The 144,179-nt window shown below is 34.4% G+C and overlaps 2 protein-coding genes, 1 long non-coding RNA gene and 2 pseudogenes across 3 annotated transcripts; 2 read left to right on the plus strand and 3 right to left on the minus strand.

The window, feature by feature from the left end:
• The first annotated feature begins 266 nt into the window (after positions 1-266).
• LOC136416445 (uncharacterized) lies at positions 267-63,545 on the plus strand. Its single transcript, XR_010752705.1, has 3 exons — positions 267-567; positions 32,754-32,956; positions 63,296-63,545. It is a non-coding gene; the product is annotated as an uncharacterized lncRNA (long non-coding RNA).
• Positions 63,546-75,437: 11,892 nt separating this feature from the next.
• On the minus strand, positions 75,438-76,472 carry LOC136416509 (histone-lysine N-methyltransferase SETMAR-like). Its single transcript, XM_066401701.1, has one exon. It carries the CDS (start codon positions 76,470-76,472, stop codon positions 75,438-75,440), a length of 1,035 nt encoding a protein of 344 aa, XP_066257798.1.
• Positions 76,473-93,938: 17,466 nt separating this feature from the next.
• On the minus strand, positions 93,939-114,349 carry LOC136416510 (piggyBac transposable element-derived protein 4-like; annotated as a pseudogene).
• Positions 112,044-113,514, minus strand: LOC136416374 (tigger transposable element-derived protein 6-like; annotated as a pseudogene).
• A 7,433-nt stretch (positions 114,350-121,782) lies between the features above and the next one.
• On the plus strand, positions 121,783-123,615 carry LOC136416511 (piggyBac transposable element-derived protein 4-like). The gene is made up of 2 exons (XM_066401703.1): positions 121,783-122,824; positions 122,894-123,615. The coding sequence occupies exons 1-2, from the start codon at positions 121,783-121,785 to the stop codon at positions 123,613-123,615; spliced, it is 1,764 nt and encodes a 587-aa protein (XP_066257800.1).
• The last annotated feature ends 20,564 nt before the right edge of the window (positions 123,616-144,179 follow it).

Consider the following 144,179-nt stretch of genomic DNA (forward strand, 5'->3'; position numbering starts at 1 on the left):
ACCAAAATTTCTTACACGCCAGTTTTGTATATCGGAGCTCCAGCCTTTCCTTATCTATTATTAGCTTTACACCAGAGTATAAGCCCATCATTAGGACATTGATACAATAGTTCCTTTGAAATTCTCTTGTTAATGAATCTTGTAAAATAAAAATATGTTTTATCAAAGGCCCCATCTCTTTTTTTTTTATTAGCTAAATATAAAGAACCTCCATTTTGCTAGTTTTCTTTAGAGATACTAATGACATTTTTTTTTTTAGATTTAAGACTAAGACATATCTCAGAGTGGAGGCTTCTAATTACTACTCACTTAAGCAGAAATGCAAGATCCTGTGGTAAACAGAAGTGTATCTTGCCTCACAGCACCCCTTATTGTTGTTGCTGACAATGGCTTGTTTAAGATCAAGAGTCTGGTATATATAGCAGATGAAAACTGTTGGGTTTTGTATTTGGAACTTCAAATACAGAGAATGATTCAAGCACTATGGGACTCTCAAAAATAAACCACAGCCAGAATATTATCTACTGGTGTTTGAAGATGTGACGAATGGAAATGTTGTTAAAACAGGTATTAAACCAGGGGGATATTAATTTAAGGGATGTGATAAATAGACATATTGCCAAATCCTTGATTTCAAAATCTGAATTGTTTGTTTTCATTTTAAAAAATTGAAAAAATGGTTTTAAAATTAGTAAGTTTTTCAGTTATTGATAAAATTTACAAATATTGACAGTTTTTAAAAAATAATTAAATGTTCAAAATTTTTGGAAACTACCAAAAATTAATAAGTTTTGAGAATTAAAAAAAAATTCCAAATAACAACATATTTATGAAATTTCAAAAATCAAGCAAACTTCAAAAATTGACATGATGTAAAAAATTAACTCAATATTTAAGAATTAACAAAATTTTCATAAATTTACATAATTTCAAAAGTTGGTATGTTAATTGTAATTCTAAAAACAAGGGAGGAAGAATAAGCATTGCCCCAAACCTATGAGCAATCCATGAAGAAACCATTAGCACCCTATCTGTTACTGTAAGTAAATAGAATGTTATTGTATATACAGGGTGTTAATGAAATAATTTTCGTAAATTTAACCAGTGATTAAGAACATCATTTTGAACAAAAAAGTTTCTTACAATAGGGGTCGAAAACCTAATATAGTAATAGTTAAAAAAAAAAAATGTTAAAGTTAGTAACCGAAAAGTTATGATAAGCTTTAAAATTTAAATAAAATGTGGAAAAATGTACTTGACACATGTTGGTTGTTTGACATATAAAAAACAACTTAAAATTATTCAACAATAACATTGCTAAGCAATTGAAAACTTAATTAATAACTTAAGCAGTAAAAAGAAACGTAATTGGCAATGCCGCACTGAACGTGACCGAGGAAGAGAAGTTTATTTTTGTTATGATTGTTTTTTATGGCAAAAAATGGTCAAAGACGCTTGGCGCCATGGACGTGTGGATCCCATTAGGGACCATCGAGAAGGGACAAGACAAAAACCACTCTTATTTTTCAAATTTGTCATAATGTCCTTCCATACTTTTAATATTTTAGTGTAATTTCGATTTCGCCAAATGCTCTTCTGTCGGTACACGCAACAGATCATCCAGAAAGTTAATTTAAACGAGTTTTAAGTGATTTTATTCCTACTTATTAACAGTACCTACGTGACAATGTATTCTGTACGCGAGTACCATAATATGCTTTTGATCTATGGAGAGGCGTTACAAAATTCTGAAGAAGCTAGGCGCACTTACGGTGATCGTTATCCAGAAAGAAAATTTCCAGCTAGATAAACGTTTGTGCAAGTTTCCCAAACGCTTCTGGATACAGGTAGCGTTATTCCTACGTATAAAGGACGAGGCCGACAGCGAGAAGTTGGTTCTGAAGCCGAAGAACAAATTATAAACTTTGTGAAAGAGGATTCAACAAGGAGTACTCGGAGTATTGCTCGCTATGTAGGTGTTTCTAATTGGAGTGTTTATAGAACGCTAAAGGAGCAATTACTTTATGTATTCCACGTACAGAGAGTTCAAGAACTTTTACCCACTGATTTTACATCGATACAACAATTTTGTGAATGGTTCATTGAACAACAAAGGAATCCAAATTTCTTGTCTACTATTTTATCAACGGACGAAGCGTCTTTCTCAAGGAATGGAATTTGGAATTTTCACAATTGTCATAACTCGGTAGATGAAAATCCTCATGCCATTTAGTGGTGTAAAATGTGTAACGTAACATGTTATGTCAATAAAAGATGACAACAATGATTTAAAGGTAAGTAGCTTTTCAAAATAATAAAATAAGAATCACACAATTTTTAAATTTCATAAATTTAGTGCATTTTGTTAATTATGTACTGTAAAACCTACCAGATCCAAAAAAACGTGTAAAAAAGCAGACCCACTTTATTGGGCTACTTAGGTAGATACGGAAATGAAAGTAAAAGTACAGTAGTGGCAAAAAGTAAAGCAACTTTTTTATTTTTATCATATGTTTTTAATCTAAATGAATTTGATATTCTAATTATTCTGATATTTATACCCTTGATATGTATTATTAATACATATAAAAATATTTTCAATAACCCCATAATAAAAAAATTTATTAAGGAAAATCACTTTTTGGTTGGCAAAAAGTAGAGCAACGGTAAAAAAATTATAATTATTAATTAATTATACGAATATTTCTTTGTCATAAGTTTGTTGTTCAATACTTAGTAAAGTATCCTTTGTTTTTTATTACTTGGAGGCAGCGATTTTTCATCGATTTGATAAGTTTACCAATAATAACGTTATCCATTTTCGCCCATTCTTCTTTGAGAGCACAGAAAAGTTCTTCATGATTCGAATATGATCTTCCTCTAATCTTGCGGTCTAAGATCTCCCATAAGTTTTCAATCGGATTTAAGTCCGGTGACTGGGATGGCCAACGCAAAAGATTAAATTTTTCTTCACGAAGCCAAGCTTGAACATATATTGAGGCGTGTTTTGGATCATTATCCTGTTGGAACCAGTGTTTTACTGGCATGTGATCATCAGAATATGGCACCAAATGATTCTCTAATATTTCTTTGTAAGAAAATCGATTCATCGTGCCTTCAATTTTGACTAAAGGACCCATCCCAAAACCCGAAAAACAAGCCCACACCATAACAGACCCGCCACCATGCTTTACCGTGGGAACAGTCTACTTTTTGTTCAATCTTTCATTTGCAGGCCGTCTTACGAATGTAACACCATCAGAGTTGAACATGTTAAACTTTGACTCGTCGCTCCAAATCACCCTTTTCCATTCATTTTCTGTCCAATAAACGTGTGCTTTAGTAAATTCTAACCTGGTCCGTCTATTTCTTTCTGACAACAAAGTTATAATAAGGCAACAAATACGTAAAATTGTATATTAACTTAAAACAAAATTTACCACAACTGTCTGCATTAGGACGGACCAGTTGGTTCTGGCACATCGAAAATTAAGATCCGAGCTCGCAGGCTCGCCATAAAACAAACAAATAAACAAAGGTTCGACACTTGGGGAACGATGCCCATTGCGTCTAAACAAAATTATATTGTCCACTGATTATCACACCTCCCTTTCCACAAGAGGAACCCTTTTTACGGAGAAATGGTTCTTGTTATTCCAAAGTTCACTAGAGCGATCAGGTCTCGCTACGAGTTGCAGTTCCGATGGTACTAGCCATCTGATCTTCGTTGCACTGATGAACTACTTTTGTCTCGGGTCCCAGGTACTTGGACGTTGTGATAGCAGTCCACGACCATTGTCATCAGAACTAGCATACTGTGAGCCGCGTGACATACACCATACAAACTGCTTACTTTTAATGGATACTATGTTCTATGAATCGGACTTACTGAAAAATGGTTTTATTTGATCAAAATGAAATTTCGAGATTTTTGAGTTTCGCTGTAGAGAGAGAGTTTTATTTTTATTATTTATTTGAACTATTTTGAATGGGCCTGAATATTCTTCCAATTTATCGGAATTGGCTTTTCTTCTTAAGAGTACCAACTGACCAGTATGATAAACGGGATAGTTACGCTTAGGTAGCTCCTTGTCTTCACGCATTTTGGTTTTTTTTCTTAACGTGTTTTGTTTTAACCGTATGCTTTCAATCTGTTGCTCTGCGATCTGCTTAGACTGTAAAGGATCGAGGATATTTGAATGAGGGAATAATACCTCTCTAGGAGATAGATCCAATGAAGCTTGTTTAGAGTTGTTATATGCATTGACAGCAACAAGCAACGCGTCGTTTAGTTTATTATTTGGATTTTCATTTAGATAACAGCGAATGGTGTCGGTAATCGTACCATGCAACCTCTCAATGATCCCAGCTGACTGGGAGTGTTCGACGGAGCACAAGTTCAAATTTATGTGGAACTTGCTGCAAAAATCTCTTAACTGGTTGTTCACAAACTCAGTTCCGTTATCGACATAAAGTTCTTTTGGAATTTGATAATGTTGTATAAACGTTTTTAATTTATTTACGATCGTTTTCGCGGTTTTATTCTTTAACAGATAAGCTTGGGCATATTTCGTTAAGTTATCAATAACGGTTAAGATAAAAGTTTTATTAATAATTAACAAGTCGAGGGAAATTTTGTCAAAAGGTCTGTAGGGTGACTCTACGATGTTGAGGGGGTATTTATTGTTGCGTCTATCTATTTTCGAGCGTTGGCATATTTCGCAATATTTTATGAACGTTGTGATGTCATTTATCATACCTTTCCAATAAAATAGTTTACGAATTTTATTATATGTTTCTTGGATACCTTTGTGATAATTAGAGTATTCCGTATGAACTGTTTCAATAATATTTCCTATTTCATCCTCAGTCGGGTATTTTACAATATTCAAGCATATGGTAAAAGTTGCGCATGGAAAGGCATATATTAAGATTTTGAGAATTTCCGAGTTTGAGATGTTTATGTAATATTGTTTACTAGTTAATTCTAAAGCTGCTAGATGTTCGAACATAATTTCTGGATTAGAATCGTCATATTTAATTAGTGTTAAGGTTTGATCATTTACTTGAGTGGAAAACGTATCATTACTTTTAGTCAACTTAAATTCATCAATTTTGAATTTATCCTTTACGGTTTGTAGATCGCGAATGGATATATTATCTTCGTCATCAAAAAATAATAGCAAATCTTTGTGCTTATGGAAAAACAGTTTATCATTTGAATATTTAATTTTTGTCAAGTCCAACTTGTCATTTGTTTCTATAAATTCTCGGTATGATTTTAGCCCAATTGTGTTAATTTTAATTCGGGACAACGCGTCCGCCACGTTATTGTCTTTCCCAGGAATAAATTTAATTTCAAAGTCGAATTCACTAAGTTTTATCCTCCATCGAGTGAGTTTAGAGTTCGGATCTTTCAAACTCATTAACCAAACAAGTGGTCTATGATCTGTATGGATGATAAATTTATTCCCGAACAGGTATGGTCGAAAAAAGGTTGTGGCATACACTATTGATAGCAACTCTTTCTCGATGGTAGCATATTTAACTTCAGACTCGTTCAGCGTTCGAGACGCAAAAGCAATTGGCCTGTCTTCTTGACTCAATACAGCTCCAATCGCGAAATTAGAAGCATCGGTGGCTAGGGTAAATTGTTTAGTAAAGTCGGGGTAGGCTAAGACATTGTCAGACGAAATAATAGTTTTACATTTTTCAAAGCAATTTTGACATTCGGAATTAAAGTCAAATATTGTATTATTTTTTAAAAGGGCCGTGAGGGGTTTCGTAATTTTAGCGAAATCAGGTACGAATTTTCGATAGTACCCAAACAACCCGAGAAATGATTTTAATTCTTTCTCGTTTCGAGGTTCTGGGAACTTGTTTATTGCTTTTAATTTCTCCGGGTCTGGTTTAATTCCTAGTTCGGTCAACACATGTCCTAGAAAATTAACTTCTTTTTGCAAGAAATAGCATTTACTCGGCTCTATTCTCAGATTTGATTTCTGGAGTCTATCAAATATTCGGGATATTTTTGCATAATGTTCTTGAAGCGAGTTACTGAAAATTAAAATATCGTCCATATATATTAGAGCTTCTTCATTAATTAAGCCTCGAAAAATGTAATTCATTACCCTTTGGAATGTAGACGGTGAATTCTTTAGCCCAAAGGGCATGCGCAAAAACTCAAAATGTCCAGTACTAGTGCTGAAGGCTGTTTTTTCTATATCTGTTTTTTCCATCTCTATCTGGTGGAAGCCAGAGGCTAGATCGATAACAGTAAAGTATTTTGCTTTTCCGAGTAAGTCAAAAATTTCGTCTATTCGAGGAATGGGAAACCTATCGGCTTTTGTGATTTTATTAAGCTCACGGTAATCTATTACTAGCCTCCATTTAGACTGAGCAGAATTATTTTGTTTTTTAGGGACAATCCACACGGGAGAATTCCACGGAGAAAAAGAAGGACAGATTATATTATTATCTAATAGATTTGAAATTTGCTTTTCAACTTCTCCTTTAAGTGATTGCGGGTATCGATAATTTCTAGTATAAATAGGTGGGTGATTTCCCGTTATAATTTTATGTTTTATCTCGTTCGTGAATGATAACTTTTCGTCATCAAGTAAGAAAATATCATGATATTTTAGACAAAGTTGTTCTATATGCTGTTTTTCTTCTGAATTTAAATGTTGTAAATTCAGAAGATTTTTTATTTTCCCTAGGCGGCAGAAATTACTTGAATTTCCATTATTTGCTGCACATGTTTTATTTACTACGATATTACTGAGAGGCTCTAAATTTATAGAAATGTCTTCGATTCGATGTTTGATATCCGTATTATTGAATGCTGTTGTAACAAATTTGCCGTCAGCGACATTAACTAGAGCATTGGGAATTTTAACGTTCCCGTTACAGATATTAGTTTCCTGACATAAATAATTTTTACCATTCCAGACGGTGTTTGTTTGTAAAACGACTATCGTTTGCGTTCCTGGTTCCAAGACTTGCTCCGATATAATCGTAGTCTTATGAATCAATTCGTCTGTATTTTGATCTTTAACCACAGCAGTGTCACCGGTTTTTAGGGTCGCAAGAGAGATTCTCCGAGTAGCGGTTATGAGAAGATGTTTGGAAAAATCAATTTGACAGTTATGCGCTTTTAAAAAGTCTAAGCCTAGAATTCCATCGAAACAGGACTTAAAGTCGAGAACATAAAATTTATGGAGCTTATCTAGTAATTTTAAATGAATACTTTTGGTCGCCCTGATATTTTTCCCTTCGATACCGGAAACATTCATATTTTCGTCACGAAGCACTTTTAAGTTTTGAATTTTATTAGGTTTAATGGTTGAAATAGAAGCTCCGGAGTCCACCAGAAATTTCAAATTAATGTTTTTTACTTGCAGAAATAACAGTTCAGATTCAGTCAGGGTTAAATTTCTAATTCGCTCATATCGTTGACAAAGTGAGATGGGTCTAGGTTCTGACTTCCCGAGGCCGCTACACAAAAATTTTCGTCAAGTATTTCGCACTCCAAAATTTGATCAGCGGATTCATGTTTCAGTTGGTTATTAATAACAAACTGATCTGTACAGGTTTTAATTGCACTTGAAGTTTCTTCAGTTTTTATTGAGGCTCGTTTAGCGTAGCAAGATTCCACACTATGCCCGAGTTTATTACAAAAAGAACATTTTTTAATAACAAGCTTAATTGGAGGTTTACTTGAAGAGGTTTGAGGATGTTGCGGGGTGGGATTTAATGACAAAGTTTGTGGATTAGAATTAGTAAAACGAGAAGTGCTTTGTTTAAGCATGAATTGTTGATTTTCAAAATCATTTATTAAATTTATTAATTCTACAATAGACGCGGGTTTTTGTAAACGAATGGTGGTGCAAAGAGGATCTTTTAGACCATTTGTAAGGGTTAAAAGGGCGGATTTTTCATGATATTCACGTAAAACATTCCGAGCAGATGCATTGTATCCAATATCATATTTAATAATTTTTTGGATCCGCAACAGATGGTTTTCGACACGCTGAACAAATTGTAATGGCTTCTCATTTATAAGTTGTTTCAAATGGGTCATTTCATAGGCTAAACAATGAATATCATGCGACTCGCCAAATTTCTTTATCAATTCATTTTTTATGGTGTGCCAATCATTTAGTTCCAATGACGCTACGTGATCCAAAGCGGGACCTTCTAATTTTGCTTTTATAATAAATTGGAAAATATTCAGTTCTTGAGGATCAAAACGGCTGTAAGCGAAATCACTAACATCTATGAAATTATGCAATTGTGTTTTCGTACCATCAAATTTTTGTATTAATTTAAATGCTTTGTCATAGGAAAAATAATTATTGGCTGAAGGTTGGCCTTGAGTAGGACTTTGCGTCATTTTGATAAAATAAAACTGGGTGATCGCTAACTTTTAACTTAACGTGAAGTAATAAATAGAGGAAAAAAGGAAGAATTCAAAAAAAAATATATATATATATATATAAAAAATAAAAAATAAAATAAATAAATAGCTTTAGGTAGCAGTTTATAAGGTGTAGTCAACGGCTTACCTTAGACTACTAGTAGTGGGGTGGGTCCACAGGTGATTCCAATAATCAGGAGAGTTGACCGTGAGGGCCTGGTTTGGGAACTCAGGTTTCTGGCGTTCTTCCAGATGAGTTTCCTCGGTGAGAACCAAAGGGTTTCGAAGTAACAGCTAATGGTGGTTTTTGTTTTTCCGTCAAGTCGCCTCCAGAGAGTTTCACAATACCGAGATTAATGCGAAAATGCAAAAGATTAACAATGTTATCTTCTCGGAATCCTACACGACTGCGCCAGTTATAATAAGGCAACAAATACGTAAAATTGTATATTAACTTAAAACAAAATTTACCACAACTGTCTGCATTAGGACGGACCAGTTGGTTCTGGCACATCGAAAATTAAGATCCGAGCTCGCAGGCTCGCCATAAAACAAACAAATAAACAAAGGTTCGACACTTGGGGAACGATGCCCATTGCGTCTAAACAAAATTATATTGTCCACTGATTATCACAACAATGGTTTTTTGGCTGGTCTTCTGGCAAATAATCCAGCATCTTGTAATCTCTTTCGTACAGTTCTTGAAGTTATTTCGATTCCCAGTTCCTTGGAGATAGAGGCTTTTATTTCCCGCGAAGATGCAAACGGATTTTGTTTAGAACATTTTACAATTTGTTTGTCTTGAAAGTTAGTAGTTTTTTTTGATCGACCTGATTTATGATTGGCTTCCACGTTCCCAAATTTTACAAATCGCTGTAATACTCTGGTGACTATGCTCTTATATAAGTCGAAACGTCTTGCAATGGCAACTTTCTTTTCTCCATTTTTCCATGCTCGTCCAACTTTCCCTTTTAATTCGTTTAAATCGCATTTTCAGGGATTAGGAAATTATAAAATTTTAATAACACAGCCCAAAAGCCCGATTGAATACTAGAAAAGAATATGTTGCTCTACTTTATATTAGGTCAAAGGTATTTTTTACTTCCAAAAATGTTGATAAGAATATAATGCAAAATATTTTCGTGTAAATCAATAATAAATAACATTGCAATAAATATAGGAATATTTAAAACTTTGGGTTTATTCGTATCGAAAAATAATAATGAATTTAAAAAAGTTGCTCTACATTTTGCCACTACTGTAGGTAGGTGTGAAAATGAAATAAATACGAGGCGACGTTGCTTATTCTTACAAAATGTTTTTTTGATTTTCCGGGGAAATGGTTGTATTTATGACCGCTATTGTAAGGAACTTTTTTGTTCAAAATGATGTTCTTAATCACTGGTTAAATTTACGAAAGTTATTTCACTAACACCCTGTATAAGGTGTTTCTTAACAGCCCCTTAGACACTTATCGATTTATTACATCTGATCTATTAAATCGGCATTTATTTTCATTCTGTTGTAACAGGTTATTATGTCTAGTAATTTCTTGTTAGGAGTTTCTGAGGCGATTGAATTATCATGGTGCATTATGGAAATTAGTATAACAGCTTTTCGGTTTTTTTTTTGGGACGATACGATACCAGAATAAGATCTTCAAATCCAAATAGTGAGGTACATTCTTCTTGGCCCTTTTCTTTTGCCAAAAATTGGCAACGGGTATTTCGCGTTTGTTCTTTCGCATAGTTTCAATGTAAATTAATTGCTTTTCACCGAATAACTTTTTGACTAATGATAGACTGCTAAATCAATTATCAGCAGTTATCTTACGGTTTGTTCTTTCTACAGGATGCACCAATCGAAGAACAATATTTTCTACACAGTTATTTTGTTTGCATGAACCGTCTCACATAATGCGCGAGGTTAAAAGTATGCTGCGCTTTCGCCTTTACCAACGTAAACATCTTGAGCCTATATTTTTCTGCTTTAGTTGGTATATAGGGTTGTCTACTAAACGTGTGTCGGACGATTACGGCCTTATTTATGTCTTTAACGAAAATTGTTATTACAAATATTTAGGTACATTTTAAAAATATTCTCATTTATAAAAGGTATGTCAAAAATAAATACAATACAAACTTATATTTTTTTTAATGAAAAACCATAATTATTATTGCATTTTTGGATTCTACGTTCAATTTTATTACAAGTTTGTTGATGCGTTGGTATTCTTGGAATTACTAGTTTTCAAGATAACTGCAGTTGAATGCTGAATGTGACAGTTGCAGATGTCTGCAAAATTGCAAATTATTAACAAAGGAAAGGTATTTTAGAACTCTTTTTTTGCCACGATACAGTAGACAGTCCATATTTTAATATGTTACCAAGCTTTTATTAATAATTTCTACAAGGAGTTCATAAAAATAAAGTTAACTTTAACATCAATAAATGGTCAAAACTTAAAAATTTTAAATGGAACCCTACTATTATTTTGATGGTTTATGAAACTATGTCGAAAAAGAACCTCTGTTTACATTGAATTACCTATGCTAAAGTTACGTGGTTTTTGTGTAATTTTGTTTTTCGGGTTTATGCATGGATAGTACATCCGTAATTCTAATTTATAATGCGAATATGATGGACGTTTTTGTGGTAACAGGCAAATACACATAATACATTTGGTAGCATTAAGAAAGTAACAGAATTAAATGTTTCTTTTATTCTTTCCTGCATGTTAGCTACTGCAGTTGGTGGTGTACTACGAAAATATTACGTAATAAGGCGCGTGGATTACAAATGTAGTTCGGACGTCTTTAGTGATCTCTCAATCTAGCAAACGTACCTGCTACTATCTTTTTTTTGTTTTTTTTTACAGAAGAAACATTTTCAAAAGACATCCAGCCTGTTGTTCTGGTGACTGGATAGTGTGGGATTCGCCTACAGCGTCTACCCACTAAAAAACCTAGAGTCTACGTATTCTTCGCCGACCCAGAACTGTCCCATGGGATAAAACGTCGATAACGGCGGAGGTTTCGGTGTATTACGATTAATTTCCCAATGAAATAGCTTGTAAAAAATGGATTTTCACGGAGAGAAAACGAAAAAAACGATTCCATTTTACTTTCTCATGATTATTTTTTGCAAGTTCTATCCATCAACGCCAAGGCATTTTTTCATTGACGATCGGGTTACAGCATTCACCTCATGTAATCTCTACTTTTCACTTGATTCACCGATGTTTTAGCCCCCACAGTTGTTTTTTCCAGTTTGCTCCATTTTTCAGAAGGAATCTTGACGCCACTAAAAGGTTTTGATTCTTCTATTCTAGAGTCCGGTTAGGTTCCCCCAGGATGTTGGAAAAATCCATTGATAAATCTTCAAATTTAGTCGTCATTGAGGCCACCTCGACCCCTTCAAGAAACTAACAACTTTAGTCTCTTTCTTGCTTGCTAGCTTTCCAGCCTTCATAGTCAGTGAATAATTTCCGTCCACCATTTCATCTAGAAAACACGAGATATCCTCGAAAAACAGAGCTTTCACCACGAATTTTGAGAAGGACCCAACGAATCAGGGACCCTTAACTCTTCTGTTCAGATGCGGCTATCGTCGTCTAACTGAGGAATCCCCACACCGGTTCCTCGCTTGGTTTCTAGATTACAGCCCGTTTGCGTTTGACGCCAATCGTACGATGCCTGGATTAATGTCAAAAAGAATTCGCAAATGAAACCCTTTTATTTGAACAATTTGGATACAGATATTTCTATGGTGAAATTTTGAATTTAGTTCATTCTTGAAACTATTGTTTTATTCTTAAAAAAGAGCGGAAGGTATTTTCCCTTTTTGTCTTTGGGATCTATGCTTTTTCCGAGTACTCTTAAAGGACTATGCTGCAAGTATGGGAAGCGCGTTCCATCCTCTCTTTTTTTTTACCATTTCGGAAATGGTGCTGCATTTATCCCATTTAACTTTAGATTAGAGCTTTGCTTCGATTAAGATTCCGGAATTAGCGCGTTCACGCACGTTTGGAACTCGCTTCTGTTAGTTTCGAAAACGGTGCAGTGGAAAATGCAATGTTCCTCAGTATCTTTGGCTCTGTATGTACCGTATTCCGGCTCCGTTTTTCCTATGCGGCACGCGAAAGGTCTAAAACTTTCGTGCCTGCTTAGTGCCTGAGTTAAGTAATAATTCAGGCGGTTGTGTTTACGACCCTTTTCTTTCAGGTTCGTCCAGTGTTCCTGCCATTTTTGAATGGTTTCTTTTCTGGCGACTTTTCTATCCGCCTCTTGACCCTTGGAAGGACGCTGAATTGCGTTCTTTCTTCTATTAGGACCTGCTCCCATCTAACTTCATACTAAATAAGAGATGGGTATATTATTGACAGCTACTCGAGCCGATGGCTCATAACACAAAAGATTTTTCAAATGGCCGCCCTAAGAAAATGCCTTTACTACAATTGTAATCCATGTGCCTATTGGAGGGTTAAAAATTCAATTTTGCCTTGTAAAAACAATTTCATTTTCATTTACCATCCCTATCATTCAATATCTGACTTGAGAACATTTTCGCTGGTCACCCACTTGAAAACTACTTAAAACTTCATTTTGCTTTCTAAAAATCACTGCAGTGAAACCTTCCATAACCGGACACTTATGGTTCTGTCTTTCATGTCCGTTTATTGCAGGTGTCCGCCTAATATAGGGTATAATAAAAATGACATCACAAAGTATGTTTTATTTAAACTAAAACATGTATATTTAAAAGTACAGAAAACTTAAAAATATAAAAACGTATACTAATATATAAATATAAAAAATATATAAAATATGTAAATACAACATAGGTATTATGTAGGAACAAAGGGCTCTGCCGTAAAAAGCACTTATTTATGTATTTATAAAATCTAACATGCTAGATTGACACATCTTTGACATTTTTTCTTTCAAATAGCATGATTGAAAATAATCTTCTAAATTTTTAAAATGCTGGAATGCGATGTAGTCTTCATTAGCAAAATTTTTTAAACCTTCAACTACTTTTAAAGCCTCACTGTAAGAAGTAATTTTGTGTCTGTTTTCAAAAATGTTTTCATCATCGGATGCGCTCTCTTCTTCTACAACTCCTCCACCCAAGTTCTCAATGGCATCGGTAATGTCAAAGTGTATTTCCTCCGTCGCTGTATTGTCATCGAGTTCAACAAAATTATCAAAATTTTCAGATGTTAGGTTCATAACTTTAAAGTACTTTTCTATATCAGCTATTGTGGAAAATGGAATATCATCTTATGGATCGCATTACATCAATGTAGCGTTATCATTTTTATGAAAAACAATTTTGTATTGTTGTTGGGGCAGCTTTATTCCAAGCTCTCTTAATAAAATAAAGAGCTTCTAACACATTGACAGATTTTGCTAGCTGCAATACGGTTTCTACTTGATCCATCTTTGATAAAATATGTTTTATAATTAATCCGCAATAATAGAATTTAAAATTTTGAATGATGCCTTGGCCTAGGGATTGACATACCGATGTTGTATTCGACGGCAAAAAGATAAGTTTTATGTTTTGTACTTTAACTTCACGAGGGTGAGATGCTGCGTTGTTTAAGAATAACAGTATTTTTCGTTTCTGTCTGACCATTTTTCTGTCAAATTGTAACAACCATTCATTCATAATATCTTGCGTCATCCATTTACTTATTATTAATTTATTTATTATTAATTTAAAATTATTATTATTAAAAACAAAGACAGTCAGTAACTTGGTAACCAATTATGACCTTGACAAATTCAGTGCTACTTGATTTTTTCATTAAATATTTAAATATTTTAATTTTTATTGTAAAATAGTTCAGAAGACCCTTGTGTTGCATCTCGCCGAAACGGAAATCTTTCGTGTTTTTCAAAAATGCGAAAATCCAATATGGCGTCCATAAGAAAATCGAAAGTTAGTATTATTTTCACGTAAACTAGTAGGCCTAGGATATTTTTGACCTTTCCATATTGAAGACACTGACGGAAAATATAGAACACCCAAATTTCAAAATGATTGTATGAAAAATAAATAAGTTATAGACAAAAGAAAATCGACTTTTTTGGTATTTCTTTGATATCTTAGTAATTACATAAGATATTTCAATTTTGCTTTCAGCTTTTTGCAGAGCATAAAAATACGAAACTTTTTCTCCATTTAACCAACCTTGTATCTTTAACCGTTTCGAAAATCCCCATAGAATGCGTCGTAAAAGTGACCACCCTGTATACACATTATTCCCTGTAGCCCTTCATGGTCGGGAACACCCACATGTTGTACTTTGGCCATGGGGCGGCTCCGCTACAATTGTAAAAAAGCCATCCAACAACCCAGTTGAACTCGATAGATTTTTTCAATATTGATTCAATGCATCAGTATTAAAACAAAAAATAGGGAATTCACTGAACTATAATTCAGGTAATTCGCTATGAAACATTATATGTTTCATTAATAAAATATCAAGTCCGGTTAACGGAGGTTTCTGTATTTTTTGGTACCAAAAACAGTGTCCGCGTCCATTTATTAGTGTCTGGTTATGGGAGTTTATTCTACATGTAAAAAAGTACCTAGGAGCTTTGTTTTCTGAAACGTGTTCTCTTAAGGGAGTTGTCCGCTTAACGGAGGTGTTCATAACGAGAGGTTTCATTGTATATGTATGTGTAGTTACATTCTCAGGCAAATGCAACGTAATCAAATTTATATTTAATTCCAAGATTCATTTCAAGCAGCAGTTCCCATAAAACTTAATTTGTATTTCTTTAGAAACCCACGTTTTATCTTGAGTGTGATCAGTGTGAAGATAATTCAGATGTTTAACACTAAACCTACCAGTATCGGTCAATTTGACCGTTTTCAAACTTTGGTATCATTTACGTGTGTATGTTTAAACGTGATCGTATCGCTACTAAACTACATAACTTTTTTTTAAATATGTGTACAAAGTATTTTTTAGGATTTACTTCCATTTTTTTTTCGATTTCTTATGAAATTTTTGTAGTTTGCCTTACCTACCGCGGTTGGTCAATTTGACCGGTGAAGGAAATGTTAACAAAATTACATAGATCTGTGCATATGTGCATTCAATGCAATTTCCCCATTTTTTGGAATAACCGCCGCTGGCGATGCTGGTATATGGTCTAAAACATTCCTGGTGAATCCCCGGTGTATGAAAATAAAATAGTCCCGTATTTCGATTTGTTCAATTCCCCCGATGTAGGCTGTAAAACGGTACCAGTGAATCCCCAGTGAACTAATTTATAAAATTAATGCGATATCAAGATCAAATGGTCATTGAAAAGAATAGACAGCAGTACTAAGCGTGTCAAAATTATAAAGTACTTAGAAAAAATAATAGACATAGAAGAAGAGTGTTCAGTGTGTGATGAACAAGAAATTTCTGAAACTGAAAAAAACTTGGAATCAGATAACGAGCTACTTGCAAGTGAATCAAAGTCAGACAGTGATAATGAAGAGGAGGATATTATCAATCAGCATTCGGGGCGAAAAAGGAAGAGATGTTTTTTGATATCTGATAGTGAGATCGATGTAAAGGACCGAGGCATTGAAACAACAGTGGATGGCACAATTTGGGAAAAAATAGACGGAAGTTCCAAACCTGGTAGGATATTAATTTGTAATATATTTAGGGATAAGTCAGGTCCAACAGGATATTCTAAACGACATATAATGAAAGGGTAAACAAAGACGGCATTTTCTCTTATCATTGATCACCGTGTAATAAATCATATTATAAAATGTACAGAAGAAGAAGCATCTAGGGTTTTGGGAACCAAGTAAGAACTAAGTACTGCAAAATTAGATGCATTTATTGCTTTGCTATATACTCGCGGCGTATATGAGGCAAAAAATTTAGATGTCTCATATTTGTGGAATAAAAATTAGGAACCCGCTTTTTTTCAAAAACAATGAGCCGAAATGATTTTACTGAAATTTTGAGATTTATACGATTTGATAAAAAGAGCAAAAGAAGTCAGTGTTTGCAAACCAATAAGTTTGCTATGATGTGTACAATATGGGACCAATATATTGATAATTCACAAAATTGTTATAAACCTGGTCCATACATTACTGTTGATGAACAGTTGCTTCCGTCAAAGTCAAAGTGTAGATTTATCCAGTATATGCCTAGCAAACTAGACAAATTTGGGATAAAATTCTGGTTGGCATGTGAGGTTAATAGCAAATATATAATAAATGGTTTTCCTTATTTGGGAAAGGATAAAAGCAGAAAACCTTCGATTCCGCTTGGGGAATTCGTTGTTCTAAAACTGATGGAACCATTCACGGAATACGGGAGGAACGTAACGACAGATAACTTTTTTACAAATAGTATATCACTGGCTAAAAAGTTACTTGCAAAAAAGATTACAATTTTTGGAACAGTCTGTGGAAATAAGACATATTTACCAAGGTTGACTAAAGAACGAAAAGATAAAATGAGTCGATTTTCAAGCAAATTATATAAATCCAATGATGTTACTCTTACCTTGTATAAAAGCAAACAAAAAAAAGTTCTTGTACTAATTTCCATACATAAATCAATAGAAATTGGAAAAAGTAAAAAACAAATACCGGAAACCATAAGATTTTATAATGATACAAAATTTGGTGTAAATGTGGCAGATCAGATGACAAAGAAATACAGTGTGAAGTCGAAAAGTTGGAGGTGGCCCCTTCAGGTATTTTTCACTATTTTAGATCTAGCTGGAATAAATGTCTGGGTTTTGTACAAAGAAACAACAGGTGAAAACATTTCGAGACAGAAATTTTTGTTCGAATTAGCTTTAGAGCTCGGAGCTGCCTATAAGAACCTATGTGAAGAAAAATTAATACCAAAACCGTCTACAAGTTCAGATTCGTCAGTACGAAAAATTTGTCAAATAAAACTTTTTAAAGATTACAAAACTTCGAAAATCTGTTCGAAATGCAAAAAATATGTGTGTAGAAAATGTGAATTTCGGAATCAAATAATTTGTAAAAAATGCAGTGAAGTCGAATCAGTAATATACATTTGTATACTATATATAAATAATTAAAATTTAATTTTGTTTTTTTATAAATAATTTCATACGTATATGCATAATATAATATTATTTTTTGTATTTATGTATAGGAAAAATTATGTTTTAGTTTTTTAAATTTATAAATAAAAATTTCAATAAAGTTCATAATTTTACATACCTTCAGTAATAAATCAACCATTCTCTGCGTTAAATACTAAAATCGATAACTTCTTTAAATACCGGTTAATTTGACCGAGCGTTGTAGGAATAAGCATATACAGGGTGTCCCGAAAATTAATGTCAAAAATGGTATCACGAGATTATTTGGGTCAAAACATTAAGATTTAGGTCAAAACTTATTTGAAAAAAGTTTCTCGTTTAGATGCTATTGGCGGTTCTTGGCAAACTTAAAGCTAAGCTTAAAAGAAACAACTCAAAAGAAACGTCAAAAAATTTTGATTAATTTTTATGACATTTTCCATAAGTGACGTCAACGTTTACATCGACGTTGTATCATTGTGTATTCAGAGGTTCAAGTGTAAAATCTAAAAGTTTCGGTCTGCAAGACATATTGGTGTCTTGACCTTAAACAAGCCATTGTCGGCAAAGACGAGAAAGAGTGCTTTGAAACTCCACATATGTATATCCCTTCAATTTCGACGTTTGATATACCGTAAATCGTTAAAATCAACTGAATTCCGGCTTTGGGTGCGCGATGACACAATATTTTGAATTAAGTAAGTATGTCGGTAAAATTTTAAAAATTAAAGACAATTTTTAAATACAAATTTATTTCTAAAAGAAGTTGATTGAATCAAATTTGTAGCTTTCTATAGAGTTATTGAATAAAGCCAAAAGTACTGTGATAAATAAAATACAATTTATAGTTACATCAGAAGTTCAATTGGGATTAAGGGTTACATTGTATATGAGAATATACGAGAATAGTCTCAGAAATACCCGACCTAATGTTTAAAGAAAGAAAAATTTTGGAAAATATTACATTCTCAACATAGTCTCCTTTGAGATTGACATACTTTTTCAGTGATGTTCTATGGTTTCTATATCCTGTTTATAGTAAGAAACTTCGAATGTTTCAAAATAGGCATCGACCTAAGGCTCCATCTCTTCATTATTGGCAAATTTCTTTGCACCAAACCATTTTTTCAAGTTTGAAAATAGAAAATAATCTGAGGGGGTTAAATCTGGCGAGTAGGGTGGGCGAGGAAAAAGTTTGAAACCAAGTTGATTGATTTTGACCATCGCGGTGATGGAAGTGTGGTGCGATGTCTTGATAAAACAAGATTTTCTTTTTCTTCAAATGCAGTTGCTTTTTCCTAATTTTTTCGCTCAAACGCTGCAATAAATTTGTATAATGTTCCGTTTATTGTTTTTCTTATGGAGAAATAGTCAATAAAAATTATCCTATGTGCATCCCAAAAAATTGACGTTACCGCTTTTCCCGCTGATGGAATAGTTTTCGCCTTCTTTGGAGCCGATTCTCAGATTGGAGTTAATTGTTTGATTGTTTTCTCATCTCAGGTGTAAAATGATGGACCCATATTTCATCCATGGTTATGAATCGATACAAAAACTCGGCTTTATTGTTGTGAAATTTTGCCAAATACTCCCTTAAACATCCTCACGGCGCTGTTTTTGTTCAATTGTAAGCAATTGCAGCACCTATCTTGCGTACAGCTTTCTCATATCCAATTGTTCGGCTAAAATACGATGTACAGTCTTTTTTGAAATGTCTATTATGTCTTCTAATTCGCGCAATTTTAGCCGACAGCCTTCCACTACAGTTTTGTAGATTTTTACCACAAGTTTTGGAGTGGTTACCTCATTGAATCAACCACTGTGGAGATCGTATGACCGCGTTTAAACTCTGTCATCTTATATTTTACAGTTGTTAATGAAGGTCCAGATTTTCTCAGAGTAGAATTTAACTTCGCTTTGATGTTGGATTGACTAAAACCTTTTAAATGAAAGTATTAAAGCACGTATCGATGACAAATTTTTTTCTTGTTCACAAAATCTTTAAAAGCGTTCCCTAAAAACAGTTCCAAAACAAACATAAATTAATGTAGCACCCTCAAATTTTAGACATAAGCTTTTTAAAGTCAGTTCTTTCTAATATAAGCTAATTTTTAACAAAAAAATCGCCATCTAGATGTCAGGTCGGCTACTTCTGGAACTATCCTCGTAACTGCTCTCAATATTTTGTTTGTTGTTTTTTACGAGGTTTGTATATAATTTGGTTCAGTCTTTTGAAGGAATTTGTAGAATAGATATTTTAAGCTTTTCTTCCAATAGTTTAGTGTTTTTTTATTATCTGTTAACGTCCATTGTTGTTCTCTTATCGCCTTCATTAATCCTTCATGTTCTAAGTTTGAAATCATAATAACGTAATCCTGTTTTAGAATTGTTTCTATTAATATGGCTGTTAAATTTAAGAACTTTAACATTTTAAACGTTGAAGATATTGACATCAACTATTTTTTTTCCTCAAGAAATGAAAGATAGTTTAACCCATTAATGGGCAAAGTATATTTTCATGATTTTTTCAATTTTTTTTCGCGTATTTTCATAACAACGAATTCAATGAATATAAAAAATTGTAATAAACATTTCTGATATATGTTCATTACGTAATGTTATACCGTCTCTCCTAAGGGACGCTGTCCAAAGGGATAATTTTAAAATTGAAACTATTAGAAACTTTTTAATTAATCTTTATTGTGGTATTAAAAAAAGCAAATTTTTGGATGTAGCCTAATTTGACACTTATGACATGAAGTTGCGTTTCTTTCCGCATATCGTACAACGTCTATCTGTTTTATTTTACGAGCCCTAACATCTAAATGTTAGGACAAGTTCTGATGTTGGAAATAATACTCTGGCTTATTCAAATGTCTCAAGTATTTTATTTTTTTACTTAAACTTTGATAGAATTATATATTAAAGATTATTTTCAAAAATTTTCACGGCCTAATACGGCAAACACTAATAATTACAGCATATTTTGTGTCACAACACCTAAATTCACATTGGTACACTCACTCACACTCATTCACAATTTGGTACAAACAAGAAAAAAAAAATAGTTTAGTAGGGGGTCACATCACCCTTTGCTTTAATAACTGCTCGAATTCTAGCAAGCATTGTATTGACTAAGGATTAACATATTTAGGAAGAAAAATTGTTCCAAATCTTTTGTATTAGGTCGTGTAGTATGAAATGAGTAGAATTGAATTGAAACTTTAGTCATTTTTGTTTCATATGAAATGTTTTTATTGTCAATCGAAATATGCACCACCATTATCAATACACTTCTGCCATTTAACGGGAAGTTCATTGATTCCCCTGCTGTAAAAGCCTACAGGCCGGAAGTCGATAAACTCTTGGAAGGCAGCTTTGACAGCCTCGTCGGAGTTGAATGTTTTCCCTACCAAGAAGTTATCCAAATTTTGAAAGAAGTGGTAATCAGTGGGTGCTAAGTCGGGTGAATACGGTGGATGACGAAGAGTTTCCAATTCCAACTCCTGTAGCTTGGCCAAGGTGACTTGTGCGGTGTGTGGCTGAGCGTTGTCGTGCAACAATAGCGGTGCGCTTCGATTGACTAATCTTGGCTGCTTAACTGTCAGTTGCCTCATCATTTCGGTCAGTTGTCGGCAGTAGACATCAGCCGTAATCGATTCACCAGGTTTCATGAAGCTGTGATGGATGACACCTGCGTTGTACCACCAAACGGACATCATAAGCTTCTTTTGATGAAGATTTTTTTTCGCACAATGTTTTGGTGGTTCACCTTGATCCAACCACTGCGATGAACGTCTGGTATTGTCATATAGGATCCATTTCTCATCACAAGTAACAATCCGATTCAAAAATGGATCGTTATTATACCGGCACAACAAAAAACAAGCTTCGAGACGTCGTTCTTTCTGTATGTCGCTCAACTCATGCGGTACCCACTTGTCCAGCTTTTTCACCTTACCAATTTCAGCCAAATGAGTCAATATTGTTTTTTTTGGTTACACTGAATATTAACGATAATTCGCTTGCACTTCGACGTGGATTCGCTTCCACCACGGCTTTCAGATAATCGTTATCCACTTGAGTTTCAGGTCGTCCACGTGGTTCATTTGTTAGGTCAAAATTGCCAGAACGAAATTTCATGAACCAACGAGATACTGTTTGCTGTGAAGTGACTTCAGTACCAAACACATCATTAATATTGCGAGCCGTCTGAGCTGTTGTGGTTCCACGGTGGAGCTCATATTTCATTAACACACGAATTTCACTATTTTGCATGGCTGCACAAAAATTTTTATAAAAATAAAAGTTTTCAATAATTTTTAACACTTTAAACTCTGATCGAAAGAGGAAGAATGTGCCTTTTCCACATAAAAAAGTTAAGTCCAAATATAGATTTAGAGTGAAGTTATTCGCAGTTGAATGTGGCATTTCGAGAATCTACTCATTTCATACTACACGACCTAATAGTTTAATTTTTAAATCTGAAATAGTGCGTTGTGGATTGTTTCTTAAATGTTGTTTCATTTTATGCCATTCATTTTCTATTATATTCAGGTCCGCACTGCTTGACAGGTGAGATAAAACTTTTATATTATTATCCCCAAACCACTTTTTTGTAGATTTTGCTGTGTGGTATGATGCTCCGTTTTGTTGAAAAATAAAATCTTTATTGGGGAATAATCGTTCTGCACTAGGCAAAAGTGAATTTTAAAGAATTGTTTGATATTTTTGGGTATTTATATTATCATCTATAAATTGTAAAAAGCCCAAGCCATTCGTTGATATACATGTTCAAACCATAAGTCCTTTGGGAAATTTAACAACCCTTTTTAAGCAGCCCTTATGGAAGGCTTCTTTCTTATTTTTTATTATTCGTTTGCGATGGTCTCCAACACATACATCAAATTTCCTCATCGCTAAATATAATTTTGTTCCATTCATTTTCTTACCATATCAGTTTAGAGTTGGCCCAATTGTACAGTTTTTTTTCTGAGCTTCTGTCAGAAGTAGTTTTTCTTTAGCCTAAACACGAACTGATGCCAATTTGGTGAATCACATAAGACTTTATTTATCTTGTAAAACCCTAAACTACATTTATGAATATATTAGCAGCAGCATTCTCTAGAAATATCTAATCTAGAGGTTTCGTTCCATTGAACTGTAATTTCTCTCAGAGCACTTCTCCTAGAAGACTTGTAAATTTGAACTAAATTTCTTAAATTTCTTTGAGAAACAACTTTCGGTCTTCCTGAACTTTTGCCTTAGACATTTACGTTGGCAAATTCACCGTATTTTTTTAATATATTATACCGTGAGGTTTTTTTATCTCTGAACATACCATGTTAATATCTTATGTCCAATGTAAAAAAACACACCTCAATGCATTGGAACGCAAACAATTAACATTACACAGCGAATATTTAAAACTTCAAATGTTTTTTAATTTAACGTCAAAGTCAATAATTTATTATTAAAAAGTTATTCTTTTTCTTTCGTTTAACGACATTAAGCTGCTAATCGGTACAAAATAATATTTATGTGATAAAAATTCAAATTTTAATTGAAACAACAATGTTTAAGATGAAACAAATTAAAAATTTATAATAAATGTTCGAAGTGCCCTCCTTCTTGTTCCAAACAATAGGCAAGGCGGTTTTCAAATTCTTGCACAGAATTTCTTAGAAAATTGGGATTTATTTCGTTACAAGTGTTGCATATTCGCTGTTTTAATTCTTCCAAATTTTGAATTGGAACGTTATTATAAATCTTAGATTTAAGGTAGCCCCAAAAAAAAATCATTGGGAGAAAGGTCAGAAGATCTGGGTGCCCATAAAATTGGTCCAAATCTACCTATCCACCTATTCGGAAACTGATTTAGTAAATCTCTAATAGCATTTGTAGAATGGGGGGAACACCATCCATTTGAAACCACAGATTTTCAATATTTAAATTAGCAATCTCTGGCAACATTTGATTTCGAAGAAGATCCAATAATTTAGTTGCATTGAGATTTCCTTGAATAAAAAATAGTCCAATAAGGAAATCACCAATTATGCTGATCTAAACGTTGACTCTCGCATTATATTGTGTGGGTTAAATTTTGTAGATGGACATTTTTATTTGACTAGTACCTAAGGAGTAATAAAAAATGTAGATGTAGTGAGATACACCAAATCAAAATAAGTTCTTATTTATAATTTTGAGAATTCACACAACCATTTAGGGAAAAAGATGCTTTATCAGTAAAACGAATTTTTATTAAAATATTCCCATTTTCATTGAGTAAATTATTGTATTTTTGAGTACATTTACATTGAGTAAAATAATTGATGATTAAAATATTTGTAAGCTTTATATTTGAACTTTTTTACGTAGAGATGATTTTGAAATTGCAAAATATTCAGCTACTTGCTTCAAAGATGTGATATGATTTTCTTCCACAAAACATAAAATATTCAGTTTCATTTCTTTAGTAAGGATATGTGAGAGGACATTAAGACTTTTTTTGTTTAAATGAACTATACAACCTTCTGAGTTAAACGATTTTATATTGTAATGAATAATTTCTATGGCAGGTATAGGTTTTTTTGGAAATTTTGCTGCAAATAAATCCCGTACATTTCTGAAACTGTTGCCGCTTTGGTATAAATTGAGTATTTCTATTTTTTTCTTGTTTAGAATACATAATTTTTGAATAAATATACAGGGTGTTCCGTGAAGAATGCGCCAAAAAGGAATCTTATAATCTAGACATTAAAATAATAAGATTTAACCCAACTTGCCTCATGAAAATGTTATTCGTTTAGGATATACAGGGCGTTAAAGTTAATTTTTGTATTTGAATTTATTTAAGTAAATCGAATAGTTTTGAAGATATCTTGTTCAAATTTTGAATCTATGTTTTTTTTAAGACCGGTAAAATGAATATTTCATGAAATTTGGGTTTCGAAAAAGAGGGCGCTAGTTGCAGCCTATAGGGCGCACATTTATGTCCATATTTTTTTACAAATGCAATAATTGTGATTTTAAGAGGTATTTTTGATAGATCTATCATTTCTAAAGATAAAAGGTATACCTCATTTATTTCGCTAATCCAAGTCATTTTCGAAATATGGCGAATTTAAATTTCCATAACGTGTCTAAGTAAGAGCATAACATTTTATTAATACACTCGTAAGTAGGGTTTGCAGGATTGTTGAAAACAATTGAAAAAATGTCATGTTGTCAATCGACTGAAAATCAACTGCAAATAGTAAGTGGTTTATTTTGATTTGTATTAATATTCAAGTACTATTTATTTAAAAATGCCTAGGCATAATGATTTTTCTAATTATGAAATGAGAGACATGATTTGTGTTTACGCTGAAGAAAATTATAATAGCCGTGCCGCCGCAAGACGCTATCGAGAAAAATACCCAAATAGGAAACAACCGGATCGTAATATTTTTCAACGACTATTTACCAGGTTAGGAGAAACTGGATCATTTCGCCCTAAATGTGAACATGGACCCGTTAAGACAATTTCTGTTGACCTAGAAGAGGAAGTGTTAGTTCGCGTTGCAGAAAACCCCCAAAAAAGCGTTAGGCAGTTGGTAAGAGCTACTGGAGTAAAACAAACAACAGTTTTTCGAATTTTAAAACAAGAAAAGTTACATCCGTATCACTTTACTCCAGTACAAAATTTACTGGAACACGATCTATTACCAAGACTTCAATTTTGTCAAACAATTATTGATCGCCAAAATCAAGATCCAACTTTTATTAATTCAGTTTTATTCACCGATGAAGCAACTTTTACAAGGCGTGGTGTTTTCAACTGGAGAAACAGCCATTATTGGGACTTTGAGAATCCAAAAGTAGTAAAAGAGCATCACTTTCAATATGAATTTTCTATTAATATGTGGTGTGGAATTTTGGACGATTTCATAATTGGACCTGTTCAATTACCTGCAAGGCTTAATGCAGAACAATATTTAGAGTTTTTAAGAACTGAATTAGGAAATTTACTTGAAGACGTACCGCTGAAGTTAAGACAAAATATCATCTTTATACATGATGGCGCTCCTCCACATTACCCCATTGTAGTTCGTAATTTTTTGAATAGACAATTTCCTAATGGATGGTTTGGACGAGGAAGTGATGTACCTTGGCCAGCTCGTAGTCCCGACCTCAACCCAATGGATTTCTCGTTATGGGGATACATGAAATCCTTAGTTTATGATACAGAGATAAATACGCGTGACCAATTATTTCAACGCATCCAGGATGCCGCCACAGTGATTAAAAATAGTGACGGTTATTTATTTAGAATAAGACAACACTTAATAAAAGGAGTACGAAAATGCATTCAAGTAAATGGTGGACATTTTTCACACTTGCTAAAATAAAATATACTGTTTCAATAAATTAATAATTGTTATTAATAAATTGTTTTTACTTAATATCGAGCACTTACTTAGACACGTTATGGAAATTTAAATTCGCCATATTTCGAAAATGGCTTGGATTAGCGAAATAAATGAGGTATACCTTTTATCTTTAGAAATGATAGATCTATCAAAAATACCTCTTAAAATCACAATTATTGCATTTGTAAAAAAATATGGACATAAATGTGCGCCCTATAGGCTGCAACTAGCGCCCTCTTTTTCGAAACCCAAATTTCATGAAATATTCATTTTACCGGTCTTAAAAAAAACATAGATTCAAAATTTGAACAAGATATCTTCAAAACTATTCGATTTACTTAAATAAATTCAAATACAAAAATTAACTTTAACGCCCTGTATATCCTAAACGAATAACATTTTCATGAGGCAAGTTGGGTTAAATCTTATTATTTTAATGTCTAGATTATAAGATTCCTTTTTGGCGCATTCTTCACGGAACACCCTGTATATATTATTTTTGTGTGCGTGTAAATGGTGGGCATTTTGAACAGTTACTTAAGTAATTTTTTAATGTTATTTTTAACATTAAAAAATAAAAATTTAGAAAATTACATTCCTTTCCATTTACTTTACAAGCGTTTCTCTCGAAAATGATTGCAGTTAGCGACTAGATTAAGGTATACCTTTTTTAAGCAAAAATACCGCGCAAATACGTTTTTTCATCCAAAACTGGTTTACCGTTAAAAACAAAAAAGTTTGAAGGACCTAAACAAGTACTTAATGCGTATACTTGGGCTCTCTGCGATTTACCGAAATTTTGTTTGTAGATATGAATTCCTCATCCCGAAAAACCCCCTTGTAAAAAATTTCATGAGTTTTCCTCTTGCCATTTAATAATTATGGCTAAAAATTGAATTTTACATTTCAACTTTGCTACCCTGTAGCTTGGTGATTATCAACTTTTGGACTAAGGCAAATGTGGTTAAATCGTTTTATTTTTATCTCAGCTACCTATGGTAGAGTGTTGTAAAGACCTTTTAGAGACACCCTGTATAATTATATAATATATTATAATTATATCAATATTTAAGTAAAAAAGAAAATACTTGAGTCGTTTGAATAAGCCAGAGTATTATTTTCAACATCAGAGCTTGTCCTAACATTTAGTTGTTAGAGCTCGTATATGATAATATTGTCCAATATTATCATATCTGACATCTGTAATAGGTTGAGATATTCGTCCTTGTTGAGCCTTAATGCCAAATGATTTCAGCAATGCAAGGGCTATGTATCTCATAAAAGTCAACAAACTTTCTGTATTTTTATCGTCCTTATTTTTTTCATCAGAAGCCAACCATTGGCCACAGAAGCATCCAGAAAATATGCGAATAATGGCTAGTAAGTTATAAATTGTGACTCAGAAAATTCGATTAAAAAAAAGAAATGTTTATTCCCAATGAAGTCATAACTAACCATTTTACTAAATAATACGAATGAGGTCAACACTATGAAGGATAAAAATGCGGGTTCCCAGGGGAATGCAAGTTAGTAGTTTTATGGAAACTGCTACTTTGAAACGAATTTTGGAATTAAAATGTGGAATGTGATTGTGTTGCGTTTGCCTGCGAATATAACTAGTACCATTTTCTTTGCCGAATTCTAGTTCTGTAAACTGCTATTAGGCCATCTATTTTGTCTACTCGTTCCAAATCTTTATTGTAGCTGGCCACAATTGTCAGTTAACTTATACTTTTCTTTTACCGAGACACTCGATACCACCGCGAAACAGACCCAATGGAATTTTTTTGAAAGTTCGGTACCACTGAAACAACCTTATTGCCTTTCCACTGTATCAATACAACTTTATCATTTGTATAAAATGTAAAACTTCCCCTTCATTCTTTATTCCAAAATTTTTATGATTTTACAGGGCATTTTTCCAATTTGTTTTCCCAAATTGTGCCTGTGGTACAGTATTTTATGTTAGTCAAATGAGCCAGTAAGCGCAAACCGGTGAAGCAATTGTCAAAATGTAGTTTATAACCTTGATTTGATGGAACATTTACTTGATCCAATAATGTTAAAACAACATCACCACCTAAACTAAACTTTTTCTTGCTTATTATATTTTCCTGAGTATACATATTTGGAATCTATACATACATACAGTGCTTTCATTTCAAAACGAACCACCCTAAACAACTCTTGAATGATCTATTGTTTTAAAATTTCAAAAAACACGTCAATTGAGATGTCGAAGGGGAAACTTTTTGAGCTTATGTCCAATCCCCTATCTTCATCCCCTTGAGCAGGGGGCGATTCACCCCTAAAATCTTAAATGGAATGGAGGCTCGAGTGATACCTCATTTTAAAGGGCATGCAAAGACCTTTTCATCTACGAAGTTTCAGCTCATTCCGTTTAGCCATTCCAAAATGGCAGCCACTTGAATTTTGCGATTTTTACAACGAAAAAATTATTTTATCAAATGTTCAAAATGCGACCCGTTATTTTCGAGACAATAATAAAGTATATTTTCAAATTCTTTGCGAACAGTAATGAAAGTTTGTCTGGTAATACCTCTGCATTCCGGTGTTATTTCGTTTTTCAGTTCTTGAATACTTTCAATTGGAGTTTTATACACTTTAGATTTTAAGTAACCCCAAAGGAAAAAGTCGAGGGGAGTAAGATCTGGAGATCTTGCTGGCCAATCTATTGCTCCTCAATGGATCAAAGTGTACACCATTTTAAATAATAATTTCAAACTATCTGATAAATGAATATTTTAACAGTAACGTTAAAATAGTGCTAAGTAGTCCTAAAAACTAGTGTTTGTTGCGTTGATATCAAAAGAATGCAAGGTATTTGGTATTTCTTTAGGGTTATTGTCTCTAAAATAACGGGTTGCATTTTGAACATTTGATAAAATAATTTTTTCGTTGTAAAAATCGCTAAATTCAAGTGGCTGCCATTTTGGAATGGCTAAACGGAATGAGCTGAAAAGGTCTTTGCATGCCCTTTAAAATGAGGTATCACTCGAGCCCCCATTCCATTTAAGATTTTAGGGGTGAGTCGCCCCCTGCTCAAGGAGATGAAGATAGGGAATTGGACATAAGCTCAAAAAGTTTTCCCCTCGACATTTCAATTGACGTGTTTTTGGAAAGATTAAAACAATAGATCATTCAAGAGTTGTTTAGGGTGGTTCATTTTGAAATGAAAGTATTGTATAATATCAGTCAAAAGTAAAGAAACAAATTAAATTATATTAATATCCTTAAAAGAGGTTAAATGGTTCTCAAAATTTTATTACTAAGTTGAATGAATTTATTAACCAATAATAATAATCAACAAAATTTAAAAGAAAAGTAACAGTTCTAGTTTAAATTACAAAATATTTCTTACATAGGTTTCAAAAGTAGAGCAACATATAACTAAATGCATTTATATTTAGATTATATTTAATATTTTGTAGTATAGCCTTTATTTTTTATCACTTCAGTACATCCACGACTCATAGATTCCAATAATGTCATAAGGGTTGATTCTGATATGGAATTCCAAATTCGAACAATGATGTCGAAGATCTGGTCACAATTTTGATATTTTTGTGGGTTTTCCTGTCTTACTTTACGGACAATGATTTCCCAGAGATCTCTATGGGGTTTAAATCTAGGCTCTGGGCAGGCCATTTCATTATACGAATGCTACGGTCCGTAAAAAATTGTTTTATCACCTCAGCAGTATGCTTAGTGTTGTTGTCGTGTTGAAATTCTCACGGCAATGGCAAATTTTCTTCGGTGAATGGCACCATTGTGTCTCTTATAATTCGTAAATATTGAAATCGGTCCATTATCCCATCAATTTTAATCAGTAGACCGACCTCAGTTCCCGAAAAACATCTCCACACCATCACATTTCCTCGTCCATGTTTTATGGTGCCACGAGGGTATTTTGGATCAAATTTCTTGTTAACACGACGACGTACCCAGCAAATACCATCACTTGAATGCAAGTTAAATTTGCTTTTGCTCGAAAAAAGTACTGTTTATCATTTTTCCATTATCCAATTAATGTGCTCTTCAGCGAATCTCAGGCGACATCGTCTATTTTTCGAGGAAATAAATGGTTTTTTGGCCGGTTTTCTTTCAAATAGTTTGCGTTCTGTTAGACGTTTTCGAACAGTACTAACAGAAACATCAGCAAGCTCCAACTTTTTTTTTATATCCATTGCAGAGCGAAATGGATCTTCCCGGGACACACTTTCAATTCTTTAGTCCATTTTTTGCCTGGTTTTTCTTGGCCGTCCAGATTTTGATTTATTCGCAACAGTTCCTTGAATTGAAAAATATTTAATTGTACGAGAAACAATACTTCGATTCAGTTGCAATTGGTTTGCAATGGTTATTTGTTTCATACCCAACCGCCACTTTGAAATAATCAAACTTCGGATATAAATTGACAAATTGCGACCAGAAGGCATTATGTACCGTTAAATTAAACAAAAATAACCAGTATGCAGATTCAGAAATGCACTTGTCACTAATAGAGTGTTAAAATACGATTTTGTTGTTTTACTTTTGGAATGTCTTAAAAGGAATAGAACAAATTTTCGGACAGATAAGCAAAATCAACTGGGTTTTTGTACATTGTTTAGTATATTTACAAGAGCAGAATAAAAATGTACAGTAGCGGACAAAAGTGGAGCAACAAACATATTCTTGAAAAGATTCAAGGTTTGTTACGACTTATTCATAAATTAGTAATATCAAAATTATGTTAGAATATCTAGAAATAACGCTGCAAAAAATGATCAGTTTATTCCTGAATTCAAAGCATTTAACAACAAAAACGAGTAAATGTGGCGGATAAAAGTAGAGTAACAATATATAAAAATTCTTTTGGCGTCTTTTTTTATCAAACACTTTTGAGTTATTGTGTTTAGTATTATTGGTGAAAACCAGCAAATATGCCTCTTGGTAAATCTCTCTCAGTACAACTGAAACAATTAATTGTTTTCAAATTTGAATCTAGAATGTCCCAGAGTGATATTGCTAGAGAATTAAATCTTAGTCGCTCTATAATCTGTAGAGTATTGAGTGCCTACAAGATTAACAAAAGTGTAGTGAGTCCTCCAAAAACAGGTCGTCCTCGAAAGGCAACAAGAATTCAAGACAATAAAATTGTGAACATTTCGAAAGGGAATTCATATAACACAGCAGTTGAGATTACGCAGGAATGTAGTGACTTTGGTGCTTCTGTAAGATTGATTCGAAGACACTTACAAGAAAAAAGTTTGAATGCCCGCAGACCCGCTAAAAAACCCTTCATTTCTAAGAAGAACAGGATGGCCCGGTTCTGTTTTGTAAATGACCATCTTAACTGGAGTTTCGAAAAATGGAAAAGTGTGCTATTCTCCGATGAGAGTAAATTTAATTTGTATTCCTCGGATGGAATTCGATATGTCAGATGTCCTCCAAATGAAAGGTACAAGCCAAAGTACATTAAAGGCACAATTAAATTTGGTGGGGGTAACGTATTAGTGTGGGGATCATTTTCCGGGTTTGGAATGGGACCATTGATAAAAATAGAGGGCATTATGGACCGGTTTAAATATCTGGAGATATTAACGGATCATATGCTTCCGTTTGCAGAGGAAAACTTGTCATTGTCATGGATTTTTCAACATGACAATGACCCGAAGAATACTGCGAAAATAATAAAAAAATATTTGAAAGAGCAACGGGTAAATGTAATGCAGTGGCCTGCCCAAAGTCCCGACCTTAATCTAATAGAGAACTTATGAGAGATAGTAAACCGTAAGATAAGGACAGAGAATCCACAAAACTTTAGAAAATCCGTAGAATTATTCACCGCCATTTCAACTGCATGGAATTCCATTTCAGAAGAAAACCATCAATAAATTAATAAAGTCTGTGAGGAATAGATGCATTGAAGTTATTAAAAACAATGGCAATGCTACTAAGTATTGGTGAAAATTTTCATAATGATTCAAAATTTCATATGTTGCTCTACTTTTGTCCGCCACATTTATTCGTTTTTGTTGTTAAATGCCTTGAATTCAGGAATAAACTTATAATTTTTTGAAGCTTTATTTCTAGATATCCTAACATAATTTTGATATTACTAATTTATGAATAAGTCGTAACAAACCTTGAATATTTTCAAGAATATGTTTATTGCTCCACTTTTGTCCGCTACTGTATTTACATACAGTTGTGGTCAAAATAATAAGAGTGGTAGTGTTGAATTTCAATATATTATCGCCAAATATTTAATGAATAAATTACATACTTTGTAATGTATCACCAATATAGAGTAACATGTACTCATGAAAAGAAATATATAAAAAATAAAAATTATTCAAAACCACAAACTTTACAATATTTATAAAAGAGGATATGGATCTTTTTCCTGGCCAATTGACTTTAAAAGGTTTTGTCATTTTTTCGGGCTAAGTAGCTAAAAATGCAACTTTTTCGTCTTTTGTTATTATTTCGTATTTTACTTTGTTTTCGAGGACAAAAATACAAAATCCCATTATTGCAAAACGAAAAACTATTAAAATAAAATTAAGTTAATTTTATTCTTTGTACAGTAAGCCATTTTTACAATGTAATACACAAAAAATAATAAAAATTTAATAAAATAACCATTAAAAACGTTGGAAACCTCCCGCTTCTATTCAGTCTTCTCCTCTTTTTTTTTATCGAGTAACGAACTCTTTCGAAAATTCCATGAGTATTACGTATAGTTTCATATGCGTCAAAAAATCAATTTTTTAGTTGTTCTACTGTCTCAATTAGAGTAACATAAACTAATCATTTTAGGTGCCCCCACAAATCAAAATCTATACTGTTTAAGTCAAGTGACCTAGGTGGACAGAATTGTGGCCCTTCCTGACCTATCTACCAATTTTGGTATGCTCAGTCCAAATATTTACGAGCCAATATGCTAAAGTGGGTTGGAGTACCATCATGCATGAACCAATGTTGTTGCCATAACTGAAGAGGAACATCTTCAAAAAGCAAAGGTAAATCATTTTCTAGAAAGTTACTCTAAGATTGTACATTAAGGTCTGGTAAAAAGAAGTCCAATTAAATAGTCACTTATGATACCGATCCAAATGTTGAGGAAAAATTGTTTCTGAAAATGTGTTTCTCTAATAGCATGAGGATTTTCTTGGGCCCAGTTGTGATTATTGTGGAAATTAATTATTGAATTTTTGGAAAAATGTTCTTCGTCCGTAAACATGATGGAACCAAAGTGGGGATTTTCTGCAAGTCTTTCATGATACCATTTACAAAATTGCGTACGCGAATTAAGTGAGGGTTAAATGAGAATCACTTTTAAAAACCTTTATTTTTCGGATTTAAGAGAATAATATTATAAAATAGAGTTTATGGCTTAAAACTAGAGCGAACAATTAAGACGAACAGCAATTAGCTTTTACACAGACTTAATGTTACTGTTATAATGCTGCAAGTAGTTTTATAGAGCACAAATGCATAGTCGACATCTTATGGTCAGCGGTTCCTAGGATTAAGGGATATTTCTCGCGGTTCAAAATCTCCTGGAAGAAGTGCTTGACCTCTTTGTACATGGTAAGGATACATCAAAGAATTTCTTAGAATTTCCCATACCAATTGATGACAAATATTTAATTCTCTACCAATTTTCCGTGTACTAGTTGCTGGAATCTCTTCGATCGCATGTAAGACAGCCTCCCCAACTGCCGGAGTTCGAATTGTAAGAGGTCTTCCCCTGGAGGTATTACAATAAAAATTGCCAGATTCAGATAAACGACGATATATGTTTATGAATATTTTTCTGTCTGGAAGGACACGATCAGGGTACCTTTCGTGATAGTCGCCGGGCCTCTGCGACATTATCATCAGCACGACCATAAAAGAAATGCATTTGTGTCATCTCCAAATTGGAATAATTATTTACCATTTTTTAATAGCACACTCTACCTTTTAACCAGAGAAAAAAAAAATTCACGAAAAGTCAAAAACATCATGTTCATAACAATAAAACAACATTTTCTAGCAACGAATAAAGTTAACTTGGTTTTATTTTAATAGTTTTTCGATATGCAATAAAGTGGTTTTGTATATTTTTCCTCGAAAACGAAATAAGATACGAAATAATAACACGAAACGAAAAAGTTGTATTTTAGCTTTACTCTAAAAAAACACACAAAACCTTTTAAAAAATCAGTAGCATACACTTTTTTTGTCAAGATTATTCGTAAGACTGCCCCTCGGAACGCCACTGGAACTCACAATTATCATGTTAGTGCTAACTTAGCGTCTTATTACAATGAACAACAGAGCTAAATTTCAACAAAATTGGCAAAAGGATCTTTAAGATATTAATAAAAAACATTTTTTTTTACCTTTGACATCCTGTATCTTGAAAACCAGACTTTCTAGGATAGATGTTTATATGAACTTTTTTATTTGAATTTGGTTCAGGAGTTCGCCCTTGAAATTACGGTAGTAATTAAAAAGTAACACCCTGTATATTCAAGGTAGTGCCCGTGCGTACGCGACTGTTGAAATCAGATATTATATTTTATTTCAAAAAATTAATTGTTTGGTGTAAGAAACGCCTACAAAATTGCAATAAAATATATCAATCGGTGTATGAGAAATTAATAAATTTGTAATTTTTTATGAAAATTTTAATGCTCATTTTATGAAAAAATGTTCATTTAAAAATGTGTCCTAACTTGCACCATTTTCGAGATACAGGGTGTCAAAGTTTTATTAAAAAATCGATTTTTTATTAATTATTCAAAAAGCTTTGCGCCGATTTTGATGAAATTTGGCATGTTTGCTAGAATTAATAAGGGGCTATGTTTGATGTTATTACATTTAAAATAATAATTCCAGTGGCGTCGCAAATGGTTACCTGATTGATATTTATGGTGTGATTTCAAGCTCAAGTTTTTATTTTTTTCCCAAAAATTAAGCGAGTCACAAAAAAAGTCAAAGGACAAGAAAGTTGTATTTTTAATTGTTTAATCTGATACAAATATCAAATTAAGAAAAAACGGTGGCTTACAATAATCACACCATAAATATCAATCAGGCAACTATTTGCGACGCCACTGGAATTATTATTTTAAATGTAATAACATCAAATGTAGCCCCTTATTAATGTTAACAAACAAGTTAAGTTTGATCAAAATCGGCGCAAAGCTTTTTGAATAATTAAAAAAAATCGATTTTTTAATAAAACTTTGACACCCTGTATCTCGAAAACGATGCAAGTTAGGACACATGTTTATATGAACATTTGTTATAAAATATGACAAGGAATCACACCTTAAAATTAATGACATCATTTAAGTTACACTCTGTATAGCAAACTACGATTATTTTTCTATGTAAAAATCGTTGTTAAAGTTTAATCACTAAAAGTTGAGACACCCTGCATATTGCTTAGCAAAGTATTTATCATAATATGGAACCATATTTTCATTATTGGATACATGTTCTCCCAGACCACCATGATTTTGAAAATTTTTTCATAGCCTCTCTAGAAATGGTCTCAATTATCTTTGAAATGAATAAATAGTAAAATAGCTTCAAAACGTTTTAGTTGCATACTATTTTGAATTAGCCGTAGTACATTATCTTCACTTGACCAATATAAGAGCTTGTTTGGATATTTTCCATAACCAGAAAGTAAGAGAATTTCAATAAAAACTTGAAGTTCTTCTTCTCTCAAATTTAGATTCAAATTTTTTTGAAGAGCACATCTATTGCTTTTAATTATTATGTGATTCAATATATTTTCGTCAAATAGAAGTCTGAAATTTTTTTAACGCTTTACTAGCTTTCCTTGCTCCTTCAGACGCCTCAAATTTTAGACATTTACTGTTCAGTCCATTGTCAGGAATTTTAGTAGGGTTTTCCAATCATTTTGAAGCTTTGTAAAAACTAGTTGCTGTTACAATGAAAGCTCCCATAAGCGGGCAATCACGGTTCCAGCTTTTTTGCTCATGTATGGGAAGTGCCCGCTTAAGGGAAAACTTTATTAAAGAGATGCCAGTTTTTTGTTGATAAATGCAGATAGTTTGCTATGTACAATACATATATAATATGTGATATACAGAGTGGTAACGATTTCGATGTCACTATTGGGATCTTGAAAAGTAGAACAGATGGAGAAACGATTAAATTAGAGAAAAGTTACGCATTTTAGGACCTTCTCACATGAGTTTTTTAAAAAAGCAAATTATTCTGTCATTTTTGAAATATCTGAAAAAAACTGAAAATCTTCGATTTTGTTTTTTATTATTTTCTTTGCTATTATATGAAGTAGAAATATGAATTTTGGTATACAGGGTGTTAGTGAAATAACTTTTGTAAATTTGACCAGTGATTAAGAACATAATTTTGAATAAAAAAGTTCCTTACAATAGGGGTCGAAAGCATAATAGTTTTTTAAAAAAAAAATGTCAAAGTAACCGAAAAGCTATGATAAGGTTTAAAATTTGAATAAAATGTGGCAAAATGTACTTGACACATGTTGGTTGTTTGACATATAACAAAAAAAACTTAAAATTATTCAAAAATAACATTGCTAAGAGCAATTGAAAACTTAGTTAATAACTTAAGTGGTAAAAAAAATGTAAATGGCAACACCGCACTGAACGTGACCGAGGAAGAGAAGTTTGTTTTTATTATGGTTGTTTTTTTATCACAAAAAATGGGCAAAGACGCCTGGCGCCATGGACATGTGGAGCTCGTTAGGGACCATCGAGAAGGGACAAGACAAAAACACCCTTATTTTTCAAATTTGCCATGGAGTGTATGTCCTTCGACACTTTTAATATTTTAGTGTGATTTCGGTCTTGCTGAATGCATCTTCTGTCGGTACACGCAACAGTTCATCCGAAAAGTTAATTTGGGCGAGCTTTAAGTGATTTTATTCCGACTTATTAACAGTATCTACGTGACAATGTATTCTGTACGCGAGTATTATGACGTGCTTTTGATCTATGGAGAGGCGTTACAAAATTCTGAAGAAGCTAGGCGAATTTATTTACGATAATCGTTACCCAGAAAGAAAACTTCCAGCTCGACATATACTATTATAATTTTGAAGATACGGCATTTAACTTTTGTTTTTCTTATGGGTGCCATACTTCATTTTTATACTGTTGGATAGAGCGGAAAATTTCCTTTGCAAATATGTGCAACACATTACAAAATATTAAAAAAAAATCTCATTAAAAAAAATTTTAATCGCCTTCACCATTTCACTTTTGATAAAAATATTTTTTATATCAGGTGGGCCATGGCGGCGATGACGATTTAGATGTTATACTATTGAGATTTCGAAAATTATAAAATAAACAAAAAATTAAACAATTACAAAATTTTATTTCTACATTATTTTAATATTAGTATCTTACACCTAAAAACTTAACAGTGAACAACAAACGTTATACCTAGAACAAATAACTAATTTAATAACTGTTCAAAATGGCTACTATTATTTTCAATACAAAGTTGTGTTCTTAACCTCATTTGACCAACATCTTTTAGAACACTTTCCTGTGATATTGCTTGAAATGAATTAGTTATCATCATTTCTAGTTGTTTTAAATTGTTTGTAACTGTTACAAACATATCGTTCTTTACAATACCCCACAAGAAAAAGTCCAAAGGGTTTAAGCATGGAAAACGTGGTGGCTACCGAATAGGCCCATATGTGCCCATCCATTTGTTGGGGAATCTATTATTTAAAATTTGCCTCACAACATTTGTGTTGTGAGGAGGAGTGCCATCATTTTGAAACCACAAGTCCCACTCGACAGCTAACGGAATTTTTTCCATTAAATTTTCAAAATGGTCTTGTAGAAAATTTGCATATGTGCGTTCGTTTAATCAATTATTGATAAACACAGAACCCAAAATTTTGTTGCCAATTATTCCAGCCCATACATTTAACGAAAATCTAATTTGCAGTCTACTTTGCTTCACTAAACGAGGATTTATTGTGAAGTAAAAGTGCTGTTTTTTCCTATTAAATATTTCACTGATGGTAAAAAAAGATTCGTCGGTCCAAAGCACTTTCCTGAAGAAATGTAAATCGTCTTGTAATTTTCCGCTGTACTAATTGCAAAATTCCAATCTTCTTTGTGCATCATCCTCATGAAACGTTTGAACAGGAAGGAATTTGTAATTATGAAGCTTGTTTTTTTTCAAAATCTTACAAACAGTATTGTTGAGGATGTTACATTCGTTGGCAATGTTATGACTTGCGTTAGTAGGATTAATTTCAATTTGCGCCAAAACGTTGATTTCGTTGATATTAGTAGCTCTTGGTCGATATTTTAGTGAACGTATCTGCTGGAAGTTACCATAGCTTGCTAAATTTAGGGAAAGCCTAGAAAATATTGCAGGATTTGGTTGTTGCCTTTCAGGGTATAATTGATGATCATTTTCTGCAGCCACTCGACAATTCTTATAACTACTTACGTAGGAATCATACATATCCTGTTTTTCTTCATTTGAAAACATTTTAGTACACTGCACATTTTGCAAAAACAAATTGAATTCAGATTTGAATAAGGCGTAATTATTTTCAATTCGAATAAATGTTACAGCAAAGCAGTTATTTTTTTCTCATGGCCCACTCGATATAAAAAATATCTTTATTAACCCTAGACCGCCAACGTTCCAAAATATTACGTTAAAGCGAATAATACGCAACTTTTACGTTTAAGAAGGAACGAGTGACTTAGGTGTTTTATTTTGTGAAATAAATAAGTAGTTACCAATAAAATAAGAAAAACTTTACTAAAAAAAAATATTTATGCATGTTAATTGTACAAAAAAATGATCAAAAAGGTATAAAAAGTGAAATGTTGCAGCATAAAACTACATAAAACAAGAATATCATACACTACTTTTTGACAGACTTGATGCATTCAAAGGATATTTTTATTTGGTGTTCTCCGCAAAGTGGTCGTGGACATATTCGACAATACGTTGTCGTCATTCTTTTTTTACTTGATGGACAGATGCTGTAATATGAACGTTTCCCCTTTTGTTCTGTCTTGGGAGGTCTCGAAGAATTTCTAACCATTACACTTGAAATAGATTTTTTAAATTTTCTTGGCAAGGTAGGAAGGTGCGCCGGCTTTTCTGCCAAGGCTGTGTTAATTGTTCTTGAAGTTTCAGTATGTATTTGAATCTCGATTCTGGTTTTTTTCCAGCAGATTCCAAATTGTGATTGTAGATAACGTAGGAATTGATCGCAGCAATATTCAGCATATTGTAAAAGAAGCAAAAAGGCCAACGTCTGGTCTTCTTGTTGCAACACGTATTCTGAGCCATCTGATCAAAACTATCAACTCCCCCTTTGAAAGATTGTAAACATGTATTATTTCTGATTTGGATGTTTCGAGATTTAGAGAATTTGAAGTATGCATAGAGGATAGTAGTAAGACGTTTTTATTTTCTTTCGGTTTGTAGGAGACTAGGGTTGAATTTTCAGTGAAAACAGCCATTGACGTTCCACATGGCTTAGATTTTATATCGAGTAATTTTGAAGATACTTGAGGTTTGTTTTTTTAGCGTCCCAACGACTGTCAATTTGAAAGGCGCTTCAAACAATTTATTAGTCAGAAATGTTAGTGAACCAATTGTCCATCGTGATGTTGCGATTAGTTCCCCACACAGGTTTAGTTAGCAACTCCACAAACTAATTAGCCAAAGGAGCTCTATTGGTCTTAGTAGACTTTCCAAGGTAAGGGCACGTATTCAAAACATATTTAGTTGCAACATCACAGAGCATGACTATTTTTATGCCGTATTTATTCGGGTTACTGGACATGTATATTCTGAATGGACATCGCCCACGAAAACTAACCAGCTGTTCATCAATACACAAATATGCACTCGGTTTATATGTGGCTGAGCAATTTTTGATCAACTTGTCCCATATACCTGATATAGGTTCAAACCTGGATTCTTCTCTTCTTTCTGTTCTTGTTGATTTATCATCAAATCTTAGAGCATTTAGTAAAAAGAGAAACCTTGTTTTGCTCATAGTAGCATGATACTCTGGATCCTGAGTACAGTACATTGAATAAGAGTTCAGCTGAGAGATTATTGTCCTTCAAAGAGGCAGATAGAATTAAAAGTCCAAGTAAAGCCTTCAGTTCGCACATTGAAGTTGCAGAAGTAGAAGCATTTTGTGTTTTATATTTTTTTTGCAAGACGAATATTTTCTCATTTGTATAAATTAGTATCTCAGCCAGAATGTTATCGTAAAGTAATAAAGAGAATGTATCTAGTGATTCAGAACAGTTCTTGGCTGAGCCAACTGGACCTGGTCTAATATAAATCACATTTCTTGTTAGTGTTTTGCCCTTTTCGGGTATGGGCGAATTAGTAAACCATTTATAATTATCTTTACCAAACAAAAATTTATCAAGATGTTCTTGATGAGACTTCTCCTCATTTGAATGTATCTTTCCTATGTCCCCTGAGTAAACTGCTTGTGATGTAGATGGGTTTGTGTCTTTAGATAATTTTACTTTCTTGTAAGTGATTTCTTTGGAAGAAATGTTTGATTTTCTTTTTTGCATATTCCACACATTTCCTAGCTGCTAATTATATATTTTCTCATCAATTTGGTCTGGGAGATAATTTTTATCGACAATACTATCGTCGCTATCATAATCAGCATCTGTTTCTTCTGGATCATTGTCATCTATGTCGCTTATGTCACTAAAATCGCTCGCTGCGATAATATCTTCTAACTCTCTATCACTCAATGGTCTCTTTGAGTTCATTGTTTTTTCTACTCATTTTATACTAAAAATACAGTACATGTAGGTAAAACAATAAAGACAAATACAAAAAAATTACTCACGTTTTTGCCAAATACATATATTTAGACTTTTTTTCTGTTTGTCAAGGGTTTTTTGAATTGATCAAAAGAAAAGATACTCGCCATATTACTATTTGAGTTTTAAAACAGGTAGGGTGAACCAGGAAAGTAAAAGAGGAATTTTCTAACTTCGAGAAGTCTTAAATACTAATTCGGGCCGGGGAATCCCCGCAGTATCGTACCCTGATCAGATGGTAATTGGCGTCGTTACATCAAGGCGTATCTGCTTGGTCTTTGTAGGCACCATCGGTACATTTGTATAAACATTTTTCTTAGTCCCGACAAAGAATAGCTAGATTTCTTGCTAACTCAACACCGCCCTTATCTAAACCTAAAACCCGCGAAAATCCAACGGTTACCAGAAATACCGCTAACCAGGTTACAGTACCTATGGGCATATCATACGGGTCTAGCCTCTCTTCGTACCCCTGTTTTTAACTTAAACCTAACATTGACATATCTCTTATTTACACTACGTACATGAGAGTAAAAACGATCTGACTAGCAGATCTCACATAGTGTATGTATGTAAAAATTACGTGCAGACTTTAACCATTAATACCAACTATACGTAAAATATGCGTGTATGTGTTGAAATTTGCTGCTACCATAGACTAACATTGACTTATGCACACTTTTTTTAAGAACTCCCGGAACACTAAAGGAGTGAAGAGAGCACTGCCGGGAGCCTGGATCGTAAATATAAACATTAACGAAATAATTATGGTTGTATATAAAACCACACGTAAATTTTACGTACATTGTCGTTTTAGGGTTAAAAGTGAAATGGTGAAGGCGATTAGAAATTTAATTTTTTTATGGGATATTTTGAAAATATTTTGTAACGTGTTGTACATATTTGTAAAGGAAAATTTCTGCGCTATCCAACAGTATAAAAATGAAGTATGGCGTCCATAAGAAAAATGAAAGTTGGGTGCCGTATATTCAAAATTATAACATGTATCGTCTTTATTCTAATGTCAATTTATTTCTCTCATCGAATTAAGTATGTATGTTACCGTTAAAACCCGGTCTAACTAGGAAAAACTAGTATTAAGCATCAGCTTCGGATAATTCTAGAATTTCCTAAGAATTTTCGTTGAAACCAGTTTTAACTTAAGAAATGTTAGTTATTACTAGTTTTTACAGAACATGCTTTGTTAAAACTAGTTTCCACTAAAAATGTTACTGTCAAAACCCGATCTAACTAGAAAAAACTAGTATTACCTATCAATCTTTGAGAAGTCTAGATTCTTCTAGTCAAAACTACAGTTTCCTATGAAGGTTAGTTCAGGTTAGTGCCGGAAGTTCCCTAACTAAAAACATCCCTAACCGGAAAATAATGTACGCAGGAATTGAGTCATTGTCAAGTATATTACCAAAAATGGCGATCTACAGAGGCGTATCATAAGGGCACATTACATAATATGTTTAATATTTACACAAAAATTTATGAGACACTTTTGGGCATATTCCGAAAATTTCAAATAATTTACTAGTTAAAACTAGTTTTAACTAGATAAAACTATTATGAAGTGAATATTCATTTTTAACTAAGATTTTCAGTTAAATCTAATTTTGACTAGGAAATTCTAGAATTGTTCGAGGCTGATGGTTAATACTAGTTTTCCTAGATAGATAGGGTTTCGACTGAAATCGGGCTTTGACGATAACATGTATACCAAAATTCATATTTCTACTTTTTATAACAGCAAAGAAAATATTAAAAAATAAAATCGACGATTTTCAGTTTTTTTCAGATATTTCAAAAATGACAGGATAATTTGTTTTTAAAAAGCTCATATGAGAGGGCCCTAAAATGCGCAACTTTTCTCTAATTTAACCGTTTTTCTATCTGTTCTACTTTTTGAGATCCCAATAGTGACACATCAAAATCGTCACCAACCTGTATAATATATACAGAGTGACAATTTGAAAATGAGCAGCATTAATATTTCTTTAACTGTTGACAATATGAAAATTTGGCGAAACACGTCAAATGAGATATCAAAGGGGACAACTTTTGAGGTATTTGTCGTTATATTCCATTCAACCCCCTGAGCCTCAGTGTGTCTACCCCTAAAATTTTAAATAGCAACCCCCAATTTTTATGTATTAGGTGTACAACTTTGCTTCCGCCGTTTTTTTTCCGAATTTCGCGATTTTATTGTAAAAAACTAATTATACCTTTAGGATCCAAAGTATTGTCCATCGCTGGCCACTACTTTCTCCCATCTTTCGGGCAGCATACGAATCCCGTGTTGAAAAAATTGGACATCTTTTGAAGCGATCCACGATTCTATCCAATTTCTTACTTCTTCATAAGACCGGAAGTGTTGGTCAGCTAGCCCATGTGCCATGGATCGAAACAAGTGATAATCAGAAGGAGCTAGGTCAGGAGAATATGGCGGGTGGGGTAGGACTTCCCATTTCAATGTTACCAAGTATTTCTTGACCACTTGCGCAACATGGGGTCGAGCATTATCGTGCTGCAAAATCACTTTATCATGTCTCTCGTTGTATTGCAGCCGTTTCTTTTTCAATGCTCGGCTCAAACGCATTAATTGGGTTCGATAAAGAGCACCTGTGATTGTTTCAGTTGGTTGTAACAGCTCATAATATATTACGCCGAGTTGATCCCACCAAATACAGAGCATGATTTTGGAACCATGAATAGACGGTTTGGCCGTCGACGTGGAAGCATGGCCGGGATATCCCCAAGTCTTTTTGCGTTTGGGATTATCGTAATGAACCCATTTCTCGTCCCCAGTCACAATACGATGCAGAAATCCCTTCCGTCTTTGCCTTGCAAGCAACTGTTCACAAGCGAACAGACGCCTGTCAATATCTCTTGGTTTCAACTCGTACGGCACCCAATATCCTTGCTTCTGAATCATTCCCATGTCTTTGTGGCGTTTTGAGATTGTTTGTTGAGTCACTCCCAATGATTGTGCCAATTCTTGTTGACTTTGACACGAGTCTTCGTCAAGTAATGCTTCCAAGTTCGCATCTTGGAAAACCTTCTTTCTTCCACCGCTATGTTGGTCTTCGACGTGAAAATCACCGTTCTTGAAGCGCTGAAACCACTCACGACATGTCCTTTCACTAATAGTGGCTTCCCCATAAGTATCTGAGAGCATTCGATGAGCCTCAGCAGCAGATTTCTTCATATTGAAGCAGAAAAGTAAAACCTCCCGCAAATGACGAGAATTTGGCTCGTACACTGACATTTTCAATTGCGAATAACTTTATGATGAAGACACAAATAGACTAATATTTTTATGAGGTTATGTTAACAGGTGCCCAAGGCTCCTGCATGCCCACATGGGGTTATTTATTTCGATCATTACTTACCGCTACATACATCTATTCAAAAACGGCGGAAGCAAAGTTGTACACCTAATAATTTTTGAGATCCTTATGAAATTCTAAATAGATACCATCCTTTTTTTGTGGAAAAAAAATTGGCAAAATTTAAGTCATTTACTTCACAATTCGACGAAACGCTTAAAACCGATCCCAATGTAAGTAATGTGTTTAATTTTAAATTGCAATACGTATGCAAGTTTTAAGGGGGTTCCATTGTCACATCCACTTTGCCTACTTTTATTACTTTATGAACTATTGGAAATGATTTCCATTGTTTTCTAAGCACAAATACAATCGATTTTCAAACTCTTCACGAACGTTTTGAAATGTCTGAGGTGAAATAGTCCTACATTCTAGAATAATCTTTTGTTGGAGTTGTTCTATTGAGTTTGGTTGGGTTTTAAAAACTATCGATTTCAAATGACCCCATAGAAAGAAATCAAATGTTGTCAGATATGGAGATCTAAGTAGTCATTCAATAGGTCCTCTCCTACCAATTCACTTTCCCGGGTAATGATTATCCAACCATTCTCTTACTGGACGTACATAATGAGGTGGTGCTCCGTCTTGTCGGAAGAGGAGCAAATGTTCATCTAAATTAAGATTTCCATCGACGTTCCTTTGGTTTTCTACTTCACGAATTATGAGAGGCTCTACAGTTGTATCTAACATCTCAGCATAAACTTCACCAATTAAATTTCCATCTACGAAGAGAGGACCAATGATGGCATCACCCAATATGCCCGCACAAACGTTTAATTTTTCAGGACGTTGTGTATGTCTCTCTCTAATTATGTGAGGATTATAGTCGCTTCAGTAACGACAATTTTGTTTGTTGACTTTGCCATTTAAGTAGAAAGTGCATTCATCACTACAGCAGATATTTTTTATTAACTGGGGCTGAGCAATAATCCTGTTAGTCATAATTTCGCAAAACTCAATACGTCTGTCGGGGTCGTCTTCCTGTAATTCTTGGGTAATTTGTAGTTTGTATGGGAAAAATTTGCGAAACTTCAACAGTTTTTTAACTGATTCACGGGACACTCCAGTTATGTTTGCAGCTTCACGAAGTGATATAGTGGGATTCATTGGAAATTCGCCAATAACTTTAGTCTGCGTGGCTTCATTGAGCAACCTTGGCTCGTTTCTTTTTTTATTACAAACAGATTCAGGTTCTTCATATTTAGCCACTAGCTTTCGGATGTACTTGTGCCCAACGTTCTTTCCCGGATATCTGGTATCAAATGTGATAGCTGTACTTGCAAAACCACGATTTTCGGCTCCATAAATGAAGATAATTTCGATGCGCTCCGCAATGGTGTAAACCATTTTAAGAAGCAGATACAACACGAATAGAAAATGCACACAACAATTGAAAGCTATTATTTTTTTTCTGGAATTACTTGTATTTCTTCAAATATTTTCACTAATAAAACAATTTGTTGAATGAATATCACGCTACTGAAAATAACAACTGTATTTGTTACTTCTAAATAAAATCAGAAATAAGCAAAATGAAGTAAAAAATGAGGTTTGAGCATACCCGAAAATTTGAAATATTTCATGTTTTGTGCCAACAAAAGGTAAATAAACGAAGGAAATTTAAATCTAGTCTTGCATTAACTTACATTGGAATCGGTTTTAAGCGTTTCGTCGAATTGTGAAGTAAATGACTTAAATTTTGACAAAAAAAAAATTCCACAAAAAAAAGATGGTATCTAAACTCACCGACTTTAAATCTAGGACAACCATAATTTTTATAAAGTTGAATTTGTAAAAACTTTTTCCTCCGTTGGCCGGTTTTAAAGATTTTTTTTTGAAATGTAGGTAAATGTGTCGGTTTTAATTCATTTTATAGGATTTTTGAACAAAAAATTTGCACGGCGAGATATAAAGGGAAATAAAAAATACGTTTTTTACTCCAAGTTTGTAACATTCTGTAGAGCAATTTCGCAATCTAAATTCTACGGTATCATACTTTTCTGCAAATTCTGATCAATTCTTAACATTTTGGTTTTTTATTCAACTCAATATCTGTTTTGGTTTAAGAGATATCCATTTTTGAAAAAAAAAACTAAATTTTTTGCAACAATAACCGAAAACACTCTTTATTTTTTTAAAATTTTAGTATCTAGTGTTACCCCCCTAGTTCGAATAACAGCTAATAAATGACGATTCATTCCTGTAATTAGGTTTTGGATAGCTTCTTGTGAAATATTATTCCATTCTTTTTCCAAAGCGTTTCGAAGTTGTTGTCGAGTGAACAACTGTCCTCGTCGTTTCTTAATTCATCTACCTAACATATCCCATACATGTTCTATCGGGTTAATGTCAGGACTACGAGAGGGCCACTTTATCCCATTTATTCCAACGCCTTGCAAATATTGGGTGGTTTTTCTTGCAGTATGTGGGCGAGCATTGTCGTGCATGAAAACAAATTGATTACGAATAAATGGTGCAAAAACAGCAACATGTTCTTCCAAAATTTCATGGATGTATCTTTCAGCAGTTAAAGATCCTTTGTCAACAAAAACAAGTTTTGTTCGAGCGTCAAAGGAAATACCGCCCCACACCATAATGGATCCCCCTCCTAAGCTAACCCTTTGGCTAAAATTGCATTGTGCGAATCTTTCACCTTGTCGTCTCTATATTTTTTCCCGTCTGTCAGGAGACCTCAGGCAAAATCTTAACTTATCAGAAAACAGAACTTTTTTCCATTCTTGCAGATTCCAGTTAATGTGTTCTTGCGAAAAGAGAAGCCTATTTAGTCGATGCCCTCTGAGGAGTTCAGGTGTAGTTGCCGGACTTCTGGCAAGTAAATTGACTTCCTTCAGTTTTCTTCTTACTGTTATTTCATTAATGTCCACTTGACGAACTCTGTGGAATTCATTTCTTATTTCTACTGCACTAGTATGCTGTTCTCTTAAAACTGAAACTCTAATAAAGCGATCAAGGGCAGAAGTAGTACGATTTCTTCCAGATTCATTTCTTCTACTATAACTCCCAGTCTCACGAAATCTTATCACGGCTCTTGGCATGTTAGATTTTGTAAAATCTAGCATTTCCGCCACTTTGCTATAGGAATAACCAATATCATGAAGAGCAACAGCCATAGCTGAATCTTCGAGCGACAAGGGAATCATAAAATAAAAAATACGTTGGAAATTAAAATAATGAAACATTCTAAATGTCAGATAAATCTGTTTAACAGATAAATAACAGTTTAGGTTTCTACGGAAACCAAAACATTCCAACGAAATCGGAAGGTTTTCAGTTATTGTTGCAAAAAATTAATTTTTTTTTCAAAAATGAATATCTCTTAACCCATTTTTGCCCAGTGTTCCAATATTAGAACTTGTTGCTATCTTCCCAGTGTTCCAATATTGGAGCGCGGTTAAAAGTTCTTTTTCCACAAATTAATTACATCGATGCGGATGTATTCGCGTCTCGATATGTTTAGTGCCCATGTGTCAGTCTAGGAAAAGTTTTCATTTTCGCCAAGGTTAATTTCTATATGGTCAGGAGTGGTAAAAGGTGATTTCGAAGATTACGCTACAATAGCGGACAAAAAGTAAGTATGTTTTTCTCGTTAAATATTTATTTTTTAGAATGGAACTTGAACTGAGAGTTAAAAAACCTTTATTTTCTTAGTAAAACACGTCTGTTTTTAGAAATTAAGCTTAAACCTAGCTAGAGATAGCGTATTTGTTGTGTTCCTATATTGGAACACTGATAATGAATGGGTGCATAATGATTTTTTTTAATTCCAGGTGTTTTACTATAAAACAGCTAGCCGATTTAGTTGAAGATGAAGAATTTTGGAATGCTAATATATTCATTATACCTCCCGATGATGGACAGAGATCTGAAAAGGATTCTGATGATGATGATTCTCCGACGTCAAATATCAACCATCTCATTGGCCGTCAGTTGCAATTTGAGGCGTGTGCAAAGGTTTGCAATTTTGACGGTATACGTTATATCGAAAACAATGAGCTTACTAATGCGAACGAATCTCAACATCGTAATATCGGTAATGATAAGTCGCCAACGATTATTCAACTAGAAAATCTGTGCGATGAAGATTTTATGTCTGGTAAAGACGACAATATTCTACTAGCTCAATTGATTTCCAAGCAGCGAAATGACAAAAAAATTGAGCAAAAATGGGAAAAGAATGATTTAGAACCATCCTTTATACCTTTTATTCTACCAAAGAAGAACGCAGGGACATAATTTTCAAATCCTGTGGCATGTTTTAAGTCATTTTTGAATCAGAAAATTTTTAACTTATTAGTGGGAATGTTTACCTTATACGCGAGGCAGAAAGGTGATCACAGCTTTAACATTACAGAAGGGGAAATGAAATGTTTTATTGGCATATTATATTTGTCAGGACATGTACAAGTACAAAGATGGCGCATGTTATGGGAAGTAGATTCAGAGACCTACAATCCTCTTGTGACAAATTCAATTTGAAGAAATAGGTTTGACACTATCAAAAAGTACTGTCCTTGCTCTGACAATAATAATCTAGTGCCTAATAATAAATTTGCTAAAATGCAGCTACTCTTTGATAAGCTAAATAAACGATTCTTGTTACGCGCTTCCTTCAGCGAAAAATTATGTATTGATGAGAGCATGGTTCCATATTTCGGGAGACATGGGGCAAAGCAATTCATAAAAGGGAAACCTATTCGGTATGGCTACAAAATCTGGTCTTTGTGTGAACCAACAGGACTCTCATAAACTACATTCCATACCAGGGAAAACAGACTGATAAACTTTATATGGAATTAGGTTTGGGTGGGTCGGTGGTAATGACATTATCGGATAAATTTCCAAAAGATATATCTTTTAAAATATACGGTGACAGATATTTTTCCTCGTTAAATTTAGTCAAATCTATGAAAAAAGGGGAATAGGGTATTCCGGAATCATAAATCCGAACAGGACGCAAAACTGTCCTCTAAGATATAATAGTATAATAAAAAAGGTCCTCGAGGAACTTATGACTACTTAACTGATACAGTGTCTCAAATAACGTCTTGGAATGATAATAGGCCCGTGTTAACTATAAGCAGCTATGACCCGGTTAACCCAATAGGTCAAGTAAATAGATGGATTTCAAAAGATAAAAAGAAACTACCCGTACCTCAACCATACATCATTAGTCAATACAACAAGCATATGGGAGGGGTCGATAGGATGGATCAAAATATTCAAAATTACAGGATAAGTGTGTATTCCAAGAAATGGTGGTGGAACCTATTTGTCTTCTGTTTCGGTGCATGTATGCACAATGCATGGCAATGTTACAGACGTCAGGAAGGCTGCACAAAAACGTATTTTTTTAAGTTTCGAAGGGAGATTGTGCAAGTTTATTTGAAGAAATATGGAATTCCTGTGTCTACAGGGGGACGTCCCAAATCCTCAAAACCATTGCTAAGAAGAGTTTATAACGAAATTAGGTATGGCGGGATAAATCACTGGATTGTGCCTGCTTTGAAACAAAATAGATGTGCGCTTTGCCATAAGGACACAACAAAAATGTGCGAGAAATGTAACATTAATCTGTATGATACTTGCTTTAAAAAGTATCATATTCAGACAATATAAATATACGAATATTTAGTTGTTATTTTTAAAATGTTGTTTAATAAACATTTACATAATTTCATATGGCCTTTCGCTCCCAGTGTTCCAAATTTGGAACATTATTATTTATTTATGCAAAAGTGACAAAAAAATTTAGAAGTTTTTTGCACATTTATGATGATTCAAACGAATATGATAAATAAAACAAAGATACATTTAAAATTTTTTTAAACTTGGGCACATCCAAGTAGAAAATATTTTAATACTAGGGCAAAAACGGGTTAAACCGAAATAGATATTGAGTTGAATAAAAAACCAAAATATTAAGAATTGATCAGAATTTGCAGAAAAGTAAGATACCGTAGAATTTAGATTGCGAAATTGCTCTACAGAGTGTTACAAACTGGGAGTAAAAAACATACTTTTTTATTTCCCTGTATATCTCGCCGTGCAAATTTTTGGTTCAAAAATTCAATAAAATGAATTAAAACCAACACATTTACCTACATTAAAAAAAAAATCTTTAAAATCGGCCAACGGAGGAAAAAGTTTTGATAAATTCAACTTTATAAAAATTATGGTTGTCCCGGATTTAAAGTCGGTGAGTGTATTTAGAATTTCATAAGGATCTCAAAAATGACATAAAAATTGAGGGTTGCTAGTTAAAATGTTAGGGGTAGACACCCCGGGGTGCAGGGGGTTCAATGGAATACAACTACAAATACCTCAAAAGTTGACCCCTTTGATATCTCATTTGACGTATTTCGCCAAATTTTCATATTGTCAACAGTTAGAGAAATATTAAATGCTGTTCGTTTTCAAATTGTCACCCGTATAATAATATGTATAGTATAATGAGTAGTATGTAATATAAACATGCAAACATAAAATTTGTAAAAAAAAAAAAATTTTTTAAAGACGAAAGTTATGTAGGTGCAGTTTGAACAATTTTTAAAATATTCGGCTGCTTAAGGTTCCTTTGCTGTTTGTTGAGTCTGGGAGCTTCACAAATATAAAGCTTTAATGGATACAAACGCTACAATACAAAAATACACTAAATACTAAACAACACTACACTGCACTAGAACTCTTTCACTGTCTTACTATGTTATGCCTCGATGTACGCTACTGAATAAAACTCCCCCTGTGCCGCGTCACGACGACCTTTTATGTCTCTCGGCAGTCCTTCTAGAAAGGTACGTTCCAGACTTCGCCGGAGAACACGGGAAGGTCTAGACGGTGGTAGAGAGAGAGACCGTCCGAGTGGCGAGTGTACCGTGAACGAGAGAGCGCGAGATCCACGCTCAGTAACGGTCCCAACACTGTTCTTCCATACGGCACTTCTGATCATTCCAGATTTTTAATTTGGTCAAAAGTCACATAGTCGCCCTTAGAAATGTTTTTCAGTTCTCTAGTATAATTTAAAGCTTCATTGTAGCACTTTATTTTATTTTCCTCTTCTTGAACGATCTCTATTTCGTCATGTGTCTCATTATTTTCGTTATGTTGACTGAATGCAGTAACCTGATTTTCGAAATCATCATCTTCAGTCGGTGTGTTTTGATTGATATTTATAAACTCTTCTAGATTCTGGTCATTGGTAACACCTAATTCTTTAGCATTTCTCATCATTGTGACAAGTATAAACAACGGCAAGTCATCTTCGGGGTCAAAATGAGGAAGTTTCGTATCCGCTTTTCTGTAACAGTTTTCTATTATTGCTGGATCGACCTCTTCCCATGTTGTTTTTATAAAATATACTGCCTCCAAAACATTTTTTCTTTTGAAAGTTCAGATAATGATTTAGCACAATCCATGTTTGATAAAATATGTTTTAAAATGTGATTTTGGTAATAAAACTTGAAGTTCTGAATTACACTTTGATCCAGTGGCTAACAAATACAGGTTGTATTGGGAGGCAAAAAAATTATTTTTACATTTCTTAGATGTAAATATCGACGATATGACGAGGCGTTGTCTAAAAGCAATAAAGTTTTCCTACTTTCAATGCCCATTTTTCAATCAACCATTCGCCCATTATTTCCCCAGTCATCCAAGCTTTTTTATTTGACTTCCACATGACAGGCAAATCTTTAACGTTTGTTTTTCAATGCTCTAGGACGAGCCGATTTTTCGATCACCAATAATTTTTTTTTTGCCCAGTCATGCTTATACGAAATAACACAGTTAGTCTTTCTTTCGCCAATTTTCCCCCTGAACACTTCAGATTTTAATTTATTTAATGATAGTTGACCTTGATTAGTTTAAAACAAAGTTGACCTTGATTAGAGCTTGAAGGTAACCTTGAATCGATATAGTAATAATGCCAAAAGTTTTCCTCCTTCATATAAATAATTTTTTATTTGAAACTTTTTTTTCTAAAACTGATAACTTTATAAATATTTACATGATACACTTAAAAAACTCATCCGGTATACTCTTATGCGCAGGGTCCCTTGTAAAGGACGTAACAAAAATTCAAATGTAAATTTCTTGTCAAATAAAAAAAAATTCAAACTAAAAAACGGTAGTACTAATTATTATCTCAAACTACTAACTTGATGATATTTCATCATACATTTCATTGTTCACCAAACTATTAGAACATGTAGAAATAAACAAAATCTTACCCTGCTCTCCTGGATCAATATAAGGTAGGATCCATTTTTTATATAAATGATCCAAATTGAAGAAGATTTTATCACCGAATGCACAAACAGGCAAGAATACAAATGCACTACGACACAACAAATAAAAAAACCATGATCCCACACTGCTAAACAGCATATTCGCATTGTCCCTTTAAAGGAACATCATTCACTAATGGGTTAGTTCAGGTTAGGTTCCAGAATAGAACACAACTATAAATTCCACTAATGAGGAAGGTATTTTTTGACATCGCAGAAAGTAATTAAAGCGTGGAAATTCAAGAACGTCTAAGTGCCAAAAAGTTATTGTGGAGTTATTTAAGGTTTTTCTTTATTTTTAATAAAAAACAAATACATATATTGCAATGAAAAGTATTTTATTAATCAGTAATAAGTGTTTGAAGTATAAAACATTTCAAAAAACCTGAAACAGGAGAAAAGTTTTGTTACAGAAAAATACTAAACTCATAAAACTAAGAAATAGTCTAAGTACCAAATAAGCATAGGTTTAAAAAGGTCTATGTCCTAATTAAACATACACCCAAAAAAATAAAGTTAAACACGAACATATATTAAATACTCTACGAATATACAGGGTGAGTTTTTTAAGTGTGTCACGTAAATATCTCTGAAGTTATGAGTTTTAGAAAAAAAAGTTTCAAATAAAAAAGGGATTATATGAAAGGGGAAAAATTTTGGCATCATCACTGTTTCGATTCAAGGTCATCTTCAGGCTCTAATCAAGATCAACTTTGTTTTTTCAAATGGAAACCCTACATTTTTTGACAGATTCTGATTTGTTGTTCAAAACAAACATGTTTTTATTTGAAACATTTTTTTATTCATTTGATAGTTTTGGCACAAATTGACATTTTTAAAGAATTTTGTTCTAACGAAAATGCTTGTATCGATACATTCAAGAGAAGAAATTTAAAAAAAACATAATTTTTAAACAATTCAATCAAATAAGTGTTCAAAATGATGTCCTTCTACTTCAATGCATTTAGCGATTCTCATTTTGAATGACTGTTGGATATTCCAATATGTTTCTGGTCGAATAAAGAAAGAATAAAAAAAACGTAATAAATAGATGTTTTATCAATTTGTAAACAAGTAGGACCCACAGTCCTACTCGTTTACAGTTTCAATTCAGTTTTAGAATAATAAATATTGTAAAATGGCAGTGTGATTTTCAAAAGACGAAAAAATTGAAATTATTTTTGCATATGGCGAATCAGGTAGAAGTTCTACTGCAACGGTGCAGCATTATGCCGAACGTTTCTCACAAAACGTACTTCCGTCACGGACTTTTGTCAATAAAATTGTGAGTTTATTTCGAGCAACAGGAAGTGTCGAAACACAAAAAAGAGCACGCTCAAAGACTGTAGTTGGAAATGAAGACAATCAAATTGATATTTTAGCTGCCATTGCACTTGATCCTCATGTAAGTACTCGCCAGCTGGCTGAAGAGTCTGGTATTTCACAAAGTAGTGTTTGTAAAATTTAAAAAAATCATAAGTTTCGTCTTTACCACTTCTCTCTTCATCAAGAACTACATGGTGACGATTTTCAAAACCGAGTTACCTTTTGTACTTGGGCTCAAAGAAAAATCAGACAATATGATGATTTTTTCTCGAATGTGTTGTTTTCGGACGAGTCTGGATTCACAAACCATGGGCAAGTTAACAGACACAGCATGCATTACTGGGCTGTTGAAAATCTCTATTGATTGCGAGAGGTGGAAAACCAGCGTCCATGGACTGTAAATGTTTGGTGTGGCATTGTAGGAGAACATTTAATTAACTCTTTTTTTATCGATGGAAATCTTAATGCTGCAAAGTATCTCGATTTTTTAACACATGATTTGCTAATACTTCTAGAAGAAGTAAATCTAAATCGACGAATGACCATGTGGTATCAACATGATGGGTGCCCAGCTCATTATGCAACAGTTGTTTGGGAAAAATTGGATGAAATGTTTCCCCAAAAGTGGATTGGTCGTGGTGGTTATGTGAACTGGCCAGCACGTTCACCAGACTTAACATCTCCAGATTTCTTTCTTTGGGGGTACTTAAAAGAAATTGTCTACACTGAAGTGCCAACAACTGCTGAAAACATGAAAGAAAGAATAAGAGTAGCTTGCCGTAACATTCGACCAGAAACATATTGGAATATCCAACAGTCATTCAAAATGAGAATCATTAAATGCATTGAAGTAGAAGGACATCATTTTGAACACTTATTTGATTGAATTGTTTAAAAATTATGTTTTTTTTTTAAATTTCTTCTCTTGAATGTATCGATACAAGCATTTTCGTTAGAACAAAATTCTTTAAAAATGTCAATTTGTGCCAAAACTATTAAATGAATAAAACAATGTTTCAAGTAAAAACATGTTTGTTTTGAACAACAAATCAGAATCTGTCAAAAAAATGTGGGGTTTCCATTTGAAAAAACAAAGTTGACCTCGATTAGAGCTTGAAGATGATCTTGAATCGAAACAGTGATGATGCCAAAAGTTTTCCCCTTCCATATAATCCCTTTTTTATTTGAAACTTTTTTTTCTAAAACTCATAACTTCAGAGATATTTACATGACACACTTAAAAAACTCATCATGTATAGTAAATTACTACTTATTTTGGTTTCTTGGCGTTGTTAATTAAATTTTCCCAATGACTTAAATATCTTAAAGGTATACAAGGTTATTCACCCAACCCGTTCATTAGAAGTTTACTAGGATCTAAAAGTGATACGAATTTGAAAATTTGGAGTTAAGTCAAGTTCGACGTATACTTTTTAAAAAATATTTCAACTTGCTGTCACTTTCGGTTTAACAGGAAATAGCTTGAACTTGCGTTTTTCAAATGGACCCCTCAGTATATTATTTTATTTTTAGATTCTTCATGATATTTTAGGTACATTTTTTGTATAATGTCCTATATTTAGTCCTTACCATTTTTGAGATATTTGACCTTAAATTAAAAACGTGTCACTGTAATGACCAACTTTAAAATTGCATATCACCGCAGTTATTAAAGACATAATCTTCATATTTTGCAGAATGTCAATACATAGTCTTAGGTTCATACTATCACTATTTATATGGCTTAGTGTTATACAGGGTGTTCAAAATTCAGCTCTTAACATTTACATTTTTGAAGTTGCAAAAGTCTGTTTTTTTTTTAATGGGACACCCTATAACTTTAAGCAGTATCAAATAGAAAATGTAATTCTCTATCGAAATGTATCAGGGTTAACTATACCTATTCCAAACCATTTTCGAAATTATTAAGTTTATGTGAAACTAATAGTACATATTCATTTTGGTACATTTTTATTCTTCGCGTAGTTGGCCATTGAAAAAAAATAATGACAGTTATTATTTGCATTGTACGTTCTTGTTTTTCGGTGGCTGTTAGTAATAAAATTAAAGTGAAGCTTTGAATCAAAATGGAAGAATACACAAACGCTGATATTCTCAATTTGTATATATTGACGGAGAATGTTACAAAATTTTGGAGAGAACTCGCCGTGTATTTAATGAACGACATCCCCATATACCGCCAATGAGCAAGACAAAATTCAGGTGAATTTTTGTGAGAATTTTTTCAATTCGGAAAAGTTAGCGTTACAAAAAATGTTCCTAAATCAGTGACTAGTGACGAGGTTAATGTAATAAATACACTGGCACATTTTGTTGGGACTGTTATTGGGTGTGAGTCTCGCGCTCTCTCGCTCACTGCACTCGCGTCACTCTAGCTCTCTCTCTCCACCACCGCCTAGACGGTACGTGGATCTTCCCGCATGGTCCGGCGAATTCGAGAAGGGTCAGGTTCCTCTAGAAAACATGGCCAAGGACTATAAAAGGTCGCTGGGAAGTAGCACGTGCTCTTTTTCAAAATAAGTCAAAGGAGTACGGTATAGTGCAGTGGAGTGTTCTTGAATTGTTAGTTGCTTGTCTGTATTAGCTTGGGATTAAATAAATTAGCTCCCCAAACCCAACATATTTTAACGCATTTCCGCAATGTTCAACATCTGCAGAAGATTTACTTTTTTAAAATCGATTTTACTCTCGCCCTTCTTGACAGATCCCCTCACTTTTTTCCACCATGGATTACCGACTTTCGCCAAGCACGGTGATTCTTTTTACCTTCCACTTTTTCAAACACTATCTCAAATGAATAAAATTCAAATTTACAGATATTTTCAGACAATATTAATTAACAATATTAACAATAATATGAAATACTCACATGCGTATCATTATGCTGCAATCTTTTGTGAAACGTTGGGTTTAAAATCAGTTTTAACGCATCAAAAGTTTCTTAGTAAATACATTTCTAAGATAAGTTCGATTTTTGAAACCTCAGATAACGCTATATATTCGACTTTTGTATTTGACAGTGTTACCATTCTTTATTTAACACTTTTTAACTAGATTAGTGAGTCTGAAAATGTAAAATAAAAGCCCATATATGATCTACAGTCAATTAAGTCATTGCCCCAATCCAAATCGAGAAAATCATGTTACAGCAGATTTGAACACTAAATTTTAAGGAACAATTTCCAGTGTTTTTTAATTGTCTTAAAATTATATTCAATGCCTCTCATTAAGCAATTTCAAAACATCTATTAAATTGACTAAGGTAACCAGCATTGTAAGATATATCAGGTCTAGTCATGACTAAAAGATTCATTAGATTTTGTTATAATTTATTTGCAGGTTAGAGTTATTTGTAAAAATAGTTAGGAATGCATATGATTTTTTTATAGAAAGTGCGTATGGTATTGCTTATTAATGCGTTCCAATTTGGATCTCCCCAATTATACAGGGTGATTCACAACTTATCTATAAAATTTTAGGGGTAGGTGTGTCATGAAAAACTAAATCGATTTTGTAAGAAAATTTTTTGGAAAATCCTTATAATTTTCGCGGAGAAAATTGTTAAAGTTTAAGCGTTGTACTATCGACCACAAAAGTGGCCGACCAGTTTCAAATCAAAATCACTTACGGTACTATGGGTCGGATACCTTTTTTTGTCACATTTGACTTAGATTACTTTTTGTTGGATCCTCCTTTTTGTGTATATACATCAATATTTTGCACACAAACATGTATTGCTGGCCCAATTCATTAAGACAATTTTATTTTTTGGTATTTTCTCAGTTCATCGTTAAGGCGCAATGGCTCTGAATTTGAGCAAAGACCTAAAAAGTAATATAGTACTTTTGTACGAACAAGGGTGCAATATTTCCGAAATTAGTCGTGAGATGAATATTACGGTAAGTAATCACATTGTCTTTTTTCAATTAAGGTAACTTTATCACTGGCTTAAATTTGGGGACTTTTTTTGTTTATATTGTTACTTTTGGAAGGAATTTCATCTCGACTTGACCGAAAAGTCTGTGAGACGTCGGCTGTGTTATACAGGGTGTTCCAAATTCGATGTGCTATTATTGCTATCTCTTAAACGGGAAGAGTTACAGGGTCGGTTAAAGTGTTCAAAAGGACCTCCGTTATTAAGAAGACAGTGTCGAGCATTTTTTATAACTTTTTTTGGATATTTTCTAACATACGAGGAGTTAGTTTGTGCAGACAAGCAGTTTGAATTTTTGTATAAGTTCCTCCACATTCTGTGGTGTTGTTTGATAGACCTTATCTTTGATATAACGCCATATGGAGAGATCCATAGGGGTTATATCCGGGGACCGTGGTGGCCAGTTAATGTTATTATAATACTAATTTATTATTCATTTTCTGTGGCTTGATTGATAATTTATTTGCCTGCATAACATTTTTGAGGCATAATAATTGCATTTTTTACTTGGCCCTCCAAGACCGGCCTAGCTTATTGAGAGAAAAATGCAGAATTACTTCTTTTAAACTAAAACATAAAAAATTCTATCTTGTGATACATCATTGTAAAGGGGTTATTAAGAACTTTTAAAAATCGCCGAAACATGCACAGGTCAGTATTTAAAAAACTCAAGTTGTTATCATTATGTTAAAAGTTAAGGAACATTTAAAATTTTGAAATTTACTGGTTTGTAGACATAAGAAAACTACGAAGTTCTGGTATCAAACGCTTTGATGAAAAACCTTTAGTTATCGATTTATTTAGAAAATTAAATTCGACGCAATTTTCGTTTTTTCACAGCAACTCAGAAACTAAAAACCATTCGGCAACATTGTTTTCGGTTCTTAAAAGAGTATTAAATTTGGCACATTTTTTCCAATTTAACCGACCCTGTAACTCTTCCCGTTTAAGAGATAGCAATAATAGCACATCGAATTTGGAACACTCTGTTTAGGAAGAATTGGTGTTCAGAAGCTCAAATTTCAGAGGTTTTTAAAAATTTTTGTGCCCGTGAAGTTTTGATCTCGTTTCAGAGGGAGACCGTCCGTCGCGGAATCACCCATCATGGGGTCGAGGGTCACGAAGACGAGCGAGGACCCTCCAAGTTGTAGGACGACCAGCGGCAGGAACTGGTCGCCAATTTTCGGGAATGTGGTTTCCGACGAACATCCCAGTACGCTGTACGTTGGGATGTAAGTATGGAGACCATCTGAAGGACTCTTCATAAAGAAGGTCTTCATAATCGGCGATCAGCAACGAAACTTGCTCTGACAGAGCAACATAAACAGGTGCGATTAGCATTTTCCCAAGAGTATTTAAATTTCGATTGGGCAAAAGCTATTTTTGCTGACGAAAAAACTTTTTTGTCAAGCGAAAACGGCAGGCTATATTTATGGCGACCTCATAATACTCGGTACGATGAACGCTATATTGTATCGAACAGAAGGTCCGGCCGAATACGGGTTAACTTCTATGGGTGAATATCTGCCGATGATCCCGGCGAACTGGCAAGTTTTGAAGCAAGGGCGAATTCTATTGAGTACGTTTGGATGCGCGACGAAGTTACGCTTCTTTCTATTCGTACTTTGTATCCTGTGGCAGAAATGTCTGTCATCAATTATGTTGATGACAACTGTAGGATACATCGCGCAAACATCGTGAGGGGCTGGTATCACAAGCATCCAGACATAAATTATCTTCCCTGGCCTGCATATTCACCAGACTTAAACTCCATAGAAAATTTATGGGGCCTAATGGTTCAAAGGTGGCACAATAATAATAAACGTACTACCGAAGATTTGGTGGCACATTGCAACCAAATCTGGAATGCGGTTAGAGGTTCACCCTTGTGAGTTCAATGAGCCGAAGGCTACAAGACGTCATCGACGTCAATGGGGGAGTAACCCACTATTAAAATTGTTTATTTTTAATTTTGTCATTTATTTACATAAATTTTAAGTTTATTTTCTCTCAATCGTACTGTATTTTCGAAAAAAATGTGTCTTGAAATTTTCCCTTTTAACGTACGCATAACGAAAAACGCCGTTTATGTCATTTTTTGTTTAAAGAACTTTTGCGACATAGAAATCACTTGATTGTCAAGTGAGAAGTAGGAAACAGTCGGACTAGTTAATTCCTAATTCCCAGCAAAATATTATTGTTAATAAAAGTCTTGAAGTTTAGTAAGTTGTACTACAGTGTTTTGTAAATTGTTGGTCTTGTTTATTATCGAATTCAACATGTATTTTTTTTGTTTTTATCTTAAACAATTATATAACCATATCAATTTTTACAATTTACAAAATTCAATGTTAATATAGTGATGTCTTCATACAATTACTAACCGAATTGATTTATTTGAAATTATCATCCTGAAAATATTCCGACAAACTTGGTATTCGATGTAAAATTCTAAGTTTATTCGCTCAACACAACGTTTTCGTTGTGGATCATTTTTTGTGAACTGATAAGGCACCTTCGCTCGGAATACGTGTTAAGCGATTTTGAACCTTAGCGTGGTCGACCACTTTTGTGGCCGATAGTATAACCGGACGACTGTAATATTTACGTTTCTCTGCAGAATCCCTTTTAAGTTCATCAACCTTACGTATAATTTATAGTTAAGTCTCCTACGTGTCAATGATTGGAAGTTGAAGACATGGATGATCCGACTTAAGGGTAACAATTTATGATGCCAAAATTGCTTACACATATAAACTTGCTTCTTTTATTTCGAGTGAAACAAAAATACTTTTAAATCGAATCACCCATGTCTTCAGCTCCCAACCATTGACACGTGGGAGACCCAACTATAAATTATATGTAAGGTTGATGAACCTAAAAGAGATTCTGCAGAAAAACGGGAACATTACAGTCGTCCAGTTATACAATGGTTAAACTTTAACAATTTTTTCCGAAAATTTTTTAAGGATTTTTCAAAAAATGTTCTTACAAAATAGACTTAGTTTTTCATGACACACCCATCCCTAAAATTTTATAAATAAGTTGTGAATCACCCTGTATAATAAATTATGGTTTAAGCAGGGTGGTCTCTTTGACGCTGTATTACAAAGTTTGTGCAGATAAAAAGGCATGACCCTTGGAAAACCACCCAATTGATTTTTGCAATCAATTGACATATCTAATAATGTTGATCGTAATAAATTAACTATATTTAAAATTTAAGCTAACTAACGCCATGTTATAAAGGAAAAATGAAAACAAAAAAATTAATTTGCATACTCTAGGTTTTCTAAACGAAGCGTTTGTGGATCTATGTTTATGTGAATTTCTTGCTTTATTAGTTTTAGTCGAATAATATATTATTAAACCGATACAATTTAATTTCGGTCAATGTATATTGTGGTAAATATTATAAACTCAATTATATTTTTGAAATTTTTTCTTGCAAGATTCTTTTAATAGCGACGAATTAGAGTAAACATGTCGTGATTTCTATGTTAGTTCCAAAAATAGTACATGAACGAAATTGAGAACACTTAAGTCACAAGAAATTTTCTAAACTAAAGGAAATCTTTCTGACACGAGCGGTTAGGGGTGCACATACCATTAAAAAGTTAGTGATTTTCAAAGAATGTTTGACCTCAGGAATATCTTCACCTTGTAAATTTTGCCGATGAATTGAGAAGCTTCACGGTATAGATTATAAGGTTGTCCATAGGCTAAAAGTTTCACTGAAATTAAAGTTATAAATAAAAAACAAAACACAAATTGTGCGTTTGTCCCTCCATTTCGTTAAACGAAGCTTTAACATGTACAGTATATCAAAGTGAAACTCGTACACCTTAAAATTTTCTAATATGTCCTTCTTTTTTGGTCATTAAGGGTTATTTATATTTTTCTGTATATATTTCGGGAAGAGTAGTTAAGGAAGAACACGTTATTGAAAGAAAAAATGCTTAAGAATATATTTTATGAGAAAAACTTAAATATCTTTATTTCTTGCTAGTCAAACGCAAACTCGTACATCAATATAAATCAACAGAGAAAATTACAACAAACTGAAATTAGTATTTGGTAGACAGTCCCTTATTAGTAATTACATCTCGTAAACGGCGTGGCATAGACTCAACTAACTTTTGGCAATATTCAGGCGTAATTTTCGTCCACTCTTCCTGAAGAGCCAATTTTAATTGATTAATGTTGGAAATTTGATGATTCCGAATTGCAACCTTTAACTGGTACCATAAATGTTCGATCACATTGAGATCTGGACTTTGTGGAGGTGTTTCCATAACTTTGGAGCAATTATACAATAACCAGGTTTTAACTTTAATAGCCTTATGCTTCGAATCATTGTCTTGGTAAAAAATAAAACGATCCTTCAGGCCCAGCTTCTCAGCACTTTGCTTAAGATTTCGTTTTAAGATGTCAAGATAAACATCTTGGTTCATAATTCCATCAATAAAATGCAAGTTACCAGGACCGTTCGCGGACATATAACCCCAGACCATCAAAGATCCTCAACCGTATTTAACAGTTAATCGCAAATTCTTAGATTTTAGTGCTTCGTTGGGCTTTCTTCACACTCTAGTTATTCCATCAGAGCCAAAAATGTTGAATTTGCTCTCGTCCGCGAATATGACCTTGCTCCAAAATGAAATGTCTTCGTTTTTGTGCTCTTCAGCAAATTGAAAACGCTTGATTTTGTTTGCCTTGCTTATGTATGGCTTTTTCCGTGCGACTCTCCCATAAACATTATTTTTATGCAATAAATTTCGTATTGTTTGAGGATTAACTTTCTTCTTTAATTCGATTTCTATCAATTTGGCTAATTTTGGAGCAGACAACTTTGGATTTTCTGCAACTTTGCGTAGAATCCAACGTTCGTCATACATATTTAAAATGTGTTTTGATGATTTCTTCACTTTGTTTTTTATCCAATGATCCTGATTATAACGTTTGATTATGCTTTGTACTGAGGTATAAGGTCTATTAATAATTTTTCCGATTTCCCGGTAGTATTTTCCAAGTTTGTGATGGTGAATCGCTAACGTTCTTTCGGTTACACTTGTTTGGCCCCTCTGACGTCCCATTATTATAAATATGTTGATTATTACCCTTAAAACTTCATCAAAACTTCACTGGATTGTAATACACTAAATTTGAACCTGCACAATCGAATCAAGAAATATTTATGAGCTAGGAATTCTGGGTGTACGAGTTTCAGTTTGAGTATCAAAATATTATAAAAACTGTTATTTTGCCAATAAATACTTTTTGCAAGAATTTGTGATAAGAATCCATTCAGTCTTGACCATTCTTCCCGAAATATACATAGAGAAATATAAATAAACCTTTAATGGCCAAAAAAGAAGGACATATTAGAAAATTTTAAGGTGTACGAGTTTCACTTTGATATACTGTATAAGGTCCTATGAATATTTCGGTTTAATTTTTGAAGTTTTGTTGCAATTAAAAATGTGGTTAAGTGTTACTTTTATGTTTACAGAAAAGAGTTCTTCTTTCATTCATGAACGAGAAGCATTTAGCCAGTATAGTGATTGATATGAGAGACACAATGATTTTTCCGGGATCGTAAGTTGCAATGCTTAATGAAATGAATACTATATTTATGTTGCATTGATAAATTACGAATAAAAGAGCAGTATTTGCTGGTTGTTTTATTGATTAATATCCTATTTTTAAAGGAGTTCTGGGGAAGTGGATTTTATTTTACGAAAATTAGCAAGTGCCGAAAAGATGATCAGTATGCCTAGTTATTTCACAGATACCTACATACAAATTCAAACGTATTCGATTCCAGAGTTGAAAAATTGTAAATAATCATCAGTTAAAGGAAACGGAGATTGATGTTGGTGTCATTCCAGAAGTGTCAATGGAGTGCGAGGTGAACTGAGTAGCTTTGCCGAAATTGACACTTGGAGTGGACGAAGAAAGATTTTAAATTTGAAGTTAGCGAAAAAAGTCTATAGCTGAAGAAAACTGAGTAAAATTATCTTTACTCATATTTCGAGCACTAAGTGTGTTGATAAATAAATCCGATTTTTAATTCTTACTTCGGTAATTGATTTTTGAAAGTACTATTCAATTCTTGATAGGCATGAAGACAGGAAGTTATACCAGGAACAAATTTTAATAGCAACGTAAATACTAAAATTAATATCAGGTGTGATGTACAATTGCTTTGTGGATTAATAACACTGGACAATACACAGTTTTTACTTTTCACGTAAAATGTGTTTATTTTTGCAAATTGAAGCTGTCAGTTGGTTTTTGAAGAGTGCGGAAGTGTGTGGCCGACTTCTCGTGAAGTGTTGAGGTTCCTTCGATAAACGAAAACCACGAAAACAACAATTTGGTTTACGAAAGTGGACTGTATTAAATTTCACTTATATAAATAATGGTAAAGTATTGGTCTAAGTATGAAGTGGGAGTTTGCTTAGTTGGGAAGATTACGAGTTACGTTTACGATCACATGTCTAGAGCGAGCACTGGTCAAAAGAAAAAGAGGACAAAATTACTGCGATCATCCCTTAAGTACTAAACCCGAGGAACTCCAACCAGGGGCGCACCAGTACCAGAAGCCCTTATGGGCAATGGTCGCGCCTAAGGTCATAAATCGCCACCATCTGGCAAATACCTATACAAGTCGCTTTCATTGAAGTATGGCAAATCCGCCGAATTGCGGATCGCGGCAAAGGTCCAATTTAGAAAGCTTCCTTTGACTAGTAGCGTATTTCCCAGCCATAAAGAGCCCTTCGATATGGCCTGATGGGTACGATGGTCTGGCGCCCAGATGGAATCCTTCAAATACGTATCGATGCCCATGGGCGTAACTTAAGGGATGAAAGTACAAAACAAATTAACTAAGCAAACTACGCCAAGAAACAATAACCTACAGTCCTTAACATGAATAACCTAAAGTCCTTAACATGAAGTAAAGTGTAAACAAAGCAAGGCGTGAACAACTGACTCGGCGTCCGTAACCGGCACAATGACGTGACAATAAGGCTGAATTAAAAAAATATAAGACTAAAATTTCATAAAATACCGGTATGGAATTATACGTACGATTAGCTACACGAGGAGGAGCTCTTCTGGTGTAGCAAAATCAACCGTTATTCTAAGAAAATCAGAACAGAAGCATTATAGAATGCCTGCCTATTTGAAATGAATGAAAAGGAAAAACTCGCAGCTACTTTGAATATCACGCAAACTCAGCTAAAAACACTCCAGAAGCAGCTAACACTGTAGAAAGAACAGAATAAGGAACAAAAAATGTTGCCTAACCGAAGATACCAAAACAGCGACAGTAAAAATGACTATAATTACTCATTCACTTATAGCATAGACGAGGATGAATTGACCAGGGAAGTAGGTTGGATAACAGCTACCAAAAGCAGAAAGCGAAATAAGAAAAGAAAAACAAGCAATTCGCCAGGTTTACCCCAGAGGCAACCAACAGCCAGCGAAACAAAGCAACAAAGGAAGGAAAAGAAAGCACCCATCCCACCATCAATTATCGCAACTAATGTCACAGACTATGACTTACTGCACAATCAACTATAACACCACGACATACAGTTTAATGTAACAGAGTTAAATAATGATTAAATGAAAATCAATACTGATAATCCCCAAAATTTTTACAAAACAATAAAATGTATTGAAAAAATTAATTTACAATGAAATACATATGAAGACAAAAAAATCAGAGACATAAAAGTAATGGCAAGAGGGCTACCGTCAAGTTCCTCTCTCGAAAAGATCGTTTAAGAACTAAACAGACAACTGAAATGTGTCAATGCCACAAACATAACAAGAAAAACTTAAAAACAAAGAAGGCGAATATGAAATAAGGATAAAATCGTTGCCACTATTAATGCTGGCATTCTATTTCGAAACAGAAATTAAAAATATATATGAAATTGAGTTTATATTAGGGGTGAAAGTGAGAATTGGACCCCTTAAAAAAACAAAATGATGCCGTAATGTAAGCGACGCCAACTCCATGAACATACTCAAAAATACTGCAGTAGAGAACCAAGATGCGTAAAATGAGTAGGAAAACACCTAATCCCGCAATGTAGAAAACCTAGAGAAACAAAGTCGAAGTGTGCAAACTACAGCGAATAGCATCCCGCAAGTTACCAAGGATGTATTTTAGCAAAAACATTCCAAGAAAGAAGAGAAAAATCATACGAGGGAATCCCAAAGACACGAGTACAAGTAAACCAGTTAAAACACACTCACAAGTTAACAGTAAAAAAACATATGTTCAAATTGTTAAAAAACCAGAACAGCAAACTGGTTCGCAATCCTTAAAAGTTCCTAAGGATGATCTAATGTTACAGATAATAGCAAGATTGGACAAATAGGAAAAATTGTTTGAAACATTATACGGAAAAATTCAAATACTGGAAAACAACAAGAAAACAGCTATAGCAGTATAATAGGTATGGAAAAGGCAAAAAAAAACCATTAGAATAGCAACCTGGAATGCTAACGGGATCAGACAGAAGCAGTCTGAACTACAAAAACTAGATGTGTGCCTTGTGTCTGAAATCTATCTCGTTAGAGATTCATACTCTTTCTGTCTCAAATTATGGTATAAATTTCTTTAACATTTTTTAATTATTGATTTTTTTTGAAATATTTTTTTTAGACATTCATTATTTTCATTAGACATTCCAAGATCAACGTTTTTTCGCATATTTAAAGAAGGCACACAGTTGATGCGAATAACATCAACAGTGAAACCATTGTTAACAGAACTAAACAAATTAGCTCTAATAAAATTTTGTCTATCGAAGGTGAAGCCAAATTAATTTTTTAAAGACATGTATGACTATGTACAGGGTGTCCCATTTTCGATGTAATTGGGGGGTTTCCGGTATTTCCCGAATAGATAGAGAAAACCCATGGTCGGGACACTTGGCCCGATTTTTGAGACAAATTCAATGGTCTAAACAGCATTTCGATATCTCAACTCGTTTGGGAGATATAAGGTGTTTTCCCTTTTATGCCGTTTTCTTTAAAATCCCATAATTTTTTTGTTTATGAATATTTTTTATTTTGGTAAAAACACCTTTGTTGTGTTTTTTATGTACAATCCAGTGGCGTACTCGATATTTTTCTAGCTTAATTTATTTTCGAGTTACAAACCAAAGTTGCATTTTTTAAATGCTAACCGTATGATTCCATTAAATAGAGATTTTTTTTAACTTTCTGAAAATATACAGTTTCATATATTTATCTCGATAAATAAAAAAATTATAAGCGATTTTTTGCAAGAACGACTCTTGATCAAGTCACAATAACAATAACAACATTTTTATTATAGTACAGTCATTTCTCATTTCAAATATTCTTCAACTGATGTCCGTTATGATGTAAACATACTTCACATCGGCGCGAAATACTCTCTATTGCCCTAATGAACTAAATAGATTTTTGCCTTAAATCTTCAAATGCTGTCCTGATTGAATTGACCAATTATTTGTATGTTTCATGACGAGTATGGTATATTATTTTTTTTTTAATTCCCACAAAAAGAAATCCATTATTGAAAGATCTGGAGATCTTGCTGGCCACTGAATAGGTCCGTTATTGCCAATCCATCGATTGTTAAAGTTTCGGTTTAAGTATTCTCGGACTAAAACAGTGTCATGACTAGGCGCACCATTTTGTTGGAAATAAACATTTATCCTCTGTGCCAATGGAAGTTTGTCTAGCAGTTGTGGAAGGCAAATGTTTAATATTTCCATATACAGTGAAATCTCCCATAAGCGGACACCGGTGGTCGTCTTCTATTTGTCCGCTTATAGGAGGTGTCCGCTTATTAGAAAATGTGAAAATATAGATGGGTTTTTTAAAACTTATTTATTAAATAAATATTTTATTCAATTAAGAGAGTAAAATAAGAATAATCTTAACTAATCAGCCACAAAAAAAGAAATATTTTAAAATGAGAAATTAACAAGTACGTATATGTATGTACATGTATGTACTACATATATACATACATATTTAGGTAACTAAAGTTTAGAAGTAAAATACTCAGTAATTGAAGTTTGACGGGTCTTTTTCTTCATAAAATCCTCTTCAAAATGTATCTCTAACTTACTTAACATTTCGAATCCTCTCAAATCACTGTTCTTCAAAGAAAACTCTTTTAATTTATTTACATTATTAAACGCGTCACTGTAAGAATGTATTTTACTATCGCTCATATTATTGTTGTATATCATCGTATCCGATTCATCTTCAGAGTCTATCTCTTCCGTGTTTTCATTAGAAATTGAAACTTCCATTTCTTGATCTTCAACTTGAACAGCGTTATCAACATTAATAAAAGCATCTGTATCAGTTTGTTCATGTCCAGCATGTCTCATCATTTTGCACACCTCCGCAAGTTTTGATAACGGGACTTCGTCATCTGGGTCCCAACCCTCACCTGATATTGGTGTAACTTCATATCTAAACCCAGCTTTAGTAAAGCAATTCTTTATGGTCGTAGAAGATACTTGTTTCCAAGCTGAATGAATGAAAAACACCGCCTCCAGTACATTTATACATTTGGCTAACTCATTAGCGTTGTTAACACTGTCCATTTTTATTAAAATGTGTCTTAATATAATTGAGCGGTAACATATTTTAAAATTCTTTATTATTCCCTGATCCAATGGTTGACACAAAGCTGTCGTATTTGGTGGTAAGAAAATTATTTTGATATTCTGCAGATTGAGGTCTCTTGGGTGAGAAGCGGCATTGTCCATAAATAATAAAATCTTCCGTTTTTCCCTGGCCATTTTGTGATCAAACACTTGTAGCCATTCTGTCATGATATTACTTGTCATCCAAGATTTGTTATTTGAATACCACGTGACAGGTAAAGTACGTAGGTCCAACTTCTTGAAACAACGAGGCCTTGCTGATTTTCCGATAACTAAAAGCTTTTCCTTCTCACCTGCCATATTTGTACAGTGTAAAATAGTGAGGCGTTCTTTGGCCATTTTTCCACCCGCACATTTTTCACCTTTTAAAGCGAATGTTTTTTCGGGTAAGGCACGAAAGAAAAGGCCAGTCTCGTCAGCATTATAGATATTTCTTGGCTCGTAGTGTTTCAGTAACACCGAAATATTGTTCTTGAAAATGGCGACGTGCTCCGTATTGACAGTAGCAGCCTCTCCTGAAATTGAACGAAACGTAATGTTGTGTCGAATCCGAAATTTTTCAAGCCATCCAGAAGAAGCGCGAAAATCCTGGTACCCCATTTTTTCTGCAAGTTCTTTCGCCTTTGATCGAATTATAGGCCCTGATATAGGAAAATTTTTATTCCGGGCTTTAACAAACCATTCATAAGTTAGTTTGTCGATGTTAAATCCCTTAGTTTTGAAGAATGATCTCTTCTGCTCCGAGTTAAATGATGTAACACAACTGTTTAATAGTTGTTCTCTCTTCTTAATTATTTCACTTGCCTGGGTTTTTCCTATATTAAATCGGGCCGCTAAGTTACGTACACTAAGTTTTTCTCTATCGTAAACTTCCACTACTTGCAGCTTTTCTTTTAAAGTTAACAGACGTTTTGTTGGAGCCATTATTAACATATAAACACTAAAAACACACAAGGAGAAATACTACTACTACTACGACTACTCCGAACGTTGCGTTAAATACAAATGTAGTAGACAAAAATAGTGGCATGGTTATACATACATAATATGCCTTTCGGGAGTCCGGTAATTCCCCTACGAAAGACGTGCGGCCAGGCAAAACGTTGCCATTCGTTAAATATATTAAAAGGAACGGCAACGTTCATTCGAAAATTATTTCCTGGTCGCGGGCTAAATAAATGTCCGTTTATGAGAGAAAAAATGTAAAAATGGAGTTAGATTCAATGTCCGTGTCCGTTTAATAGACAGTCCGCTTAATAGAGAAATATTTATTAGAATATCTTATGGGAAAGAGTTGGTCCCCAGAAAACTGTCCGGTTATTAGAGAGGTCCGCTTATCGGAGGTGTCCGTCAAGGGAGATTTTACTGTACCTCTCGCCGTTAACCCTTCATTACTACTATAATTTTTTTATCTCTTAATACTACTGTGTCGTAATATTAACGACTTTTATTAAAACTCAAAAAGAAAATGTTTGCAATTTGTTTTTATTATAAAAAAATTGGCATATTATTATATGGTCTTTTTGAAATAGTTTTACACAACTTACAACAAAAATATATTTACTCCATTGAACACACCGTACAAAGATTCCCGCGGTGTTCTCTGCAGACTGGCCTTATCACTTCACCCGCAACGTGGGTGAGCGACCCTCATAAGGGCTATAAAAAACAACCCTGACGAAAATAAACTTCTCTTCTTCGGTAACATTCAGTGCGGCGTTGCCACTTACGTTTTTTTTTACCGCTTAAGTTATTAATTAAGTTTTCAATTGCTTTTAGCAATGTTATTGTTGAATTATTTTAAGTTTTTTTGTTACACGTCAAATAACCTGTATGTGTCAAGTACATTTTTCCACATTTTATTCAAATTTTAAACCTTATTATAGCTTTTCGGTTACCAACTTTGACATTTTTTTTTTGAAAAAACTATTAGGTTTTCGACCCCTGTTGTAAGGAACTTTTTTGTTCAAAATGATGTTCTTAATCGCTGGTTAAATTTACGAAAGTTATTTCACTAACACCCTGTATAAATAATGGTAAAGTATTGGTCTAAGTATGAAGTGGGAGTTTGCTTAGTTGGGAAGATTACGAGTTACGTTTACGATCACATGTCTAGAGCGAGCACTGGTCAAAAGAAAAAGAGGACAAAATTACTGCGATCATCCCTTAAGTACTAAACCCGAGGAACTCCAACCAGGGGCGCACCAGTACCAGAAGCCCTTATGGGCAATGGTTGCGCCTAAGGTCATAAATCGCCACCATCTGGCAAATACCTATACAAGTCGCTTTCATTGAAGTATGGCAAATCCGCCGAACTGCGGATCGCGGCAATGGTCCAATTAAGAAAGCTTCCTTTGACAAGTAGCGTATTTCCCAGCCATAAAGAGCCCTTCGATATGGCCTGATGGGTACTATGGCCTGGCGCCCCGATGGAATCCTTCAAATACGTATCGATGCACATAAGCATAACTTAAGGGATGAAAGTACAAAACAAATTAACTAAGCAAACTACGCCAAAAAACAATAACCTAAAGTCCTTAAACATCTAGCAAGTTGATGGCTTAGGTCAATCATAAATTGATAATATGACAAAGATTTCTTATTAGTCTTTACACTATTGTAACAGTAGATGACACAGGAATTAATGCAGGTAGCGTTAGCCATTTCATAAAATATACAGAGCGGCCATCGTCTCGTTTTTCGACTACAAGACATATTCGAACACATCTAATCAAAAGTATCCACTCCCGATTTTGTTTCGTTGTAGTTCAAAACGATTGCTGGTTTTCCATTATTTTCTGAAATTTCAGCATCTTCGTGAATGGTTGACAATAGCAAAACTATCTTATTACTTTTGGGCTTATAAGGAACCAATGTTTTTTGTTTGTCAAAACAAAACATTGATGAATATAATTCTCGTCCCTTCACCTGCAACATTTCTAGTGGGATTTCCTTTTTGTTTTTTCTTATGGTACTAATAACAATCAGTTTATAGGGATTTTCTAGAAGTTGGTCAGCTAAGGAAACGGAAGTAAACTAGTTGTACATTGTAATGTTTCTATTGCTGCCGTGTACGGATTTGGTTAATTCTTTCACATAATATTCTGATAACGATAATCCGTTTGTGTCTGTTGATTTTCCCAAATAAGGACTAGCGTCTATCATGTACTTTAAAGAAGAGTCGGAAAGCATCATAATCTTGATACCGTATTTGGACGGTGTTTGGTCCAAATTTGGCGCGTGTAAGTGGTTGGGTCGATTCACCCCTTTCGATACGATAACCGTGAATTGCGTAGATCGTGGACTGGATTGATCGATTATGAAGGACCACCCTGAGTTCGCAGTCTCAGAGACACTGTTTTCGCGTATAAAAGAAACTAAACCTTCTTAACTTAACAAAGGTTTATTGGTAACATTAACAACTATACAATATCGAGAAATGCGTTATTTAAAGAATGTTGACGAGAGTTTAACGCGTACGAGTCCGTGATGAAGTAGCGAGAAAAGAGAGCTTCTTCAGTTTCGCACCCTCCTTAAGTATTGATACGGAGGTGTAACGCCCATAGACGTACCCCCGATAGGGCCCCATTAGCGGCTTCTAGGTTACCTTGTCGCGTTAAAGCGTAGCACTTAGAGGCACGATCGCTGGGCTTTTATTGGAGCCCAGCCATTGTATTCGTTTGGCGGTACCTTTAATTTAAATTCGCAATGTTAGTCCGACAAAGAATAGTGCTGGAAATCCCAATCATAAAATAACTTCCCTCAGCCGAAGATGGGTGTTAAGCGCTGGGAATTCCAACAGTATTACCCAATGGCTGGGGTTGTCCATGGGCGCAACATCAGTTTCTTAAACTCACTTTGAACATTTAAACTAATAAATAACCCAACCATAATCCATGAAAATAATACGTCGCAAGTCCTAACAGACGGTTTACTAGGAATGTACATTCTAAATGTGCACCTTCCTCGGAAATCTAAAAGTTGCTTATCTATTGTCAAGTGTGACGATGGGGTGTATGACGTTCTGCATATTGTGATAAAAGCATCCCATATTTGACGAATATGTGCAAATGAGTCTGTTTTCGCCTTTTCCTTTCTTGTCAATTTGTCATCAAAACGGATGCAGTTAATCAGGAAAGTAAATCGTTCGCAACTCATACAAGACTTATAGAATGAACCTCATATTGTAGAATCAAACATATGTTTGGAGTTGAGATGATTGTCTTTCTTGACTGCTGACATAACCAGAATAGCGAACAAAGCTAATAGTTCATTTTTTGTCAGCGATGAGACAAACGACTGACTTTCAGCGTAGTTATTAGCTTGCTTAGTAATCTCCTTATTGGTGTAGCGCACAATAGTATCCAGTATATTTTCTGAGAAGAAATTTAGGAAATATTCCAAAATATTTGTACATTTTTTGGCATCGTTTTTTGCTCCGGATATAAAATAAATTAAATTGCGTTTAACAGTTCTTCTTGATCTTTTTGGAAGTTCGGTAGACCACTTGTGCCAATTCCTTCCTTTTAGATAGGAAAGTTTAGTTCTCTTTATGCTCTTCTTTTTTGTGGCCTGTGTAAATTAGATAACGGCACATTGTCGTCAGATGAAGTGCTGCTTTCCTTGTCTGCAACTTCAGATAATTGACGACTTGTTTCTGATGGAAAAAGGGGAATGTTTGTATTATCTTCGAGGTCTGATTCGTTAATATCACTGAACTCATTTTCAACTTTTACTTCATCAACTTCTTTCCAATTACTCTCTATGTCTTCGCTAGGTTCAATAGGATCGTCTGTTTCATTAATTATTTTTTCTACTTCCATTTGCAATTCACGGTCGGTTCGTAGCTTGCGAGATAACGCCATTCTATTATACAGGGTGGTGACGATTTCGATGTGTCACTATTGGGATTTCGAAAAGTAAAACAGATAGAGAAACGATTAAATTAGAGAAAATTTGTGCATTTTTGGGCCTTCTCACATGAGCTTTTTAAAATAGCAAATATCCTGTCATTTTTGAAATACACTGCGTGACATAGAAAAGAGAACACCCCGTAAAAATGATTTGATTTAAATAATTTTTGGTATGCATGTTGTTTACGCCAAAACAAATACTTCATTAAAAAGTTGAACAAATTTAATTGTTAAAAACTAAAAAAAATTTAATAATTTGTCGGTCCTCCGCGGTGTCTTTTACATTCTTGTACACGTCTAGGCATGGATCTAATGAGGTGATTGATGTCCTCTTGGGGGATCTCATTCCAGGCTAACTGGACAGCATGACACAGCATCGCTAGGGTTTGCGGGGGATGGGGTAAATTATGCAACCTTCTACCTATAATATCCCATACATGTTCGATCGGTCAGAGGTCTGGAGATCGAGGTGGCCAAGGTAGCAAATTGACTGCATTTTGTTGGAAGAAGTCCATAGTCACTCTAGCCACATGTGGTCGTGCATTGTCTTGTTGGAAAACTGGATCAACAAGAGTTTCCAGATAAGGCACAAGATGAGGTTCCAGGACTTCTTGGATGTATCGCTGGGCTGTCATACTGCCTCTGACGAAAACTAAAGGTGACCTGCTACCATATGCAATGGCACCCCAAACCATTACCCCAACAGTCTGATGGACATGCCTCTGTATTGCAAACTGAGGATCCCATCTTTCACCCCGTCTCCTTCGTATTCTTGCCCGACCATCATGCATACCGAAACAGAATCTGGATTCGTCACTAAACACGATGTTATCTCATTCCAGAGTCCCATGTATCCGTTCTTGGCACCACTGTAGTCGATTTTGACGATGATTTAAGGTGAGGGGTAACACGAGATAGGGACGGTAGGAAATCAATCCAAAACTTCTTATGCGGCGATAAATGGTTCGTATCCCAATGGCCCTTCCATACTCAGCGAACCACTGATCCGCCAGCGTCCTCGACGAGACGAACCTATCTCTTAGGGCCATAATTCGGAGTCGGCGATCTTGGCGTTCTGTAGTTCTTCGAGGTCGTCCAGTACCTGTTCTTCTGCCTGTTTGCCCTTCTTCGAACCATCCCTGACAGCATCTCACTATAGTGTTTACACTACGGTTCAATCTAGTGGCGATTTCCCTAAATGACAGACCAGCCTCTCGTAGACCCACTATTCGACCCCTCTCAAACTCGCTCAATTGATGAAAATTTCGCTCTATTTTGGTTCTAGGCATATCTCTACGCAGTTTCTAAGCACACTACACTCCAATAAATATTATTTTCCAGTTGTATTGTTGATATTTTATTGCAATTTTTATATTTAAAAAAAACCTAAAATTCCGAATAACTCGTAAATACGTAGATAAATATGAGTGAAATTTTGATCGTTTCTGCTATACATATAAACAAACATGCATACCAAAAATTATTTAAATTAAACCATTTTTACGGGGTGTTCTCTTTTCTATGTCACGCAGTATATTTGAAAAAAACTGAAAATCGTCGATTTTGTTTTTTATTGTTTTCTGTGCTATTATAAGGAATAGAAATATGAATTTTGGTACACATACTTAATTCGATGAAAGGAATAAATTGGCATTAGAATAAAGACGGTACATGTTATAATTTTGAAGATACGGCACCCAACTTTCGTTTTTCTTATGGACGCCATCCTTCATTTTTATGCTGTTGGATACAACGAAAAATTTCACTAACTAATATGTGGAACACATTACAAAGTGTTTTCAAAAAATTCCATAAAAAAATAAAATTTCTAATCGCCTTCACTATTTCACTTTTAATAAAGATATTTTTTATATCGGGTGGACCATGGCGGCGATGACGATTTAGATGTTATAGTACTGAGATTTCGAACATGATAAAATAAACAAAAAATAGAACAATTACAAAATTTTATTTATACATTATTCTAACAATATTATCTTACACCTAAAAATTGAACAAATGTTTTTGTTAGAACAAATAACTAATTTAATAGCTGTTCAAAATGGCCACCATTATTTTCAACACAAAGTCGTGTTTTTAAACCCATTTGATCCACAGGTCTTAGAACACTTTCCTGTGATATTACTTGAAACGAATTAGTTATCTTCATTTCCAGGTGTTCTAAATTGTTTGTAACGGTTGCAAACACATCGTTCCTTACAGTACCCCATAAGAAGAAGTTCAAAGGGTTTAAGCATGGAGAACGTGGTGGCCACCGAATAGGCTCATATATGCCCATCCATTTGTTGGGGAATTTATTATTTAAAATTTGCCTCACAACATTTGAGTTGTGAGGAGGAGCGCCATTATTTAGAAACCACAAGTCCCGCTCCACAGCTAACGGAACTTCTTCCATTAAATTTTCTAAATCGTCTTGTAGAAAATTTGCATATGTGCGTCCGTTTAATCGATTATTGATAAACACAGGACCCAAAATTTTGTTTCCAATTATTCCAGCCCATACATTTAACGAAAATCTAATTTGAGGTCTACCCTGCCTCATTAAATGAAGATTTACTGTGGAGTAAAAGTGCTGGTTTTTCCTGTTAAATATTCCACTATTGGTAAAAAAAGATTCGTCGGTCCAAAGCACTTTCTTGGAAAAATGTAAATCGTCTTGTAGTTTTCCGGTGTACCAATTGCAAAACTCCAATCTTCGTTGTGCATCATCCTCATGAGATGTTTGAACAGGAAGGAATTTGTAATCATGGAGCTTGTTTTTTTCCAAAATCTTACGAACAGTACTATCGTGGATGTTACATTCGTTGGCAATGTTGCGACTTGAGTTAACAGGATTAATTTCAATTTGCGCCAAAACGTTGATTTCGTTGATATTAGCAGTTTTTGGTCGATACTTCAGTAAACGTACCTGCTGGAAGCTATCATAGGTTGCTAAATTTCGGGAAAGCCTGGAGAATATTGCAGGATTTGGTTGTTGCCTTTCAGGGTATAATTGATGATAATTTTTTGCAGTCGTTCGACAATTCCTATAACTACCTACGTAGAAATCGTACATATCTTGTTTTTCTTCATATGAAAACATTTTATTACACTGTACGCTTTGCAAAAACAGATTGAATTCAGATTTGAATGAGACGTAACTATTTTCAATTTGAATAAACGTCACAGCAAAGCAGTTATTTTTTTTTCTCATGGCTCACTCGATATAAAAAATATCTTTATCAAGAGTGAAATGGTGAAGGCGATCAGAAATTTTATTTTTTTAGGGAATTTTTTGAAAATATTTTGTAATGTGTTGCACATATTTGTAAAGGAAATTTTTCATTCTATCCAACAGTATAAAAATGAAGTATGGCGTCCATAAGAAAAACGAAAGTTGGATGCCGTATCTTCAAAATTATAACATGTACCGTCTTTATTTTAATGTTAATTTATTCCTCTCATTGAATTAAATATGTATACCAAAATTAATATTTCTACTTCTTATAATAGCAAAGAAAATAATAAAAAACAAAATCGACGATTTTCAGTTTTTTTAGATAATTCAAAAGTGACAGGATATTTTGCGTTTATAAAAAACTCATATGAGAGGGCCCTAAAATGCACAACTCTTTTCTAATTTAACCGTTTCTCTATCTGTTCTACTTTTTGAGATCCCAATAGTGACACATCGAAATCGTCACCACCCTGTATAAAATAAAATGTTTGATACACAAAAAAGACAAATAATATGCTTATTTTTAAAAATCTTTGTCCAAATTCAAACATTATAATAAACTATATACTCGTAAAATTTACGACTGGCCTTATAAAAATCGAATAAAACAATACGCATTGACAGATGTTTACTCACAGACGGTAAGAGTAATATTAACGCTGAAGGTATTCAAACGCTGGACTCGAATCGGGAATCGGGTGATTACGAATTTGGCTGAAGAATTCCACGTGACGTAGAATTTATGATACAGTAGTATTCCAGGGTTAAGGTTGCCGTCAAAAATGTGGTAAGTAAATCTACCTCATAAAATAAAGCAAGATACGTTAAAACCAAATTTACCTTGATTTTGGCATGCTAATGTTACAAAATTGTTATTGTTTAACCAATATCGATTGTTGTTGCGTTTAAAAATTCCGGCATTGGTAATATGACTCTCATCAGACCAAATAATATTACGGCCAAAATTCCTATTTTGCCTAATCTTTTCTAAATACTAATTACAAAAAATTATTCGCCGTTCCATGTCATCGTCATTAAGGTGCTGAATTACTCTTTTTTTATACGGAGTATAATTATATTTTTTTAATATTTTTTGCACTTTTGATTTAGATACACCAACTTCCGTTTCTATTTGTCGGCAGGAGGTATTAGAATTTTCCTCAACTTTCGCTAAGACAGTAATTTAATTATCTTGTTGGTTCATTCTTGCATAATGTTTGATCTTAGGCTTCTCAAAAGATCCGTAGATTAATAGATCTTTTAATCTGGCGAATATATTCTTGTTGGGATGTCTTCGTTCAGGAAATCTTCAATAAAGTAGCTTTATTGTATTGCGTTTCAATAATTACTAGTATTATTAAAGTAATAAACGCACAACTTACTTATTAAAATATGCCTCTGCAGCTTGGTCTGCATTGAAATTACACTGATAATATATGCCAATCATATCCAACTTTTCAAAATTTTCGTACTTCAGATTATTGATATGAGCAATCACAAAAATGTTATTAATTTGAATAGTTAATTATTATTTTAAGCAAAGCTTTGAAATATTAAATCTAATCACATCTATGTTTCCTCCATTTATTTATGTGAAACAACTGCGTGAAGTGTCAAATAACTAGCAATAAACGCGTGCAGCAAACAAAGGTTCCTAGGTGACTTGATCAAGAGGTGTTCTTGCAAAAAATCGTTTATGATTTTCTTATTTACCGAGATAAATATATGAAACTGTATATTTTCAGAAAGCTAAAAAATCTCTATTTAATGGAATCATAACCAACTACGGTTAGCATTTAAAACAATGCAACTTTGGCTTGTAACTCGAAAATAAATTAAGCTAGAAAAATATCGAGTACACCACTTGGTTACACATAAAAAAACACAGCAAGGATGTTTTTACCAAAATTTAAAATATTCATAAACAAAAAAGTTATGGAATTTTAAAGAAAACGGCATAAAAGGGAAAACACCTTGTGTCTCCCAAACGAGTCGAGTTATAGAAATGCTGTTAGGCCATTGAATTTGTCTCAAAAATCAGGCCAAGGATTCCGACCATGGTTTTTCTCTATCTATTCGGGAAATACCTGAAACCCCTCAATTACATCGAAAATGAGACACCCTGTACATATTGATGAAAAATGGTTTTACCCGACTCAAAGTAAACGATCTTATTATGTCTTGCTTGATGAGCAAGAACCTCAGAAATCTTGTAAAAGCGTTTTATTATCAAAGTTATGTTCATGGCTGCAGTGGCCAGACTGCGTTTTGATCATGCTAGAAAACAGTAATTTGACGGAAAGGTCGGAATTTGGCCCTTTGTTTATCAAGAGCCAGCCAAACGAAACAGTAAAAACCGAAAAAAAGGATCGCTAGTAACCAAACATATTGAATCTAGCAACGCCGTTGAATGTAAAAAAATGATTGCTAAAAATATTTTGCCAACTATTAGATCTAAATTTCCAATGGGACATAAACTAAAACACATATATGTATATTCAACAAGACAACGCCAAACCACATGCACGTGATAATGATGAAGCTCTACTGGCTGAAGGATCAAAAGATGGATGGAACATTCAATTCCAATCACAGGCACCAAATAGTCAAGAGTTAAATGTTTTGGATCTTGGTTTCTTCAATTCGATTCAATCGCTCCATCATCAAGAAGCAGCAGCAAGAATCTCCAAAAACTATTGAGGAATTAATCGAATGTGTACAACATGCTTTTAATACGTTTAGTAGATATTATTAGATTCAATTTAAATAGGGAATTAGATAATGTTTCTTGACTTTTCAAAAGTGTATGGAGTCTACTTTGATGGCTAGGGGGGGAAATAATTACAAAATTCAACATATGGACAAAGAAAAACTTCGCCGTGAAGGACGCTTACCAGTGTCAATAATGTATAATGAAGAAGCTCTTGCCATAGCCCGAAATTTCGAATAATTTAACAGGTAAACCTATTTTATGTAAATTATATATTTGTAAACAATAATTAGTAATGTAAAAAAATATATGAATTTATTTTTTTTGTATATCATAATTTGGTACAAAATAAAAACAGAAATGTATACTATAGTATGGGATAGAAGGAATATCAAATTCAAAGGATACAGATTCTATCATACCATCCACCCTTCAAACACAACTAGAGGTGAGAGTGTGGTAATAGTCAGGTGTGGTAACAGCTAGAGATAATATTTGCCATTACCGAGAAAATGGTCTAGAAATTGAAGAAAATCAAGTAACAACTCTAAGAATTGATATTGGAATTCTAGGACTGGCCTTAGCGGTAATTTATTGCCCTCCAAGATATAACCAACAAAAAAAAGTTATATCAATGTTATTAACAGTTTAGGAAAAAAATTTATAATTGGCGGAAATTTCAGTGTCAAAAATGCAAGGTGGGAATTTAGATTGACCACTAACAAAAGCAGAGAGTTACTCGAAGCAGCCGCTGAATTAGAATATGACTATCTGACAACAGGTAAACCAATATACTAGCCTACTGACCTAATGAAAATATCTGATCTACTGGACTTCTTTATAACAAGGAAACTATCAGCAAACTGCTTGCAGCAAGAAGAAAATTTTGATCTAGACTCTGACCATACACTCGCGATCCTGACTCTGGGTGAAAATATCATTAGAAAAGAACAAAATCCAACACTGGTGCACAAAAGAACAGATTGGAATAAATTTAAGGAAGAGTTAAACAGCTAAATTCAACTGAACGTACCACTCAAAACTATAATATAGCTAGAACAAGAAACAGAAAATTTGTTATGTAAAAAAATGTTTTGTTTACAAGATACGGGGTGTTGAAATGTAACAAGAAAAAATGGTTTTATTCAATATTTCCAAAATGACTCAATTTGAATGTTTCAATTTTATCACATGATTATGTAGTAAAAAGCTCAATATTTACACTTGTTTTATTTCTCCTGTTCTTTTTTGACAGAGACAGTGCTTTTCAAAGAAAACACAATTTTTTATGGGAATGCTTTAATGATTAATCATAAGAATTGCTGAAAATAACCACCATTACTCATAATGAAAACTTCCACCCTTTTTGTTAATGAATGTCTCACTCTCTCGATCCTGGCGTGTAGTGTATCGTTTCATATCCGGTAATTATACGGTCCTGAAGTTGATCTGAGAGTGAAGAGAGTTTATTGGGACAGCATAGACAAGTCTCTTCAGATCACTCCAAAAGTAGAAGTCCAGAGGATTACAATCCGAGGACCTTGCTGGCCAGAACTGATTAGGCATTGGGACACCTCTGCCTATCCATTTATTTGGAAAAGTTGCTTTTAAGTGCTCGCGAACGCGTAAAGAAAAATGTGCTTGTGCACCGTCATACATAAATCACATTTGAAACCTCTTTGCAATAGATACTTCTTGCAGTAAAACTAGTAAAGTATTTCGTAAAAAATGTAGATTCGTTTCCCCATTAAGATGATGCGGCAAAAAATTAGATCTGATCAAATAACGTCTAACTATACCCGTTCACACATTTCAAAAAAAATGATATTGAAACCGCTCTTCCACAATTAAATGAGGATTTTCATCAGCCCAAATGTGATTATTGTGGAAGTTTATAATTTCACTTCTGGAAAACGTTGCTTCATCTGTAAACAATACATGAGAAACGGAATTGTGGATCTAATGCAACTTTTTGTAGGATCCATTGACTAAACTGAAAACGTGGAGGATAATCTTGAGGTAACAAGGCTTGTACCCTTTGTATGTGGTACGGGTAAAGTTTTTGCTCTTTTAAAACAGTCCACACTAGTTTATGACCAATATTATTATATATATGTCGGAGTAACTTGAGAAGTATTCTCCATTTTTTGTATTTTGTATATTGCTTCTTTTTATTAACAGAAAAAGAAAGATAGAAGAGACAGACAAACCAGTTCACTATTCCACGACCGCTCTTCTTCCCATCAATCTATTAACTGCCTGTTCTTTGTCCTTCTTGTCTCAACTTTCCCAGTTCTGGTGGGTCCTTCAGAACCGTGGGAAAAGTACCTGCTAGTCCCTATTACAAAGGAACCAATAGTTTAGTGTCTCCCAAATAATTAGCACACATGGCCACTTAAGCGCGCCGTGGCAATAGTGACCTCGTTCGACAGTGCTTTGTCTTCAGATGGCCCTGTCAGCCTGCTCTTCATCTTATTGTCTATCCTAATGTTACTTTTACACATCTTAAAAACTAATAAATCTCCGACATATATAATTTTAATATATACAGGGTGGGTCAATGAAAACGAAACAAAGCCAATTTCTCATATTGACCACTTAAAAAAAAATCGTTGAGACCCTTCGATTTTTATTTTGAGGAGGGTAATCTTTTGCGCCCATTAGCAACCTTGCCACTTTCAACTATTTGGCGGGAGAAGGTGCAACTCTTAAACCTTAAATGGGATTAAGGGTCAAGTGATGCTCATTTTAAAGATCATCGAATTCTCTTTTCAACGCTATCAATTTTTTTGAATTTGATGCCGTAGTTTTCGAGAAATCACGTTATAAATGTTGAAGAAGCCAACATTGAACAAATAATAGTATTTTTTCAATTCGTAACTTACATAAAAAAAAATTGTGGGAAAAAGCATTCTTTTTGAGCACAGAGTTAAGTTCTTGATAGTAGTAACTTTACAAAAGGAGAATAATTTAAAACATTTATCTACAATTTTACTGATTTTCTAATTTAACAAATGTTCAAAATCTTGCCCTCCTGCTTCCATACAGAAATAGAGGCTTTGTTCAAAACGATTTTGGACGTTTTGAAGCATTTCAGGTGTAATTTTCCGACATTCATCAATGATTCGTTGACGTAAACAATTTAGAGACTCTGGCTGAGTTTTATAAATCTTACTCTTTAAGTCACCTCATAGAAAAAAATCTAACGGAATTAAATCTGGTAACCTTGCGGGCCACTCCACTGGTCCTCTTCAGCTAATCCATCTGATTGGGAATGAGATCTCGGGCACTCGATGTCTCACCCCAAACAGAAGGGGGGCACAGTTGATAAACAATGCCAAATGTTTAATATATCTGTCTTTGTTCCTGAAATGCTTGGTTAAGGACCACAGCTGTTATTACGCTGAACGGACACAAGAAGACACTTGGAGCTTGATTGCACTTTAAGTTTTTTATTTAACAACATACACTACACGGTTAACTAAAATTCTAAAATAGTGCTGATAATGGTGAAGACAAACAAGTGACCGCCGATAACTCAAATTCTTCCAAAGATTGTGTCTTTCGTAAAGTTCGGGAGAAGCGTCGGCTGTTAGTGGTAAAGAGCGAATAATGATGACCTTACTAGGGTTATCAACGAAGAAAGGCGCCAGTGGTGATCTGTTTTGTGTTTTTAAAAGGAGGCTCAGGTCGCCTGTCCCGTTTTGTTCCCACAGTGTCATCATAAAGGGAGAGTAATAACTAATTTATGTTGTCTAGGCTATAAATTAGTCTCATGGGTTGTCTATAGTGCAAATGGTGTTGGGTCTGTTTTCTTTCAACAAGCAGATTTGTATCACTTATAGACGGTGTTGGGTATTTTTCCAACACAATCTACCAAGATAAGTTTCATGTAAGTACTGACGAACAGTAAAAGAATAGTGAGGGGGTGCTCCATCTTGTTGAAGTGTCAAGTCATTCTCATTGTAACGGTAATTATGTTTAATAATTTGTGTCAATGCGGGATCGATAGTATCGTCTAACAATTGCAAGTACATTGATCGGGGCAAGTTTGTGTTGAGCTTGCTGTCTCACCCCAAACACAAGGGGGGCACAGTTGATTGGCAGTGCCGAGGTGAACTGTATTTCTTTTGTTTCGATCTTATTGTTATTCGAAGGACCACAGCTTATTTGGCGCTGAACCAATGTAAAACAAAACACACTTGATGACAAAACACTTATTTTTTATTTTACTAACTGTCCAACACTATTGCACAGGTGACAAAGGTCATAACGAAGTGTAAAATTAGGGTAAACTAGAAAACCCCAAGCGACCACCGATTATCAAGAACCTTTGACGATCGGGAGTTTTTTGGGACAGGGCAAATGTTGTGTTTTAATTGAGAGCCATATTGAGGTCCTACTGAGGTTGTAGGAGTATATAAAGAAAGTTGGAGAGGTGTTGAAGAGGCGTTGCGTGTTGTGAGAAAGACTATCTGAGACAGATTTTTACCAACTCAAAAACTTAATTTTCCCACCGAATATGAACCTTATCTTATCCATATTTTTACCACCTCATAATCATATCAATTAGTGTGAATTATTAGTGCAGGGGAAAGGATTGCTTATCAATACGGTGCCATGAAGGTGTGAGAAAAATGATGGGTGAGAAGAGTTATGAGCGTGGGAAGAGTGTGGAATGTGTATGCATTTCGATAATGTAAACACTGCCCTTAAGGGTGATTAAGAAGGGTTTACGTTGGCAAAGAAAGAAATTTATTATTAGGTGAAGATGTTGGGTATTTTCCCAACATACATCTCTCTTGTTATATTTCCTGGTAGAAAAAAAGGGCCAACGACACAATTGCCATAAATTCCAGCCCAGATGTTTATTTTCTGCGGATGTTGAGTGTGAACTTCACGAAATAAATGTGGGTTTTCATCAGACCAATACCAACTGTTATGACGATTAACAGTATCGTTTAGAAAAAATGAACACTCATCTGAGAAGCAAATGTTGAATAAGAAATTCGGGTTATTTGTTATCCGTTCAGTAATTGTTTCGCAAAGTCTAAGCGCCTATCAAAGTCATCTTCACTTAATTCTTGCGCAAGATTAATTTTATACGGATAAATTTTATATGCTTTCAAAATTCTTAGGATGCTCGTACGGGAGATGCCAGAAACTGCTTGTAATTGCCTGGTACTTAACGTGGGGTCAATATTAACTTGGCCTAAAACAGCAACTTCCATTGCTTCGTTTTCCACTATTTTATTTGCAGCGACTCGTTTCTGATTTGTTACCGATCCTGTTTCCTTCAATTTGGTTACAAGTTCAATCACGAACTTCCGGTTAACATGCTTATGTCGATGTAGGTCGTTAAATAATTGCACTGTAATATTAACGCACCTACCGTTTTCATAATAAAGTTCAATTATCGATACTCGTTCCGCAGTTGAATAAACCATTTTGAACAAAAAAAAAATTACTTTTAAGTTGAAATAGTCAAAGACAAAATCGTATGAAGTATTAAATGCAAATAAGTTGAAGATAAATAATTCATCATATCCACTTTCAATGGAAGGTAAAAAATTACTTCGTTTATTTTTGTTAGAAGTATGGACTTCCATAGCAGAAATAACTACTAAAATTTCACTGATAAAATTGTAAAGAAGACATTTATAAATGATAATGATTTTAAGACTTTAACGTGTAAATTAAATTTTTCTTTAAAAAATATCAAAGTAGATTGTAGATGTATTTTATTAAGTAATAACAAACTAACATTAAATGCTTCTTTGCATCAAGTTGATTCAAGAGTGATTTAAAAAAACACATATAGCACTTCTTACATAAAATTTGTGCCAGCTACAAAAATGACAAAAGCGATACATTCGTTCATTGATTGATTTGTTATTAACGTAATTTTTCGAAAATTATTCCATCAAATTCAAAAAACTTGATAGCGTTGAAAAGAGAATTCGATGATCTTTAAAATGAGGCATCACTTGACCCTTAATCCCATTTAAGGTTTAAGAGTTGCACCTTTCCCTGCCAAGGGGTTGAAAGTGGCAAGGTTGCCAATAGACGCAAAAGATTTCCCCCTCGAAATAAAAATCGACGAGTTTCAGTGATTTTTTTTTTTTTTGAGTGGTAAATATGAGAAATCGGTCTTGTTTCATTTTCATTGGCCCACCCTTGTATATAATTTATATACAGTGCTTTCATTTCAAAACGAACCACCTTAAACAACTCTTGAATTATTTATTGTTTTAAAATTTCCAAAATTAAGTCAATTGAGATGTCGAGGGGGAAACTTTTTGAGCTTATGTCCAATCCCCTATCTTCATCCCCTTGAGCAGGGGGCGATTCACCCCTAAAATCTTAAATGGAATGGGGACTGGATGATACCTCATTTTAAAGGGCATGCAAAGACCTTTTCATCTACGAAGTTTCAGCTCATTCCGTTTAGCCATTCCAAAATGGCAGCCACTTGAATTTTGCGATTTTTACAACGAAAAAATTATTTTATCAAATGTTTAAAATGCGACCCGTTATTTTCGAGACAATAATAAAGTCTATTTTCAAATTTTTTGCGAACATTAATGAAAGTTTGTCTAATAATACCTCTGCATTCCAGTGTTATTCTGTTTTTCAGTTCCTGAACACTTTCAATTGAAGTTTTATACACATTAGGTTTTAAGTAACCCCAAAGGAAAAAGTCGAGGAGTAAGATTTGGAGATCTTGCTGGCCAATCCATTGCTCCTCGACGGCCGATCCATTTTCTAGGAAACCGTTTATTAAGCCATTCTCTCACTGCTAAAGTATAATGAGGGGGAGCTCCATCCTACCCATTTTATCCCTCCATCCCATGTTAAAATAGTACTAAGTAGTCCTAAAAACTAGTGTTTGTTGCTTTGATATAAAAAAAATGCAAGGCATTTGGCATTTCTTTAGGGTTATTGTCTCGAAAATAACGGGTTGCATTTTGAACATTTGATAAAATAATTTTTTCGTTGTAAAAATCGCAAAATTCAAGTGGCTGCCATTTTGGAATGGCTTAACGGAATGAGCTGAAACTTCGTAGATGAAAAGGTCTTTGCATGCCCTTTGAAATGAGGTATCACTCGAGCTCCCATTCCATTTAAGATTTTAGGGGTGAGTCGCCCCCTGCTCAAGGGGATGAAGATAGGGGATTGGACATAAGCTCCAAAAATTTCCCCCTCGACATATTAATTGACGTGTTTTTGGAAATTTTAAAACAATAGATAATTCAAGAGTTGTTTAGGGTGGTTCGTTTTGAAATAAAAGCACGTCGGAATAGCGTTAGATGGGTTTTCCATTTTTGAGGAAAGGTATCTTTTTAATAGCCAAAGAATGAAAAGACAGACTAGCGAATTCACTACCCCACGACCGCTTTTCTGCTCGTCAATCTATTAATTGTCAGTTCTTTGTCCCTGTTGTCTTAACTTTCCCAGTTCTGGTGAGTCCTTCAGAACCGTGGGAAAAGTACCTGCTAGTCCATATTACAAAGGAATCAATAGTTTAGTGTCACCCAAATAATTAGCACACATGGCCACTTAGGAGCGTCGTGGTATTAGTGACCTCTCTCGACAATGTTTTTCTTAGGAAGGCTGTCTGCCTGTCCTTTATTTTATTGTCTCTTCTAATGTTATATTTGCAGAACTTAAGAACTAATAAATCTCCGACATATACAGGGTTATTCATGTCATGCTACACGGGATATTGCGGCTAAAGTATTTAATATTTCGAATTTTTATTTTTTGCGATGTGTAGAACTCATATAGAGGTACACTCTAAAATTATTTTACTTTTATACAGGAGGTTGTAAATATGTGAAAAATATCAAAGTTATGTTTTTTAAATGGAACACTCAATATATTAGTACCGTTTTGGATTTTTTGAGAAAAATAAATGTAAGTTTGATTAAGGTTTACCTACCCTAAACCTTAAGGATTTTGAAATATAGTCGAACCTCCATAACTCGAATTTTAAGGGACCGCAAAATAACTTCGACTTAAAGAGATTTCGAATTAAAGAGAAAAGAGTGGATAATAAAATAAATAATATTTATTGCATTACATATACAAATATGTGATTTGAAAAAATATATAACATATTGGATTAAATAAAACATGTAAATCTATACATATGTATGTAATTACACATTATGTGATCACTTTTTAAAGTAATCGGTTATTAACTTTTGTTGTACTGCGTTCGTTTCACAGTCTAACTCATAAAATTTCTTTAGTTTATCAAGTAAAAGAAATATATCATCTGACATGTTTTCGTTCATGTTAAAAAAAGTTGGAGTGTTTCAAATGCATTTGACATTTCGTGAAGGGAAGGTTTTTTCTTGGGAATATCATTGTAATGTGCCGGGTTGGAATAACTATACGCGAGTCAAAAATATAACACTTTATTAACTTCTCGATAATACAAGAGCGGGAGCGAGGCGTAAAGACCCTTTTTATGTAAGTGTTTCGTGAAGATGAGTCTGAAGGTTTCTGCTGGACTATCTCTTAACTGCTTGACTGCCCTATTTATATACATGATATCTACGTGGACTTTGCTAAAGTACATTAATAAGGGTAGTTTGAACCTTAAACAGTACTGAGACTTTGAGTCTCAGCTAATTACAATTTGATGGGTTGCTTATATCAGACAAAGGAATTGTGTTTCTACGTAGACATACATTCTAATTAAGTTCTAATATTGTCCTTAGGTTTCCATGAGAAAATAGTACAAGAAATAATGTAAGAGGTTAATACATATATGATATAATAATACATATGCGTAAGCCGGGGTGCTTTACATCATCAGTATCGCTTTCATCCGATATTTCTTGATGCTCAGCCTGGTTGCTAATATTAGCAACAATTTCTTCATCTGTAGCAATCTCGCTGGTAATAAGTTTATCATCAACATTTACAAACTCATCCATGGATATCGCGTGATCTACGTTGTATAATTCTACACATCTGTTAAACATATCTTCAATATTCGAAGTCATTTGTTGTTCCTAGATTATTTTTTTCCTTACTTGTGCTAATGGAATTTCATCCTCTTGGTCATAAAAGTTGTGGATGCCCAAACCAGCTTTTCTAAAACAATTGTGAATTGTTGTCTGGGTGACATCCACATTTCACACGTTGGCCACAATATTAATGCAATCGAGAAGATCAATCTTAGGAATGGAAAAATGACTTTCGAAACTGTCCAAATTTTTTTTCAAAATCCTCTGCCTATAATGGAGTTTGAAACAATTTATGATTCCTTGATCAAGAGGCTGTAGTTTGGAAGTCATGTTCGGTGGAAAGAAAATTAACTTGGTGGGTTTTAATTTGTGATTTAGCTGAGAATGCGCCGGACAGTTATCAATAATAAGTAAAACTTGTCGATTTTAACGTAAAAAATATTTGTCCAATTCCAAAAGCCACGATTCGAACGGATCGGCAGTCATCCATGCTTTTTTATTACTTTTATAGGTAAGTGGTAAGCTTGCCGCACCTCGAAAACATCGTGGTTTGGCACTTTGCCCTATTAATACAATTTTTAATTTCTTAGTACTAGTCATATTTGCGGCTAGTAAACAGGTAACCCTTTCCTTACTTAGTTTGCTTCCATAACACTTGTAATGTGGCCGTGTGGAACTATACGCGATTTTTGGATATAACACTTTTATTCAACTTCTCTATTACACGAGAATAAGAAAACACTAAGTACCGGTTGAGGCTTCTTCTTAAGCTGATTGATGAGAAAGGACTGCTGAACAGGAACTGCCGACTAAGGGGTTCTAAGTTGCTTAAATACTACTGTTTATCATGTCATTAAGGGTAGTTTGCAATGGGATCCGGACTTTTAACCCAGTTAATTACTTATACTGAACAAAGAAATAACAATCTAATGTAGCAAACAACTTAATTGTTCTGTAATATGTTTAGTTTCTTTAAAATTATTCCATGAGAATTACGATAATACGGAGGGTACATTACACACTTTTCGTTTTTGAAGGACAACGTTTTATCTGGTAAGCATTTAAAAAATAAACCAGTTTCGTCTGCGTTAAAGACGTCTTTCTCATCATATGGAGCTAAAAGAGCTGGCAAAGTTTCTTGGATCCAGGTATTACAATGCGCTTCATCAACAGCTGCACTTTCACCGCAAATCTTTTTCTGCACTATACTATATCAAAAATTAAAAAAAAGTACATAAACATTAAACAAAAGCAAACCTGTGAAGGTATAATTTATCTTTTTAAAAATTTTTCAAGCCATCCTGAACTTGCTTGAAAACTTTTATCTCCTAGTTGTTATGCAAAATTTAAAGCTTTTTGTTGCAAAATTGGGGTTGATATGGGTAAATTCTGTTTTCTGTCAGCTTCAAACCATTTTACTAAAGCAGTATTAACCTTTCAGGGTTAACGTGACGCAATGTTACACGAAATGTAACGTCGGACTCACAGTCCGCAATGCATAAAATATGCAAAAATACACATTTTTGGAAAAATCGCTTAGGAACTTGTAGAAAGGGGGTGTAAGGATTTGTACGCAAAATATGTCCCAAGAGATATCATGTTGAATCTTTCACTAAAGGTTCCTATGTTTACGAAAACCTACCTGCCAAAATTTCAATCCCCTAGGCCTCACCGTTTGGGGTTGAGAAAGGGTTAAAAGCAAAAACTTTAAATTGCGATATCTCTGAAACCGCTTATCGTACAACGTGGATTCAAATATATGTTTCTAACATACCCTCTGTCCACGTTACCATTTTTTTTCAGATTTTTCAAGTAAGGGCAAAGGACTGAAAATTAAAAAAATAAAAGTTTTTTATTACTTTTGTCTACTTCTTGGTCTGGTACACTAATCATAATTTTACACCGCGTAGAGGACATTTCGAAGCACCTACTTAATTTTTTTCAGATTTCTAAAAAGGGTACTTGGCACCTAAAACCGAGAAAATGCGCCAACGAACCTTATTTACAGTCAATATACGTTTCCAAAATAGTAGCCTTGGTGCTTTGTTGTGTATGGTATAAATAATATTATTGTCTACCCCCATAATACTTTGAAATGAAAAAACTTGTATTTGTACAAAAACGATATAGAATTAATAATAATAAATATTTTCAGAATAATATGGGTGTACATATGTTATTTTTAGGTATTTCAAACCTTTGGATATACAGGTATATTAATTTTCATCCTTTTTTTTAATTGTTTGTGTAGCTTGGCAAATATGGGATACTTGGAGATTTTATGGCCTGGGTCGACAACAGGCAGAGAAAGTATTCGGCGGAAAACAGATCTCCTGTTAAAACTAGTAAATACAATTCAATTTTTTTTCAATTATGGATTCGTTACCTTCGACTTCAACATCCATTCGGAGTGCAAAGTGCCCAATTTGTTCTCGTTCAGTGAATAAAGTGAAAGGAAAATCAAAAGTTATCAGCAATCCTGAATATGTGTCATTATATGTAAAAGTATTTTGTGTTCCTGTACAAGAGGGAAACGTCGTTTGCGGAAGATGTCGTATTTATTTTTATAAGAAAAAAAAGGCCGTTGTGGAAGTTCAAAACGATGTAGCTAAAGATAGCACTGATAATAATCCTTTAAGTGAGATAGATGTTTCCATTTATGACAGTGATTCAAGTACTTCCGCATCTGAGGATTTCAGCGATGTCACAGCTAAATGTTCTACAACTAATGAGCAGCATGTTCCTGCCGACCCATTAGTACGCATGGAAATAGATAGAACTGTGATAACCCACAGATATTGCATCATCTGTGGATGTACAAATAATTTTGTTACAATTCCCGAGAGAGCTCGTTTCCAATGTTATGTGAAAAGGAGAATTTTTATCCCATCGGGCAACCGATGTTGTCCAAGTCACTTGATTAATGACTTATTTTTTATAGAAGATCTAAATCGGATTCAAGTGTATTCCAGTATTTTAGAGCTTAGTTGCGATGAGCTTTTTCAACTAATGAAAAAATTAACAGTTAACTGTGATGCAGCTCTTTTTGATAAGGTTGCGGATTTTTCGATGCCAGAAGAACAATTAAAACTGTTTACGAGCTTAAATTGGGAAAATGTCATAAAATTAAAGGAAATGTTAAGGTCCCTGAAAAATTATTGCAATAGAACCACGACGCATGCAATAGTTACGTTTTTGTTTAAACTGAAAACGGGCAATTCACATGAATTAGTTGCATCCATTCTACAATTATCAAACAAGTGGATTGTATTCGAGTATGTAAAATCGGTGAGGAAAGCTTTTATTCAGGATATTATATCAAAACAGTTTGGATGTAAACACACCTCAAAAGAAAAAATCATGCTTGAAACGAGCCCATTAGCTAGACAATTATACGAGACTGACACTGCTTTAATGTTAATATGTGACGGGACTTACGCCCGACATCAGAAAATCACGAACAACGAGTATCAAAGGAAATCGTTTTCAGGGCAGAACAAAGTACCTTTATGCAAGCCCTTTACTATATGTACGACCAACGGATACATTGTCGATATGCTCGGTCCTTATACAGCTAATGAGAATGATGCACTAATTCTAAAAACGATCATGGAAAACGAAAATGCTGGATTATCCCACTTAATGAGGGTTAATGATATATTTATACTTGATAGAGGATTTCGGGATGTGGTTGAATATTTACAAAACAAGGGTTATGTAGTATCTATGCCAGCTCTGAAAGGAAAACGGAAGCAATTAACCAGTGTCGAATCGAATCAATCCAGATTTGTGACTAAATGTTGATGGGTAGTTGAAGCCGTACATGGAATCTTAAAACAAAAGTATCATTTACTGGACCGTAAGATAGATAATAAAATCATTCCCAAAATTGGTGATTACTTCAGAATTGCTTCTTTCTTGCAAAATCAGTTTGGAAAACGATTAACATCTGATATAGATACAAGCGAAGCAATACTGATAAGGATGAAATCTCTTGTGGATACTGAAAATACGTTATCCATAGAAGTTGAAAATGAGGGATGGGCTCGCAAAAAAGTTCCTTTTGTCCAGATAACCTCGAACGTTTTAGAGAATTTCCCTCAGCTGACAGAATCTGAACTTAAAATTCTATTCACTGGGTCTTATCAGTTATCACAAGCTGTGTCTTACCTAGCAAAAGTAGTAAATGAAGATGGTTCAATCAACATTAATTATTTAAAAGAAAGCAATAATATTTTGAAAATGCAATGTCATTCTCGACATGTCAATAGGAAGTCGTATATTTGTTTTATAGAGTATATTCCAGAACAAAATGAAGTATCTGGTATAAGCAGATATTGCTGTAATTGAGCAAATGGTAAACGAACTGTCGGTTGCTATTCCCATGTAGCCGCGATTATATATTATCTATCACATGGCCGATATTTAGCCAAAATTATCAAACCTGCCGAATTTTTAAATCAAATGTATAAGAGTAATGATTTTGTAGGTGTCCAAGAGGACAGTGACGTAGAATAACTAAAGTCTTCGACAATTTCTTAGGATCCGACTTAATTTCATTCATACTCTACTTTCAGAAACCGAATGTCGCTGACTTCCCTCGGAAGTCAAAAATAGGTTGATTTCAATCTGGTGTGTCGGTCATTTTTTTCATGTATATGCTTATATAATTATTATATCTATTGTAGGAGGAACTTAGAACTCCTTTAATAAAATTGATAATGTTATGAAAATTATCAAACTCAAATGCAAAGGTTCGTTGGCAGGTTTTCTCGCTTTTAGGTGCCAAGTACCCTTTTTAGAAATTTGAAAAAAATTGAGTAGGTGCTTCAAAATGTCCTCTGCGCGGTGTAAAATTATGATTAGTGTACCAGACCAATAAGTAGACAAAAGTAATAAAAAACTTTTATTTTTTTAATTTTCAGTCCTTTGCCCTTACTTGAAAAATCTGAAAAAAAATGGTAACGTGGACAGAGGGTATGTTAGAAACATATATTTGAATCCACGTTGTACGATAAGCGGTTCCAGAGATATCGCAATTTAAAGTTTTTGCTTTTAACCCCTTCTCAACTCCAAACGGTGAAGCTTAGGGGATTGAAATTTTGGCAGGTAGGTTTTCGTAAACATAGGAACCTTTGGTGAAAAATTCAACATGATATCTCTTGGGGCACATTTTGCGTACAAATCCTTACACCCCCTTTTGAATATATGATAAAAATAAACAAAAGAAAGTATATGTAAATAAATTTTGTTATAATTTGCATTTAAATTTACACTTTAAGAATAAAAGTAAAAAAAATGTTTCCGCATTTTGTATAAAAAAAAAAGGATTATAACGAAATTTATATAGAAAAATATGTCTTATTCTAAAGAATTAAACAACAACTTAAGGAAAAAACTGCTTCAGTAGTTTATAAAACGTAAACATAAATAGGTCAATCTTCGCTACTTTCTTCGGACATACTATCCTATAGACAGTGAGGGCACATGCATTTTGCGTGTTCTAAGCACACAAATTTTTGGCATCTTTGTCAAGCATATCTGGTTGGCCTATTTTTTTGCCTATTACAGTACAATATTTGTTAATTACAAATTAATTGATACCAGCTACATTCATTGCAGAATAGGCCATCGACGGGTAGCTCGAGCGCAATTGTTGTTGGCACACATTTTGTCGACTAGATCTACCCCTCCTTTTTTTCCATTATAATCAATTATAATTTCTGGCTTTCCTGTAGACTCATCTAACAAGTCGTCATGATGCATGGTGGACAGTAAAATAACATTTTTGTTTTTTCTGGGTATATATGACACAATTGTAGAATGTTCTTGGAAACCAAATATACTTGATTTTTCTGGCCTTTTCCTTTCGGGATTAGTAAAATGCAGTGGAAGCTCTTTTTTATTTTTCATTATAGTGCCGATCATAGTCAGCTGATGTTAGGTTAAAAGTAGCTCGACCAAGCGGAGGCTTGTAAAAAAATTGTCCATTGTGACATTTCTGCGAGAACCAGATATCGGACTATAAAGACGAGGAACAAGGGAAATATTGCTTGTGTAAACTTTATATGGGCCGGATGGCTGTTGCCCAACATATACTTCTAGATTTGCTGTATACGGAAACTTAGCGTCTACTAAAGTATATATTTTTATTCCATATTTATTGGGTTTATTAGGCATATATACCCTAAAGCCGCACCTGCCACGAAAAACTTCTAGTTTTTCATCTACCGTTGTGTATGCTGATAGTGAAAAATGTTTAGATATATTTGAATTGAAAAAATTTTAAAAATCTCTAATAGCTGCTAGTTTGTAATATTTTTGCCTCTCTAGGCGCGTTCGTTTATCGTCAAAACGGATATGTCTGAGTAAAAACTTAAATCGCGCAAGAGATATTGTCAATCTAAAAATCTCTAGTGATAAGCCGTTTATCCTAAAGAGATCCTCGGCATTACTGTGGTTATTTTTAGTTACTTCAGCTATACAGGGTATTTCAAATTCGACCCTCACCATTGGGATCTCGGAAACTAGAGGAGATACGAAAAAGTTTAAATGGGGGCAAAGTTGCGCAATCTAGTGCTTGATCGAATACCGTTTTCAAAATTTTAATTTTCCAAGTACTTCCGAAGATATCCGAGAAAAACTAAAAATTGGAGAATTCATTTTTATTTATTTTTAGCGTTATTTGACAAGAAAGGTTAAATCCGTAAGCACATTTTCATTGCCACTTTTTCTCAGCTACACAATGACATATTCAAATTTGCGATCCGACGTTTCGTCTTTCGGCTACCATCCGGCTCTTAGATCAGTAGTGTTTTAGCGTTGGTCTTAAATTCTAGCTAATGTTTTTGTTTACCCTTTTAAATTAAATACTCAACTTTACGAATTTACTATTTTGGCTATTTTCACCAATCACACAAAACCACAACACAGGTAATTAAAAAATTTTGAAGAGTCTCTTGAAAACAAGTTTAGTTGCACCATAATCGAAATAAATTCTCCCCAAGTGTAATTGGTTTCAATAAATAAAATATCCCTTCATAACTATGAGAAGTTTTCTCTAAGGGTAATTTTGTTTAGTGGGAAATTCAAATAGATCCACCCCGATTCTTAGAATAGTCAACGGTTAGTCAGAAGTCCAGTTCCGTGAGTTCAGTCAGTTGGTCAATCGTGAAAAGATAAAAAACAGCAGTTAAAACTGGCATTGAAAGAGAGGGTAAAAATGAGAAGGATGTTTAATGAGTTTAAACTTGGAGGGAACTTTTTGAAAATTCTTGATTGGCAATTATATTGCATTTAGGAATGAATAAAATCACTTAGCCAGGGTGATTCATTAACAATGCGGCAACCAAAAGCTGGAAATACTACATGTCAAATGGTGAGGATTGGAGAAAATATACCTTATTCGAAAGTTGATAGTTTCGGATATATAAAGGGTGTTGAAAGTTAAAATTTTAATTCATTTCTTTCCATTGTTCTGAAAATATCTAAGTTAGACACTTGAAAATATGTAAAGTTATGCTTTTTATGTTTTCTAGAAAATGAAAATATACTTGATTTCTTTCGCTTTTAATTTCTCGTATTATCAAATTTAAACGTAGTGTTCGTTACATAGTATATTTTTCTCAAAAATGAATCGAAACATTAAAATAAAATAAGAACACGTAATTGATGGAAAAATGATTGCTCTCTCAAACTGTGAATCAAATTTCATGTTGGACATACAGGGCAAAAAGTTATAAACTATAAATTCTCTAAAATTGACTGTAAGTGGCACCCTTTATTAACAACGCGGAAATCACAAAACGTAAAATATTTTAATCGTCACCTAAAAAACCTTAACTTTATAAATTTTCAAGTATCTAACCTGGATATTTTAAGAATATTGGCAAAAAATGAATTAAAATTTTAACTTTCAACACCCTATACAGGGTATTTCAAATTCGACCCTCACCATTGGGATCTCGGAAACTAGAGGAGATACGAAAAAGTTTAAATGGGGGCAAAGTTGCGCAATCTAGTGCTTGATCGAATACCGTTTTCAAAATTTTAATTTTCCGAGTACTTCCGAAGATATCCGAGAAAAACTAAAAATTGGAGAATCCATTTTTATTTTTTTTTAGCGCTATTTGACAAGAAAGGTTAAATCCGTAAGCACATTTTCATTGTCACTTTTTCTCAGCTACACAATGACATATTCAAATTTGCGATCTGACGTTTCGTCTTTCGGCTACCATCATCAACTTTATTTTTTCTTATGGGCGCCATATTGGATTTTTCGACAAAAAAATAGTGCGTTTCATTCTGATTTCATTGATATAGAACTTCTTATAATTTACTTTTTTAAAAGCCGAAATATTTAAATAAAAAAAATATTACATAGTTGGCCTTGACTCCATCGAAAGACTTTCTTTTGTTCGCGTTATATGACAGAACTTCTCAAACGAATTTAGAGCGTGTGCAGATTTCCAATGAAAATGAGTTTCCGAAGTGAAGAAAAACGAGATATGTTAAGACTTTATTACAAATTTGATAGGAACAGTACGAAAACAGCTCAAATGTATTTTGAGTTATATCCGGAAAGACAACAGTCGCATAGAACATTATTTAAAACTTTGGACGAACATTTAGCTGAGTTTGGTGCTTTTGAAAAACCTAAGATGAAGTATGGAAGCAGAATGAAAGAAGATACTAGAAATAACCTACTGGCAGAGACAAAACTAAATTATTATTAAATGTTACAACAAGTGCTCAAATTGACGACCTTCCTCCTGCATACATAAACGAACACGTCTATTTAAATTAGTGACAGCCCTAATAATATTTCTCCTTCTGATTGCTCTACATTGTGTAATGATGTTTTCCCTAAGTTCTTCTATTGTGTTATAATCTCGATTCTCATATATTCTATTTTTCAAAGTGCCCCACAAAAAAGTATCCAAAACTGTAAGGTCGGGGGACCTTGCCGGCCATCTTACCGGCCCCGAATTTCCTATCCACCTATGTGGAAATCTATGATTTAAATAATTAGAAACGGCTTTAGTATTATGTGGGGGGGCCCCGTCATGCTGAAACCAGTATCTATTGTAATTGGCAAGGGGCAACGCATCGACATAATCTTCAAATTGTGTTGTCAAGAACTGTAGATATGTTTCACCGTTTAAGGTTCCGTTGAAAAAATAAGGTCCGAGTATTTGATCGTTACAAATTCCAGCCCATACATTTAAACAAAAGCGAACTTGTGGTCTAATTTCTCTAAAGCATCTAGGGTTATTTTGACTCTAAATATGTTCATTATTTCTATTGAATACACCACAATTTGAAAAAGTACTTTCATCGGTCCAAATAATGTTTTTTTAAAAATCTTGAGGATCATTCTTATTTGAGAGCCAATTGCAAAACAACATTCTTCTTTCAGGGTCACCAGGATGTAGTTTATGGGAAATGTGTATTTTATAACATTTCAAACCACTTTCTTTGAATGCTCTCCAGGCGCTAGTATGTGGCACATCCATATTTAACGAAACTTGATAAGTTGATTGTGAAGGATTTGCATTTATCTAAAACAATCAAGAAAATGTTACATTTTTTTAATATGAAATTTAGTTATACCTCTGCCAGTAGGTTATTTTTAGTATCTTCTTCCATTCTGCTTCCATACTTCATCCTAGGTTTTTCAAAAGCACCAAACTCAGCTAAATGTTCGTCCAAAGTTTTAAATAATGTTCTATGCGGCTGTTGTCTTTCCGGATATAACTCAAAATACATTTGAGCTGTTTTCGTACTGTTCCTATCAACTTTGTAATAAAGTCTTAACATATCTCGTTTTTCTTCACTTCGGAAACTCATTTTCATTGGAAATCTGCACACGCTCTAAATTCGTTTGAAAAGTTCTGTCATATAGCGCGAACAAAAGAAAGTCTTTCGATGGAGTCAAGGCCAACTATGTAATATTTTTTTTATTTAAATATTTCGGCTTTTAAAAAAGTAAATTATAAGAAGTTCTATATCAATGAATTCAGAATGAAACGTACTATTTTTTTGTCGAAAAATCCAATATGGCGCCCATAAGAAAAAATAAAGTTGATGATGGTAGCCGAAAGACGAAACGTCGGATCGCAAATTTGAATATGTCATTGTGTAGCTGAGAAAAAGTGGCAATGAAAATGTGCTTACGGATTTAACCTTTCTTGTCAAATAACGCTAAAAATAAATAAAAATGAATTCTCCAATTTTTAGTTTTTCTCGGATATCTTCGGAAGTACTTGGAAAATTAAAATTTTGAAAACGGTATTCGATCAAGCACTAGATTGCGCAACTTTGCCCCCATTTAAACTTTTTCGTATCTCCTCTAGTTTCCGAGATCCCAATGGTGAGGGTCGAATTTGAAATACCCTGTATATAAAAGGCCCAACAGTGCCCTAACTTCCAAAATATCTGTTTTGTTTGCAGATCTATTACAGTGAAAGCTCTCATAAGCGGGCAGTCACGGTTCCAACTTTTATGCCCGCTTGTGGGAGGTGCCCGCTTAAGGGAAAACTTTATTAAATAGGAATTAGTTTTTTTATTGATAAATGCACATAGTATGATATGTACAATACATACATAATATGTGATATATAGCATATATGTATAATAAATAGTATGTAATATGGACATGCAAACACAAAAAAAATGTAAAATTGTAAAAAAAAATTTTAAAAAACAAGTTATTTAGGAGCAGCTTGAAAAAATTTTAAAATACTCGGCTGCTTAAACTTTCTTCGCTGTTCTTCTATACGGCACTTCTTATAATGACATTCCAAATTCTTGATCTGTTCAAAAGCCACATAGTCGCCCTTAGAAAAGTTTTTCAGTTCTCTAATGTAATTTAAAGCTTCATCGTAGCACTTTATTTTATTTTCTTCTTCTTCAACGTCCTCTATTTCATCATGTGTCTCGTTGTTTTCATTATGTTGACTGAATGCTGTAACCTGATTTTCGAAATCATCTGTTGGATTTTCCAGTGGATTTCAATAAAAGACAATCGAAGAGTAAATAAAAATGTAATTAAAAGAAAATAAAATAATAAAAAAGGGTGAAGTAGACGCGGCGACCGAGATCTCGAAAAGCAAGAAGGTGACTGACTTTCTAATCGACGATTTCGTCTTATGAAACCTAAGCTGATTGTTTATGTTATATTATAACCCTTCGATATATCGCTCGCTGCTTTTAAGAAAGGTATTAATACATCAACAATAATCTAGCTCACTAAATGATATATATATTTATGGTTATTGAAGTAGCATTTTGAATATTATAATTTATTTCAACATTCCCTCTTATTCTAAATGCTATTCAATATTCATCTGCTTAATATTATTGAAAAGTGTACTTTTCGGTAAAGATTTGGTGAGAATATCTGCTAACTGATCTTTACTTTCCACAAACACTAATTCAATTTCACCATTGTTTACCAAGTCCCGAATGAAATGGAAACGCACATCAATATGTTTAGTTCTTTTATGGAACTCAGGATTTCTTGCCAATTTGATTGCAGATTGATTGTCCACTTTTATGGTTACCACCTTCTGAGGGATTCCCAATTCATTGAGGAATGACTTTAACCATATTGCTTCCTTTCCTCCTAGGGCTAGAGAAACATATTCTGCTTCCGTCGTTGATTGAGCTACAATGCTTTGTCTTTGGCTCGTCCAAGTGATTGGACCATTTGCCATCATGAAAATGTATCCACTTGTTGACTTGCGAGTCTCTTGGCAACCCGCATAATCAGCATCTGTGTAGCCATGCACGTTAATATTTCCAGTCCTTTTATACACTATTTTATAATCAATTGTGCACTTTAGGTAACGCAAAATTTTCTTAACTGCGAACCAATGTTGTTGACTCCAATTATTAACAAAGCGACTAACTTGGCTAACACTGTAAGCGATATCTGGTCTACTTACGGTAGCTAAAAATATGAGAGAACCAACTGCCTCACGATATGGCTCATTTCTCACCTCAGTGCTTTCTGGTGGTGATTGTAGGCTTACACCTGGCTCTGTTTATTCGTGGATCGTGGTACCAAGATGTTGATTAGACATGACCTAATTCTTGATACGTCTAGTAAGCAATGGACTGGATGCTTGCGAAGGACCACCCTGAGTTCGCGGTCTCAGAGACACCGTGTTCGTGCAAATGAAGAAAACAAAAACCCTTTTTAACGGTAACGAAGGTTTATTGTTCACCAACAATTTCGAGTAATTTAGCAAAGAAATAACAACTTTTCGTGACAAGTTAACTCGTGTACTAATTAACCGTGTATAGGAACCGTGAGTAAAGTAATCGCGTACGAGTAACGCGCAAAGTACGGAGTTAAGAGTCGACGGAGACGCACAAGAAGAGCGAATTTTTTTTTTTTGTGAGGGCGCGACCTCGGGGATAAAAAATCTTGTCGGTAAGACGGTACTGGAGCCCGTGCTACCAGCCTGTGTGGTGTTTTCATCCACTAAAAAACCCCGTAATTTTCTAAGGATGTCGGGCCCGTGCCCGTAATCCTTTATCTCGCTTTTAGGCCGCTTTTGTTGTTTTGTCTTTTTATTGACGGAGCCAAGCGGGACTATCGCTTTTTACTCCGTCATCTGGCTGGCCTTTTTTATTGCCTTCATTGGGAAATTCCCTTAGCTTTGGCTTTAATACCCCGTCGACTGGGGTTTTGTTGCCCTTTTATTGTCCTTTGGGCTATTTCTGATTGTCGACTGCATTCCTTGCGGATTTTTGCTTGGCAACGATGTGTTCGGAGTGCTGGAGTATGCTGTCCAGTATTCTTTCTTCGTCGTTGTTGGGTTTTTAGTTTTTCGTCGTCTTTTTAATTCCGAGCTCTATGGCTTGTTTGATCCTATTTCGGATGGTTTGCTCATCCGTTATCTAGCAACTGGTGCCGAGGTCTTTTGTACGGAATGGCGTTTTCCGTACTGTAGTCTGTTGCTTTTTTAATCAGCTCGTTTGTGTGTTCCTCGGTTATTTGGAATGTCTTTATTGCATGGCTTTTTGTGACTTCCGTCATTGTTCTGTAATTGAGATCTTTTCTGGTTGTCTCATTTCTAACATACCAGGGCGCATTTAGAGCCGTTCTCAGCGCAATGTTTTCCACTGCCTGGAGGTTCTTTATATGCGTCTTGGCTGCATAACCCCATGCTGTTGATGCATATGTTAGCTGTGGTTGAATGACGGTCTTAATCAGCGTGATTTTATTTTTCAGGAGCAGTTTGGACTTCCTATTTATCATAGGATAGAGTTTTGCCCTTGTCATCCTTGCTTTATTTCTTATTTTTGTTACGTGTTGTTTCCACGTAAGCTTTTCGTCCATGTCTACGCCCAGGTACGTGACCTTTTTGGCCCACGGTATTTGTTCGTTTTTAATTATGACTGTCCTCTGTTTTAATTTTCTGTTTTCTTTTGAAGACAATGGCCTGGGTCTTTTCCGCGTTGATGTTGATTTTCCATTTGGAGAACCATTTTTCCAGCGCGGTTATTTCTTCTTGTAGGTACTTCACTAGTAGTTTCCCGTTCCAGGATCTTGCTAGTATTGCAGTATCGTCTGCATATAGTGCCAGCTGGGTTTTTTCCGTCCTTGGAGGATCTGACACGTATACATTGTATAGAAACGGTGAAAGTACTGCTCCTTGCGGCACTCCTGCTTCTATGGTCCTGTATGATGAATAGCATCCGTTCAGCTTAATGCGGAATTTCCTGTTGTCGAGAAAGGATTGAACTAGCTTGACAAGCGGTACTGGGAGTCCTGAGTCCAACAGTCTCACCAGTAGTCCTCTATGCCATACGCTGTCAAAGGCCTTTGCAACGTCCAACAGTACTGCTCCCGCAGCTTGTTTCCTGTTGAAGCTGTCAACGATGTATTCAACCGTTCGCAGGACTTGAAGTTCAGTCGAGTGCTGTCTCTTGAAACCGAATTGTTCGGGTGGGATTATTTTAAGGATTTCCTCGCTTTCCTTGAGCCTAGTCTGGATTATTTTAATCAACGACTTTACCCATATGAGGTAACAGGCTGATTGGTCTGTAGTTTTGCGGCAGGGAATGGTTTTTCCCCGGTTTTGGGAACAAAATGATGTCCGCTTTTTTCCAGCTTGATGGGAAGCGTCTTAATCTTAGGACTGCATTAGTGATGTTTACTAGTGCAGCTATCCCTCTTATTGGCAGTTCCTTAAGGATCTGATTTCCAATTTGGTCGCATCCTGGGGCTTTCCTGTTTTTTAGCTGTTTCAGGATGCCTTTGATTTCACCTGGCGTTGCATGCCTGATGATTTCTTGTTCCTGATATGTTTGTAGTTCTTGGATGCGACTGTCCACTTCTTCTTCCCAGTTTTCAGCGTCATCGTCCATTGTTTGGTTTTCCCTGAATTGTTTTTCTAGGCTGTTTGCAAAAGCTTCAGCTTTGTCTTTTGAAGTATATACGATTCCTTGCTCTCCGTGGATGGCGGGAATCGGCCTTCTTTTGGATTTTATCGCCTTGAGGGTTTTCCACATGCTTCTATTTTGTGGGTCAAGGGATTCTAAGTGTTCTTGCCACTGTAGTTCCTTGTGTTCCTGAAGGGCTGCTCTGACTCTCCTGTTTAGTTGATTAAGAGCGTTTTTGTCCGCTGGTGCATTTGTTCTGAATGCCCGTTTTTTTGCTTGTCTTCTTTGCCTTATCATCTCTTTGGTTTCCTCAGGAATTCCTGCGAGGTAGTTCTTTATCCTTGGTTTCCTTATAATTTTTGAACTGTTTTCCAGTGCTATTTTTATGTCCGTTTCTAGCGTTGAAACGGCATTTTCAAGTTCAACTTTACTTTCTAATCTGCTTATTTCGGAAAGATTTTTTTTGTAAAGTTGACTTGAATAGCTTCCAGTTCGTCCTTTTGGTGGTTACGACGTTTTCCGTCGGCGTTCCATTTCCAAGGACCACTCGTATAGGATTGTGGTCCGAGGATCCTTCGTTGATTACATCGATGTCAGCTTCCATGTCTAGGTCTCTGGTGATCATAATGTCTAATACATCGCACGTTCCCGCAGTTGAGTAATGCGTGGGTTCCTCGGTTGCCATGACTTGGACGTCATCTCTTTTTTCTAGGAATTTTGCTAATTGTTTCCCATTTCTGTTCCTATTTCGACTGTTCCAATCTGGTGATTTTGCATTGAAATCGCCGATTGCAATATGCTGTCCTCTTTGTTTTTTGAAGAGCACATTATTTAGGTCGTTTTGCAGGGAATCAGTGTTTGTTGGGTGATAGCAGGAAGCGATCCTTAATCTACCCTTACTTGTACTTATTTCCACTGCTACGGCGTCCATGATTTCCGTAGGAATTGGTGGCAACTGAGCGTGATGGATATTGTTTTTCACTAGTATTGCCGATCCTTTTAGTCCCGGGTTTATGTTGTCCTTCCTGTGGACTACGTATCCCGGGATTCTGAAGTCGTCGGTTGGGCGAAGCTTGGTCTCCTGTATTGCAGCTACATCGATGTTTAAGCGTTCGAGCAGCTCCTGCAGTTCAATTTCTCGTTTTTTGATACCGTAGATATTCCACGATATTATCTGCAGTGCAGCTAGTTTCTGGTGTGTACCCATTAAACTTTGGCTAGGTTGGCGAAGAAAGCACTCATTGCTGAGTACATCATCTGCATTTGTTTCAAGGCCTGTTGGAAGTTAACCGGCTCTTTTTTGGCTTCTTGTGGTTTGGTCTGGCTTGGCTTGACTTCTGGTTTGCCTCCTTTGGCGGCTCCAGCATAACTGGTGCCGGGTTTAAAGGATGGCGGGGCAGGAGCATCCTTTAGTTTGGGCTCCTGGGTTTTAAGTGCTTTAGGTTGCACTTTTGTTGGTTTAGGGACTTTTGTGCAGCCCCTGTAGCTGGCCGGGTGGGCACTATCGCAGTTGGCGCACTTTGCTTTGAGGCTCCTGTCTTTGTTACAGTCGCCGCTATGGTGGTTTCCGCTGCATTTGACGTACTTTGGTGCTGCTGTGCAGTTTCTCTGTGAATGCCCGAACTTTTGGCATCTGTGGCACTGGGTGGGTCCTGGTTGCTGCCGCTGTGGTTCAGCTCTTACGATTAAATCGCAGCAGGTATTTACCTTGTAGATTTTTTCCTTGTCCTGTTTTTCGACTTGTACCAGGACAAGAGGCAGCACTTTTTTGTCCTTACGGCTTCTCATGCGTTGTACAGAAACCGGGGTAATGCCTTGACTTTTGAGGTCGTTTTTAATGTCCTCTTCTGATAAGTTATCGGGAAGGCGTCCGATAACTGCTCTAACTTTTTTGTCCTTTGGGAGCGTAAAGGTATGGAATTCCCTTTTCTCTTCTCTGAGTAGTCGTGCTAGTGCACGATAGTCCTCTGCTGAATTTGTGGTGATTGCCACCCTCCGGCTTGTCATTTTGGCTTTGTTGTATCCAATTTTCCTCGTCCTGAGCCTGTTGTTTACGACGGTCCAGTCCTTGGCGTCGTTGATAATGATGGGCGGGATTCTTTGCAGTGTTTCCTGGGTATCATTGGGGGGAGTTTGTTGGCTTGGTCCTGGTGTTTTCTGATTTACTTTTTTCCTGTTTCCTTTCCTTGGCTTGGTCCTTTTGAATTTGCCTCAGATCGGTTTCCATTTCTATGTCCTCGTCCAAGTCTTCTCCTTGATTGCTTGGGGTTTCTTCTTCCCTTTCCTCGGTCCTGTTTACCCTCTTCTTCTTCCTTTTAAGTTCCTCATTGTCCTTGTTGTTTTCCATACTGTTTTTAATGCTTCGCAGCATTTCTTCTTGTCTCTCCATCATTTTCATTTGGTTCCTGAGCATCGCTTCGTGTTCCTCCACTCTTTTGTTTAGTGCCTGATTTGCTTCCATCAGGCTCTTATTAGTCTCCATAAGGTACTTATTCAGTACCAATAGAGACTCCGGGTTCTCTTGGAGGTCCGACACCGCCATCTTCTTTTGGGCTTCGCTGAGCTCCTCCTTTTTTTGGAGCAGCTCCATAGCTGTTTGCCGTCTATGGCCGTCGGCCATGACGGTCCCTTTGTCTGTGGTTGTGATTGATTTGGTGCTTCACAGCCACCCGGCTGGGTCGCCTGTCCACTACACTTCGCGTTAACGAACTGAAACACATCCGAACGTTACCGCACCGCGCACTAACGAACGCTAACTGGCGTTTCACTAGGTTTTACTCGTGCTTGTGTTTTAATAAAAACATGTACACGAGAAGGCTGTTTTTGGTTTTAGCACTCACGCACTAAGACTCTCACATTCACTACACTCCGCGTTAACGAACTGAAACACATCCGAACGTTACCGCACCGCGCACTAAAGAGCGAATTTTATTCTTGCAAAATCTTAAATACTAAAGTTAATGGTAAGTGTACATAGGCGTACCAGAAACTAAGAGGCCATCATCGGCACTTCTTCTAGGTTTGTCCTTGTGACTTGCCTAACTTTAACAATAATTGGGTTTTATTGGAGGGCGTTTATGACCAGCATCGAGAACGTGTCTAAATTCTAGTTCGCACAAAAGGTCGGCGAGGAGTTTTATTACATAGTTAGTCTAAGATCAAACGAAATGCGAATCAACATCTGGTCATACAGGCAAAGTGGCAAGAGAAACGAGTAATGTCCATAGGCGTAGCACACGGGTTCCTTACATACTAGTCACAGATTTAATACTAGGCTTATGAAGAATACAACTTATCGGACTAATAAATTAAATTAATTATCGGATATTCTGTCCTCTACACAAGCCCTAACAGGCTCAGCTGGAATATTTGACGATTTTGCCTCGTTCATGTTAAATTTATTTAAAATTTTCTCAATGTATTGTCTCTGATTAATAGATATTGTTCCTTTTTCACTGTCACATACTATTTCTAGTCCTACAAAACATCTTATGTCCTCTATTGTAATGTTAAAGTCACCTTTTAAGTTCTTTATTAAATTGTCAGTTGCATCTTGAGATTTTGACATTACAAGTCCATCATCAACATAAAGACCTAGATAAATGGGGTTTTCGCGAAATTGTCCGATAAACACGCACTGGTCACTCTTTAATTGTTTAAAATTATACGATTCTAGAAAGTTCACAAACTTATTATTCCAACAACGAGACGCTTGCTTGAGTCCATAAATGCTTTTCTTTAATTCGCATACATAGTCTCGATTTTCTTGATCTTCATATCCATATGGTTGCCTCATATAAATTATCTCTTTCAAGTCACCATTTAAAAATGCTGTTTGCACATCGAAATGTATCAATTTTAAGTCTTTTTTAGCTGCTAACGCGAGTAAAAGGCGAATTGAATCATAGCGCACTACCGGCGAAAAGGTCTCATCATAATCTAAACCTTTTTGTTGAGTATAGCCCTTTGTCACTAATCGCGCTTTGAAACGAACATCTTTAAGGTCATTTTTCACAGTATATTTATTGTCAATAACTGAAGCAATGATTGGTTTTGGCACTAAAATCCAAGTATTATTTTTATTCAAAGCCTCAACTTTTTGTTTCATTGCTATTTTCCATTCTACCCTCTCTTCACATTGAATTGCTTCTTGGTAGGTTTCTGGATTCAGAGTTGAGTAATATACAGCTGGGCCATAATAATCTGGACGCTTTAGAGTGCTTCTATCCCTTAAAACTCTACTGTTTTCACTTAAATCTTCTTGTCTTTGTCTTTCTTCAACTTGTTGTTCATCCCCGTTTTCTTGTTCAACTTCTTCTGTAATATCATCGCCAAATTCACATATTAGCGGAGTAAAATTTTGATTCAATTCTAAAATATCGGATTCTTTAGTTTCATTGAAATTCACATCACAGCTAATGTAAATTCTTCTTTTATTTGCATCCCATAATATAAAATTATTTGAAATTCCATCATATCCTACGAATAACAGTTTTCTACTTTTGTCATTCCATTTTGTACGGAGTTGTGTTGGTATCATCATATATGCTACACTCCCAAATACTTTTGTATGTTTTATTTCAGGTCTTATCCCCAAAAATGCTTCAATAGGTGACATGTTTGATGCATGATTCATTGTGGCTCTATTTAATATATATACAGCAGTGTTTACTGCTTCAGACCACAATTCAGTCGCAACCTTTTTATTACATAACATGGAACGGGCAGATTCTACTATGGTTCGTATTTCCCTTTCTGCTGTACCATTTTGCTGAGGAGTATACGGTGCTGATTCTTCATTTAAAATTCCCTCTGCTTTGAAATATTGTTGAACATTTTTATTTATATATTCAGTCCCATTATCGCTTTTAAAAATTTTTAATTTGTTGTTTGTTTGCTTCTCTATAAAGGCTTTGTATTCCTTAAATCTTGCAAAAACTTCCGACTTATGTTTTAAGAAATAGACATTTCTATAGTCAGTACAATGATCTTTAAACAGTACAAAGAAATGTGATCCACTAGGCGACGGAACATTCATAGGTCCACAAACATCACTGTGTATTTTTTCTCCAGGTCTAGGCTTGTCATTTTTAATTTTATGAATGTTTTGTTTATGCGACTTTCGAGACTGTTTACCTAGCTGACAGGCCTCACAAAAATATTCGACTTCAGAATCAAAATTAAGACCTTTTATTTTTAATAGTTCCTTGAAACGTATATGACCCAATCTTTCATGCCATAGTCTTAATGAGTCGGTCTTTGTCACATTGCATTGGATATCAGGTTTTACTCTTAAGAGCATATACCATAAGTTATTACTCCTGATACCGACACATGATAAATTGCCATCTGAATCTTGAAACTCACATTTATGCTGATTGGCATGATGTGTGAAACCTTTATCGGTCATAACACCAACTGAAAAAAGGTTTTTTTTCAATTCAGGAATATATAGAACGTTTTCCATGGTTCTATTATGCCACTCATTATTTACCTTCGCTTGTAGGTTTATGGTGCCTTTTCCTGTAGCGAATATTATTCTATTATTTGCAATTTTTACTGACAAAGGCTTCTCTAGATGCTCTAATTTTGAAAACCACGCTAATTGATTTGTCATGTGCATACTAGCACCTGAATCGCATATCCATTTTTCTTGATCATTGTCAGAGCTGGCTGAGTACAGCAATGATAGATCGCAAACATAAGCTAAACTAGAGTTACCTTGATCATTCTTCTTCTTTTCGTCAGAAATTCGTTTTCTGCACTCCCTGGCCCAATGCCCTTTTCTTTTACAATAGTTGCATAGAGTCTTTTTCTTAAGTTCAGCTATGTTTTTTGTTTTTGTTCCGTTTTGTTGATTATTGAATTTAACTTGTTTATCTAATTTGTCTTGCAGAACTTTTACTTGTAGTGCTAATTTGTTCGTTTTATCTTCTGAGTTTGACATTCTCAATTCTTCTTTCAGAAGACGAGCTGTTAAATTAGTAAATGTCTGTTCCTGCAATGTTACTGAGTCCCACGCTGTTTTGAAGTTGTTGTATTTTTCGGGTAAGCTGCTCAGTGTTTTTGAGCAAATTGCACTTTCGCTTACAACTTCCTTAACGTCGTTAAGGTTTCTAATCATACTTTCTATCTTGGTGATATGATTTGCAATTGAGTCACTTTCCTTCATTCTATAGTCATAGAATCTCTGCCATAAAAGCTCTTTCGAAATTTCGGTTCTCTGCTCATGTATCGATATGAGTTTTGCCCACATCTCTGCAGCATTTTTGCAATTCACCAAACATTCTAGTTGGTGGGGCGTTATGGAGGTGAGGAGTATCACTTCTGCCATAGAATTCTTCTCCTCCCAAGCCATCCACTCTTTTGAAGAGGTGTCTTGTGGTTGGGAAACACTTCCATCTACGAATCCAAAGAGTTTCTTCGACTTTAATATTATGGACACACTGAACTTCCATAACTGAAAATTCGATCCATCAAATTTTACAATTTCGGCGTTTGTATGAGTTGCCATTTTTGTTGTCGTTGCACTTTCGTCTTTAAGCACACTAATTTCTTTACACTACACTACTGTACAGTCAGTTACGCGAATTACTTAACGATTTATAATTTATTATCCTCAACTGTCTAGGTACCTGGGCCCATAACCTGTTGGATTTTCCAGTGGATTTCAATAAAAGACAATCGAAGAGTAAATAAAAATGTAATTAAAAGAAAATAAAATAATAAAAAATGGTGAAGTAGACGCGGCGACCGAGATCTCGAAAAGCAAGAAGGTGACTGACTTTCTAATCGACGATTTCGTCTTATGAAACCTAAGCTGATTGTTTATGTTATATTATAACCCTTCGATATATCGCTCGCTGCTTTTAAGAAAGGTATTAATACATCAACAATAATCTAGCTCACTAAATGATATATATACAGGGTGAGTTTTTTTCGATGATTAGTGAAGGGATCTTGGAAACTAGCGGAGTTACGAAATCAGTTAAATAGGGAAAGAATTGCAGTTTTAGGAGACCAATTTAAAGCCACTTTTAGTTTTTTGAAAAAGTCCATGGCTTGCTAGATATTTAGCAAAAACCAAATTTTGTCGATTTCTTTTAATCGATCTTGTCGTCTAAATAGTGGTTCTAGAGTGATTGTGTAAATACGAACATTGTAAATAATTTTGCCCTGAAAAAGATAAACTATCTAGATTTTTTGACAGCTGTCATTTTTGAGATATGGCATAAACTTGCTTTTTTTTAAATGGAAAGCATAGTAGGTAATGAGTTATTTAAAAAGGTATTTTTTCATACTTTAAAATGATACCAATAAGCAGAAAGTTATTTTTCAAAATGGCGGACTTATAGCCTTTTTTAAATCCGATATTGCAATTTTAATATAGTTGGCCATGAAGTTTTTTAATTGCATTGAATTGATAAGAATTTTTTAAATTATGAAAATATCTAATACCCATTTATGAGCAATTATTTATTAATTACTTAATTAATCATTAACATTACAAATGTTCAAAAAGTCCTCCATCGTTATTTATACATTTATTGCATCGCTTCAAAACTGAAATTGTAGATTTTCGAACTGAACGTCCATCTATAGTATCGAAAGCTGCCTCAACTGCTTCTCTAAGAGCTTCTATTGAGTCATATTTTTTCCTGTAAACTTGGTTTTTTATTGTTCCCCATAGAAAAAAATCCAAAACCGAAAGATCCGGCGATGGAGGAGGCCATGCAACTGGTCCATTTCTTCTGATCCATGAGTTTGGGAAAACTTGATCCAAATGAATCCGCACACCTCGCATATTATGTGGGGGTGCTCCGTCTTGCTGGAACCATTTGAGCATTGTACGAGTTTGTAAATCTAATTCATCCAACATATTTTGAAAATCATTCCGTTAAAAAAATTGGGACCCAGAATCCTTGAACCAATGATGCCACACCACACATTAAACCCGAACCTAATTTGAGGCCGCCTCTGCTCAACGTAGTGTGGGTTTTCTTGCATCCAAAGATGTTCGTTATGTCTATTAAACATGCCACAGTTCGTAAATCGTGTTTCGTCACTCCAGAGAACCTTCAGTGAAAATTGTGGGTCGCCTCTGAAACTATTCCTAAACCATGTGCAAAATTCCATGCGTCTGTCATAGTCGCCATCACGCAAAGTTTGAGATATTGACAATTTATAAGGATGAAATAAATGTTTTTTCAACACTCTTACAACAGTACGCTGAGAAGTTCCTGCTTCTTCTGCAGCTTGCCGTGTTGAAACCGATGGATTTTGATTTATACAAGCCAGCACATTTGTTTCTGTAATTTTATTTATGTTGTTTGATGAGTCCCTTTGTTTACTGAAGGAACCGTATAGTCTTAGATTATCATACAACCTTCTAAATGTACACAGTGCAGGCTGTCGACGATCAAAAAACTGTTCAAAATATTGATCTGCAGCTCGAACAGCGTTTAAGTTACACCGAATATAACACTCTACTATATCCCTCTTTTCGAGGTTTGAAAAATTCATTTTAAAAACTTATGCGCATTTACTAATAATTCCTCGTTTTGAAAAATTCTTTTCAAGGCAATTAAAAAACTTAAATTTATATCTGATTTAAATAATGCGAGCTGTCAGTGTCAAGCAAATAATAAATCAATATGAAAGATTTCATGACCAACTATCTTCAAATTGCAATATCGGATTTAAAAAAGGCTATAAGTCCGCCATTTTGAAAAATAACTTTCTGCTTATTGGTATCATTTTAAAGTATGAAAAAATACCTTTTTAAATAACTCATTACCTACTATACTTTCCATTTAAAAAAAAGCAAGTTTATGCCATATCTCAAAAATGACAGCTGTCAAAAAAAATCTAGATAGTTTATCTTTTTCAGGGCAAAATTATTTACAATGTTCGTATTTACACAATCACTCTAGACCCACTATTTAGACGACAAGATCGATTAAAAGAAATCGACAAAATTTGGTTTTTGCTAAATATCTAGCAAGCTATGGACTTTTTCAAAAAACTAAAAGTGGCTTTAAATTGGTCTCCTAAAATTGCAATTCTTTCCCTATTTAACTGATTTCGTAACTCCGCTAGTTTCCAAGATCCCTTCACTAATCATCGAAAAAAACTCACCCTGTATATTTATGGTTATTGAAGTAGCATTTTGAATATTATAATTTATTTCAACATCATCATCTTTAGTCGGTGTGTTTTGATCGATGTTTATAAACTCTTCTAGATTCTGGTCATTGGTAACATTCAACTCTTTAGTAGCTCTCATCATTATCACAACTACAGATAACGGCAAGTCTTCGGGGTCAAAATGGGAAAGTTTCGTATCCGATTTTCTGAATCCAGCTTTTCTGTAACAGTTTTCTATTGTTGCTGGATCAACCTTTTGCCATGCCGTTTTTATGAAGTATACAGCCTCCAAAACATTAATTTTTTTTGAAAGTTCAGATAATGAATTAGCACAATCCATGTTTGATAAAATATGTTTTAAAATCTGGTTTCGGTAATAAAACTTGAAGTTTTGAATGACACCTTGATCCAGTGGCTGACAAACGCAGGTTGTATTGGGAGGCAAAAAATAATTTTTACATTTCTTAGAGGTAATTTTCGAGGATGTGACGCAGCGTTGTCTAAAAACAACAAAATTTTCCTATTTTCAATGCCCATTTTTCGATCCAGCTCGATTAACCATTCACCCATTATGTCCCGAGTCATCCAAGCTTTTTTGTTTGACTTCCACATAACGGGCAAATCTTTAATGTTTATGTTTTTCAATGCTCTAGGACGAGCCGATTTTCCAATCACCAATAGTTTTTCTTTCTGCCCAGTCATGCTTGCACAAAATAACACAGTTAGTCTTTTTTTAGCCAATTTTCCTCCTGAACACTTTTCAGATTTTAAGGCCAACGTTTTATCGGGGAACGCACGAAAAAAAAGGCTGCTTTCATCGGCGTTGTAAATATCTTCGCATTGATATCCGCGTAACAAAGAAGGAAGTTTCTCCAAAAATTCATCAACTGTCTCTTGATTTACATCAGCTGCTTCACCAGAAATGCATTTAAAACTAATGTTGTGTCTTTTGCGCCACTTTTGAAGCCATCCATCAGATGCACTAAAATTTTTGTAACCAAATTTTTCCGCAATTTATTTAGCTTTTTCTTTTACAAGCCCACCTGATATAGGAATCCTTCGATTTCTAGCATTTATAAACCACTCGAAATATGCCTTGTCAATGTTCTAGCCTTCAGTTTTGAAAAACCTCTTTTTTTGGTGTCCATTTGTACCAGACTGCCACAAACGTCGGATATCCTCTTTATTTTTTGCTATCATTGTAGCTTGCGTCTTTCCTATGTGAAACCGCGATGCTATAGTCCGAGTTGATAGTTTTACTTTATCAATTACATTTACTATTTCCATCTTTTCTTTTAGTGTTAACATTCTTTTTTTCGGTGACATTATTATGTAATAAACGCAACGTTCGATTCTTTAGAGCACAAAGGATAAAGAAGAACTCATTTTAAAGTTAAACGGTAAATCCTCAAAAATTCAAGGGAAATCACTGATCATCGAACTTAAAAAATGTATGCGTCGATTCGTCTCGGACACAAGTTTAATTTTCCAGAAATCGTAATTGAATGCCCTACAAAACTTAGGTTGCAGGAAGCACGCTGCCCGCAACCTTTGCTATCGGTTTCTCTGTTTTCATTATAATCATGAATCATTCACACTAGACCAAATATAATTCCGTATTAGAAGTACCGGCGAACCACAAGACTACGAAGAACAACAAGCAAGAATTATTTGCTAGACATAATACCTATTAATCAATTATAACATGAATGACAACTGCATTCGATGTAAACATTATAAATAAAATATGTCAAATAAAGAAATGGCCACAACAGGCAACAGCCAAGAGCATCCCCATAACGCATGTAACGTAATAGTACGTTAAAATCTAATTCGCCCGGCTATTGGAGCTTCGTGGCCGTTTATGGGAGATATTTTCTTAGTTTTGGGTATGAAGCATGTTGCCCGCGGGCGTTTATAGGAGCGCCCGCTTATGGGAATGTGCCTTATGTGTTAAAATATAGAACTAAAATCGGTTCCAAAAAAATTGGCCGTTTAAGGGAAATGGTCGCTTATTAGAGCTGCCCGTTACGGGAGCTTTCACTGTATTTGAATTGTACGAACAAATTTCAATGAAGACATTTGTGTTATCTACAATTTTTTGCAACATCTCTTCAGTAAAATAGCAACTCCAAATCTCCAATGCATTTTTCGCATACTTTACTTCCCCTTTTACTCCAGAAATTTTTATTTTGATTATATTTGCAGCGCGAGTTCGTATCCGTTGGTTTCCCACATGCTTCCTCCATTTAGTTTTTCCATTTTTACCAATGAAATGCGGCACGCTTTGTGGAACATCCAACACTTCTGGAGTTTCCTCTGATCATACTTCAATATCTTCTTCAATCGTGGTTCTGTCTCCTTTCGAAATCTCCTTCTAAACTGGCATCATCATCGTCAGGTTCAGCTTCTGGCTTAGAATCGAATAGAAATTCTGCATAAAGCTTATCAAGATACGCGTGTTCCTTTTCATAATTCATATCCAAAAAAATCTGTAAAATATTAAGTTTTTATTAGATAACTTGTTGAGGTTCTTTCGATAAACGAAACCACGAAAGCAACAATTTGGTTTACGAAAGTGAACTGTATTAATTTTCACTTATACAGGGTCCTGCAATAGTGCGTTAGGCTTCCTTAGCATCTACAAGAATAAAGTTAACAATTTTTTTCTTTTGCAGAATTACACAACACATAAAGGCGTATTTCCAGAAATTATTTTCTAATATACAGAGTGACCCCAAAAAGTGTGACGACATACAACTTCGTTATTTTAAATGGAACCCTTCAATTTTTTGCCATTTTCGGATTTCTCGTTAAATTTTAAAGTCAGTTTATGTGAGGTATACCATCTTTAAAATTTACTGAGTTATTTGAAAAAATTTGACAACTGCAAGGTTCCACAGAGATCAGTATTGTGCGCTAACCGCTGTGAATGTCGGAATCAATTTTCTGGAGCCTAAAGAGGACCTATTAAGCTAAATTTTGACGAATTTTGATTTTTAAAAAATCCTCTACAACCACTGAAATAGGCCTCCGAAGTTGCACGACTTCTAACCTCAATAACTTACTTATTTCAAATGGAATGCTTCAGTTTTCTCGATGGCATTGTGTTCAGAATTCAAAAATCTACAACTTTTGTTAACATTGCCCTATTCCTAAAACCAGTTATTTCGGAATTCTCGAAAATTGCCCCTTTTTGACCTCTAAGTGTTTTGATATACAGGGTGATTCACGTAACTGTTTCATTAGAAATTTTTGTACTTGTAACTAATCTAAATTTTTGATATTTGGGAGTTAAACTAATATAGATAGACTCTACTTTTTAAAAATATTTTGAAGGTCATATCACTTCCGGTTATACCGGAAGTCAAGGTCAACTTCCTTATTTCAAATGGAACACCCAGTATATTTTTGCATTTTTGGAATCTAGAGATTAAGCTGATTAAATTCTTATTAGGTACTCCTATACCTAAACCTAACCATTTCAAAGATATTTTGGTTTAAAAGAAAAATCTGTCTAAAACACCATTTCTATAAAATTTAAAATTCTCAGCTATTATTGAAGCTGGCTTTACGAAAATTTGCTGACATGTTAACTAGATATGGTAGATTAGGTTAATGTGAAAAGTTTTTATAAATATCATACAGGGTGTCCAAAAAATATGTCATATTTAAAGAACTTTGATAGCCAAAAAGTCGCTTATTTCAAATGGAACACCCCATATATTTTTATATGGTTGGAATCTAAATTTAATTCTGAATCGATTACTATTAAGCATCCCTATACCTAAAATGAACGCTTTTGCTATAATTTGCGATTTTTTAATATTGTACACTAATAATTCTAAGTATCATAGTTGGCTTTGAAAAGAACATGGCTGCTTCCGGTAAAATGCGTTAATGTAATTGTCAATTTAATAAGTTCGCTCAGCAGTTTAGAATCATGAACTTTAATAATACTTATTTAAATAATGATATTTTAAATTTATTCTTTATTCATGGAGAGTGTAACAAAGTTTTGGAGAGAACTTGCCGTACATTCAACGAAAGATATCCGCATCTTCCGAAAATCACAAAGAACAAATTTAGGATATTGGAATCAAATTTTTTAAGACATGGAAAAGTCGAAACTAAAAAGTCTTATTCTAGACCCACAATAAATAAAAAAATAATAAATCAAAACAAAGAAAATTAAATTAAAATAAATGTTCAATATGACCTCCATTAACTTCTAAACATTTCTAAATTCTTTTTTTAACTTCATGTTGTGTCACTTTATTAATTGTAATGGGGCGAAGGTCTTCAAAAGCTTCTCGAATTCTATCACAAAGATGTTGTTTGCTTTCTATGGAAACTTCATAAACCCGAGATTTTATATGACTCCATAAAAAGAAATCTAGGGGCGTCAAGTCGGGTGACCTTGGTGGCCATTTCCATGGCCCGTTACATCCGATCCACCGGTCTTCAAATGTCCGATTCATCTCTTCATAAACTTCATGGGAAGAGTGAGCCGGTGCACCGTCCATTTGGTACCAAACAGTTTGTAGCATATTAAGAGGTAAAGTGTCTAAAAAGTCGGAGACAATACCTCTCAATATATCTAAATATTTTGAAGTGTTTAAATTTTCATTGTAAATAAAATATCTTGCTTCATTATTCATAATCATGGCAAACACGTTAACACTAAAACTATCTTGATGACGGGCCTCTTTGAATATTTGAGGATTTTTTTCTGCCCAATAATGAAGATTTCTTCTGTTTATAAGCCCCCCTTTTGTGAATTTTGCTTCATCTGTCCATATAATATTTGACAAAAATGATGGATCTTCCTGAATATGAACAAGCATAAATTCACAAAATTTACTTCTTCTAACTTCGTCTCCCGGTTTAAATGACTGTACAATTTTATAAGAATAAGGATACATTCTATGTTTCTTTAGAATTCTCTGAATTGATGAATATGATAAATCTGTAAAAATCATTAATTGAAGATAAACAATTGCCATCATTAATAACAATAAAAGTACAAACCTAAATCATTAGAAGCAGTTCGAATAGAAAAATTCGGATTAGCATTAAAATATCCTAAAACGGTGATTTCATTGTCTTCGCTATTTATTATGGGTCTAGAATAAGACTTTTTAGTTTCAACTTTTCCATGTCTTAAAAAATTTGATTCCAATATCCTAAATTTGTTCTTTGTGATTTTCGGAAGATGTGGATATCTTTCGGTGAATGTACGGCAATTTCTCTCCAAAACTTTGTTACACTCTCCATGAATAAAGAATAAATTTAAAATATCATTATTTAAATAAGTATTATTAAAGTTCATGATTCTAAACTGCTGAGCGAACTTATTAAATTGACAATTACATTAACGCATTTTACCGGAAGCAGCCATGTTCTTTTCAAAGCCAACTATGATACTTAGAATTATTAGTGTACAATATTAAAAAATCGCAAATTATTGCAAAAGCGTTCATTTTAGGTATAGGGATGCTTAATAGTAATCGATTCAGAATTAAATTTAGATTCCAAACATATAAAAATATATGAGGTGTTCCATTTGAAATAAGCGACTTTTTTGCCATCAAAGTTCTTTAAATATGATGTGGTTTTTTGGATACCCTGTATGATATTTATAAAAACTTTTCACATTAACCTAATCTACCATATCTAGTTAACATGTCAGCAAATTTTCGTAAAGCCAGCTTCAATAATAGCTGAGAATTTTAAATTTTATAAAAATGGTGTTTTAGAAAGATTTTTCTTTTAAACCAATATATCTTTAAAATGGTTAGGTTTAGGTATAGGAGTACCTAATAAGAATTTAATCAGCTTAATCACTAGATTCCAAAAATGCAAAAATATACTGGGTGTTCCATTTGAAATAAGGAAGTTGATCTCGACTTCCGGTATAACCGGAAGAGAGATGACCTTCAAAATATTTTAAAAAAGTAGAGTGTATCTATATTAGCATAACCCCCAAATATGAAAAATTTAGATTAGTTATAAGTACAAAAGTTTCTAATGAAACAGTTACGTGAATCACCCTGTATATATTTTTAGTAGTCTTCATCGGATGAACCGGGGTCCAATTGGACCCCAATGATGCCATTTTTATTATATTTGAAACAATTTAAAATTTTGAATTCTGTCCTTTTCTCTAGCTGTAGTTTAAACCTTCTATTAGTAGAGTATGGTGTATGTCTCAATATTCAATGCTTACTGTAATGCTAATTATTTATCTCCTATCTTGGGGTTTGCGTTTACCCCGGCTCGCTGTGTATGTCGGTAAAAATTTCGGCACAATTGCTGGTAAATGCAGAAATTGCACGCCTTCATGGGGAATTTACAGTACGGCTATATAAAATAGAGGTGTGGGTTTGAGTTTAGTCGAGTTTAGAGGTAGTAGTATGGTAGTTGAATTAGAGTAAGCATTGCATATTGAGACATCCATCATATTCTACTAATAGAAGGTTTAAACTACAGGTAGAGAAAAGGACAGAATTCAAAGCTTTGAATTGTTTCAAATATAATAAAAATGGCATCATTGGAGTCCAATTGGACCTCGTTCCATCCGATGAAGGCTACTAAAAAATATATTTACATATTGCTGAAAGCGGGACGCTTTGTAGTTTATGTTTTTATATTATTGAAAGCGGAACGCTTTTCAGTTGGTGTATTTTTATATTGTCGGAAGCGGGACGCTTTGCAATTTATGTATTTCTATTATTGTTTCATTGAAGGCGAGATGCTTTATACTTATGATAATGGAATATAAGTAGATAAACAAAGAGAGTTCTGCGATCAACAGCATTATAGTTAGCTTAATAGCATGTTTTGATCGTACGACAGCTCTCTATCGGTAGTATACAAAGGGCACTCGCGGCCAATAGCGGTAGCATGGTTCGGTGGTGCAATAAATGTCTATCGGTTGGTTGTTATCAGTACGATCTCTATGAGGTGATCGTGTGTAGATGGGAACGTAAGTTCGTCGGGGGTGTAGTAGGGCACATCAAAAAAGAAACACCCTGTATGTGCAAAAGAGGGCAAGATCGAAAAAACAGAAATATGTGTGAAATGTAACAAATTTGTATGTACAGAACATGTAAAATCCAAGGTATTTTGTAAAAATTGTAATGTTTGAGTGCGACTAGTTTTTAATGATTTATTACACTTAGAGATTTATTGTAATAATGTTTTCTTTAATAATATATGTACTTTAATATCACATGCTAATTTTAATTCCACGAATTAAAAAATATGTATATGTTACTGAGTATTATATTTGGGGTCCGTCGGGACCCCAGTTCGTCCTTAACATAACTTGTCGAAGTCCGTCCGATGAAGGTTAAATAAGTAGGTTAGTTTGAGAATACCTTTTCGTGGCAGCTGTTTCCATACCTCACCTGTTATCAAGTTAAATCCTGGTATTTTCTTTGAGTTTAGGTTGGTCTTTATTTCATTGGCCACTTCTTTTGGAGTAACTAGTTTTATTGCTACATCTTGTTCTAAATTTATTACATTTTGCGTATTAATGTCTGATTCTATTTCGTTTCGTGTAAAAATGCATTCAAGGTAGTTAACAAAAGCTTTTGCTTTCTTCTTGTTATCTCTGACCCACGTTCCATCGTCTTTTCTTATAGGAGAAGCTTGATTGTTCGGTTTTTTATCTTTCTTGTTGCTTTCCGTAGAGAGTAATTGTTATTTCTTTCAGCTGTTAAATGTGTCAAGTACTTGCTTATTGATTCTCCTTTGAGTTTAGCAATTTCTCGTTTTAGTTGTTGTGTTCGACGGTTTAGGACGTTTTTGTTTACAGGACTTCTGGTTTTCTGCCATCTTCTTCTTGGCTTTCTTTTTTCTTGGACTAACCGTTATTTTGGCAGAGTAATTGTTACCAATGGTTTTATGTGTAATTTGTTTTGTATTATTCCACGCTAGTTGTTCAATTAATTTAATGAATCTCTCCGCTTTTACTTCTAGTTGTACTTCATCTTTTAAGCGCATGTTTAAATCAACCTTGTTTTCTATATTAATTTTAAAATGTTCTCAATCTGTATTTTTATTTATTAATATTGGTCTGCTCTCTTTTGTAATTATTCTTTCAGACAGTGTCAAGATAACGGCTGAGTGATCAGAATTCAAATAGAAACTTTTACCAATTTTCACAAAGTTAGTTGATATTTTTTTGGAGACAAAGAAATCTAGCAAGATTGAAATTCTGTTCATGTCTGTTGGCTAGTATATTGGTTTGGCTGTGGTATGGTAGTTACATCCCATCTCTCTTATTGCTATTCTAAGTTCTCTACTTTTAGCTGTAGTCAGTCTGGTGTCCCAATTCTTGCGTTTCGCATTGAAGTCTCCTCCTATTATATAGGGTGTACGGAAATTAGGGGACAAAAAAGAAATGGTAGATTATATGGTCGAAAATAAGAAAAAAAAATGAATAAACATATGCCTAAAAATTCCTTCTAGAGGAACTACAGCTCTTTGAAGGAGGAACTGTGGTAAAACAGCAGCAGTTGAAGTCATCAAATTTGGAATATTAATATCACTTGACACACTGGAGAAGCTGATATATTCTGTTTTGCAAAATGTCAACCAGTGGCGTGCATTGGGAGGGGGGGAGGGTCTGAGGAAGATTTTGCTGTAACTTTTTTGGACACCGTTTTTTCAGTGGCAAAAAGACAAATTATGAAATTTCAAACTATTTTTCATGAAAAAGGTTCTCTTGATTGACATCTCTAAGGTGCACCGTTTTCGAGTTAACACAGTATACAGAAATTTCGTGTCTAATTTGATACCTAATTATTATGATTTTAAATATCGAAACATGAAATGTTTTTGATATTTAAAGAAACACTGCAGATAAACGTTTAATAAATTGATAACATAACATAACAAACAAATAAATAATATAACGAGTATAGTTTTTTCAACAGAAATAAATTAGAGATAGAAATTGCGTGAAGAACAGCTTAAGCAACATCGTTTCTAAATTCACCAATATTACCTGTTACTTTAATAAATTTTCAAAAATGTTTCCATTTTCTTGAATACATAGTTGAGCTCGGCATCGGATATTTTGTGTTGCTCGTCGAATTTGGAACCGATGTTGTTTAATATGTTCTTCAGCTAAATGTATCCTATGCAGCAATTCTTCTCTCGAATTAACTTCTGTTGAATAAACTATATTATATACAGGACACCCTGTATATCTCTCACCCAAATGTTGTAGAAAATTCTTATAGTCTATCTTTTTTAGATTGTGTCTTGGCGGGCAGTAAAGACCTCCAATTAGTAGGTTTTGTTTGGCAGATTTGATACCTATTATCGTTAATTGGCATTGTTCGGTTTGGCTATGTTGTGACTCATAATGGTTTACATTGTCTTTAACTAGAATAGAATTTCCTCTCCTAGCTCGATTTTGTGGGTGAGTTGTGTTGTAGAATTTATATCCTCTTATTCGTAAATAAGATTGTGTAATAAAATGCGTTACGGATATCAAATACACATGTATGTTTTGTGTGTCAAGAAAGATTTTTCTTCTTGGATTTTATTTAGAAGGCTATTGGCATTCCATGTTACAATTTTTTTAAAGAAACGTACCATTCTATTAATTTAAGCGTCTATGTACCTTCGAATTAGACCTCATAGATGGAGTCACTGACGGAATAATCTCAAAAATAGTCATTTGCGTATTTAGTATGCAACTAAAGTGGTCGGGGGTTTACCATACCCCAGAGTACCAGTGACGTGAAATAAGATGAAAAGGTGTTTACATTTCTAATAGTGAAAATTTCGTTTATCTCAGTGCTAGTGATTTCATAACTCAAAGTAGGTAAACTAGTGGTATTTCACTCTACAGTAATCGTTTTACATCCTGGTATTTTAATTAGATTTCTTCAATATGTCTTATGAAAACGAACAAAAACGCTTGACTGCAATGTGGGCAATTTATGATGATATACCTGAGAATGCCGAGGAACCCTTAGGATTTGAATCGGATGGAGAATTGCTAGACCATGTGAGTGAACGTTTATCCAACTCAGACAGCGCACAGGAAATTGAACCATCTGACGAAATTGAAAATGAACACTACGAACCTCTCGATGTTGACCGGTCTGTAGATAATTCTACAAGTAATGATCGTCCTACATCATCAAGTAATATTCGACGACGGTATATGTGGGGTAAAGATGGGAAAACAAAATGGGCTGAGTCTCCCGGAAATCAAGCTGTAAGAACTAGGAGCGTAAATATAGTGACACATCTACCTGGTCCAAAGAAAACAACAACGGTAACAGCAGCCAAAACGCCATTAGCATGCTGGAGCCTTTTTGTAGACAATGTTATGCTGGATGATACTGTGAAATACACAAATGAAGAAATAAACCATAAGTCACAAAATTACTTTGATAAACATATGATACGGGAAACTAACACAATTGAATTGAAAGCTGCATTGGGACTTCTTTACCTTGCTGGTGTCTTTCGGTCATCAAGACAAAATCTTGAAGATTTGTGGGCCAATGATGGTACTGGAGTTGATATTTTCAGATCTACAATGCCTTTGAAAAGGTTCCAGATTTTAGTTGCGTGTTTTCGTTTTGATTGCGCAGGTACAAGAAACGACAGGCGTCGTATTGATAAATTAGCACCCATCAGAGCCATATTTGAACGGTTTATCAACCACTGTCAAGAATGTTATACTCCATCAGAATATATGACGATTGACGAAAAATTGGAGGCGTTTAGGGGCCGTTGTGGAATCAGGCAATACATACCCAATAAACCGGCCAAATATGGCATAAAAGTATTCGCGCTTGTAGATGCAAGGACTTTCTACATTTTCAACTTGGGGGTCTATGTTGGTAAGCAACCGGATGGACTTTTTCCTTTGAGTAATAAACCAGATGATATAGTTCTGCGACTCGTAGAACCAATTAGAGGTTAAAATAGAAATATCACTTTTGATAATTGGTTTGCAAGCTATCCTCTTGTTATAAAACTTCTAAAAGAATACAAACTTACTGCTGTCTGTACTTTGAAGAAAAATAAACGTGAAATACCTCCAGTGATGCTGGCAGTACGAGGCAGGGAAGAAAGAATTTCCATGTTTGGATTCCAATCCGACATTATGCTTGTTTCCTATATTCCCAAAAAAGGAAAAAATGTTCTACTGTTTTCCACTTTACATCACGACAGAAAAATAGATACAGATACAAATGAATGGAAGAAACCTGAAGTTATCACGTTTTATAACTTCACTAAAGGTGGAGTTGACGTTGTAGATGAATTATCTGGTACCTACAGCGTTTCTAGGAATAGTCGCAGGTGGCCCCTCACCCTGTTTTATTCAATTCTCAATTCTGCAGCTATAAATGCCATGATTATATGGAAAAGTAATAACAATGACAAAACTAGCAAACTTCCACGCCGAAAGCTTCTGAAGGAACTAGGTTTATTTCTTGTCAAGGAGTACAGAGAGAAAAGACAAGAAAATCCTTATGTACGGCGGGAGCTTCGCAGACAAATTGCAGAAACAAGTGGAAGTTCTGATGGTCAGGGAATACGTGGTGACCCATTTGCAAAAAGACAAAAAGTGTCAAGAAGATGTTGTTTGTGTCCCAGAAAGGCCGATCGAAAATCATTCTACACTTGCCATTCATGCAACCATTACATATGCATGGATCATTGCTCTTTCACATGTGATGAATGTCAGGTCTCGAATAGCCCTTGAAATGTTTAATTCTTTTCTCAAAATGAGTTTCGTTGTTCTTTGTTTATTGCTCGCGGTAAAAGAGGTCGTTTACCAAAAACATTTATTTTTATTTATTTTCTGTGATTATAATTTTAGTACCTTTTTCATATATGAAAAATGTTACATACAGGGTGGCGCACTTCACCTCCCGTCTCCTATAGCTCGGTTATCATTGACAGTAGGATTTCGATATTTTGTATACTTTACCTGTGTCTTAGGACGTACTCCAGGAAAATATTTCTAATTATACAGGGTGTCCCAAAAAAGTGTGACGATACCGAACTTTTTTTTTAATGGAACACCCTATTTTTTTTTCACAATTTAAATGCTTTCTATGATTGTCTACATATTCCTAAAATTTTGTTGAGATCGGTTAAATAATACTGGCGAAAAAAATTAAAAACTGAAAAAAATTACATTTGCGCCTCTAGCTTGAAAAAATAATAAAAAATAGAGATAATGTCTATGTGAAGAAACTACTCAAGATGCTTATTAAGCATGGTTTAATAGTTTTATTAAAAAAGTTTCGATGATCGATATTGTACAGGGTCTCCAAAATTTAGCGTCACATTTTTCAAACTTCAAAGTGTTTTATTTTTCTTATTTTAAATTGGGACCCCCGTATATTTTAATTTAGTTCGATGCAGAATTCAAAAACAAACATTTTTCGTATTACATGTCTGTCGCAATTCTTAACACTTCGAGAGTTGTTCGCGGAAAACCATTCCAATAGTAATTAAATTGATTAAAAAACTACGGTTGCTATGACAAACGAATTATTTATAGGACTTATTTTATAATTACAATTATCTTACAACCATTACACATCTAAAGTATGTGTTCGAAATTTTTTTTCGAATTTGTTCAAAGCCACCCTCGATTTTTTTATGAATTGCAGAAAGTTACAAGACCTTCCATAGTCGTCTTAATTTATGTCTTCAACAGAACGGAGGACATTTCGAACACATACTTTAGATGTGTAATGGTTGTAAGATAATTGTAATTATAAAATAAGTCCTATAAATAATTCGTTTGTCATAGCAACCGTAGTTTTTTAATCAATTTAATTACTATTGGAATGGTTTTCCGCGAACAACTCTCGAAGTGTTAAGAATTGCGACAGACATGTAATACGAAAAATGTTTGTTTTTGAATTCTGCATCGAACTAAATTAAAATATACGGGGGTCCCAATTTAAAATAAGAAAAATAAAACACTTTGAAGTTTGAAAAATGTGACGCTAAATTTTGGAGACCCTGTACAATATCGATCATCGAAACTTTTTTAATAAAACTATTAAACCATGCTTAATAAGCATCTTGAGTAGTTTCTTCACATAGACATTATCTCTATTTTTTATTATTTTTTCAAGCTAGAGGCGCAAATGTAATTTTTTTCAGTTTTTAATTTTTTTCGCCAGTATTATTTAACCGATCTCAACAAAATTTTAGGAATATGTAGACAATCATAGAAAGCATTTAAATTGTGAAAAAAAAATAGGGTGTTCCATTAAAAAAAAAGTTCGGTATCGTCACACTTTTTTGGGACACCCTGTATAATTAGAAATATTTTCCTGAAGTACGTCCTAAGACGCAGGTAAAGTATACAAAATATCGAAATCCTACTGTCAATGATAACCGAGCTATAGGAGACGGGAGGTGAAGTGCGCCACCCTGTATACAAGGTGGTTTTTTTTTGTATACTTACCATTGCTATCTCCGAAACGGTGAGAGTTACAACTTCGATTAAATTAGACTAAATTGGCTCCTCATGGAGCTGATTAAGGAAACCGCTGCAAAGTTGCCACATTTTCAGTAGTTTCCTAGATATTTGAAAAAGTATGAAAATGGTCCAAAACTTCAATCCCTCGTATTTCGTATACTATTTGTGACAGAAAAGAAGTTTAAATTACAAAGTTTCACAACATTGTACTCTCTACAAAACGACATATCGAATGTCATTGTACAACTTTTAGTAACTAAGTAATCGGTATCAACTTCATTATTTTAAATACGGACCTGGAATTTTTATTTCATATTTCGAAAGCGCTTTTTATTCCTGACAGACCCATGTATAATATGTTTACATTTATTAACGTTTTAACCCGCATAATTCATCATCAGACTATTTTTTATTTACCTTTTTAAACTACAATATATACTCTTTCTTATTAACCTATAATTGTCCTAAATGTTCAAAGTGTCTCCCTTTCGCACTTAGACATAACCGTACATTATTTATTAGTTTTTTCTGGATGCTTCTAAGTGTTCTGGGTGTAATGCTTTGAAATGCAAAGGTAATTTTATTTTTTAAATCGTCAATATTTTCTGGTGGGGTTTTATAAACTTTGTCTTAAATTATTCTCCAAATAGAAAAATCCATTGGAGTCATATCGGGAGAACGAGGTGGCCATAATATTGGGCCGTTATTTTCTATTCAGCGGTTAGGTTTAAATAAATCTAAAAATAACTTTATTTGACAAATAAATGTCAAACTTGTTAGAAAATCGTTTCCATAGTGACCTAGTACGTAGTGTAGTTTAAAAAGGTAAATAAAAAATAGTCTGATGATGAATTATGCGGGTTGAAACGTTAATAAATGTAAACATATTATACATGGGTCTGTCAGGAATAAAAAGCGCTTTCGAAATATGAAATAAAAATTACAGGTCCGTATTTAAAATAATGAAGTTGATACCGATTACTTAGTTACTAAAAGTTGTACAATGACGTTCGATATGTCGTTTTGTAGAGAGTAAAAAGTTGTGAAACTTTGTAATTTAAACTTCTTTTCTGTCACAAATAGTATACGAAATACGAGGGATTGAAGCTTTGGACCATTTTCATACTTTTTCAAATATCTAGGAAACTACTGAAAATGTGGCAACCTTGCAGCTGTTTCCTTAATCAGCTCCATAAGGAGCCAATTTAGTCTAATTTAATCGAAGTTGTAACTCTCACCGTTTCGGAGATAGCAATGGTAGGCACACCAAAAAAAAACACCCTGTATGTAAAGCTTGTTGTTTTCTGAAAATAAAAAAATATTTATGATTATTTTTTGTTTCGCATGATCAACAGTACTTATTGAGTAAAAAAAAAACACCAAAACACAAATTTAAAATTTAAAAATTATTGCTAATATCTTTTTTTCTAAATAGGGGTATCACATACCCCAGTGTACTTAACATGTAATATTTTCCCACCGTACCAACGCCGGGTTAAATACTACATCTAAGAGTAATAAAACAGTGTCGTACTCTGGCTAGAGAGTAATTATCGATTTATGACACCACCTGCTGTATTACAGCGGTACTGGTAGCACTTGGTCGGTACTTCCTCATGAATGCCGACAAAGCGCGGCTACACATCTCATCAACATTGACAAAGAGCGGCTGCACTTTCTCACCAGTGCCGACAAAGGGTGGTTAGACATCAATCATCAAATATCAATATTACATGAAGATAACGATTGCAAAAGCCTCTTAATTGATGAGAATACGTCTAACCAGGTTGCGACATACATGGGCGTCTTATAGGGGTATAGCACATCTCTTCACCTTAGGTCTAACAGAGTTAACTTAACTAAAATTCTGCTAAACCTTTAACTAACAATACTAACGCTATCACTATGTACAACTTAGTGATTTCTTAATTGTGCCTCGACCTTGTTTGAAAAAGGGAAGTTATTGTATACATATATATATTATATACAGGGTGTCCCACTAAGATGTTCGCGGAGGATAACTCAATAACTATTAAGCTTAGAGAAAAAGTGTAAAGACAAAACAGACTTTATTTTTTCAACACTACAAACTAAAAATATTTTCGTTTATACAGGGTTCAGCATAAAGCTTGTGCAATATGAAACTTCTTTATTTCAAATGGAACACTATGTATATTTTTGCACTTTTAGATTCCAGGCATTAAACTGATCAAATAACTATTAGATTTCCCTACACCTAAACCTAACCGTTATTGAGATATTTTAATTTAAAAGAAAAAAATTGTCAAAACACCATTCCATTAAAATGTAAAATTCTTAGCTGTTATCAAAGTTGGCTTTATGAAACTTTGTCGACATGTTAACTAGACATAATAGATTAGGTTGGCAGGAAAAGTTTTTATAAATATTATACAAGGTGCCCAAAAAAAATGTCGCATTTGAAAAACTTTGAAAGCAGAAAAGTCGATTATTTTAAATGAGACACCCTGTATATTTTTACATGTCTGGATACTAAATTTAATTCTGAATCGATTTCTATTAGGGATCCCTATGCCTAAAATTAACGGTTTTGCCATAATTTGCGTTTTTTTTATTATTGGCTAATAATATTCCGAAATATCTTAGTTGCCTTGGAAAAGTATGGCTCGTTTCCAGCGCTAACAAAAATTAAAGTAAAAAAAAAACAACAAAATTAATATATTAAGTATATTTTAACAAATGTTCTATATGTCCACCATTTTGTTGTGAGCAAATACGATACGAAATTCTTTTTAAAAATGAATCATGTACCATTTCTTAAAGTTTGCACATCAATCGTCTGGATTATAGTTCTAATTCTATTTTTCATATCTTCTTTTGTTGTAGAAACAGTTTTATACACTTCTTCTTTTACATATCCCCATAAAAAGAAATCCAATTTAGTTAGGTCAGGCGATCTAGCTGGCCAATTAATAGGTCCTCCCCTTCCTATCCATTTATTTTCAAAAATAGTATTTAAATATTCTCTTACTGAATGCCTAAAGTGTGGCGGAGCCCCATCTAATTGCAGCCACATGAGTCTAATTGTTTCTAATGGTAGTTCTTCTAAAGACTCCTCAAAACCATTTTGCAAAAATTGTAAAAATGTATCTCCATCAACAGAATTTTCGAAGAAATAGGGACCTATTATTTTAGTTCCAAGAATCCCCGCCCATACGTTCAATGTCCACCGATGTTGATGATTCAGGGGTAAAAAAAATGTGGATTTTCATTATTATAATAATGAAAATTATATTTATTTACAAATCCATTGCTGTGAAAAGTTGCTTCGTCGGTAAACAAAACCGTATTAAAGAAGTTCGGATTACGCTGATTCTCTTCTATGGCCCAATTACAAAAATTTAATCGATTAACAAAATCATTATTATTAAGCTCTTGAAATAACTGAATATGGTATGGATGAAACTTAAATTTTTTTTGCTATCTTATTTATGGTAGATTTGGAAATATCAGTTTCTAACTCCAGGCGCCGGCAAGAATTACGAGGGTTCTCAATTAAACTTTGAAGTACTAAAAGTTCGTTTTCTTTATTTGAAACGTTTTTTTTCCTCTGGTTATTCTTCATGTAATTAACATTTCCCGTTCTCTCATATCGTTCTTTGAGCTTCTTAAAAGTTGAAACATGAGGTAGTGATCGTTCGATGTTTGGAAATTTTTGCCGATATATCTTACTTGCTAATAAGCAATTTCCGTCACTAGCTCCAAGCGCATAGACCATTTGTATTGATTCATTTTTAGAAAAATTCATTTTTTTTAAGCAATAAATAATTACTAATCAACATATTAAGCTAAAAAAATCAACTAATTAACCAAAAGTTAAAGAAATGACAAATCAATATTTGTTTGCTTAAACTGAGATAGTCGTTTGTTAAATAATATAAAATGTCATTTATAGAAGCAGCCATATTTTTCCAAGGCAACTAAGATATTTCGGAATATTATTAGCCAATAATCAAAAAATCGCAAATTATGGCAAAACCGTTAATTTTAGGCATAGGGATCTCTAATAGAAATCAATTCAGAATTAAATTTAGTATCCAGACATGTAAAAATATACAGGGTGTCTCATTTAAAATAATCGACTTTTCTGCTTTCAAAGTTTTTCAAATGCGACATTTTTTTTTGGGCACCTTGTATAATATTTATAAAAACTTTTCCTGCCAACCTAATCTATTATGTCTGGTTAACATGTTGACAAAGTTTCATAAAGCCAACTTTGATAACAGCTAAGAATTTTACATTTTAATGGAATGGTGTTTTGGCAATTTTTTTCTTTTAAATCAAAATATCTCAATAACGGTTAGGTTTGGGTGTAGGGAAATCTAATAGTTATTTGATCAGTTTACTGCCTGGAATCTAAAAGTGCAAAAATGTACATAGTGTTTCAGTTGAAATAAAGAAGTTTGATATTGCACAAGCTTTATGCTGAACCCTGTATAAACGAAAATATTTTTAGTTTGTAGTGTTGAAAAAATAAAGTCTGTTTTGTCTTTACACTTTTTCTCTAAGCTTAATAGTTATTGAGTTATCTTCCGCGAACATCTTAGTGGGACATCCTGTATATACTATATACATATATATATTATATATATGTCGGGGTAATATTAGGAACGTTTTCCATGTTTAACGTTATAATATTTTAGAAAGCAAAAGTAGAAAGGCAAACTAACGAATTCACTACTACTCGACCGCCCTTCTGCCCTTCTATCTCTTAACTACCTGTTCCTTTCTTCTTCTTAACTTTCCCCGATCGGGTGGTCCTTAAGACCCAAAGGAAGTACCTGCTAGTCCCTGTTTCTCGTGGACAAATCCCACATGTGGGCACTTAATTATGTCGGTAGTAGTGACCTCGTTTGACAATGCTTTATCTTCAAGATGGCTTTGTCAGTCTGCCCCTCATCTATTATCGGTTCTAATGGTACAATTCTAACTTAAGGACTAATAAATCTCCGACACGGCCTTCCTGACATTTCATTCGTCCTCGGGTGATTCTAAAAATTCGAATAACGAAAAATCAGTTTAATTCGAATTATGATTTTTTTTTTTTTTTGTCAGACAAACCCCTTTCCAAAACACACCCCTTTTTTTTTTTACATCAACATAAAAGAGAGAGCAGATCCTTTGGTAATGTCCACTTGACTACTCATTCTGACACATAACTCCTTCACATTGCCTTCTACACACTACGCCGTAAACAACACCCAATTGTTGTTACTTGCAGCTATAGTTAGACATATGTAAGTTCACTTTAGTGTCTTCCAACCACAACGTCTCTTGCAACGTTTTATTCGCTAACGTCTCTTTTAACGTTTTACTCATTAACGTCTCTTTCAACGTTTTATTCGCTAACGTCTCTTTCAACGTTTTACTCATTAACGTCTCTTTCAACGTTTTATTCGCTAACGTCTCTTTCAACGTTTTACTTATTAACGTCTCTTTCAACGTTTTACTCACTAACGTCTCTTTCAACGTTTTACTCACTAACGTCTCTTTCAACGTTTTCGAGCTCCATATGAACATTACTTTCAGGCATCCTTCTCAAACTTTCATGTGCGTATTTGTATGTTCGAGTATTATTTAGCGACTTCAAAATATACCGATCGCCCTCCAATTCTTCAACTATAAGGAAGGGTCCTTTGAATTTTGGATCGAGTTTTGTTTGATGTCTTTCCTCGTTCTTGAGTAACACGTAATCCCCAACCTTGTACTTAATTACTTTAGCCCTTGTTCGGTCAAATCTTAACTTATCATAATCGGCCACTTCCTGCATAGCTCCTATTGCCCTATTCCTAAGTTTCTCAATGTTACAAGTTAAATTATCGTCGTCTACACTATCTACTACTAACCCCAACGGTCGAGCAACCCTTCCAACTAATAATTCTAAGGGAGTAGCCTTTATAGAACGATTGACCGTGCAATTCAAAGCCAACTGGATACCCTTCAGTGCATCTTGCCAAGATCTATCACTAGTTTCAACAGCTGTCATCATATTTTTAAGCGTACTCATAACCCTTTCTACTTGTCCATTAGCCCTACTAGTACCAGTTGCTATCAAATGTAATTTTATATTTTGTAGAAAACAAAATTCACGAAACTCCTTGTTCGCAAAACACCTTCCTTGGTCAGCAATTATTCGCACAGGTACACCAAACAAAGAAATAGCGAATTTTATGGCTTTGATAGAATTGCTAGAATCAATATTTAGGGTGTGATACAAAAGGGTGTATTTGGTAAAAGCATCTACTAAAACTATCACATATTCTTTCAAATCACTCTTCTCGCTTAATTTTCCCGTTATATCTACGTGAATAGTATGCCAGGGAATTGCTACCTTTGGGATAGGGTGAAGTTCTGACTGAATTTTACCTGAACTTGACTTTGACAATTTGCACGTGACACAGTTATCGACGAATTTACGAACATACTTCGCCATATGTTCAAACCAGTAATGTTCATAGATTTTGTCTAAAGTTTTGTCCCAGCCCAAATGCATAATTGATTCGTGTACCTGGTTAATTACAGACCATCTAAAAGCGCGAGGAACAATAAGCAGACACTTAGTCCTTCCGTTTCGTTGAATTTTCCTATGTAATATTCCAGCCCTCACCTCATATGTTTTCGCAACATTTTCAGGTAATTCATTATTTTGAATCTTAGCCACCAACGAGACTAGTTCTTCATCTTTGCGCTGTTCCGCTAACAACCAATTACTTGAGATTTTGGCAAGGTTTACCCGTTTTTCTACTACCCTACTATAAGACCTCTCCGAATGGTTCTGATTTATCGGAATTTGGTTTCGCGAAAAGAAATCGGCATGAGCCATTCGTTTTCCTTCTCTATATTCAATATTAAAATTATAGGCTTGCAAAAATGCCCACCACTTATGTACTCCAGGTGTTAAATCAAGCTTTTTTCGCGAAGATTTTAGTGAATTACAATCAGTAAATACTGTAAATCTTCGACCTTGCAAATAATGCCTGAAGTATTTAATAGCATTCACTACAGCTAGAGTCTCCAATTCATAGGAATGGTATTTAGATTCCGCGGCTGAGGTTCTTTTACTAAAATACTCTACAACTCGCGGTAGACTATCTACTTTTTGTATAAGTATTGCTCCATAACCCTCTGCACTAGCATCCGTATACAATTCAATAGGATATTGTGGATCGAATATCATCAAAACGGGCTCATTAGTCAATAATGAAATCACTTGTTTGCGAATAGACTCGTGTTCGGGCTTCCACTGAAAGACCTTTTTATACGAAGTCATCGGATAAAGAGATTTCATTATATGTGAAAATCTAGGAATAAATTTTCTAAAATATGAAGATAATCCGATGAATTGTCTTAACTGGGTAATGGTTTGTGGAGGTGGTAACGAAATTAATGCTTCAATTTTTCTCGCATTTGGTCGGACTTCGCCGTTGCTGACTTCATAACCGAGATATTGGACGGTACTTTTGAGGAAGGAACATTTCTTTATATTGAAAGAAAACCCGGCTTTTGTGAATCGTTCTAATACCGTTTTCATTAGCTCAATTGATTCATTCACAGTCGTTCCTAAAATCATGATATCATCTATGTACACTACGACGTATGAATATGCGAGCTCTCCCAAGGCGTTTATAACTGCTCGTTGAAAAACAGCTGGTGCATTTTTTAAGCCAAAAGGCATAGCTAACCACTCATACTGGCCCTCTGGAGTGACAAAAGCTGTTCGCTCAATTGAATCTTCATGCACAGGAATTTGATGAAATCCACTTGCCATGTCCAGACATGTAAAGTATTTTGAACCAGATAACCTAGCGATTTGATCAGAAATAAGCGGCAAGGGGAATTTATCAGAAACCGTATTTGTATTTAATTCGCGACAATCTACACATAAACGATGTGAGCCATCTTTCTTTTTGACGAGCAACATTGGACTTGAGAATGGGGCACAACTAGACCGAATCACATCTGCACCAAACAGTTCCTTAATTTTATCCCTAACTATTTGTTTCTCACCTGGACTAAGGCGATACGCCCTTCTTTGAACCGTTTTGTTCTAATCAATAAGCCGAATTTTCAACTCACCAGTTGAAACTCGCGTACGTGGAATTTGCCTAATAAAATAATCAGAAAATTCAGATAATACTCTCGTTAAAAGAGATCTTTCTTCGCCCACCACATCGGTTTCTATCATGTTCAAATTGAATTTGTCATCATTTTTTTCCGCTCTAGATGTATTAACAGTTAAAGATTTAAAAATATCGACTTTATCTTTTGTTATATTAACGTTAAAACCTTGGCTAAGAATTTCACGACCAATCATTATATTGTAGTTTAAATAAGCGTCTGGTATTACATAAAACAAAATCTCAATTAAGGTTCCGTTTATAGCAACTTCGGATAGGATTTGAATGGTACTAAACACAGTGGCATTACCTATGCCTTTCAATGTTACTACTTTATCGAATCTCTTACCAGCGAATTTACCAGCTGCCTTTTCTACAATCAATGAACAATCTGCCCCAGAATCAAAATAGAAATGGTACTTCTCACCCGAATGAGTCAAAATTCCAGTTGGTCCGGAGACATGGCAAACATTGATTCGCTTCACATTGGCCTCCTTCTTTCCAGAAGACGTTGATGCAGTCACTTCACGGTTAGCACATCTCGTTGAAATGTGTCCAACCTCGCCACATTTGAAGCAGGTTACTGAATCTTTATGTCTGAAGTCTGTCGATGTTCGCGTAGCTGAGCCACTCCTTTTTTGTCTTTTAAAACGACAATCGGCAATTTTATGGCCAAGTTTTCCACAGCGATGACACTTGACGTTCCATAATCTTGCTTTTTGAATCCAATTCTGCCGTAAGTTCTGGTATCTTCCTCTTTCCATACGAAAAGGCTTTCAATTCTTGTTGCAACTGCGTTCTTGTCGTAATTTTTGTGGTAAACAACGTACGTTCCAATCGACCATCGAACTTTGCAATATGAGCTAAAACTGTGGCTATTGCAATTTCTTCGGCCTTCATGGATTTCCATTTAGCCATTAGCGAATTCATCAAACGTGTACCGTATATCGATAAACATTCTCCTTCTTTCGGTTTACTGTTCAGGATAGCCGTTAACGTTGCAGCCGGTGTTTCAACGCCTTCAAAACGTTCGATGAATAGGTCCTTGAATTGCGACCAAGTGATACCCGAAAAACATATTTCAGGGAGCCATTGTGACGCACTTCCTTCCAAGGCCTTACTAAGTGCGATAATTAGTTCGCTTCCTTCCAATGGATTTTCGCCCATACACATATCCGCTGCTGCACACCAGGATAATGGGTCGGCTTCAGATTTTTCCGGGTTAAACTTGGGTAGAGTCACACTCATATTGTTTTTCGCGGGTTGCGCGGCTTTCATTGCGTTAATTAACTGCAACGTATTTTCTCTTTGTATGTCCAATAAGCTACGCCACTGTTCTTGTGAAATCACTAATTGCGCATCCGATCCCACTTCTGATGTCGGGGTAATATTAGGAACGTTTTCCATGTTTAACGTTATAATATTTTAGAAAGCAAAAGTAGAAAGGCAAACTAACGAATTCACTACTACTCGACCGCCCTTCTGCCCTTCTATCTCTTAACTACCTGTTCCTTTCTTCTTCTTAACTTTCCCCGATCGGGTGGTCCTTAAGACCCAAAGGAAGTACCTGCTAGTCCCTGTTTCTCGTGGACAAATCCCACATGTGGGCACTTAATTATGTCGGTAGTAGTGACCTCGTTTGACAATGCTTTATCTTCAAGATGGCTTTGTCAGTCTGCCCCTCATCTATTATCGGTTCTAATGGTACAATTCTAACTTAAGGACTAATAAATCTCCGACATATATATATACAAGGTGTTTCTGAACGTAGTACCATAAATTCAACTACGTATTCTAGGTCCTAAAACATGACGAAAACTTCATATAAACCTATATCGAAAAACGCTTCGTTTTCGAAATACAGGGTGTGAAAAGTTGGTTTATGATTATGGTTTTTTATAAATATTTTCGAAACTATTCGAGATTAAGTAATGAAATTTTATACCTTATTGCAACTTTTTGTGCTCTTTCTGAATTTTTAGAAGGAAATTGCTACATTTTAGCAGGGGCGGATAGCACGGGGGGGTAGTGCTTAAAAAGTGTCTATACTTTTTTGTACTTTATTTTATTGGCGATTTTATAAGAAAAATATTAAATTTGAAGATTTTTACACAAAAAAGGTACTCTTGTTGAAAATCAAAATATTCAACAGTTTTCGAGAAAATTGAGATTTAATAAATCGGTGGATGGTACGATTCATAAACATCAAATTTAAAACTGCGTTGGCTTTGAAATGAAACATTAAATGTATTTGACATTTTCGTACATCGAAGAATAATAAACTATAAATATTACAATTAAAACCCAGTTAACACATTCTCAAAGTATCCACCGTTGGCCTGTACACATGCTCGCAGCCTTTTCTGCAAAGAAAACATTGTTCTCGGTTGATGAAGTAATTGTTGGAAAGCCTGTTGAACACGGTATTGTAGATCTTCTAGGGTCTCTACTGGAGTAGAGTACACATTACTTTTTAATTGTCCCCAGACGGTAAAATCAAGTGGGTTTAAGTCTGGGGACCTAGGAGGCCAATGAATGGGTGCATCAATGCCACGACCGATCCATCTGTTGGGAAAATGAGTATGCAGCCATTGCCTAGGCTCTCTACCATAGTGAGGAGGAGCTCCATCATGCATAAACCAAAGTCTTCGCCTTGTTTCAAGGGGAATATCTTCAAGGAACTCAAAAAAATCATTCCGCAGGAATGCGCAGTACCTATTTGCATTTAAATTTTCCGAAAAAAAATGGTAGCCAATAATTCTATTACTTAAAGTTGAAGCCCAAACATTAATTTTAAAAGAATGCTGGTAATGCGTAACTCTGGTTGCTTTGGGATTTTCTTCTGCCCAAATATGTGAATTGTGCGTGTTAAAAATACCAGCCCGTGTGAAAGTAGCCTCATCTGTGAATATGATCCTTGACATAAAAGTTGGGTCATTGTCATTTTGGGCTAATAACCATTCAGAAAATTCTAGTCGAGGACCGAAATCGTCTGGAAGAAGTTCTTGTACCTGGCGCAGATGAAACGGGTGAAGTTGTTGTTCTTTGACAATTCTCCATGCTACTGCAGGTGAAATATTTGTTTGCAGTGCTACTCGTCTAATACTAATTGCGGGATTATTTTGCAAAATTTCTAAAATTTCTTCCTCCTTCCTAGCTGTTCTCACTGTACGCCTTCGTCCAATATTACTTCCTTTGGGTTTGATGAACCCAGTTTCACGACAACGCCTTTCAACTGCTAAAATTGTTCGTCGATTTGGACAGTTCCGATTAGGAAACTTTTCCGCATATCGTCGGACAGTTTCTTGACTATTTCCATAGCACTCACCTAATGTTAACAACATATCTGTGTACTCTGCATTAGAAAAAGTATTCATTTTCTTTAACAATAGTTGAAATAACAAAATGTTCGGGAACGAAAAACCACTAAACTTTATTAATAAATGTTGTTATGTACGCAGGTGTGAAACAAATTTTTCAGTTTCATTTCAAAGCCAACGCAGTTTTAAATTTGATGTTTATGAATCGTACCATCCACCGATTTATTAAATCTCAATTTTCTCGAAAACTGTTGAATATTTTGATTTTCAACAAGAGTACCTTTTTTGTGTAAAAATCTTCAAATTTAATATTTTTCTTATAAAATCGCCAATAAAATAAAGTACAAAAAAGTATAGACACTTTTTAAGCACTACCCCCCCGTGCTATCCGCCCCTGCTAAAATGTAGCAATTTCCTTCTAAAAATTCAGAAAGAGCACAAAAAGTTGCAATAAGGTATAAAATTTCATTACTTAATCTCGAATAGTTTCGAAAATATTTATAAAAAACCATAATCATAAACCAACTTTTCACACCCTGTATTTCGAAAACAAAGCGTTTTTCGATATAGGTTTATATGAAGTTTTCGTCATGTTTTCGGACCTAGAATACGTAGCTGAATTTATGGTACTACGTTCAGAAACACCTTGTATATACATATATACAGTAGTGGCCATAAGTATGGAAACTTTAAATATTCCCACAGATTATCTTTCTGTGTTACTTTTATAAGATTGTCTTCATAGTATTGTTAGATAAAAATGTACGCTATAAAAATATACAATAGGGGACGCTCTGAGATATTCTCAAAAAATAATCATCAGGAATGAAAATTTTAAGGTGGACAAAAGTATGGAAACCTATACATTTTATTTAAATAACTAAAGCAAAATAACATTTATTTCGATTTTTATTTAATATTTGGTGGCATAGCCATTTGCTTTAATAACAGCACGACATCTCTCGTTCATAGAACAAACTAGTTTTTTACATGTTTCCACGGAAATTAATTTCCACTCTCGCTCTATAATACTAAACAAATGATTGACATTGTGAATTTTTTCTTTTCTAATTTGTCTTCCCAGATGTTCCCAAAGATGTTCGATCGGATTCAGGTCCGGACTCTGGGAAGGCCATTCCATTTTCGGCACACAGTTTACTTCAAACCAATTTTTAACGAGCTTAGATGTGTGCTTTGGATCGTTATCTTGTTGGAAACTCCAAGATAACGGCATTTCCCACTCAGCAAACGGAAGCATATGGTTTACCAATATATCTTTATAAGCGAATCGGTCCATTATGCCGTTTATTTTAATTAATGGACCAACGCCAGACGCCGAAAAACATCCCCACACCATGACGCTTCCACCGCCGTGTTTCACAGTCAGCAACTGGTATTTAGGGTTGAATCTTTCATTCTTGGGACGTCTAATGTATCGAATACCATCACTTCCGAACAGCTGAAATTTGCTTTCATCGCTCCACAAGATGGTTTTCCATTTTTCTGGCGACCAGTTGATGTGCTCCCAAGCGAATGAAAATCGCGCCTTCTTATTTTTTTTTTAAATAAGCGGTTTCTTTACAGGAACCCTACCAAATAAACCTTCATTCACTAAAATTCTCCGCACTGTTCTATTTGGAACCACGATGTTTTGTTCTTCGGCAAGGCGCCTTGAAATATCCACCGAAGTCAACTGTGGGTTTTTCTCCGACATCCTTTTTATTAATTTTACAGTACTTTTGGAATATTTTTTGGGCCTACCCGGTCGTGGAGCATTGCTTGTTCTTTGACGTTCATGGAAGCGTTTTAATATTTTGGAGATAGTGCCTTTGGGGATATTTAAAGTACTAGAAATATCGCACTGCCTGTTCCCATTTCTATATAGTTCAACAATACGCTGTTTTACTTCTTCAGACAAATGGCGTTTTGGCATCGTTACTACTATGAACTTTATCAGATACTATGCAAAATTCTATAAATTTATCAATTATTTGCGATTTTTATCAACAAATGAAAAAAGTTTCCACACTTTTGTCCGCAGCAAATTTATTTTTTTATCTGCATTCTAAGGGCAATACCAATATACCGAGGATATCGATAAAGTAAAAATTGTTGAATCTATTGTATATGTTCGATTTCAATTTATACCCGGTAGTTAAGGAAAAATGCAATATTAAAGAAGTTTCCATACTTATGGCCACTACTGTATATTATATATATATATGTCGGAGTAACTTGCGAAGTATTCTCCATTGTTTTTGTATTTTGTATATTGCTTTTTTTTATTAACAGAAAAAGAAAGATAGAAGAGACAGACAAACCAGTTCACTATTCCACGACCGCTCTTCTTCCCATCAATCAATTAACTGCCCGTTCTTTTCCCTCTTGTCTTAACTTTCCCAGTTCTGGTGAGTCCTTCAGAACCGTGGGAAAAGTACCTGCTAGTCCCTATTACAAAGGAACCAATAGTTTAGTGTCACCCAAATAATTAGCACACATGGCCACTTAAGCGCGCCGTGGCAATAGTGACCTCGTTCGACAGTGCTTTGTCTTCAGATGGCCCTGTCAGCCTGCTCTTCATCTTATTGTCTATCCTAATGTTACTTTTACACATCTTAAAAACTAATAAATCTCCGACATATATAATTTTAATATATACAGGGTGGGTCAATGAAAACGAAACAAAGCCAATTTCTCATATTGACCACTTAAAAAAAAATCGTTGAGACCCTTCGATTTTTATTTTGAGGAGGGTAATCTTTTGCGCCCATTGGCAACCTTGCCACTTTCAACTATTTGGCGGGAGAAGGTGCAACTTTTAAACCTTAAATGGGATTAATTATATTTTTTCAAAATATCTTCATATTTTATTTATTCAACTTTTTTTAATATAAAACATTTTATTTGTTGTAATTAATATTATAACAAGAATTATTAATCTGATATTTTTGTAGCCATGGAAACCAATCCAAGGCATATCCTGACCGAACTTTCTTTTATGTCATGTTGTTAATTAAAATTAAATAAAACCTCATTTCGCGTGAAAGGGTTAAAGATAGGTATAGGACATCTTAGTATCACTTGAAAGGGTATTAAATAGTGGTTCTAATGAATACATAAAAATGTATATCTTCCATTTAAAATAAGCAAGATATACTAAATCATAAGTGGGCAAGATGTAATCAATGTTTTTGCTCATCCTGTATATCAAAATACAAAAGAATGATTTTTAATTTGAAGAAGAGTTTGTTGTTAAAACGTGCCGCTCAAAAACGGTAATTAAGTAATCCATTTAACTTAGAAAAAAAAATGATTTCATGACCCTTGCATTTTTACAATTTGTTCAATTTCTCAAGAAGTATTTGTTTTAGACCTATGGATTATTATACAAACTAGTATTATTTTCTTCTTCTAATTTCAAATATGTAAAAAGATATAGGGTATTAGGTTTAAAAAAACGTAAGTTTTCATTGTATCTTTTTTTTGCGTACTCTGTATAAATAAGCATATTTTTAAAATGTGCCTTATAAGGTCCCACATATAAGTGTAAAAACAATTTTTCATCAAAACCAGTAATAAAGTCGTAGTTGTTCGAGGCGCTCTTATTGGACCACCCTGTATACAGGGTGTTTAATAAATATACCGAAAAACTTTCAGGGGTTGTAGAGCTCATAAAAACAAATATTTAGAACAAATAAAGTTAGATCCGAAATCGCTTCGTTTCCAAGATACAGGGTGTTTAATTCCTTTTTTTTTAAATATTTTTTTAATATTTGACAAACGGTTTGAGATGCGGACATGAAATTCGGGACATGCTATCGCGGGATAAATGTGCATGTTCTGGAGTATGCAGACCATTTCCACCTACACCAGTGGCGTCCGTGCGGCCATTCAATGAGATGTTTTTAACTAAAAAAATGGCACGCCACCGACTTTTTTTAATATAAATATTTTTTTCTTAATATTCCATCAATTCTGAACAAAAAAGGTCTCTTAGTGTTTTGTTGCCAGAGTGGCCGTTTTCGAGAAAAAAATTATTTCTCATTCATGTGCCTAGCAAAAAACCGGTGTAAGTTTCCAAGTGTGATTTTTTTAAAGAGAAATGATCATTAATTATTTCTGTTAAACTTTAAAACACCCTGTATATGTATACAGAAAGGTTAAAGCGATCTGACTAACGAATCCCACATTACTGATGTCCTATTGTCTTTAGTTTCGATTCTAATAAGTTTTTACGACAATGGTTTTATGCTTTTATTTTCATCCTCCATTTTAGTCAGAGTGTCTGCATCGTTTGCTGTATGGATTGGTGCTCTTGTGTGCTAGACTCAACTCTGTTTTTGTATAGCTTGGACATATGAGGTCCCTTTAATTCTGAATTTTGATACAAAGCTATATGTTTGTGCTTGTTTGGTATTGAGTTTTTGCTGTCTTTTTTTTGTAGTTCTTTAACTACTATACATGCCATGTAGCTAGATGGATGGTTTTCATCGCCATTGACGCACTTTGGTATGCTATTGGTTGACATTATGCAATTTGCTGTTAGGTGCTTGCCTGCACATTTGACGCATTTAAGAGCATTTTTGCAGTAATACTGGGTATGATTAAATCTTTGGCATATGTGGAATTACTTTATTAGTCTTAATGGTTTCTATTCTGACTTTCATATACGTTATATATTGTATAGTGAATATTCTTTTAATATCTTCCTTATTGTTGAATGTTGCCATAAATAAGGACAGTCCTTTAAAATTTTTCTTACCGTTTATTATTGTTATCTTCAGCTTGTTAGGTACATCTAGGATTTTAAATCCTTTTACTTGTAATTCTTCTTTTATCTCGTTAGGATCACATGTAGGGTGTAAATTTTTTATCATTACTCCGATAGGCCTCGTCTGTTTATTTTCGTAGCAGTGTCAATTTAAGTCTACATTTTGATTCATTAAACCTGTTATGGCTATATAATCTCGTTCCGTCTGAACATTAATTTTTATTTGTCCATTGTTGAGCATATTGGTTTGGTAATTTATGTCGATTTCTTTTAGTTTGTTGATTAAATTCCAATAGCTTTGTACATTATTAACCACAATTGGGGGTGGCTTAGCTATTTTTGTTTCCTTTTTAAATGGAGGAGTAGTTGAAGAATTTTCTTTTGGATTACCCTTGAATTTTCGCTTTTTGTTTTTGAGTAATAACCAAGCTGTTTGTTTATTAATAAAAATTTCTTCTTCTTTATTTTTTGAACTATAAGATTTTCTTGGTTGTAAATCATCTATGATTTTTTGCAGGTTTATAATTTTATTATCTTTTTCTTCAATTATTTTTTGTAGTTTCCTACCCTTTAGTCGCATAATATTTATTTGCTGTTTTAATGTTATGATTTCTGCTTGCATGATAGCAAAGTTATGTTTCATTGCTTGCATTACTATCGCAGCTGTTCCTGGTGGGTTATGATGCATTGTCGTTGCAATGTTCAACATCAATTGTTATGGTAACATTTTGCTCACGATTATTTATAGTCTTATCAGACCATATATCACCTCGCGCGCAGGATGATGGTTTGTTTATTTTGCTTTTTTGTACTACACTCACTCTTATCTTAGCGGCCGGAACACATTTTCAGCAATATAAAAACATAAACTGCAAAACGTCCCTCTTTCAACGGAACGGCGGAAACATTAGTCGCATAGCGTCCCGCTTCCAACAACATTAAAAAAATACACCAACTCTTTGATAGGACATCGGGCCATAATCTAATCATATCCTTAGCCACAACTCGCTTTCGGTTTGACGCAAAGCTTTTCAGTTCATATTTTTCGTTAGGGAGAACCTAAGTTATTTCGAAGGGTCTTTCGTATCTGTTATCTCGTTTTGACAAATGGCTATTGCCCGAAGGGTGATAAACATAGTCACCTATTGCGAATATCTTATTTGACCTTCTTTTCCTGTTAAACAGATCTTTCACCGAATCCGTTTGTTTCCTCATACGTTCGTATACCAACTCTTGATCACTTAATAAATTATTGAGGATATCCTTTAATGAAGTAGGTTCTGTCAATGTTTTTATATCGGGACTACTACCTTCAACCCCCATTAATAAATATACTGGCGAAAATCCAGTTGTCTTTTGTACCGTGGTATTTAGGGTATTTTGAAATTTTTGAATTACATTCGGCCATTCTGCTTTATTAGTTATTTTTGTTCTAAGCAGAGTAATAACTGTTCGTACATAACGTTCCACCTGTCCATTGCCTCGTGGAGCATTTTTAGCCGCAAAATGTTATTGGATATCCAGCTCCGAAAGTAAATTTTTAATTAGTTTAATAATTTAATTTAATAGTTTGTCAGTAAAATTTGTGCCCCTATGGAATATTAATCTTCGCGTAATATCAAACATATTTAAAACAACGCCATAGCACTGCATATTTCAGCACCTGACAAGCTCTTGAGTGGCGCTAAAAATAAAAATTTAGTAAAAGAGTCAACCAAAAGTAATAACTGTTTATAACTGTCAGCAGAAGCTGGGAATAGACCTACACAGTCGGCATGAACTGTGTGAAATGGTATTGGCTTCTTATTGATAGGGTGGTAAATGAGCCTTTTTAGGACCAATATAATTTTTGCTAACAATGCACTTGAAATAATGATTGCAATAATTTCTTACAAACTTTGCCATCCCAGGAAACCAAAAGTAATGATTTATTTTAGCCAAAGTCTTGTCAGAGCCGATGTGACATTATTCGTCATGAAATGATCCTAGTAATCCTCATCGACTATCTTTGGTTATGAAATTGCGGTAAATAGGTGGGATCTGATCGGGGTTAATTTTCCTAAACAATAATTCGTTTTGACAAAAATAATCTGTCGTGAGTTTCCGGTAAAATTTGGATATCACGAAAACCACTTAGAACGTTACTTTTTTTTCCGTAATCTACTCGCTTAGTAGTTCACCAATATGTTTTTTTTTTTTGGTGCGGAAATGCTTTGTTCAAAAGTTTGCTTTTCCACATTAATTTCAATACTTGACTCTCTTACGGGACCGTGGAGCGAACAGGGGTGCTGGGTGGAATAAATAAAAATAAATTGAGGTAAGTTGAGGTAAGCTGAAGTAAGTTGAGGTAAGTTTAGGTAAATTTAGGTAAGTATATAGCAAAATAAACTTAGTTTTTTTGGATTAATCTATTTATTAACGGAAATCACCATATTCCAAACGAATTATATTTAATAAAGCTTCCATTGCGTCGATATTGATTTTCCGACAATAGCGACGCCAGAGTTCTTCACACAGAACATCAGCGAATTGACTTTCCGGTATAGATCGTCCTTTCAATTTTCGCTTCAATAC

Source organism: Euwallacea similis, chromosome 23 (genome assembly GCF_039881205.1).
Source record: "Euwallacea similis isolate ESF13 chromosome 23, ESF131.1, whole genome shotgun sequence".
Classification (NCBI taxonomy): Eukaryota; Metazoa; Arthropoda; class Insecta; order Coleoptera; family Curculionidae; genus Euwallacea; species Euwallacea similis.

What these genes read in the sequence shown, in the direction of transcription:
- LOC136416509 (XM_066401701.1), bottom strand. Translation starts at nt 76,472, where the DNA reads ATGTACGATTTCTACGTAGGTAGTTATAGGAATTGTCGAACGACTGCA.
- LOC136416511 (XM_066401703.1), top strand. Translation starts at nt 121,783, where the DNA reads ATGTCTTATGAAAACGAACAAAAACGCTTGACTGCAATGTGGGCAATT. An exon ending in ACTCGTAGAACCAATTAGAG is followed by an intron (nt 122,825 to 122,893) that starts GTTAAAATAGAA and finishes AACTTCTAAAAG; the next exon opens with AATACAAACTTACTGCTGTC.